At 41.0% G+C, this 144,179-nt stretch overlaps 9 protein-coding genes and 3 pseudogenes across 9 annotated transcripts; 10 read left to right on the top strand and 2 right to left on the bottom strand.

The window, feature by feature from the left end:
• On the bottom strand, positions 4,185-5,195 carry LOC102171175 (olfactory receptor 52B6). Its single transcript, XM_005689804.2, has one exon. The coding sequence runs from the start codon at positions 5,193-5,195 to the stop codon at positions 4,185-4,187; it is 1,011 nt and encodes a 336-aa protein (XP_005689861.2).
• LOC102177356 lies at positions 15,975-16,913 on the top strand (annotated as a pseudogene).
• On the top strand, positions 32,278-33,225 carry LOC102177643 (olfactory receptor 52H1-like). The gene has a single exon (XM_005689896.2). The coding sequence runs from the start codon at positions 32,278-32,280 to the stop codon at positions 33,223-33,225; it is 948 nt and encodes a 315-aa protein (XP_005689953.2).
• LOC102177907 (olfactory receptor 52H1-like) lies at positions 44,220-45,176 on the top strand. The gene has a single exon (XM_013969662.2). The coding sequence runs from the start codon at positions 44,232-44,234 to the stop codon at positions 45,174-45,176; it is 945 nt and encodes a 314-aa protein (XP_013825116.2). The 5' UTR covers positions 44,220-44,231.
• On the top strand, positions 53,597-54,715 carry LOC102178190 (olfactory receptor 52H1-like). The gene has a single exon (XM_005689897.2). It carries the CDS (start codon positions 53,774-53,776, stop codon positions 54,713-54,715), a length of 942 nt encoding a protein of 313 aa, XP_005689954.1. The 5' UTR covers positions 53,597-53,773.
• Positions 76,705-77,690, top strand: LOC102171445 (olfactory receptor 52H1). The gene has a single exon (XM_013969663.2). It carries the CDS (start codon positions 76,743-76,745, stop codon positions 77,688-77,690), a length of 948 nt encoding a protein of 315 aa, XP_013825117.2. The 5' UTR covers positions 76,705-76,742.
• Positions 91,320-91,888, top strand: LOC102178467 (annotated as a pseudogene).
• On the top strand, positions 91,989-92,383 carry LOC108637610 (annotated as a pseudogene).
• On the top strand, positions 104,276-106,100 carry UBQLNL (ubiquilin-like). The gene has a single exon (XM_005689898.3). The coding sequence runs from the start codon at positions 104,301-104,303 to the stop codon at positions 106,098-106,100; it is 1,800 nt and encodes a 599-aa protein (XP_005689955.1). The 5' UTR covers positions 104,276-104,300.
• Positions 110,378-113,023, top strand: LOC102171726 (ubiquilin-3). Its single transcript, XM_005689805.3, has 2 exons — positions 110,378-110,437; positions 110,713-113,023. The coding sequence occupies exon 2, from the start codon at positions 110,750-110,752 to the stop codon at positions 112,721-112,723; it is 1,974 nt and encodes a 657-aa protein (XP_005689862.3). The 5' UTR covers positions 110,378-110,437; positions 110,713-110,749; the 3' UTR covers positions 112,724-113,023.
• On the top strand, positions 132,503-134,219 carry UBQLN3 (ubiquilin 3). Its single transcript, XM_005689899.3, has one exon. The coding sequence runs from the start codon at positions 132,666-132,668 to the stop codon at positions 134,217-134,219; it is 1,554 nt and encodes a 517-aa protein (XP_005689956.2). The 5' UTR covers positions 132,503-132,665.
• On the bottom strand, positions 138,867-139,823 carry LOC102179581 (olfactory receptor 52D1-like). Its single transcript, XM_005689900.2, has one exon. The coding sequence runs from the start codon at positions 139,821-139,823 to the stop codon at positions 138,867-138,869; it is 957 nt and encodes a 318-aa protein (XP_005689957.2).

Below are 144,179 nucleotides of genomic sequence, written 5' to 3'. Positions count from 1 at the left end.
AGAGATTTTTTAGTGTACTTAATTTTGATATTTCAAAATTATATTTGTTTGAAATCAATTATTGTAAACATTAGGTTAAAATATTAAACTAAAAATTTTTGATTCTTGTTTTCTTTTTTCTCATTAAAAAAATGAAGTTGGACTTTATTGCATGAAATATATAAAATATATGTACAATCAGTTCAGTTCAGTCACTCAGTCATGTCTGATTCTTTGTGACCCCATGGACTGCAGCACCCCAGGCTTCCCTGTCCATCAACCAGTTCCCGGAGCTTACTCAAACTTGTGTCCATCAAGTCGGCGATGATATCCAACCATCTTATCCTCTGTCATCCCTTTCTCCTCCTGCCTTCAATCCTTCCCAGCATCAGGGTCTTTTCAAATGAGTCAGTTCTTTGCGTCAGGTGGCCAAAGTATTGGAGTTTCAGCTTCAACATCAGTCTTTCCAGTCAGGACTGATTTCCTTTAGGATGGACTGGTTGGATCTCCTTGCGGTCTAAGGGACTCTCAAGAGTCTGCTCCAATGCCACAGTTCAAAAGCATCAATTCTAATCAAGACAACCTTATATTAATTATGAGGTGATGAGCTATTGAGTTGGATGAGCTATTAATTAAAGCAACAATACAAGTAAAGCTGTTTTGTAAAGCATTTATTATATGCCAAGTACTATTAAATGATATATATGTGAATATATACATATATGTATATCTCATATGCATTCTATATAATATATATCTTTTATCAATTCATTAGGAGAAAAGTACTATTAGTATTTTCTTTTAAATATGAGACAGTTGAGATATAGAGAGGTGAAGTAACTTGCCCAAAGTCAAAAAAATAATATACAGAAGATTCTGAATTCAAATGAAGATCCAGAACCCAAAACTTCTCCTGGTTTCTCCTCCACATGATAAATGCTAATAATTTCTATAACTTTCATTATATTGTCTTCAGGATGCAGAGAGCATTGTGGAAAGAAAAATGAACTGAACATTCATTGAATGCTTACTCTAATAAATATATTTTCTAGTGGCTATGTATGGATGTGAGAGTTGGACCATAAAGAAAGCTGAGTGCCGAAGAATTGATGCTTTGGACTGTGGTGCTGGAGAAGACTCTTGAGAGTCCCTTGGACTGCAAGGTGATCCAACCAGTCAATCCTAAAGGAAACCAGTCCTGAACATTCGTTGGAAGGACTGATGCTGAAGCTGAAACGTCAATACTTTGACCACCTGATGCAAAGAACTCACCCCTTGGAAAAGATCCTGCTGCTGGGAAAGATTGAAGGAAGGAGGAGAAGGGGATGATAGAGGATAAAATGGTTGGATGGCATCACCAGCTCGATGGACATGAGTTTAGGCAAGCCTTGGGATTTGGTGACGGACAGCAAAGCCGGGCATGCTGCTGTCCATGGGGTTGCAAAGAGTCAGACATGACTGAACACTTGAAGTGAATTGTTTATGTCATCTTCATCTTCTTTACAGATGAAGAGAAAATGAAGTTCACTGGGACTATGTAACATCTAGAATTCATTGAATAAGCAGTAGATCCTGGCTTTAACTCACTATCCTGGCACCTAGCACAGTTCTTTCTTCTACTTGACACTGAATTCCAGGGCTGAGAAGAGCTCACTCAAAGAAGAATAAATGTTGAGCATAAATGTGATGTTAAAAAAATCTTTAAAATACAAATTTTATGCACATATACAATACATAATTGCTTTGTATAGGTGCTTATGTTTGGAGCAATAGTTATAGAACCTTTCAAAATAACCTCTTTTCTCAAGGAATGCATTCTAGGCCAGATATAAAGTCACCAACATTAAAAAGAAAAACTCTAATAAACAGGAAGAAATAGTCTCAGGACCCAACAAAATAGATGAAAAGAGTAAAGAATCTGCCTGCCAAAGCAGGAAACACAAAAGATGCAAGTTTGATGCTTGGGTCAGGAAGATCCCCTGGAGGAGGAATGGTAACCTGCTCCAGTGTTCTGGCCAGGAAAATCCCATGGACAGAGGAGCCTGGTGGGCTACAGTACATGGGGCTGCAAAGAGTAGGACGCAGCTGAGCACAAGACAAATAATGAGTTATTAAAGAATATGTAAGTCTCTGTCTATTATACGAGTAGGTATTTGACTTATTTTAATTGTGAGTATAATTTTCAAATACAAAACATATTCGGATGGGAAAGACTACTGTGTTCCTATACAATTATCTACATTTTGAGGAAAGCTTTGTCTGGAACAGGTAAAAGTGGCCCAGGCTTATTTGATAAAAGTTTTGAAATGGTATTTTCGTATTTGAAGTGAAGTGAAGTGAAGTTAAAGTCGCTCAGTCATGTTCACCTCTTTGCTACCCCATGGACTATATAGTCCATGGAATTCTCTAGGCCAGAATACTGGTGTGGGAACCTTTCCCTTCTCCAGGGCATCTTTCCAATCCAGAAATCGAACCCAGGTCTCTCGCATTGCAGGCAGATTCTTTACCAGCTAAGCCACAGTTCAGTTCAGTTCAGTTCAGTTCAGTCGCTCAGTCGTGTCCGACTTTTTGCGACCCCATGAACTGCAGCATGCCAGGCCCCCCTGTCCATTACCAACTCCTGGAGTTCACTCAGACTCATGTCCATTGAGTCGGTGATGTCATCCAGCCTTCTCATCCACTCTCGTCCCCTTTTCCTCCTGCCCCCAATCCGTCCCAGCATCAGAGTCTTTTCCAACGAGTCAACTCTTCGCATGAGGTGGCCAAAGTATTGGAGTTTCAGCTTCAGCATCAGTCCTTCCAAAGAACACCCAGGACTGATCTCCTTTAGGATGGACTGGTTGGATCTCCTTGCAGTCCAAGGGATCCTCAAGAATCTTCTGCAACACCACAGTTCAAAAGCATCAATTCTTCAGCACTCAGCTTTCTTCACAGTCCAACTCTCACATCCATACATGGCCACTGGGAAACCATAGCTGTGACTAAATGGACCTTTGTTGGCAAAGTAATATCTCTGTTTTTGAATATGCTATCTAGGTTGGTCATAACTTTCCTTCCAAGGAGCAAGCGTCTTTTAATTTCATGGCTGTAATCACCATCTGCAGTAATTTTGGAGCCCCCCAAAATAAAGTCTGACCCTGTTTCCACTGTTTCCCTGTCTAATTCCCATGAAGTGATGGGGCCAGATGCCATGATCTTCATTTTCTGAATGTTGAGCTTTAAGCCAAATTTTTCACTCTCCTCTTTCACTTTCATCAAGAGTTTTTTTAGTTCTTCTTCACTTTCTGCCATAAGGGTGGTGTCATCTGCATATTTGAGGTTATTGATATTTCTTATGGCAATCTTGATTCCAGCTTGTGCCTCTTCCAGCCCAGCGTTTCTCATGATGTACTCTGCCTATAAGTTAAATAGGCAGGGTGACAATACAGCCTTGATGTACTCCTTTTCCTATTTGGAACCAGTCTGTTGTTCCATGTCCAGTTCTAACTGTTGCTTCCTGATCTGCCTACAGGTTTCTCAAGAGGCAGGTCAGGTGGTCTGGTATTCCCATCTCTCTTAGAATTTTCCACAGTTTATTGGGATCCACAGTCAAAGGCTTTGGCATAGTCAATAAAGCAGAAATAGATATTTTTCTGGAACTCTCTTCCTTTTCTATGATCCAGCGGAGCCACGTTTAGTTGGTGGTAAATGGATGTGTTTACTTCACCTATTATGATGCTGTGTTAGCATCTCTGAACTCGGATATTTAAACATGTGTAATTATGGACATGTATAGCTGATAATAAATATCTGAAGGGACTGTGAGTTTATAAGCATGACAATTCTCAAGGGTTCCCATTGTGAGAAAGATGTTGAACTGGAAAATCTAAATGAAAAAATTATATGTGTGATTGATTACCACATCAAGGAGAAAATGAAAGTAGATATAAAGAAAAGTCCTGTTTATATGGTAAATTTCAGTTAAGTTAGAGCATTTCTCCTAATTAGATTTTCCTTGAATTAGAGGGGAACCAGGAGGTATTTGAATAATAGATGGAAGAAAGGGGGTTGGCTATTACTATAGATTTCCAAGTCAAATGTGGATTTGAGTAAAACATGTATTTACATAATTGGAATATGGATGATAATAACACAGGGATAAATGGAAGATGTAGAGATGAGAAGACGGATAGAAAGGAATTAAGTTGAAGTCAAGTCCGGAGCATTTATTTAGATTCTTTGACAAAAATTGAAAACAGCTGTTTAGCCCCTTCCAAAATCTGCTTGGTCCTCACTCCGTAAATAATGGGATTGAGCATAGGTGGGATGACCACATAGAGATTGGCCAGGAGGATATGGACATAGCGTGGGATGTGTCTCCCCCCAAACCTATAGGCAAAGACAGAAAAGAGGGCAGGGATGTAGAAGAGTAGGATGACGCAGATGTGGGAGCCACAGGTGCTCAGGGCTTTAGACCGGGCATCTCGAGAGGAGAGGTGGAAGACAGCTTGGAGGATGTGAATGTAGGAAACAGCAATAAGGATGACGTCCAGGCCAGTGGAGAGCAGAGCAGCTGCCAACCCATACCAGACATTGATGGAGATATCAGAACAGGACAGACGGGCAATGCCCATGTGCTCACAAAATGTGTGCGCGATGATATTGACCCGGCAGTAGTGCAGGCGCTTGAGGAGAAAGATGGATGGAAACATGATGATGAAGCTGCGGGCTAGCGTGGCAGCCACGATCTTCCCAATGGTTGTGCTGGTGAGGATTGTGGCATATCTCAAAGGGGAGCAGATGGCCACATAGCGGTCAAAGGCCATGGCCAGGAGGACTGCAGACTCAGCCACAAAAAGGAAGTGGATGAAGAACATCTGGGTTAGGCAGCCATCAAAGGAAATGTGGGTAGAACTTAGCCAGAAGTTGGCCAGGGCTTTGGGCATGGTGGATGTGGAGAGTAAGACATCAGTACTGGCCAACATGGACAGGAATATGTACATGGGCTCATGCAGGCTTGGCTGGGAGAGGATGACACAAATTAAAATTCCGTTGCCTGCCAGGGCAGCTACATACATGGTGCAGAAGGGGATGGAGAGCCAGATGTGTAGGTCCTCCAGCCCAGGGATACCAAGAAGGAAGCAGCCCGCCAGGCGAGTATCAGAGTTGTTCACAGCAGCTGTGTTGTTAGCGGACAAAAAGGCCATAATTTTCTGCAGAGATCTCACCTGTGCCATAGGGGAAAAATAGCTTCAGACTTTGTATTTATTAGCAGAGTGCACATAATGGTTTGCAGTCAGCCACAAGGTCTGCACACACTCACAGATTCTACAACCATGATGGGTTCTGTACACATGCATATTCTCTATAGAAAAATCACACCCAGTGTCTGTGCAAAGTACACAGTTCTAGACCCTGTCCACAGACAGTCTCAGTGTCATAATTCAGACCCTCTACCCCATTTGGCTATAAGACCTTCAGGCATCTTCAGAGTTTGAAAACACTGTGGCTCTGCAGTGTGGTGCTGTCGCCTAGAATATGAAGGAAGGTGTGGAGCTGTGGAGCAATGCTTCTTAAAGCGCCATCCCCAGACCAGCATCGTCAGCATCACCAGGGATCTTGCAGGTTCTCGGACCCTGCCACACACCTAATGAGTCAGAAACTGGAGCAGTAGTCTCTGTTTTAGCAAGATCACAAGGTGATTCTGATTACAGCTAATGTTTATGAACCAATGTTGTAAGAATGTCTTTACTTTCTTCCCTCTCTAGTCTAGATGTCTGTCTCACAGGACTGATAACTTCTCCATCCCAATTAGTTTCTGCCGCATTCTCTGAAAATACTCAAACTTCATCTAAATGTAACTGGTGCTTCCCTCAACTCACATAGTCAATTCAGTTGCTCAGTCGTATATGACTCTTTGCGACCCCATAGACTGCACTACGCCAGGCCTCCCTGTCCAACATCAGCTCCCAGAGCTTACTCAAACTCATATCCATTGAGTCAGTGATGCCATCCTACCATCTCATCTTCTGTCATCCCCTTCTCCTCCCACCTTCAATCATTCCCAGCATCAAAGTCTTTTCAAATGAGTCAGCTCTTCGCATCAGGTGGCCAAAGTATTGGAGTTTCAGCTTTAGCATCAGTCCTTCCAAAGAACATTCAGGACTGATTTCCTTTAGGATGGACTGTTTGGATCTCCTTGCTGTCCAAGGGTCTCTCAAGAGTCTTTTCCAGCAACACAGTTCAAGAGCATCAATTCTTCGGCGCTCAGCTTTCTTTATCGTCTAACTCTCACATCCATACATGACTACTGGAAAAACCAAAGCTTTGACTAGTCAGGATGTGAAGAAAATGGCACAATCATATCTGTGGTCTTTAACATATTAGCCCACCTGCCCCCCTCAGTCCTATTAAATTTTTCTCACAACTATAAAGCTTTTAACTGCTGCCCAAATTCCTTCTTCTCAGCTGAATGTCCCTCCTACCTAACTGAAACTTAAAGACTGTCAGGAGCCAACTTCTCATCTTATTATTCCACTCCTGTAAATTTGTCTTATCTCTGTAAGCATCTGTGTCTCCTTTCCTCCACTCTCAGAGGAAGCAGTGATGATGTCTTTTACACTTCAATATCTCCTCTCTTAGAGCTATATTTTACTTTACTTAGGCATGAGAAAGCTCCCTTATCTATGTATTTGTTTATTTATTTATTTAGAGAGTACAAAGACAATATAAATCAATTATATATATATATTTAAAATCAATTATATTTTTATACTAGCAGCAAACAACTATAAGACTAAATTGAAAATTTTCTTTTTATATTTAACTCAAATTTTCAAAGCCTCTGTACTAAGAATTGTAAAATATTGTTAGAAGAATTTTTTTAATGCAAATAAATGGAGAAGTATAGGGTTTCCCTGGTAGCTCAGCTGGTAAAGAATCTACCTGTAATGCAGGAGACCCTGGTTTGATTCCTGGGTCAGGAAGATCCCCTGGCAAAGGGATAGGCTATCCACTCCAATATTCTTGGGCTTTCCTGGTGTCTCAGACAGTAAAGAATCTGCCTGCAATGTGGGAGACCTGCGTTCAGTCCCTGGGTTGGGAAGATCCCCTGGAGGAGGGCATGGCAACCCACTCCAGTATTCTTGCCTGGAGAATCCCCGTGGACAGAGGTGCCTGGCAGGCTGCAGCCCATGGGGTCGCAAAGAGTCGGACATGACTGAGAAGTGTACTATGTACACAGAATGGCAAACGCAATTGATTGTTAAAACATCAGTTTTCTCAAAATAAATATATAGCTCTAAAATTTAATTTTCCAGCTTTATTGAGGTGTAATCAACAAATAAAAATGGTGTATATTTAAGGTATACAACATGATAATATATGTATACAATATGAAATGATTGCTACAACCAAGTTAGTTGACATACCCATTACCTCACACAGTTGCCATTTTAATTTTGTGCCTTATCTCAAGTAATTTTTGAAACAAGCTGGATACATATACACACACACCAAAAAACCCACAAAACCCCCATAAATATTTGCATATGTGAGGCTTCCCTGGTGGCTCAGATGGTAAAGAATCTGCCTTCAAGGTAAGAGAGCCAGGTTTGATTCCTGGGTAGGGAAAATCCCCGGGAGGAGGAAATGGCTGCCCAGTCCAGCATTCTTGCTTGGAGAGTTCTATGGACAGAGCAACCTGGCGGGCTACAGTCCACGCAGTCACAAAGAGTCAGACATGACTCAAGTGACAGTGCGTGCATATGCGTACACACACTCTCATGCATGCTAAGTCACTTCAATCATGTCCGACTCTTTGCGACCCCATGGACTGTAGCCTGCCAGGCTCCTCTATCCATGGGATCCTCCAGGCAAGAGTACTGGAGTGGGTTGCCATTTCCTTCTCCAGGAGATCTTCCCAACCCGGGGATTGAACCCAGGTCTCCCGCATTGCAGGCAGACGCTTTACCGTCTGAGCCACCAGAGAAGCTATATATATATGTAAAGTATGTATGTGCATTTTCAAGAATAATTTCCCCAACTAATCTCTGAATCAACCTTCTTTCCTACCTTCTCAGGGACTTTGTTCCATCAGTTATCCCTTCTCTTATTTATCAGTAATTACTCCTAATTTCCTGAATCAGGATTATTTATGAACATTCATATATTTTTAGTCTTAAAAGCAAACAAGAAACTTAACACCTACAGTAAAATTTCTTATTCACCTACCCTGTCTCACTACTTTCTGTTCTGTCTCTCTCCTTTTCTTCGAAGTCACACTTTTCATTAGATGCTTCTTTTGGCTTTGATGTCTACCCTCCACTGGTTCGTCTCTTGCCCCTGACCTTTCTTTCTATCCTCATGAAGGGCTCCTCTGTCCCTGAAGGAGGGTTTGGTGTTGGTACTTTCTATGGTTGTCTCTATGCTCCCCTTACTTTTCAGTCTACCTGGCCAATTTTGTCACCTGCCTTAGGTTCATTTACTAAGACATCCCAAATCTATAGCTGCCATTTGTATTGCTTTCCAGGCTCCAGATCTAAATATTTGAAGACCTCCCAACTGGTATCCTAGCCTTTAGTCCTTCTAGTCTCTAAACCAGTCTCCATAAATAAATTATATTTCCTAAAGATAATTTTGAGTACTCTGCTTACTTGATTACTGATAATAATTTCCCATTGCCTAACAGAATCATGGTCTATGCTTTCTCCACTGATACTGGTCAAGATGCATGTCTCTGAAGTGCCTCTTCTTTCTTGGTAGTCTTTTATACATTCCACTCCCTCTATCTCCATCCTCTCCTTTAATCTAGCCAATTTAAATATCTCATTCAAGAAGACTTTTCTCATTTCCTAAGACTGTGTTATGTACTTCCTCTGTACTCCCATATTCCCCTGTAGTTATGTATTTCCCTCTCTAGGATTTATCACACTGAAACATTTTCAGCCTCAATATATTATCAGCTCCCTAAGGGTCAGGGCTGTATCTTATTCACCGATGTCTGGGACAGAGTTGACATGTAGTGAATGTTAAAGGAAAACAAGAGAATATGTAAGTTTCCACCCACTCAGCCATGCAAGTTCACACTGTGAAGGACACAAGCAAATATTGTAATAATCACGGATTTACAATCATAGATCTGTGCTCACATTCTTTCCTTGTCTGTAGTGTGCATTACTCATCGTGCTCGTTCTTTCTACAGCATCATTCCACATGCTCATCCTCTCCTACATGCACCCACCTTTGCCAGTCACATCATCGCCTGCACACAATTTTCTTCTCTCGTTTCAGTTCCCCTTCTAACAGGCAGACTCTATTCACATTATCTCTCTATCACTCATTTCTGTGATTTCTGCTTCCTTCCAATTCAGGCATATTGGTCAATATATACCTATTGCTGTTGCCACATCCCCAAACCAAGCAACCAAGCAAACCAGAGCAACTCCAAGCACTCTGCTTAAAGTTGTCTCTCTAGCAACCTCTGTTTTCAGAACTTTCACTTTTAAAATAGCTGATTTCCATTTCCTTGCCCACTGATTCCTGCTTCTGTCGTCTCTGGCAAAATTACAAGAAAAAGTATCCCTTATATATCAATGACTTTTTCCCCACCTGTTTTTGAATCCTTTATCTGACTGCTCTGTCCAGGAAATTTGTCCTTTTTAAGTGATCCCCCAAATGCAGCAAAATAAATTTTTGTTTTTCCTTAATGTCTGAGGATAGAACCTCTATATCATTTATGATTCTTGCATCATCCTCAGGAACCAAGGATCACTTAGTCATCTACCTCTCTATCCTTACCTAGAAAGTGACCTTCCAAACTGCCCTTCTCTCTTCTGACTTCCCAGGAAAACACAATTCACTCCAGCTACTCTAGACAATTTTTTTCCATCAGCCCTCTACTCCTCTTTGAACACTGACACAGAACTTTCCACTTACCTGGTTCCTATTCTGCATCCATTCCTTCATATTAATAGCCTTCTCTCCATCCTGAAATATCTAACCCAAACTTACCTTCCCAATGCAACCTTCTCAGACTCACAGTTGCTTCAGTATTTCATATACAACTTAGGCTTCTTTAATATATAGAATTGAAGCTCACACTTTGCCTCATATGGTGTTTATTCCCTCGTCTCCTTTGGGAGCACAGATTCTCCTCCCTTTGTGTCATTCCTTTCCTCAGCTCCAACTTCATCCTGCATACCATTTGGACCAATGCGCCTCTGTTTAACATGAGGCCCTAAGGCACATAGGAATGTGGGATAGAGCCAGATGGAAGAGAGCCATTGACAGATAATCTGGGCATCGAAGAGGAGGTGGTCAGCACCAACTCTGAGGCTTTTAGCCTGAATGTTTCTTTGAACTTGCTTTTGTATTGCCCATTCCAATACTAGAACTCTTTCTCACTTTTAATCCTACCCTTTCTCTCTCTCTCTCCATTGTTCTTCCTAAAGCAGTTCCTCTTAGGCTTCTTTTATTCATCACCTTTTTGTTGTCAAATCCATGTTTGTACTTCACCTTAGCGCTTTCTCATCACTCCTTCACTGTCTCTAAAAATCTTGTATATTCATATGTCATCCTAAGAAAAAGGGTATGTAGTGATTTCTCATTCGAAAATCTGACAAAGGGGAATTACCTGGCAATCCAGTGGTTCCACTTCAGGGGACCAGGTGTGTTTGATCCCTGGTCAGGGAACTAGAATGTGGCCAAAATTAAAAAAAAGTTTTAAATGTATATTGCGTGATTTTTAAAAAATCTGACAAGGCTTGACCCTTTCTTTGAGTTAGCAAAGTCAAAAGAGGAAGGAATCATGCCCTCTTACCATGAGAAGCTATCAGTAATTACAATAAAACAGTCGATACACCATGCTGTGGGAGTCAGAGGCTAAAAGAATAATTCTGCCTGGTATTTCTAAGAGAGGCTTCACAGAGTGTCAAATTGCAGTTTGAACTGTAAAGCATGAGTGTGTGTGTACACTTGTGTGTGGGTGGCATGTCTATGAGGTTATTGTAAGTGCTGCTTGAGACAATGAAGGTGAAAGACTTTCTAAATGAAATATTACTTTGGTGAATTTGGACAGAATGGTAAGAGTGGAATTAAAATACTGGAAATAAAACAGATAGCAGAGACTAGCATTCAGGAGATAGGAAATAGCATTAATCTGTCTTAGGATCTTCCACATTTAGAATGATTCCTCTTTTGGAGCCAAGATTTACTTAATTTCATTTGTCAATTGAGATAAAATTCAACTTTTTAAAATATGCAATTCGGTGGCTTTTAGTATATTCACAGGTTTGTTGAATCATGGCCTCTATTCCCAGAACATTTCCTATACCCTGCAAATAATTGACATGCCTGAGAGTAGTCACAGCTCAGACCTTATTCCTGTCAGTTCCTGGAAATGCTAATTTGTTTCTGATAGGTTTACCTATTCCAGACATTTTATAGAGCAAAGAGTCCTGTAATTTATGATAAAGATATTATTAACATCTTACATTAGTATGACACATTTGTTATAATCAATGAGCCAATATTAATGCATTAGTATTAATTAAGGTAAATATATGGCAAGAGTGAAAGTTGCTCAGCCGTGTCCAACTCTTTGCGGCCCCATGGACTATACAGTCCATGGAATTCTCCAGACCAGAATGCTGGAGTCGGTAGCCTTTCCCTTCTCCAGGGGATCTTCCCAACCCAGGGGTTGAATCCAGGTTTTCCGCATTACAAACGGATCCTTTACTAGTTAGGCTACCAGGGAAACCCTTAAAAATATGTTAACCAAAGTCAATCTCTGATATACTTTGTATCAGAAATATATATTCTGTTTATAGTGTATTTACAGTAGAAATATTGGTATGTAATTCTTTATTTATATAGATAAGTTTATAGAATTTCAATAATAAACTATATAATTTATGCATTCATATATATATTTATATATAACAGCTAACAGTAATTAACATCTTTTGAGCATTTAGTATATGTTTTGTAAGTTTAGGAAATAACATGTTTTTTCGGAAGAGCTGCATCTTAATATTACTTATTTTGATATAGCATTCTAGAATGGCATATATCTGCTGCATTTACAACAATCACTTTATAATTAAGAATATTTGTCCCAAAGAATTATAATCTTGTTGGTTTCATAGAGAGGACAGTCAATAGTAAAGATAGTTTCTATCTCTGTGACTCACTGTTTCTTAGGGACATCTTGTCAAATAGTCTCTGTCAAGAACTGTAAGTGTCTGAAATTGTACTCTACTTGCAAGACAGCAAGTTAGTCTGTCACAGTTTCATGAGGCTGGTAAAAAACACAAAACTTCTGGGTCAGAGACAGTATCCTTTAGCCCATACAGAAATGACAGATTTCTTTAGTTTTTACCTAATGTTCTCTTGTTGTTGTTGTTCCAGAATTTCACCCAGGAAACCTCATTACATTTAATTTCATGTCTCCTCAGACTCTTCTGGATGCAACAGTTTAGTTCATAAATGTTTTCAGTCTTTTACTATTTTAATTTTATTTTAAAAAATAGCTCTTTTGTGTATATGTTATATGCTTTTATTTTTAAATGTTATATTTTTTACATTGTTACTGTGTGCTCAGTTTGATTTTTTGCCATGAAATATCAACTGTGACATGTTGAAATGAGAGAAAGACAGTTTCATGTAAGGAACTGAGAGATTTTCATGAACTCACTCACACAGCCAGAGTCAAAAGAATAGGTATTTTTTTAGGGAAGCAGAATTTTATTTTAGCCTTTTAAAAAAATCTATCTTAATTGATACACCAAGCTAACAAGCATATAGCCACTCTGTTCTGTTTCTCCTTGTAATATTCTGGACTTGATATTTATACCTTTGCATTTATAGTAAAATGCAAAGAATAGTTAGCAATACAAAACTACAGTGTATTTCAGCCCTTTCTGCAATATGTAAAATGTAGTCTGCATTATATATCCATTACACTGTTATAAAATACAATTCAAGTATAAAAGGTCTCTGTATGACACTGGGATCTATGATAGTTTTTTTTTTTTGTAAAACATTAACATAATCAATAAAATGAAAGTATGGTAAATGAGAAAAAAGGATGTCAAAAGTGTTTAGGTAGCTGGATGTTAATAATACATTTCCAGCCATGTGGTAGGCATATAATAAACAGACAATGATCTAAGGGAGTGGTTTGTGTAATAAAAGTTTAAAAGTTTACCTCATCTTGCTCAGAAGTCACTGAGTTTTTTCAAAAAAATTTTTTTGAGTTATTTCCAAAAAATATCTCATTACAGTAACATGTAGAGGCCAGAAAGTCTCATTCAGTGAAATAGAAGATGATGCAATGATCCAGAAAGACCCTCACTTGATGCAGGATTGGGGCTGAGAAACCAAATGGATCAGAATTTGGAGGACTTTGAAAGACTGATAGTCACATCTGTCCTGCAACCATATCTTCTGGAACTAACTAGCATCCCTAACCAATCAACTGTCTTTTCTCCAACAGTTCCTAAAATCATCTTCTGGGACCTAGAATTTGCAATGTCGTCATCACACTGTTCTGATTCAGATCCAGGTGCCTACATACTTTAATTCATTATTCTTTCAAAGAGTGTTTTTTGATTGTCTATAAATGGCTAGTCTACACAAGCCATACCCTGAAGAAACCTAGCACTTTTTGGTTTCTTGCCTCTGTCTAAAACTCAGAGGGTGGGACAAATTGAGAGAGTAGTACTGAAACATATGCATTTCTATATGTAGTATAGACAGCTAGTGGGAAGTTGCTGTACAACATAGGGAGCTCGATCCAGTGCTCTGTGACAACCTATTGGGTAGGATGAGGGGTAGGTGGGAGAGGGATTCAAGAGGGAGGGGATATGTGTATACTAATGGCTGATTTGGCTTCCTTTGTAGCTCAGTCAGTAAAGAATCTGCCTGCAGTGCAGGAGATGCGGGTTTGATCTCTGGGTTGGGAAGATCTCCTGCAGAAGGAAATGGCAACCCACTCCAGTATCCTTGCCTGAAAAATCTCATGGACACAGGAGCCTGGTGGGCTGCAGTTCATGGGGTTGCAAAGAGTCAGGCACGACTTAACGACTAACACTTCACACTTATGGCTGATTCACATTGTTGTATGGCAGAAACCAACATAACATTATAAAGCAAATATCTTCCAATTAAAAATAAACTTAAAAGAAAACCTAGAATCATATCCTATGAGTGTATGCTATCATTTATAGACTACGAAAATGATAGACAACTAGATACTAATAGTACTGACTTGGAACTGAAGTCCCGGGGATCCCCCAAGTTTTAGAGCCCTCATTTTTCAGAGTCCCCACTATCCCCTGAGAAAACCAACATGAGGTAAAAGTTATGCCAACCATATGTGTTTGTCTTTCCTGGCTGGAATTAAATTTGTTTCTCCCCATGTTTCATCTGCGGGAGACCTGGGTTTGATCCCTGGGTTGGGAAGATCCCCTGGAGAAGGAAATGGCAACCCACTCCAGTATTCTTGCCTGGAGAATCCCACGGACGGAGGAGCCTGGTAGGCTACAGTCCACGGGGTCGCAAAGAGTCGGACACAACTGAGCGACTTCACCTTCACCTCTCCATGCTTTATCTCATGACCTGGGTACCCTTGCTTTCTTTCTTTTTATATGTCCTTCTCAATTGTTCTATGTTCTTTCTTGCATCTTGATGTTCTTATCCTTGGAGTTCTCCACGACAACCTTTCTCCTGACTTTCTAACCCAGCACTAACCTCAAAATCAGGGGTCTGTGAGTGTTATCTGAGTGTGGGAATGGTGGTACAAGTCTTGTGGAGATAGACTGGGAAAGATCCAGATGGTATAAAAGGTCCTGTGGTAGACAGAGTAGTGGCTGGCCCCTCAAAGATAAGCACATTCTTATTCCATTTTCTCCTGGAAACTGTGCATACATTATTTACAAGTCAAAGAAGATTTATGCTTGATAATCAGCTGACTTAAAAGTGGGGGATTATACTGGATTATCTGGATGATTCCAATGCAGTTGCAATAGCTTTTATAAATGGAGAGGGAGATAGAAAATTTTATAGTCAGAGAGAAATATGTGACTACAAAGGTCAGAAGTCAGACTAGTGACTTCTGTGTAAAAGACTAAATCCTCTCTGTGTGTATACACACACGCCCCTTTTGGTCTAAGGGAAAGGTTTGATGCAAAAAAAAAAAAAAAATCAGAAAAAAAAACGTAAACAATGGCAGACTTAAAATATCAATTTTACTACTGAGACTGTATGAATGGTTATTGTATGTGAAACCTTACCTCCTCCCAGTCTGAATAGACACATGCGGACAGAAAATGTGTCCTTAAGAAGAGTTTTCAATCATTAATGAAGGATGGCTACATATCTAAGAAAGATGATCTAGGAAAATAAATAAGAAAATAATGCATAGATTTAACTACCTGATTGTTTGGTAAAATGATTAATAACTGTGATTATACAAGCAGGGAAGTAGACTGTATTGGTTCAGCTATACTAAAGAAGGTTTCTTGGAATCATTGGCATTTGTAAGGATCAGGAGCAACAAGTTGACAAGATTGCATTTTTGGAAAACATAGAAATATATATGATTAAATGTAGGAATAACGGAAAAATATGGAGGGGCCTATATGAATATCTTTTAAGGAATAGTGTCTTAAAAATTTCATATTTTCAAAAGAGAAATCTGACAGCATAAGGTGATGAAGGGACTTGCAAGACATTGGAAGAATTATTCTGTGGTTCTAATTAGTGATGAAGATGACTTGAGAGGGAGGAAAAGAAATGGAATAGTCAGACCAAATAGGAATTTAAAAAAAAGGATCATATGAGCCAGCAAATGAGACGTAGAGACTGAAGGAGAATGAGGAGCCAGAGCCAGTCCTCAGATTACTGTGTTCCAGCAGCTGGGGAATGATATGATTTTAAAGCGCAGACATCTCATTGACAGTTTGTCCCAGGAATCAAATGTGATATTTTGTTCTCAGTGAATGACAATCCACATGATGGCCACTTTGAATTTGATCAGTTTTAATCCAGACTCCTTCATTTTGATAAGGATCCCAGGACTGGAGCAGTTCCACGTCTTGATTGGGATTCCTTTCTTCTCCATCTACCTCATGGCCCTTGTAGGCAATGGCATTCTTCTCTACCTCATCACTATGGACCATAGCCTCCATGAACCAATGTTCTTCTTCCTCTCAATGCTGGCCTCTGGAGACCTCATATTATTTACTATAAGTGTCCTCAAAACACTTGGCATATTCTGGTTAAAAGCTCAGGAAATCACATTTTCTGGCTTCCTCACTCAGTTGTCCTTTCTTTACTTTAGCTTTTTTCCGAACTCAGCCATCTTGTTAGGCATGGCTTTTGATTGTTACTTGGCCATTTGATACCCTTTGAGATACACTAGTGTCTTGACACCCAAGACGATTGTTAAGATCATGGTGGGAATTGTGAGTTGAAGCTTTACTGTTATTTTGCCTGTTGGTTTTCTGGTGATGCGTTTGCCATTCAGCAGGACATGTATCAACCCTCACACATACTGTGAGCATATAGGGGTGGCCCAATTTACCTGTGCTGACATCTCCATCAATATCTGGTATGGCTTTGCTGTGCCTATAATGACTATTATCTCAGACATGATCCTTATTGGCATTTCCTACACTCTCATTCTTCATGCTGCTTTCCACCTTCCATCCAGAGATGCCCTTCAGAAAGCCCTCTGTACTTGTGGTTCTCATGTCAGCGCCATCCTCATGTTCTACACACCAGCCATGTTCTCTGGCCTCACTCATCGTTTCGGTCACAGCATCTCTCACACATTTCACACCATGTTTGCCAGTCTCTATGTAGCATTTCCACATGCAGTCAAACCCATATTCAAAACAAAGCAGATCAGGGACAAGGTCATCCTTCTAGTCTACCCTAAAGGGATGCAGTGACCTGAGGATAAGAACATGGAGAGAAAAGTTGTGAGAAATCAAGTAATCATATTGATTTAAGAGAACTTTCTTTTGTAAATAAATAACTGGAAGCCTTCAATAATGGATCCAATTCCTATGAATTTCAGGGCCTCAATTCTGCTGGAAGAAAATTATTGGTAGAGTTAGAGGGGAGAGGGGATTTTTCAAACCCCAAGAAAATGAGAGGCATCAGATGAAACTATCCCAATTTTTACAGTGAAAAACATCAAAACACAAAATCTTGCTCTTGCTTAGGTCCTTTGATCCTGTTTCAATTTCCTCTTTCTAAAATAATAGAAAAATAGTGCTTAAGTTGTAGGCTTTTTGTAAGGTTAAATTTGTTTAGCATGAAATAAGCTTATGAATTCAATAACCACCTATATGCTGATAATTCTCAAGTTCAAAGCTTTACTTCAAATTCTTTCTGTCCCATGTAGCCAACTCTCGATCTGATAACTCCTCTTGGCTATTCCACTGAACCTTCAAAATCAAAATGAACCAAAATAATGTCTATCTTCTCTTCCTTTCCTTATGATTACCACAATCTCCTGAATTCTCTGTCTTATTAAGTGGTATAGAATTCAACCAGTTTCTGATGTTAAAGGCTTTTCTCTTTTCATCATTCACTTAAAACATTGTTTGAAGTGGAGTGAAAGTTGCTCAGTCGTGTTCAACTCTTTGTGACCCCATGGACTATACAGTCCATGGAATTCTCTAGGCCAGAACACTGGAGTGGGTAACTGTTCCCTTCTTCAGGGGATCTTCCCAACTGAGGGATTGAACTCAGGTCTCCTGAATTGCAGGTGGATTCTTTACCAGCTGAGCCACCAGGGAAGACTAAGAATACTGGAGTAGGGTAGGGGAATTCTTCAAGTTCAAGAATACTGGATAGGGGTTCAGTTCAGTTCAGTTCAGTTCATTCGCTCAGTCGTGTCCGACTCTTTGAGACCCCATGAATCGCATCACACCAGGCCTCCCTGTCCATCACCAACTCCTGGTGTTCACTCAGACTCATGTCCATCGAGTCCATGATGCCATCCAGCCATCTCATCCTCTGTCATCCCCTTCTCTTCCTGCCCCCAATCCCTCCCAGTATCAGAGTCTTTTCCAATGAGTCAACTCTTCGCATAAGGTGGCCAAGGTACTGGAGTTTCAGCTTTAGCATCAGTCCTTCCAAAGAAATCCCAGGGCTGATCTCCTCCAGAATGGACTGGTTGCATCTCCTTGCAGTCCAAGGGACCCTCAAGAGTCTTCTCCAACACCACACAGTTCAAAAGCATCAATTCTTTGGCACTCAGCCTTCTTCACAGTCCAACTCTCACATCCATACATGACCACTGGAAAAACCATAGCCTTGACTAGACGGACCTTAGTTGGCAAAGTAATGTCTCTGCTTTTGAATATAATATCTAGGTTGGTCATAACTTTCCTTTCAAGGAGTAAGCGTCTTTTGATTTCATGGCTGCAGTCACCATCTGCAGTGATTTTGGAGCCCCCAAAAATAAAGTCTGATACTGTTTCCACTGTTTCCCCATCTAATTCCCATGAAGTGATGGGACCAGATGCCATGAACTTCGTTTTCTGAATGTTGAGCTTTAAGCCAACTTTTTTCACTCTCCTCTTTCACTTTCATCAAGAGGCTTTTTAGCTCCTCTTCACTTTCTGCCATAGGGGTGGTGTCACCTGCATATCTGAGTTTATTGATATTTCTCCCAGCAATCTGGTAGCCTATCTATCCCTTTTCCAGCAGATCTTCCTGAGCCAGGAATCAAATCAGAGTCTCCTCCACTGCAGGAGGATTCTTTACCAGTTGAGCTACCAGGGAAAAAAATAATTTAAAAAATATTTACTATTTATTATGTCTTCTGAATATCCTCAATCTATTCATGTTTCACATTAAAAATAGTCATAATCTTCCCTTTGCCCTGGATTTTTCAGCAGCCTCTTTTAGAAATTTGCTACCTTTATTTACTTATTTTTCTCTCCCATTTATGTTTTATTCAGAAACAATATTGGTCTTACTAAACTTCAATTAGATCATGTCAATCCTGTAGTTAATAATCATTTAACAGTTATCTTGATTGGAAGAAGACCCAGTACCCTAGCATAACTTCAGAGCATTTTGTGGCATCACAGGTACTAACCAGTTATCGCTTGGTGTCCAGTCCTCCCCTTTCCTGTCGCTCCTTCTCTCACATGCCCTTTTTGCTGCAACCACCCTGTGCTGCTATTGGTTTTCCAGACTATGTTCTCTTGTCCTTCTGGAACTTCACACATGCTATTCCCTCTGGAATCCAAATCTCACCTTGAACTTGAGAATGAGAACGAAGGGAAATGATTTTTCAATTCCTTTTTGTTGTTCTACTTCATGCCCACTAGGATAGCCATACGGAGAAGGCAATAGTAACCCACTCCAGTACTCTTGCTTGGAAAATCCCATGAACGGAGAAGCCTGGTAGGCTGCAGTCCATGGGGTCACGAAGAGTTGGCCACTACGGAGCAACTTCACTTTCACTTTTCACTTTCATGCATTGGAGAAGGAAATGGCAACCCACTCCAGTGTTCTTGCCTGGAGAATCCCAGGGACGGGGGAGCATGGTGGGCTGCTATCTATGGGGTCGCACAGAGTCGGACTCAACTGAAGTGACTTAGCAGCAGGAATGTGATCATCACAACTGTAAAATACCACTGGAGGAAGCTAAGAGAACAAGGCACTGTGTTGGTCACTGTTTTGGGGAAAGGGCACAAATTCCTCCTTAGAGACAGGGAGAGATTTCGGTAGGGAGAACAGGGGGGAAATGCAGAGTCAGACAATGAAAATATAGAAAAAAGCTGTCGAAAAAGTTCACTCTAAAAATTTACTTTACCTGCTGTCCATGTGGGCAGGCCACAGACACAGAAATGACTTCTTACAATCTAGGCGGTTACACTCACTGCCTCTGTGTCTGTGTGGCGAAGATCCCTGGAAATGTCCCACCTAGTTCATTCAACCCCATCCATTCCCTTGGCCTCATAAGGGAGATTCCCACTCCAAGGAAGGCAGGGTGAGACTGGGATTATTTATTGCTCCTGGAAAGTCCCAAGGGAATGACCTCTGGGCCGTGGTGTCTGCTCTGGCCTTCAGATAAATGAATAAAGAAAATACTTAACTCTTTTCTGCTGAACTGGCAATAATGTTTTGATTGTCCCTGTACTGAGCAGGCAAGCCATGGAGAGGTACGCTTGGCAAAAAATCTCAAACCAACACTTAAGACCTTGAGAATGAGCAGCTCCTTAAATTTTGCATTCTAGAGACCTCCAAGCCCTGGAGGGAGCATTATTTAATTCATTCCTGCATCCTCTTAGCAAATATAACTCCTCATCATCTCTGCCTAGACTGCACTGAAAGAAAGTTCTCAAACTAATTTTGTTGCCTCTATAGCTTCAATCTAAGTGCATCTTACTTGATTCTAGTAGCAAGTCCACACAACAGCAAGAATGAACGTTCTAATATGTTAGTTTCATTTTGTCATACTCCCAAGTTAAACCTCCCATCAGCTCCTTTATCCCTTAGCCTTTATAATAAGATCCAAGTTCCAAAGCACAAGGAATAGGTTTTTGCTCACCTCCCTAAACTCTTATTCTGACCTCCTCCTTCCTGCTTCTCAGCCTCAGCCACATTCAGGATGTGCCCATATCAAGATTCAGACAGTTCCCCAGATCTCATCATGTTCTCATTTGCTTCTTTGCATTTGAAATAATGTTTTCTCTGCCTAGCATATTTCTATTCCCATGATTTCCCTTGAAAGCTCCTATTTTTCCTTTAAATCACAGCTGTGATAAAAAAATTCTTCACTATCCTGACCTCTCCCCAAATTGTATCAGCACCCTCCTCTGTGTTCTCACAGCTCCCTGTTTTTTTAAGATCATATCTCTTGTCACTTTGAGTTGGAATTGCCTGCTTCCATGTGTGTTTTCCCTACTAATCTATGACATTATTGAGGACAGTAAAACATGTCTTAGTCATACCTGCATCCACAGCACCTGTTACACAGTAAAGTAAAATCAAATTTAAAAATGATTGTCAAACCATGTGCAAAGTGCCTTTCAAATAATATCACCATCAATTCTGAAAACTTGTGAGATAGGTAAGAGCTCCATGTACTCACAAGGAAACTGAAGCTTGGATAATTAAAAGAACTTTCCAGTTTCATCCAAAGGGAACTGGTGGAACTGATAAATTGCAGTCAACAGTCAGTATTCACCCATACATCTTTTCACCTTAGTCCCGCTTCTAATCATCCTATAGATGCCTCAATAAATCATGGTTGGATGAATGTATGAGTGAGTGAACTGTAAACTGGGGCAGGGAATATATTATTAAGTTGAATGTTGTCTTTCAAGATAGTTTCTTGGGAAGGTCAGTTCCTTACCAAAAAAGTCTTCTAAGGCTCATAATTTTTTAAGTACGTAAAGAGTTTATATCAACGTCTTCCTCCTTCTCACCTAAAGGACTTTGCACATACTTTTCTTTGTATCTAGAATATTCTCCAACTTTTCTTTAGCCTGCTGGAGAGAACATAGTATAATGTGAAGTAGAAGCAGGGTTCAGGAGTCAGACTACCTAAGCTAGAAAATTCTCCACTAAACAGCTGAACAATCTGGATGGACTTTCTACGTATCATTTGTCTCATCTGTAATGTGGAAACAACAAGGATACCTACCTCATTGGAAGAGAGTAAGAACTAAATCTGATAATGTTTTAAGTGTTTGACTCTGTGACACATTGCAAGACCCCAATAAACACTATTTTATTAGCATTTAGTTAGAATTCTTTCAAATATCTTCCTCAGAAAATCTTTTTCTATCTTTCCCAGGCCTGATCAGATGTCTTTATTATACTCTATATTCATATCAGTTATCAGAAGAAGTGATTATTTTTACACATAGAATTTGTTGGTGATTTGAATAATGTATGCCTTCTTCACTAGAGTGACCAGTCCGTGAGGAGAGGCACTGTGTCTGTTTCCCTTTTCACTGTGTTCTTGACGTCTAGCTTGGTGTCTTGCCAGTACTCAGTGTTCAATGTATCTGTATGAAACAATCGATGACCTGCATGCATGAATGGAGAAGACCTTTGAGAGTCCTTGGACTGCCAGGAAATCAAAGCAGTGAATCCTAAAGGAGATCAACCCTGAATATCCATTGGAAGGGCTGATGCTAAAACAAGCTCCAATACTTTGGCCACCTGACGTGAAGAGTCGGCACACTGGAAAAGACCCTGATGCTAGGAAAGATAGAAGGCAAAAGAAGAAGGAGGTGGCAGAGAATGAGATAGTTAGATAGCATCACTGACTCAAGGAACATGAATTTGAGCACACTCTGGGAGACAGTGGAGGACGGAGGAGTTTGGCATGCTGTAGTCCATGGACCCACAAAAATTCGGACACAGCTTAGTGACTGAGCAACAACAAAATGCGTGAATGAATGACTGGTTGCCTGCCTACCTCAGCAGTTTCATTTCTCAGCACTTCACTAAATATACCTGGGTCTCCTAAATGACAAACATTTCCAGAACACATCATAACCGCTGACACTGCTGAACCTTTGCACACGCTAATCTTTTGGCACCAAATATCTTTTCTGTGTCTTATTCTAATCCTTATTCATCCTCAGGATTTATATTAAGTTACCTTATTTCTCAAGATCCTTCTGATCCCTAGCCTGTGGTATTACCCCTGTACTCAGTTTCCAAGGACTTCTTTGTATTTCCTATAATACTCTCTGTATATTAAAATTTTATTTTACAATATTGACCTTAGTAGTTTGTGTCTGCAAGTAAATGGACTGATATTTATCTCTGAATAGCAGGTGTGATGTGTGGTGATGTGATGAAACTGATGTGATGCCTGAGTTTCCAGGACCTGACAGATTATTCCTAGTTTTAGTCAATGGTTCTGGTGTGAAAGAAGTGATTTCAAAATTATTTTACAGATATTCATGATGATTACTGCATTTCACACATATAGAATAGGTGACCTCTTCTGTTGAAGATTGATAAAATTATAGTGGAATATCTTTAAGCAGCCCAAGCGGCCCAGAACTATATACTCTGCCTTGACCTTCACTTCCTCATCCTTCTGCTGCTGCTGCTAAGTTGCTTCAGTCCTGTCTGACGCTATGCGACCCCATAGACGGCAGCCCACCAGGGTCTCCTGTCCCTGGGATTCTCCAGGCAAGAACACTGGAGTGGATTGCCATTTCCTCCTCCAATGCATGAAAGTGAAAAGTGAAAGTGAAGTCGTTCAATCTTGTCCGACTCTTTGCGACCCCATAGACGGTAGCCCACCAGGCTCCTCCATCCATGGTATTTTCCAGGCAAGAGTACTGGAGTGGGGTGCCATTGCCTTCTCCTCATCCTTAGGTGGAGCTATATAATGATAACCTGCATTCCTTTTCATATTAGTCATCTATGCTGTATAACAAATTACGTCAAAAATTAACAATTTCTGGACATATAAACTGCCATACAGAATGAAGTAAGTCAGAAAGAGAAAACCAAATATCATATATTAACATATATATGTAGAATCTGGAAACATGGTATAGATGATCTTGTTTGCAAAGCAGAAACATAAGTAGAGAACAAACAAATGGATACCAATGGGGAAAGGGAGGGGTGGGAAGAATTGGGAGATTGGAATTGACATTTAAACACTACTATGTATAAAACAGATAACTAATGAGAACCTATGGAACAGCACAAGGAACTCTACTCGGTCCTCTCTGGTGACCTATATGGGAAAGATATATATATATAAAAAAAAGATATATGTATATGTATGACTGATTCATTTTGCTGCACAGCAGAATCTGACACAGCAATGTAAAGCAGCTATACTCCAAATGTCCATCAGCAGGTGAATGGACAAGAAAGCTGTGGTACATATACACAATGGAGTATTACTCAGCTGTTAAAAAGAATTCATCTGAATCAGTTCTGATGAGATGGATGAAACTGGAGCCGATTATACAGAGTGAAGTAAGCCAGAAAGAAAAACACCAATACAGTATACTAACACATATACATGGAATTTAGAAATATGGCAATGACGACCCTATATGCAAGACAGCAAAAATGACACAGATGTGTATAACGGACTTTTGGACTCAGAGGGAGAGGGAGAGGGTGGGATGATTTGGGAGAATGGCATTGAAACATGTATACTATCATGTAAGAATCGAATCACCAGTCTATGTCCGATGCAGGATACAACATGCTTGGGGCTGGTGCATGAGGATGACCCAGAAAGATGTTATGGTGAGGGAGGTGGGAGGGGGGTTCATGTTTGGGAACGCATGTAAGAATTAAAGGTTTTAAATAAATAAATAATAAAAATAAAAAAAAGTTAGCAATTTCAAACAAACAACATTTATGATCACAAACTGTCTGACTGACAAGAATTCAGGAGTGGTCTACCTAGGCATTTCTGTCTTGGGTCTCTTATTAGGTTGAAGTTAAGATGTTATTGGGGTTGTAAGCATCAAAAGGGTTGGCTGGAGCTGGAGGATCTGCTTTCAAGGTGGCCACTTTTGTAGTGCTATTTGTTAGTAAGAGGCTTCAGTTTCTCTCTACACAAGATGCTTGTCCTCATGGCCTGTAGGTTGGTTCCTCCCAAATTGGACAATTCAAGAGTGACAGTGAGAAAGAAGCTTCGGTGTCTTTTGTGGCCTAGTTTCAGAAGAAACACACAGTTTACATGCACGTGTACTATTTGTTAGAGTTGAGTCACTAAATCCAGATCATATTCAAGGGAAGGGAATTAACTCCACCTGTTGAGATAGGACTATCACTTTTTAAAGCCACCTTACCTAGTTGTTTATATATATATATATATATATATATATATAACCTGAATTCTCATCTTTCTGATGTTTTGTCATTGGACGTTAGCAATACGCATACTGCTCAAGTATTTTCTCTGGAAAATTCCATGGACAGAGGAGCCTGATGGGCTACAGTCCACGGGTTGCAAAGAGTGGGACGTGACTAAGTGACTGAGCACACAGCAGGCATACATACGTGCCAGGCTATCAGCATCACGATGCCCTGAAATCTATATATGAACCACAGAGCTCATATTATCGTTGTCACCATTGATTCTTAGCAGAATAACAATAGTTTCTCCCAACATTCTATCTGAATAAATAATTTACAGAAAACATGGATAAAGCCCTCCCTAAAGAAAAAGGTAAATTGAGGACAGGTGTTAGGGTCCTCAGTTCTTTGTTTCCTTCTTTACTAATCATGCTTGTCATGGAATATGAATTTTTTCTAAAAATTAGGATTAGAGATAGAGTTTGAACTGAGAGAAGACTACAAAAATGTTACAATAAAAATGAGGTTTTAATCTAAGGTACACTTTTGTCAAATTATCCTAGTTGGATCTGAATTTTTGATATCATAAGCTAATAAAGTATTAAGATTTAGGATTAAGAATCCCCATGGACAGAGGAGCCTGGCAGGCTACAGAAAGGAGCCTGTACACAAAGAGTCGTACACAGCTGGGCAACTAAGCACAGCACAGCACAGCACATTATGCTCTTACTTCAGAAAGTTTTAGGTATTTTTATATCAAATAGTATAAAATTATTTTCTAATTGGACTTTTACTAGTAATTTCAACATGCAAAATATTATATAAACAAATATGATAAAAACAGGTGATGCTCTTTCTACTACTAGTAATAGTTGAGAACACAAATTGAATGCTTAGTTTGTGAACAACAATGGAAAGGCAGTGATGAGCATAAAGAGTGAAGCTTTCCATTAGGGAATTTGTGTTTTGAAACTAAAGACAGAGAACTACACAGATAATTGCAACATGGTGTGATTAGTGCTACGGCAGGAGTAAACACAGGGGTGAGTGAGGGATGACTGTCCAAATGAAGTGATGCTAGAGTTTAAGCTGAGTCAGAAAAGAGTAGGAAAGATAGTCTCAAAAGAGAAACAACATTTGCGGAAGGAAGATCCTTGCAAAATTTTGTGTATGTGAAAATATAGAGAGAGCAGTTGGAATTTAGAGTGTTTTAGAGATGTGTAGAAGAAGATGCAACCAAAGAGGATTAACTTCCTCTTCAGCCTGAAATTGCTAGAGTTTCTAAGCTACTTACTTTATCCTAAACATTTTTCTGCAGAAATGACAATCACACTTCTATTTTAGAAAGATTATTATGGTTTCTTGGTCTTCCTAGGTAGTGCTAGTCGTAAAGAACCCACTTGCCAATGCAGGAGAATTAAGAAATGTGAGTTCTATCCCTGGGTCAGGAAGATTCCCTGGAGGAGAGCATGGCAACCCACTCCAGTATTTTTGCCTGGAGAATCCCATGGACAGAGGAGCCTGATGGGCTACAATCCACAGGGTCGCACAGAGTCGGACACGACTGACTTGACTTAGCACAGCATGTTATGGCTTCAGAGGAGAGGATGGATTGGTGGGGTGGAATTGAATTTTAGATCAATAAGGGCCCAATAACAGAAACAACGAGGGACAGAAGAGTGGTTATTGAAGGAGGAACATGACTCTAAAGATATTTTGAAGTAGATTTCAAAATCAGCAGGACTGGCAAGTGTATGTGTAAGGAGTTTTATATGAAAGCTCAAGTGTTTGATCAAGATGAATGACTTGTGATAACTCGACCATTTTCTTTTTAAGTATCAGAAAGAAGAATCCATGTATATTCTTTAAATTTATTTACATTTTATGAAAATAACCTTTGAAAATTTATAGCATAAACAAAATATCACTCAAAGACATGTAAGTTCTCTAAAACACAGAACACACACACACACAAGAAATACAGAGAGCATCTCGATGGCTTTCCCAGCCGTTTTGAAAGCCCAAGGAGATTCTGCTCCCTGAGACATTGCTTGTCCAGGAAGATCTGAGCCTGCAAGGACTCAGTCCACCCCAACCTTTGGGACCTCAGAATGTCATGAGCTAGACCATCTGGGAAGAGCTTCACTGTGCCTCCTGCAAGTCAACAATTGGATTAATGCCTGCTGTACCTCAGGGGCTCACCAGCCTGAATGTCTCCTCTGAAATCCCAGGAAGATTGGCCCCTTAAGGGTGCTGTTTCTGTCCATTCTTATGAAGGAGCTGGGGATTGGTGAGTGTTGGTTTGGGGACAGGTCAGGTATGATTAGAAAGCCACAGTCATGACTCAGGCCAGATCCTGGGGCGGGCTGACTGAAGGACACACAGAGGACCTGAGAGGAGGAACAAGAAAAGATAAGGTGGGCTCAGTCCAGCTTTCACCATGAGATAGTCCACAGGCTAGGGAGCCAGATTATAAAGTCTAAGGACTGAAATAAGGATGGAGAAATAAAGGAAGCAAGCAGGACTGGAGCTGTCATGAGGACAATTCAATAGCTGAAACAAAATTGTCTAGGAACTTGGATCAGAACACTGGAACAGCACTCTGTATTTTTTGTGATTTGACACTTTCTGCTTTATCTGTGCATTTTCCTCCATTTGTTGTCATACTAGTTGGTATTACATACTAGTTGCTATTTATTGAGTGCCTACTATTTTCCAGTCATTGAGGTGAGGACGTTTCTCCTGTAGAAAATCTCTTCAGAAAATGCTATGAGGAAACAGGCATTTTAAAGAAATCAAATAATGTGTTAAGTATAGTGAAAAAAGAAGCAGAGGTTAAGTGCAAATTCAGAACACTTGACTCTAAAATCAGAGTTCTTAAGCAGTGTCTGTACTGTGACTTTGTGTAGACTTTCCCTATGTTCCATGTGCTTCTAGGTAGATGTGCAAAAATATGTTGTGTGTTTGTTAATTAATTAATTAACCCATTATTTTAGCTATTTATTCATTAACCTGCACTTTAATGAATACAGGGTGGCTAGAGTAGAGGTAGGATGGAGAATGATGTGGCTGCACATGCACAAAAGACTCATGTCAAATAAGAGCTTGTGTGTGTGCAGTAATGTAAACATTACTCATTTATTCAGTAAAACTTTAAGCTAGAATAAGGAGATAAAACTATGACTATGACAATCTTTACCCTCAAGAAAGATAGATGATAGGCAAGTAAATGCAATAAATTGTGATGCATCCTTCCAAAAGGCTTACATACATGGTTCTCTGTGTATGAATAAAAGGACTGTCTCTTTTTTTCTCTTAATTTTAAAAATTTATTTATTTAGTGCTGTGCTGTGTCTTCCTTGCTGCATGGACTTTCCACTATACATCATTTTCAGTTATCGGTTCAGTTCAGTCTCTCAGTCATGTCCGACTCTTCACAACCCCATGGACTGCAGCATATCAGGCTTCCCTGTCCATCACCAACTCCTGGAGCTTACTCAAACTCATGTCCATAGAGTCAGTGATGCCATCCAACCATCTCATCTTCTGTTTTCCCCTTCTTCTGCCTTCAATCTTTCCCAGCATCAGGGTCTTTTCCAGTGAGCCAGTTCTTTGAATCAGGTGGCCACAGTATTGGAGTTTCAGCTTCAGCATCAGTCCTTCCAATGAATATTCAGAAATGATTTCTTTTAGGATGGACTGGTTGGATCTCCTTGCAGTCCAAGGGACTCTCAAGAGTCTTCTCCAACACCACAGTTCAAAAGTATCAATTCTTTGGAGTTCAGCTTTCTTTATGGTCCAACTCTCACATCCATACATGACCACTGGAAAAACCATAGCCTTGATGAGATGGACCTTTGTTGGCAAAGTAATGTCTCTGCTTTTGAATATGCTGTCTAGTGTGTCTATACATGATTTACATGTGAAAGTGTTAGTTGCTCAGTGGTGTCTGACCCTTTGCGATCCCATGGACTATAGACTGCCAGGCTCCCTTGTCCGTGGAGTTCTCTAGGCAAGAATATTGGAGTAGATTGCTATTCCCTTCTCCAGGGGAACTTTTCGACCCAGGGATTTAACCTATATCTCCCGAATTGCACACAGATTCTTTACCATCTGAGCCACAAGGGAATATCTAATGGTTCTAATTTCTCTGTGAAGTAAAATAAAACATTATCTGTTGAGAAAGAGGAATTTGGGGATGGTGAATGTGCTTAAAAGAGAGTAGGGAAAACAGCCAGAGAATTCCCTGGTGGTTCAGTGGTTAAGATTCGTGCTTTCACTACTAATGGCCTGGGTTCAATCCTTAGTCAGGGAGCTAAGATTCCACATGGTGCAGCCAAAAAAAAAAAAAAAAGGTCATACAGGGAGACTGAGTTGTACAAGATCATGTTGTTGGACCATTGGACAGCATTGAGGATTAAGTTTAAGGCTGATGATTATGAAATTTGGGGGACACAAATATACTTAACTAAGAAGTACTTTTCCATCATGACCTGGAGTACTTACTAGGTTTTTTAATCTAGGAACTATATTTTGCCATTTACATATCATGGAAGCTCAGTGGAGGGAGGGCAGCAAAAATTTTAAGAGAGTAGTTGAAATGATGACTCTTAGATGTTAAACTACATAAAGAGGGATGCAAAGACACATGGATACTGAAGGGATAGTGACAAAGTCAATGCTGTAGAGGCATTGAGGTTCTTCAGGAACAGATTGGTAATAGGTGACTCACATCATAGGACAGATATAAAACCATATTTGTGATTTACGAGGTTAGTCAATCTGGGGTTACAATACTTCAAAGATATGGCCCTGGAATTGGGTGGGCTGATCATCAGTAACAAAATAAAGTCATCCAGCATGATGCTGTGCTACTTTGAGAAGAAAATTTTGGGTAGGTAAAGGGCAAGGATGTTAAACTTGTTGCAGATAATGGCCAGATATATATCTTCAGATAATAAAGGGAATTACAAGGAAGTCTGTGACAGATAATAATAAGAAAATAAAAAGTTAGGTAAATGAATAGGTTATTTCTAACAAACATTATTTATGCTAAATGAGTACTAAGAATGGATATCTACAGGCAGTATGGCTTACACCTTCACTTAGGAGTGTTCCTCTTAATAGTGCAAAGTATTTGTTGTTTCATTTAATACATTGAAAGGTAAACTTTACTTTTTCTTATTTTCATTTTATAAGATTTGTGTCATTTGTCTATAAAGTTGTCTGATGTTCCCTGGTTTATCCTTTTGTTTTACCCTTCATGAGTACTTTGCTTTAGATCTTTTTCATGTGAGCAACATATAATCAGATTTTATTTTAAAAGACTTCATTGATAGCTATGCTTTTAAGTATAAGAATTCAGAAAGCTACATTTACAAAAGTTTTAAATTTCTTTATATTATTTTTGGCTGTGCTGGTCTTCGTTGCCATGTCAGCTTTTCTCTAGTTGTGGTAAGTGGAGTCTACTCTTGTGTTGTGGAGTACCAGGCTCTAGAGCATGCAGGCATCCGTAGTTGCAGCACATGAGCTCAGTACTCTAGAGCACAGGCTTAACAGGTGTGGTGCAGAGGCTTAGTTACTCCAGGGCAAGTGAGATCGTCATGGACCAGGGATCGAACGCATGTCTTCTGCATTGGTAGGCAGATTCTTTACCACTGAACCACAAGGGAAGCCCCAGACATCTACATTTTAAATCGTAAGTGATGTGCTCAATATTACACTAATTTGCTATATGCTTCCAGTTTGCTGTTTTCTTTATGTGCCAAAACTTAAATCTTTTGCTGTACAGATGTCATGTATATACAATTTTCCATAGACTGTTTAGAGAATTTTGGTCATATACACAGGAGTCTAGGAAAAGACTCCTAGAGTTTGAGTCCCAGCTCTGCCATTTCCTCATTGTGTGGCAGTGGCAAGTTACTTAACTTCTCTCTGCTTCAGTTGCTACATCTTTAAAATGTGGATAATGCTTTTATCTGTGTCATTGTTAAGAGGAGCATAGAAATGATTTCATGTAAGGAGCTTTAGTTTTGTGTAGTATAATGAGAGTTCTCAAAAATTGTTAACTCTTACTATGGTAGTAGTAGCGTTGGTTGCTCAGTTGCGTCTGACTCTTTGTGACTCCGTGGACTGTAGTCTCCCAGGCTCCTCTGCCCATGGAATTCTCCAGATAAGAATATCGGAGTGGGTTGCCATTTCCTTCTCCAAATGAAAAGAACTCTTACTATAGAGGTTGCTTATTTGCTTTTATCTTGGTTCAGAATTTAGAATGTATTAACTCTATATTTCTTTCAGTAGAAATCATCTCTGTCTTTATCCAAAGCACATTTGAAATAACTGCCGTATTAAATCCTAAGGGTGTGTTGGAGGCTGGCTACATATCTCTCTCAGATTGTCCTCCATGGTGAGACATTAAACACAGCCTCAGAGCACATTATGGTCTGCAAATCCCAAGACTTTCTCGAGTCAGGGAAATCATTGCAACTACAATAGGATTGGTGCGTCAAATTACAGTTACAGGTTTATGTCTTTCCTTAAACTCTACGCCCACTACCTCTTCTCAATTCTTCTCATCTAACGGAGTATTGAAGAAGTCACCTGAGGTAGAGTGTTGTTGTTTGCGGACTTTAATGTTCTTGGCTCTGCCAGTTACTAAATATGAGATCTTGGGTAAGATAGCTCTCAGAGTTTTAGTTTCTGTTAAAAGAAAATCAAGAGAATAAAAATAATCTCAGAAGATTGTTCTAAATGAGATAATACTTTATAAGACTGGTCTATGGGAGGAGCCTGTAATTATAAATTGCCTCCTTATTTTTCCAATTGAAATGCCTTACTTTTTTGGACTTTCCTGGTGGCACAATAGATAAGCATACTCCTGCCAATGCAGAGGACACATGTTCGATCCCTGGTCTGGGAAGATTCCACATGCCCTGGAGCAACTAAGCCCATGCGCCACAACTCTAGAGCCCAGGAACCACAACTACTGAGCCCACATGCTGCAGCTGCAAAGCCCACGCACCTTAGAGGCCATGCTCCGCAAGAAGAGAAGCCACCACAATGAGAGGCTCATGCACCACAGCTAGGAGTAGCCCCCATTTGCCACAACTAAGAAAGCCCATGCGCAGCAATAAAGGCCCAGCACAGCCCCAAATAAAAAATAAGTAAATAATTTTTAATAATGCTTTACTTTTCTAATTTTATTTTTTCTCAGATTATAGTTAGATTATTTTTCTCTATATTCATATCTATACAGCAACATGTTACATTAACCTAGGCAAAACTCAGTCATTAAAATGGAAATAACATTTTATGCAGTGTGAAGAAGACTTTGGAGAGACCTGGTGTTTAGTATCAGAAGTACTAGTATTTTAGAATCTTTTTAAAGAGAAGCATTCCTCTTAATAGCAAAGGGAAGTTGTTTCTTGGCATATGTTAATTATATATAATTTGTTTTAGGACACAGAACCTGTTAATCAGATTTCAATGGCCATATACAACCTAACTGGCTACAACATGGGTGCCTTCACCCTTTTGGGTATCCCTGGACTCGAGCAGTACCACGTCTGGATCAGCGTCCCCTTCTGCCTCATCTATCTTGTGGCCATTGTGGGGAATAGTGTCCTTCTCTACCTCATTGCAGTGGAGCACAGTCTTCATGCACCCATGTTCTTTTTCCTTTCCATGCTGGCTATTACTGATCTTACACTGTCTACCACCTGTGTTCCAAAATCTCTGAGCATCTTCTGGTTTGGTCCCCAGGAAATCAGCTTTCCTGGCTGTCTCACACAATTATTCTTTCTGCACTACAGCTCTGTTCTGGACTCAGCTATACTACTGGCCATGGCATTTGACCGCTACGTGGTCATCTGTTCACCCTTGAGATACACCACTATTCTCACCCCCAGGACCATTGTCAAAATTGCTGTGGGAATCACCTTCAGAAGCTTCTGTGTTTTTGTCCCATGTGTTTTCCTTGTAAATCGTCTACCCTTCTGCAGGACACATAACATCCCTCACACATACTGTGAGCACATAGGTGTTGCCCGACTAGCTTGTGCTGACATCTCCATTAATATCTGGTACGGGTTTTGTGTTCCCATCATGATAGTGATTATAGATGCGATTCTAATTGCGGTTTCCTACATCCTTATCCTCTGTGCTGTATTTCGCCTCCCTTTTCAGGATGCTCGCCAGAAGGCCCTAGGCACCTGTGGTTCCCACGTCTGTGTCATCCTCATGTTCTATATACCAGCGTTCTTCTCCATCCTTGCACATCGCTTTGGACACAACGTCCCTCAGACCTTTCACATTGTGTTTGCCAACCTCTATGTTGTCATCCCACCTGCCCTCAACCCTATTGTCTATGGAGTAAAGACTAAGCAGATACGAGAGAAAGTCATTCTTCTGCTCATACCTAAGAGGTCCTTTTGATACATGCCTGAAGTCTAGGAGCAGGGGCAAGTCCCTAGTCCACCTTAAAGACTAAATCTGTCACTTTGACACCAGAGAAGCGAATGATAAAAAAATTTCTTATTAATCAAAAGTGTGATTTTTTTTTTTTATTATTTTAAGCAGAAATCTTCTCTGCCATTCCAGCTACAAAAAAAAAAAAAAAAAAAACCCACAAATTTTTAGTCTAGGGAACTTTTTGATTTTAGGAATCAAAAAATTTTCAATTTCTTCAAACTGATTATAAAACTTTAAATGGAAAACAATAAAATAATCAACATCTTTTTTTCTCTATAAAGATGTTTCTAAAGAATCTGATTTTTTTAAGATTTATACATCATAGTAGTTTCTACAACTTGCAGAGCAAAGGACTTCTACCATGATGACTCTGTGAGGTTCTGGATTTTTAGTTTGGATACTTCAGTCCATTTCTGGATGGCATCAAGTATGGGTTCTGGCATGTTCTTGGTGCATAAGCAATGTTTATCTAGAAAAAAAATGGCAAATAATCATGAATGACTAAAATCAGAGTGCAGATGTTTATTTTAGATCAAGGGAGAAGGTGATGATGAAACCCAAAGCTCATTTTTCACTCAGTCTCATTAAAAAACCAAGCGAGTTTGGATGGGTACAGTCCTCTAAGTAGGAATATACAGAGGAAGCTAAATTCCCATGGCCAATAAGATGAAAAAGTATGTACAGATTAAGATGTGGTTTGAAATTCGACCAATCATAAATATTGCTGGCCCGAATCTCTTCTTCATTCTTATATCCCAAAAGAAATGTAGTCTGATGCCAAAAATGTATCTCTGTTTACATTATTCATTGTCTTTTCAAATCCAGTATGCTTAAGTTGGTTACAGTGAGTCATTCAGTCATGGAATCAGTCAAGGAATAACTATATTTGGTGTTTGATGGGTGCCAATGGTAGCTGATGTCTGATATCCTCCCATATTTACTGTGACCTTAAATCCTACTGCTTTTTCTAGACAACCTCTAGATTCATCAGTCCAGAGTGAGCATTCCCTCCCCTTACCACAGAGGGTCAAACACTCATCACTCTTCATCTGAATCAAAACATCAGAGCTCTACATGGTTTCTTAGATTCTAGATTGTGTTCTCACTTCGATGTTACCCCTTCACTCACATGTCACTAGATTTACATTTTTATATAATTCTCAACATAGAATTTTAGTATGAGAGATACATTCTTTGGACTCAGAGACTCAAGTTTGCATGCTCTTTTTACTGTGGGACACAGGCACATATGTTGTTTCCAAAATTATTTGCAGAATAAAAATACTATGAAGTATAAGTAGCAGAGAAAGTAGAGGTAAAATTTAAAAAAAGAAAGATTTTTTTTAGAAAATAAAAAAGATAGCTAATACAGTTTCCAGATACCATGAATCCCCATTCTCTTATTGCACATGGGTCAAGAATTCAGGTTTAGGTTATGTGAGAGTTAAGCATGATTTAGTTGCATAATTCACAATGTCTATAAATTAGAAGCCAGTCAAGTGTTCAGAGAAGTAAAACTGCTTATTTCTGAAAGGAAGAGCAGAAAGCAGTGTCTTCAGAAACCTCTTAGAGAAAAGACACCAAGTTATGTAATTAGTCACATTCTTTTGGAACAAGTAATTTCATGGAACTCATCAGTCCCTTATTCCAGTACAGATCATTAGAACACCTTAACTTACCATTTAATAATAGCTAACACTTTAGTGAGGAGGTAATATAATGCTAGTCTCTTTAAGCCTGGTTTAGTCCATATATTCTGGGACATTCGGAGTACTGAGTGGACACTAGCAATCATTATTCATTCATTCAACAATGTTTAGCAAAATGCTTGACACACAATTTAATATCTGAGACATTGGGCTAGGTATTCTTTTCATCATATTGAACAAAATCGATATGTCCCCCATTTAGTGGAAATTGTAATCCAGTGATGGAAACAAGCCTCGATCATATAAACACCCAAATGAACATGTAATTTCAGATTGCATTAGATTTTAAAAAGGACAGAAACTAACCCAAATGTTAAAAGCAGTGCCTTTGGAGAGAGACTATCAAAGGAAAGCAGCTTCAAATTAGGCTTTTTGGAAGGCCCTGAAAGAAATAAAATTTTCTCTAAGAACAATGAGAATCATGAGAAGTCAGGCAAGCAGGGGAAGGTGGAAGGCGTGATTTAAGCAGAGGAGGTGAAATATCTGTACGCTGAAAACTATAAAACATTGATAAAAGTAATGAAGATGCAAACACCAGTTTCCCCATTATCCAGAAGTACAGCATTACTATAAAACTTTGCATAAGCCAAAATGGCTTAAAGCAAAAATTACCTTAAGACACATCTTACCAACAGGTGCATAAAATAAGTTGAGATACAGCATAGATGCTCACTGACACAGTTCAAAGTTATGATGACTTGATGCTGAGATACTGAGAGAAATTCCTGGGAAATGAAATTGATAGTACCACTCTTGCTGCTCTGGGCAGGCACTGTTCTAAATATCTGGTTGCAAAACAAAAATGTTGAATGTGATTTTTGCTTTTCACTTTTTTTTTCACAATATAATAGTTCTCTTCAGATTTCTTTCAGTTAATGAAAATAGTTGCTAAAGTAAGTCTTTTGTAAAAGTAAAGGGGTGTGAAGCAAACTTTCAAAAAGTGAGGAATACGAAAGATACCTCATATTCTTGCATGGGGAGAATGAATATTGTTAAAGTCTTCATACAATCCAAAGCCATCTGTAGATTCAATATAATCTCTATCAAGATTCTAATGGCGTTTTTCAGAAATATAGGAAAACTCATCCTAAAATTTGTATGAAACCACAAAAGACCTGAAGAGCCAAAGCAATCTAAAGAAGGAAGAACAAAGCCAGAGACAACACAATTCCTGATTTCAAACTATAAAGCAATAGTAATCAAAACTGTACAGTGATTATAGAATGGCACAAAAGCAGATACATGGATCAACTGAACAGATAAGAAAGCCAAGATATAAGTCCTTGCATATACGGTCCACAAGGGCACCAATAGAGAAAGGATGTTGCCGTTATTGTTTAATGGCTAAGTCATGTCCAACTCTTGAGACCCCATGTACTATATAGCCTGCTGGGCTCCTCTGTCCATGGGATTTTCCAGGCAACAATACTGGAGTGGGTTGCCATTTCCTCCTCCAGAGCATCTTCCTGACCCAGGAATTGAACCTGCCTCTCCTGTGTCTCCTGCATTGGCTGGCAGGTTCTTTACAGCTGTGCTGCCAGGGAAAGGATAGTCTATGTAATAAATGGTATTGGAAAAACAATATGCACAAGCAAAATGATAAAACTGGATTCTGATCTTGCATCACTCGCAAAATTGAATTCAAAATAGATTGTTTTAAAAGTATGAGCATAAATTGTAAAATTCCTAGCACCTGTACATTGATCCTGACCCTCCCTGATATTTTGGATGATAGCCAAAGCACAGGTGAAATCAGCAAAAATCAATAAGCGAGATTACACACACACAATGAAATACTGTTCAGCCACAAGAAGGAACAACATTTTACTATTTGTGATCTACACAGATGAAAGGTATCGTGCTAAGTGAAATTAGCCATACAGAAAACAAGAAAAATACTGTGTGATTTCACTTATAGGTGAAATTAAAAAATTTTTTTCTTTAAGTTGAACACATAGAAACAGAGAGTACAATGGGGATTGGGGGGCATGGAGAGATGTTGATCAAAAGGTACAAAGTTTCAGCGATAATCTTGTATATAAATAAGCTCTGGAGATCTAATGTGCAGTGTTATGACTGTAGTTAATAATACTGTATTGTATACTTGAATTCTGCTAAGGGAGTAGGCTGTAAATATTTTTACCACACACACACACACACACACAAATATGTAATATTATAGATGTGTTAATTAACTTGATTGTGCTAAATATTTTATAATGTATATTATATCAAGCTACCATGTTGTACACTTCAAATATATACAGTATTTTTTTTTGGCCACATGTCACAGTTTGCTGGATTTTAGTTCCCCAATCAGATTGAACCTGGGCCATGGACCACTAAGGACTTCCCTAAATATGTACAATTTTATTTGTCAACTATACCTACATAAAACTGGGAAAAAAGGAAAGCAGACATTTATGGATGAATAAACTTGCTTGTTACTTTTATGTCATACATAAAATGTATGCTTCTTTTTTGAAAACAAACAAACAAACAAACAAAGGGATTAGTATGTACAAAGACACAGTTGGAAAAATGCTCAGCATTTTAAAGGAACTGGAAACTGATGGGGATGGGGTGGGTATAGGTAGAGGGAATAACAAAAAGTGAGACTGCAGAAGGTAGAAGAATCCAGATCATTTCAGAAGTTTGTTTAATATTCTAATAAAAACTTAAAGCTATAGGAATTTTAAGTAAGGTGGCAACAAAGCCACCTTTAATTATAGCCACCACTATAAATTGTATTATAAAACATTATATATAAATCTTTTGTTTAATGATGGGGTTTGTGATAGTTTTGAGGGAGGAATAGAGGGGGAGGTCACTGGATAAAACAGCCACCCATTCTCACACACTATAACCCTGTATGAGGGCATCGTTTGTGACCAAAGGAAAACCTACCCCCTTCAGTAGCCTGATGAAAAGGCACAGCCAATGTCAATTAGAAACGACCCAATAGAATGCCTGTCTTTGGGGCTGAGTCCTTGTGAAACAACTCAGATTCAGAGTCATTTTGTTGTACAAAATAGCTAAGTGGGAGTCCAAGTAATTGATAGGGGCCAAAATTAACATGTAAAAAATAATAAAACAGGATAAGGAAATTTCTACTTTCATTTAATTGCTTAATCTCTTAATCATTAAAATAAAAGTAACACAATTTCAAGTTAAAGAAATTGTTAATGTATGATAGTAATTGAATTTTGGAGACTTTCATTTTAAAATAGTTGGTTTGTACTCCTGCATGTAGCAGGACCAGCTATCTATTCAGGCAGCTCTCCTAGATCATGCTAACAGAACCATAAGATTTGTATGTAAAATAATAGTTGGTGTGTTGCTGTTGTTTAAGTTGGGATGAATGATGGGATGTAATTCAAATTTTTACAGTGTGAATTAAAAATAAGGAGGGCAGGAACACCAGAGTGCTTTTAATAATATAAAATATAATATTTTAATTTTAATAATATTAAAGGTATTAAAGGTTAATACCTTTAATAATATTAAAATACATTCCTATTTTAATTCAGTAGATATCAATAATTGATTCACTATAAAACTCTTTTTATTACATCAGGTTATGGAAACATTAAGTTGAAAATTCTACATAACCTTTTGTAAGGACTAAGTGTTCATATAAAACTCACTTAATCTACCTATAACAAGTTCTTTTGCACCTAATGAATAGCCAGAAATGACGGATGTCTTGATAAAGGGACAGATGACTCCAAAGGTAAGATTTGGAATTTTCTGTGACTTAAATGTACATGCTTTTTTTATATGAATTCTGGTTCAAGAAAATTCAACTTACAGTACCTCAGAGAAAACTCTGGTAGGCATTTGACTGATGTTTTCAATAGTCTTTTCAATGTTATATATAAAAAAATAGCCATTGAAAATGGAATTATTTGTACTCAGTGTCCAACCAGAAGGAAACCTGCCTAGGGATAAGATAAAAACAAAAATATGAGCAATTTTAAAGCTCACTTTGAGTTATTGCTGAATGTCTTTGTAAACTTAAGACAGAAAGACTAGATTTACCAAACTCAGGAAAATTGACCTGGCCCTTAGAGTTATAAGAGAAATGCTTCTTAGTTCTAAATTGAGATCTGAGCCCCCAGAATGCCTGACAGTATCAACAGGCAGATCGAAGGAAGACAGAGTGAGAATGGATTCAGAAGATGTTTAAGAGGAAACAGTATTATACAGTAATTTGGTTAAAAAATTCATGTAAGTAGAAAGCTATGACATTCGCAGAGCTTAGGAACATTGAAAGGAACAGGTTTGGGGTGTTATGAACGCAGTCTGGGACACAATAGTTTTGAATTTAAAGTGGGATATTTAGCCAAAGATGTTCCAAATAGGATGCCCTCTTTGATACTCAAAGACCATCCTCATGTTGTCCTCATGTTGGAGTTCCAACCAACTTTCCTGTTTTCCAGTTTTTATGCTCTCATCTACACATATATGGGTCCTCTGAGGGAAAATAAAAGGCTTAAACATTCATTGTGGAGTTTAGGGCTGCAGATCCTGGGGCCTCACTATGGAAAGCAGTGATAGTTTACCTGAAGTGAGCCATCTCATCCTTCCAGCAGGTCCACTGTGTGTCCACCACTGTGCTAAGCATTTTCACAGGCACTGTCCCACTTTTTTGTCCTAACTTGTGAATCCTTACATAATCTTGAGATCTTTGGATCTTGGATCTCCTTGCCAAAATCTTAGAGGCCATGCATGCTCAGCTGGGGACTCTTTGTGACCCCATGGATTGTATGTAGCCTGCCGAGCCCCTCTGTTCATGGGATTTCCTAGGCAACAGTACTGGAGTGGGTTGCCATTTCCTTTTCCAGGGGATCTTTCCAAACCAGGGATCGAACCTGCATCTCCTGCATTGGCATTGGCAAGCAGATTCTTTATCACTGAGCCACCAAGGAAGCCATAATCTTGAGAAGTAGGGACTATATTATAGATGTTAATTTCCTGTTCAAAGTCGTTTGTATGGTAAGGGCATGACCTTGAAACCTAGGTGGTCTGATAGGTGGGCACATGTGGCCACATACCCATAGGCACAGAGCTCACATGAAAATGTAAAAACAAAAATGTACCCTGAGGCAGTGTTAGTTCACAGACCCAGGCAGGGTTAATATAGTCTTCTTTATACTCTTCCCTTGAGAGTGAGAAGAGAAGGTGTTAGAGTCCCTCAGGCCCTGACTTTTTACCTCTTCGCCTCATTGAACAATGACCAGGAAAAAATAAATAAATAAGGAGATCAACCTGTCTATCAGTCCTTTCCTTCCTCCTTGACTTATTACTTTAGCTGATGTGTCTAGTCCTCTTGCAGATTTTCTGTTTGTCTATCACCATAATATCTTCTCTCCATTTGACCCAATAACCAAACTTGGTGAGTGCTGGTTATTTAAAGAGGGTTGGTTGGAAGAGAAAGAGAGAGTGAATGAAAAGCTCAGGATTCCATTTTCTAGGAGTCACAGACCAAGCACTACAAATCTCTTTCCCGAGAAACTCAGATTTTAAGCTGAGTTTATGGTCTCCTGTACTTGGATATATGCTTCAAATGATTAGAAAGAGAAACAGCTGGGTTAAGGATGGCCAAGGTAAGTGTTGTTCAGGCACTTTTGTTAGATTTGTGGCAAGGACCCACAGCCCTAACTTGAGTAGTTTTAAGTGTTTGGATACTCTTATTAGCTTTTATGCCTCTGTCTATTTCTGTTTTCTTCTTCACTGTGTGATTTGACTGTTGGGGATCATCCAGATGACATAAAATAGAATCCAATAAAAAAGCAAATCTTATTGTGTGCTTACTATGTATCAGACACTGGACTAAAGCATAGTTTGAGGGGCATGTCTTGTTTTGTCCTAAAAGTAACAAAGAATTAGATATTAGGCCCTTTTCAAAAATGAAGAATCCAAGGATTATATAGTTCAACTAAGTTTGCCCAAGTTCACACAGCTAGAAAATTATGGAATTGAGATTAAAACCATCTGGTTCTGCTGCCACTTTGTGCCTATATGCTATTGAAATAATATGGGTACATGTATGTGTGTGTATCTATCATAATTACATTTAGCCAAATCAATACTGTTATATCTTCTAATTCCTAGTTTGAGTTTAAATTTCACCAATTATAATGTTATCTTCTATTTCTGGTTTATTTAAATAGAATTCAATCAAGAACTGCATTTGCTTGTGCGTTCTCTAAAATTTATTTTACTTTAGAAAAGTATTTTCCTCCTCCAAGTACCCTACCCTTTTAATGGCACTGACATTTTGAGAAGACCAGGCTGTTTCGTAGATTGCCCCACATTGTAGATTTTTCTGAGCTGCGAAACGACAAGCCTCAGAACTAACTTTGTGTGCCCATGTATGTCTGTAAATGTTTCTGAATGACTGTAGAAACATCTGTTGTGTTTGAGTGCATGAAAATATAAAAACTAGAGAAGACTTTCCTCAGACATGTCTGAAGAAAAGATGATTTCAGACCAGCTGGAAGAGCTGTGATTCAGAGTATGTGGTTTTCGGGTGCTGGTGCCATGTATTGTTTTGAGTGTGTGAGCAGCACAGAAGAGGGATTTTCAACACAAAGGCTGCATAACCTAATTAAATCTCTACCATGGCCATGGGTGAGTTCTAGGCCTCCGGTGGATAAGAGAGCTGAGTGAAGATGTTGACAGAGGATGCACACACTTAGCGTATAAGGGATTGGTCTGTGGGCCGCTGTCTGAACTCTGCACTGTGTTCCCAGAACCCAGAACATATGAATTCCAGAGACACTAGAGGAGAGTTTGAGTTTCTGTAAGAAATGAGATTTTGCTTATACATAAGGGAAGGTCAGAAAGAACAGAGCACCTGATTTTTCTTTGGCAAAAGCAGAAGAGTGACGACACTAAGTGCTGGCTTGGGAGATGGAAGGTATGGTGAACTGGGCCTAAAGAATGTGGTAAAAAGTGCCTGTAGGGATAAAGCTGAGCACGAGTTTTGACCTTGTCAGGTTAGGAGTCTGAGGCATGTGGCTATCACAAGCTTTCTCTTAGTGCTGATCCTGGAAGTCCCTGGCCTTGTTGTGGTTAGTTATCCCTAGAATAGAAATCATTTTCTACGTAGATGCATTACTGGATCAAGAAGGTTGAAGAACCTAGCATTATTTTTGTGCATAATGTCTATTTGTTCATTAATGATAATTTGAGCAGCTGAGTCACAAACATCTTTGTCCTGCAGTTAAGAGTCTACGGCTGCCCCACTACCTTCACTGCTCTCCTCTCCTGGCCTCAAGGGAACAGCTCATCTTTGTTTCCACCAGGGAAGTGAATCAATTTTTATACTATCTTTAAAGATTACAATTCACTTTCAGTTATTACAAAATATTGGCTATATGGGGACTTCCCTGTTGGTCCAGTGGCTAAGACTTCTCCTTCCAATGCAGTGAGTGTGGGTTTGATCCGTGGTCCAGAATTAAGATCCCACATGCCTCTCAGCCAAAAAACCAAAACATAGAACAGAAGCAATATTGTAACAAACTAAAAACTTTAAAAATGGTCCATGTAAGAAAAAATATTGGCTATTTTCCCACGTTGTACAATATATCCTTGTAACCTCTTATACCCAATAGCTTGTACCTCCCACTCCCCAACCATCATATTGCCCCTTCCCCTACTTCTCCACACTGGTAACCATTGGCTTATTCTCTATATGTGTGAGCCTGCTTTACTTTTATTATATTCACAACTTTGTTGTATTTTTCAAACTCCACATATAAGTGATATCATACAGTATTTGTCTTTCTCTGTCTGACTTATTTCACTTAGCTTAACACCTTCCAAGTCCATCCATGTTGTGTCAAACAGGAAAATTTCAAGGACCTAGTCTTTAAAAGATTTATTCCCAGAGTAAAGATTTTGATAATTTACAAAGAAAATGGCAATGATACAATCCAATCATGCAGTATTTTTTATATTATCATTGGTGTTTGTTATAGGTGTGTACGATGTGTGCATATGAGTGTATATGTATAGTAATGTGTAGATATGTGTATGTTTGTGTGAGAGAAAGGAGGGAGGAGGGATTTCAGGTTTGTGTAAAATTGTGTGTGGGTAAATATATGATGGTAAAACATATGAAAGAATGTGAGTATAGATCAAAGCATTCTTGAAATTTTAAGTACTATGTATGTGTGCATCTAAGAGAGTATATATCCTGCAGTGGACATGTCTATCAAATAGAATATGCATTTACAAAGAAATAATTCTTTTGGATAGAAACCTTGTTTCTATTTTTATTCAAAATTGTTATTAAGTCCAAAGCATTAGGATAGTATAAAGCTGTAGAGTTTACTGAGTTCTGGAAAACAGTATTTTTGGAGGAACAAGAATCCATGAGCTCGAGTGTGTGGGATTTTAAAATTTAAATTTTAGTTGCACCTGTTTTTCAGCATAGTCTAGGAACTCAGACAGTGTTGGCTAAACTGAATTAGGATTTTGAATCTAAAAAAGTGATGTGGACTTCACAAATTGAAGAAGCACAGTCACCATGAAGCTTGAAAAGAGTGAATAATTGCTTGGGACAATGACAGAAGGAATTGATATTAATTAATGATGACTATGCATGCTTGCTAAGTCGCTTCAGTTGTGTCTGACTCTGTGTGACCCTATGGACTGTAGGTCACCAGGCTCCTCTGTCCATGGGATTCACCAGGCCAGAATACTGGAGTGGATTGCCATGCACTCCTCTAGGGGATCTTCCCGGCTTAGGGATCAAACCCGCATCTCTTAAGTCTCTTGAATTGACAGTCAAATTCTTTACAACTAGTGCCCTCTGGGAATCCCTTAATGATGTCCATAAAGTCATGTAAACTATAATCCACCAACTCATGGAAAAATATGTCCTGTAAATTGGTAGTTTGTAATAGAGGTACACTGCATAATCAAAAGAATGATTGATGCCAATATGGAAAACTGCCTGGAAAAGCTGTATAAATCATCAGCGATGGCCAGAATAAACAAGATAGTCTCTTTAGGTAAAGTAACTGTATGTTCTATTATATATGAGACTGTGTGGCTTATGCATGTTACCTGCCAACTTCCTAACAATCTTTCTTCACTACAAAGGATCTCACTTTGAATTATAATTAGACAGCCACTTTATTTTTCGGGATATATAATGAGCTGTTGGAAGTGAGGGTGACTCAAGTGAGCCTAACATTTACCACCCTCTGTCCTCAGGAACTGGGACTTGTGCCATCCTGGTCTGCCATGGTCCTTTTGAACCTGAGCAGTGACAACGCAGGACCCTTCATTCTGGTGGGGATCCCAGGCCTGGAGCAAGCCCATGTGTGGATTGGAATTCCCTTCTGTGTCATCTATATTGTAGCCATTGTGGGAAACTGCATCCTTCTCTACCTAATCTTAGTGGAGCGTAGCCTTCACGAACCCATGTTCTTCTTTCTCTCCATGCTGGCCATAACTGACCTCACCTTGTCCACAGTTGGTGTTCCTAAAACACTCAGTATCTTTTGGCTTGGGGCTCGAGAGATCACATTCCCAGGGTGCCTCGCACAAGTGTTCTTCCTCCACTACAGCTTTGTCCTGGATTCAGCCATCCTGATGGCCATGGCATTTGACCGCTATGTGGCCATCTGTTCTCCCTTGAGATACAACACTATCTTGACCCCCAAGACCATCATCAAGATTGTGGTGGGAATCTCCTTTCGTAGTTTCTGCATCATCCTGCCAGTTGTATTCCTGCTCACACGACTGCCTTTCTGTAGGACACGCATCATACCGCACACATACTGTGAGCACATAGGTGTTGCCCGGCTCGCCTGTGCAGACATCTCCATCAACATCTGGTATGGCTTTTGCGTTCCCATCATGACAGTCATCTCAGATGTGATCCTCATTGCTGTTTCTTACACACTCATCCTCTGTGCTGTCTTCCGCCTCCCCTCCCAAGAAGCCCGCCAGAAGGCCCTGGGCACCTGTGGTTCCCATGTCTGTGTCATCCTCATGTTTTATACACCTGCCTTTTTCTCCATCCTTGCCCACCGCTTTGGACACAATGTCTCCCACGCTTTCCACATCATGTTTGCCAACCTCTACATTGTTATCCCACCTGCACTCAATCCCATTGTTTATGGAGTGAAGACCAAGCAGATCAGAGAGAAGGTCACCATTTTATTTTGTACCAAGAGGACCTAATAATGTTCCAATGAACCATGGAAAAGCTAGGATAAGTTTACAGCATGTATTAATATAGCCAGAATTTTAAAAAAGCAAATGCTATTTAAAGCAAGAATAGTCTATAAGTGATTTTGCATATTAGGGAAATGGCATGATCTATAGGAAAGAGATGCTTCTGTATTTATTGATGAAAATGTTAAATGCATTGCCTTTGAAGAGAGACTGTTAGAGGAAAGTATATTCAAAAAAGGTTTTTAGGAAAGCCCTCCTTGAACAAAATTGCATATTCCCTAAGAAAAATGAAAATCATGAGATGTCAGTCAAGTCAGGATGAAGGATGGCATAAATCAGGCAGAGGAGGTGAAAGACCCATACACTAAAAACTTTAAGACATTGATAACAGAAATGAAAAAGACACAAATATAGGTTTTTCTATTATCCAAAAGTAGAATATTCTTTTTTTTTAATTGGAGGAAAATTTCTTTACAATGCTGTGGTAGTCTTTGCCATACATCAACAAGGATCAGTTATAATTATATATATTTCTTCTGTCTTCAGTCTCCCTCCCCCACCCCATCTCACCCCTCTAGGTCATCACAGAGCACCAAGCTGGGATCCTCGTGTTATATAGCAGCTTCCCACTAGTTGTGTATTTTTGCATGATAGTGTATATTTATCAATGCTGCTTTCTCAACTTGTCCTACCCTTTCTTTCTCCCACTGTGTCCAGCATTCCATTCTCTACCTCTGTGTCTCCATTTCTTCTCTGTTAATATGTTCATCAGTACATTTTTTTTTAGATTCCATATATATGCACTAGTATATAATGTTTGTTTTTTCTCTTTCTGACTTGTTTCACTCTGATAACAGGCTCTAGGTTAATTCACCTCACAATAACTGACTCAACTTCCTCCCTTTTTGTAGCTGAGTAATATTTCATTGTATATATGTACCATAGCTTCTTTATCAATTTATCTGTTGATGGACATCTAGGTGACTTCCATGCCCTGGCTATTGTAAATAGTGCTGCAATGAGTATTGGGGTACACAGATCCTTTTGAGTTGTGGTTTTCTCAGGATATACACCCAGTAGTGGGATTGCTGGGTCATATGGTAGTTTTATTCCTAGTTTATTAAGGAATTTCCATACTGCTCTCCATATTGGCCGTACCAATTTACATCCCTACCAACAGTGCAGTAGTGTTCCCTTTTCTCCACTTCCTCTCCAGCATTTATCATGTGTAGTGTTTTTTGATGATGGCCATGCTGATTGCTCTGAAGTGATACCTTGTTGTACTTTTGATTACATTTCTCTAATAGTGAGTGATGTTGGACATTTTTTCATGTATTTATTGACCATCTGTATGTCTTCTTTGGAGAAATGTCTATTTAAGTCTTCTGCTCATTTTTTAATTGGGCTGTTTGTTTTTCTGATATTGAGCTGTATGAGATGCTTATATATTCTAGAGATTTATCTTTTGTTCATTGCTCTGTTTACAATTATTTTCCAAATTAGATCATTCTTATGAAACCTTTGGTAAGTCAAAATAGAGTAAAGCAAAATTAGCCTTAAGACACATCTTGCTAATGGATGCAAAAAATAATTGAGATAAAGCATAAATGCTCACTGACATAGTAGAAAGCTCTGAAGTCTTGATACTGAGATGCTGAGAATAGTTCCCAGAGAAGGTTCCATGCAGTATCAGTCTTGCTGCTCTTGGTGTGCACTTCTCTATGACTGTTAGTTAGTTGCAAAACTAATGCTGAACATTGCTTTCCCATTTCATTTTATTGATAAAAGCAATAATCCTCTTCCAATTTTTTTCAGTTTGTGAAAAGTTATTAATATAAGTGTTTCTTAAAAGTTAAGTGGTGTAAAGCAAACTTTTGAAAAGTGGGGTTATCTGTAAATGGAAAGGTGTTTAATGTTCTTGAATTGGGAGAGCTGATGTTAAAATGTTCATACAACCTAAAGCCATCTGCAGACTCATTGCCATTCCTGTCAAAATTCCAATGGCATTTTTCACAGGCATAGAAAAAGTAATATTAAATTCTCAAGGAACCACAAAAGACTAAGGAGTGAAAACAATCTCACAATAAAAGTTCAGAGCTGGAGCCATCGTATTACCTGATTTAAAATTATATTATAAATCAATAGTAATAAAAACATTATGGTGATTATGGATCAGTGAAACAGATTAGAAAACCAAGAAATGAAAACTCACATATATGGTCCACAAGGGCACCAATAGGGAAACGATAGTCTATTTAATAAATGGTATTGGGAAAGCGATACTGACAGGCAAATCGTATAACTGGATCCTGATGTTATGTCACTCACAAAACTTAAGTCAAATGGATTAATGACTTAAGTTTTTTTTTTTTTTTTTTTTTTGCTGTGCCATATGGTATGCAGGATCTTTGATCCATGACTAGGATCTAACCTGCACCTCTTGCAGTGGAAGAGCAGAGTCTTAACCACTGGATCATCAGGAAAATCCCTCAAAATGGATTAATTGTTTAAATATATGACCTGAATTTATAAAACTCTTAATAGAAAACTTAAGGTAAAAGCTTTTACTTTGGGCTTGACAGTAATTTTTTAAATGACACAAAAAAAAACCCACAGGTAAAATAAGCAAAAATAAACTAGTGAGACTACATAAAATTAGAAAGCTTCTGTACAGCAAAAAAAAAAAATAAAAAAAAAATCATATAAATGAAAAGATAATATATGGAATGGGAGAAAAATATTTGTAAGCCATAGATCTGAAAAGGGGTTGTTATCCAAAATATAGATGGAAACATAAAATTTAAAAATGATTATAATAATAATGAACTGACTAAACTTAATCTGATTAAAAATGGGCTAAAGACTTGAGAAGACATTTTATTCCAAAGAAGAAAACAAATGATCAACAGTCACATGAAAAGGTACTCAACATCTCTAGTCATCACGGAAGTGCAAATCAAAACCACAGTAAGATTTAACTTCATACCTCTTAGGGTAGATATTACCCAAAAGACTAAAGATGACAAATGTTGGTGAGGATGTGCAGAAAAGGCAATCCTTGTACATTGTTGGTAAGAATGTAAATTATTACAACCATTATGGAAAAAGCATGATGGCTTCTCAAAAAAATAAAAATAGAACCATCATATGGCCCAGCAATTCCGCTTGTAGGTATATATGTATGCATGCTCAGTCACTTCAGTTGTGCCTGACTCTTTGCAACCCCAATGACTATAGCCTGCAAAGCTCTTCTGTCCATAGGATTATCCTGGCAAGAATACTGGGGTGGGTTGCCATTTCCTCCTCCAGGGGATCTTTCAGATCCAGGAATTGAAACCATGTCTCCTGTGGATCCTGCACTGGCAGAAGAATTCTTTACCACTTGAACCACCTGGGAAGCCTCTAAGTATATATACAAAAGCAATAATATCGAGGGTATAAAATCAGTATCTTGAAGTGATATCTGCAGCCAATATTTATTATAGCATTATTTGCAATAGCCAAGATATGGGAGAAACCTAGATTTCCTTTTCTAGAAGAATGGATCAAAAAGTAGTCTGTGTGTGTGTGTGTGTGTGTGTGTGTGCATGTACACACATATACATAAACACACTTACAAAAGAAATATGGAGAATATCACTGTAGATGTTTTTCATGGCTATTTTGAAAGTTCCAGGAGATTCGACTCCTTGAGACACTGATTCTTCTAGAAGACCTGAGCCTGCAGGGACTCAGTCCACCCCAGCCTTTGGGACCTCAGAACCTTATGAGCTAGACCCCCTGGGAAGAGTCTCATGGGGCCTCCCATAAGTTGATAATTGGATTAGCATCTGCTGTCTCTCAGCTGTCCACAGCCTGAGTGCCCCCTCTGAAGGCCCAGGAAAGAAAGAAGAAGATTGGCCCCATGAGAGTGTCATTTCTGTCCATTCTCATGAAGGAGCTGGGGATTCGTGAGTGCTGTTTTGTGGGCAGGACAGATATGATTGGAAAGCCGCAGGCACAGCTCAGGCCAGATCCTGGGGCAGACCGAAAGACACACAGAGGACCTCAGAGGAGGAACAAGAAAAGACAAGGTAGGCTCAGGCCAGCTTTCCCCATGAGATAGTCCACAGGCCTGGGAGCCAGATTTTAAAGTCTAAGGGTTGAAATGAGAATGGATAACAAAACAAAGAAAACAAGCAAGATTGGGGTGTCAGGCAGACACAATTCAGCAGCCAAAACCAATGGTCTGAGAGCTTGGATCTAGAAAAGTGAACTCAGATTTTGTGGTTTTTGTGTGATTTGACACTTTCTGTCCTCCATGTCAGCTTCCCTGATGGTTCAGGGGTAAAGAATCTGCCTGCCAATAAGGAGATGTCGGTTCGATCTCTGGGTTGTTAAAATCCCCTGGATTAGGAAATGGCCACCCGCTCCAGTATTCTTGCCTGGAGAATCACATGGACAGAGGAGCCTGGTGGGTTACAGTTCATGGAGTCGCAAAGAGTTGAACTAGACTTAGTAACTGAGCATGCACACATACCATCCATTCATATATATGCCCTTGTTTGCCATCATAATAGTATTATATTCTAGTCACTATTTATTGAGAATTTAATGTTTTCCAGTCATTGAGCTGAGGAGGACTTCTCTCCAGTAGAAAAATCTTCCTCTATGAGGAAACAGGAATTTTAGAGAAATCAAATTATTTGTTGAGTAATGAAAAAAAGGCACAGATTAAGTGAAAATTCAAGACATTTGACTCTAAAAACTGAGGATTCTAAAGCATTGGATGCATTTTGATTTTTTTAGACTTTGCCTATGATTTCATGTGCTTCTGGGTATATGTGTAAATATCTGTGCTTGTTAATGGCAACCCCACTCCAGTATTCTTGCCTGGAGAATCCCATGGACAGAAGAGCCTGGTGGGCTACAGTCCCTGGGGTCGCAAAGAGTCGGACACGACTGAGCAACTTCACTTCACTTCACTTCATATTTATTTTAGCTGTTTATTCATTAAACTACACTTCAACATTCACATTAAATAAACAGAGTAAATAGAAGGAAGAATAGAGGTGGGATGAGAAGGGATGTGGCTCTAAATGTAGCAAGGAGCTTGTATGTGTAAGTGATTTACACATTGCTCATTTACTCAGTAAAAATTAAGTGTTTTATAGAAATTCAACTAGAATAAGCAGATAAAACTATGAATATGAAAATGTCTTACTCTCAAGAAAGATAGATAGTAGGCAAATAAATGCAATAAATTTTGATAAGTGCTTTTATAAGTCATAAGTACATGGGCTTTAATTAAGACTTGAATGACATCTGGATTGGGGTGGTGTTTAGGGGAGAATGGTTACATATATGTGTATGGCTAACGTGTATGGCTAAGTCTCTTCGCTGTTTACCTGAAACTATCACAACATTGTTAATCGGCTATACCCCAGTATAAAATAAAAAAGGTAAAAAAAAGAAAAACTTGAATGATAAATAGAACTGAGCAACAGCACAGCCTAGGCTTGTTTGGAGATAAGAATAGGGATGAAAATACTTATTCTCGGTCAAGGGGAATTCTCATAGTCAGGGGACTTTAGCACTGAAGAATACAAGTTCTGTTTCCTTTTTTTTAGAAGAGTGGGCACTACAGGTCTAGACTTTTATTTTTCCACAATGACCATTGTTCAGAGAGGTGCAGTATCAATGAATGACAAATCAGTGCATAGGTATAGCTTTGAACGCCTTGCTGTGTGATTGCCCAACCTTAGAGGGCGGCAGCGGTCTCATTCTCCTTCACCACATGGTTTATCTCTGGCTCGATTCCTGATTGTCTTCAGAGAAAAGATAGAAGTTTCAGTGAATATGCAGGTTAAAATTTATAAGCAAATAGTTAAATACTGTAGCTGGAACCTTGGAAATTAAGCAGTACAGTAATTCACCATCTTTCATATGGTTTTTGGCAAGCATTCTTGAGCTGTAACATGAAAGCTGAAGAAGCTGTGGGACCAGATTGTGGAGATTCTGGTTGTTATGTTAAGGATTTTTGATGTAGATTTAAAATAATTAGATCAGTATAGGTATAAATGATGAATCTCAAGTTTCTGCTTTGGGTCATTTAATGGATGAAACTCATATTCTCTGATATATTAGAAAAGTAGGGGGCATCAGATTTCTGAAGAAATATAATAGATTTTAATTTTAATTTTCAAAAAGTTAAATTTGAGGTTCCCATGAGCTATCCAAAAGAGGATATTCAGAGTGCAGTTGGAGATGTGTGTCTTAAAAGATCTAAATGAGATCTAAAGCATTAGGAGGTGACAGTATAAAGTTGATGATATAATTCAGGGAAAGTATGGATAGAAAAGAAAAGGGCTTCAGGTAGGGACTTGAGGAATGTCAGGATTTAAGAGACACCAAAAAGAAGAATAATCAAAGGATGAGCTGAAATATCAACTCGATTGAAGAAAAACTCCAAAACTGTTGATAAAGCATTAAGAAAATGATTCAAAGATTGAAGACATACTCAGTAGTATCAAATGCTGCTGAGATATCGATCAAGGACTATAAGGTGGATGCAGACATCATTGGTGACCTTCATGAAATCTGCTTCAGAAGTGAAAAGGAGAGGACAGAAATGAGAATCACATGGGTTTAAGGATGAGTAGATTGGAGATAAGTAGTGTAGACACCTATACTGATTTCCTCCATTGCATGGCTTTGGCAAATTACTTACTTTCTCCCTGCCGCAGTTTCTGTATATTGAAACTGTGAGTAATGTTCTTAGCTTATATTGTAGGGTTGTTAGGAGCATCAAAAAAGAGATTTCATGTACAGAGCTTTAGACAAAGTACACCGAATGTTCTCGGAAAACATTAACTGTTGTTATGGAGATTGCTTATTTGCTTTTATCTTGACTCAGAATTTATGATATACAAATTCTGTATTTCTTCCACTAGAAGTCATCTCTGTCTTTACCAAAAAGCACACTTGAAATAGTTGCCTCAGCTTCCCTGGTAGGTCAGTTGGTAAAGAACCCGCCTGCAATGCAGGAGACCCCGGATTGATTCCTGGATCAGGAAGATCTTCTGGAGAAGGGATAGGCTACTCATTCCAGCAGTGTTCAGTTCAGTTGCTCATTCATTTCCGACTCTTTGCGACCCCATGAATCGCAGCACGCCAGGCCTCCCTATCCATCACCAACTCCCGGAGTTCACTCAGACTCATGTCCATCGAGTCCGTGATGCCATCCAGCCATCTCATCCTCTGTTGTCCCCTTCTCCTCCTGCCCCCAATTCCTCCCAGCATCAGAGTCTTTTCCAATGAGTCAACTCTTTGCATGAGGTGGCCAAAGTACTGGAGCTTCAGCTTTAGCATCATTCCTTCCAAAGAACACCCAGGGCTGATCTCCTTCAGAATGGACTGGTTGGATCTCCTTGCAGTCCAAGGGACTCTCAAGAGTCTTCTCCAACACCACAGTTCAAAAGCATCAATTCTTCAGTGCTCAGCCTTCTTCACAGTCCAACCCTCATATCCATACATGACCACAGGAAAAACCATAGCCTGGTTAGGACTGTGGAATCCTGGACTTCCCTTGTGGCTCAGCTGGTACAGAATCCACTGCAATGCGGAAGACCTGGGTTTGATCCCTGAGTTGGGAAGATCCCCTGGAGAAGGGGAAGGCTACCCACTCCAGTATTCTGGCCTGGAGAATTCCATGGACTGTGTAGTCCATGGGGCTGCAAAGGGTTGGACATGACTGAGCTACTTTCACTCACTTCACTAAGTCCTAAGAGTGGGCTGGAGGTTGAGCTGTAACCTCTATTACATTATAATCCAAGGTGAGGCATCAAACAACACAGCCTCAGAGAACATTATGGTCTGCAAATCCCAAGCCTTTCTTGTGTCAGGGAAATCATTGCAACTACAATAAGGTTGGTGTGACAAGCTACAGCTCCAGTGTTTGTCTTTCCTTAAACACTTCTCTACACCTCCTGCCTCCTCTCAATTCTTCTTGTCTGACAGGGTATGGAGGAAGTCACCTGGAGTGGAATAGCAGCAGAAAAACACTGTTGTCTGTGGAATCTAACGTGCTTGGCTCTGCAAGTTACTAAAAATGAGATCTTTGGTAAGACAGCTCTCAGAGCTTTAGTTTTTATTTTTAAAATGAGGAAGATAAAAACAAATTTCTCAGAAGATTGTTCTAAATGAAATGATACTTTATAAGAGTCTGGCCCATGGGACAAGTCTTATTTTCCCAATTATGCCCCTACTTCTCTAATTTTCCTTCTCTCTCTCAGCATGTGTGTGATTAGGTCATTTTTCTCTATTTAGCAACACATTACATTGACCCATGGAAAACTGAGTCATTAAAATGGAAATAACATTTTATGCAGTTTGAAGAATATCTTGGAGAGCCTCGGTGATGATAACCAGGAATACTGGTTCTTTAGCATTTTTCTAGAGGAGATGAGCATTGTCTTAATAGAAAAGGGAGGTTCTTTCTTGGCCATAAGAAAGAGAAGAGCTGACCCTAAGAAAATGCTGCAAGAAGAATTACCATATAATTTTTTAAAAATGTTATTATATACAATTTGTTTTAGGACACAGAAGCTATTCATCAGATCTCCATGACCATGTACAATCTGACTGGCTACAACACAGGTGCCTTCACCCTTTTGGGTATCCCTGGACTTGAGCAGTACCACGTCTGGATCAGCGTCCCCTTCTGCCTCATCTATTTAGTGGCCATTGTGGGGAATAGTATCCTTCTCATGGCAATGGAGCACAGTCTTCATGCACCCATGTTCTTTTTTCTTTCTATGCTGGTTATTACTGACCTCATACTATCTACCACCTGTGTCCCAAAAGCTCTGAGCATCTTCTGGTTTGGTCCCCAGAGAATCAGTTTTCCTGGCTGTCTCACACAATTATTCTTTCTGCACTTCAGCTTTGTTTTAGACTCATCAATACTGATGGCCATGGCATTTGACCGCTACGTGGCCATCTGTTCGCCCTTGAGATACAACACTATCCTGACTCCCAGAACCATTGTCAAAATTGCTGTGGGAATCTCCTTCAGAAGCTTCTGTGTTATTTTCCCTTGTGTTTTCCTTGTAAATCGTCTACCCTTCTGCAGGACACATAACATCCCTCACACATACTGTGAGCACATAGGTGTTGCCCGACTAGCCTGTGCTAACATCTCCATCAATATCTGGTATGGGTTTTGTGTTCCCCTCATGGCCATCATCTCAGATGTGATTCTAATTGCTATTTCCTACGTCCTCATCCTCTGTGCTGTATTTCGCCTCCCTTCTCAGAATGCTCGTCAGAAGGCCCTAGGCACCTGTGGTTCCCATGTCTGTGTCATCCTCATGTTCTATATACCAGCATTCTTCTCCATCCTTGCACATCGCTTTGGACATAATGTCCCTCAGACCTTTCACATTGTGTTTGCCAACCTCTATGTTATCATCCCACCTGCACTCAACCCTATTGTCTATGGAGTAAAGACCAAGAAGATCCGAGACAAAGTCATTTTTCTGCTCTTTCCTATGAGGTCCTATTGATACATGCCTGAAGTCTAGGAGGCAGGGGGCTGTGGTTTTGTTTTCTTTATTATTTTTGACAGATGTCTTCCCAGCCATTTCAATTGCAAAAAATTAAAATTTTAGTCTAAGAAATAATATATAGTATACATCAAATATTGTTTCTGGAAACTAGAAAGTGGCAATTTCTTTTGATTGCTCTAATGTGATACAAAACTTTAAATGAAATAACTTAAATAATCAGTATCTTTTTTTCTTTATAAAGAAGTTTGTAAGGAATCTGAAAATTTTTCCAGGTTTGTACATCATGGTAATTTCTATGTCATAATAGGGCAAGAAATTTCTACCTTAATGACTCTGTGAGGTCCTAGACTTTTAGTTTGGCTACTACAATCCATTTCTGAATGGCATCAAGTATAGGTCCTGACATGTATTTAGTACATAAGCAATGTTTATCAAGAAAAAAATGACAAGGGAGGTTCAAGAGGGAGGGGACATATGCAAACCTGTGGCTAATTCATGTTGATGTATGGCAGAAACCAACACAATATTGTAAAGTAATCATTCTTCAGTTAAAAATAAATAAATTAAAAAGAAAAGATGACAAATAATCATGGAATTATTAAACTGAGATTGCAGATGTTTATTTTGAACAAAGGAAGGAAGAAGGCAATGATGAAATGCAAAGCTCATTTTTCACTCAATATTGAGAAAGCCCAACAAGATGGAGAAGGTAAAGGCTTCTAAGAAGAAATATACAGAGGAAGCTAAATTCCACAGTGAGTAAGATAGAAAGGCATGTACAGATGTACAGACTAAAACGTGGGCTTGAAACTTGACTAATTAGAAGCACTGTTAGTACTGAGTCTCTTCTTCATTTTTGTATCCCAAAAGACATGTAGTCTCATGTCAAAAATCTATTTATATTATTCTTTTTGAATTTATATTAATCTTTATCTCTTCAAATTCAGTATGCCTGACTTGTTCATAGAGAGTCATTTAGTCACTAAATCATTTAAGAAATAACTATTTATGTGTTTGATGGGTGCCTAAGGTTGCTGATGTCTGATTTTCTTCTATATCTATCTGACCTTAAAGTCTACTCCTATTTTCTAAACAATTTGCAGATTACCAGTCCAGAGTAAGCATCCCTTTCCTTACCACAGAGGGTCAAACACTCATCTGTTTTTATCTGGAATACCAGAGTTCTGCATGGTCTCTCTACTACTGTTCTGCTTTCTTGTCTCTGTTATGCCTCCACTCACAGGTCACCAGATTTATATTTCTACAGTAATTCTCAACATAAAATTTTAGTATGAACGATATATTCTTTGGACTCAGAGGCTCAAATTTAAATATATATTATTTTACTGTGGGACCTAGCCATGTATGTTGTTTCCAAAATTATTTGCAGAAATAAAAATTTTTATGAAATTTAAGTAGGAGATAAAGTAGAGGCAAAAGGGAAAAGCAGAGATAAAGATTTTAAAAAATAAGACAAAAAAAGTTAATATAGATGCTATGTGCTATGAGTTCTCATTCTCTTACTACACATGGTTCAAGAATTCAGCTCTAGTTAAGCAATATTTAGTTGCATAATTCACAGTGCCTATAAAAAGTCAGGTGTTCAGAGATATAAAACTGCTTATTCCTGAAGTGAAGAGCAGAAAGAGATATATTCAGAGACTTCTTAGAAAAAAGGCACCAAGTAATATAATTAATCACATTCTTACATAATATACAGCTTCATGGGATTCTTCAGTCCATTATCCTAGTATAGAGCACTGCTGCTGCTGCTGCTGCTAAGTTACTTCAGTTGTGTCCGACTCTGTGCGACCCCCATAGACGGCAGCCCACCAGGTTCCCCCATCCCTGGGATTCTCCAGGCAAGAACACTGGAGCGGGTTGCCATTTCCTTCTCCAGTGCATGAAAGTGAAAAATGAAAGTGAAGTCGTTCAATCATGTCCGACTCTTAGCGACCTCACTAGAACACCCTAACTTTCCATTCAATAGCAGCTAACAGTTTGGTGGGGAATCAATATAATGCTAGCCTCCTTAAGCATGGTTTAGTCCAGATATTCCGGGGCATTCAGAGTACTAAGTGGACTTCAGGCAATCATTACTCATTCTTTCATTCCAGAGTATTTAGCAAATATGTGACACAAATTTTTACATCTGAAACACTGTGTTAGGCATTCTTTTCACCATGCTGAACAAAACAGAGACGACCCTCATCTTAGTGGAGCTTTCAGTCCAGTGAGGGAAACAAGCCTCAATCATATAAACACCCAACTGAACATATAATTTTAGATTGCATTGTTTTAAAACAGACAGAAACCGACCAAAATCTTAAAAGCAGTGCCTTTGTGAGAGAGACTATCAGAGGAAAGCAGCTTCAGGTTAGGTTTTTAGAAAAGCCCTACCTAGAAGAAATTACATTTTCTCTAAAAACAATGGGAATCATGGGACATCAGTCACATAGGGGAGGATGGATGGCATCATTCAAGAAGAAAAGTTGAAAGGTCTGTACCCTGAAAACTATAAGATGTTGATAAAAGAAATGCAGAAGACACAAATACAGATTTACCAATTATTCAAAAGTAGAACATTCTCAGGACTTTTCATAAGCCCAAATGGCATAAGGCCAAAATTACCTTAAGATGCATATGGATAACAGATTCACAAAATAAACTGAGATAAAGCATAGATTCTCAATGACATAGTTCAAAGCTATGATGACTTGATACTGGGATGCTGAGTGTAATTCCTGAGGAAGGAGCTTCGTGGTGCTACTCTTGCTGCTCTGGGTGTGCACTGTGTTGCAAAGACTGGTTGCAGAAGGAATGGGGAACATTGTTTTCCATTTCCACATTTTTCATTAAAGCAATATCCATCTGTAGATTTCTTTCAGTTAGTGAAAACAGTTAACTGCTATAGGTCTTTTGTAAAAATGAAGTGGTCTAAAGAAAACTTTCAAATGTGGGGGATACCTGTAAATGAAAAGGTATATTATATTTTTTAACATTGATCATTACATTATATTTCAATATAAAGTTAAACACCTTCAGTTTAAGTGATAAAAATAAGTATATCTTCTTATTAAGTTAGCTTGCCATTAATATATATATATACATATATTTGTATCATATTTATGCACATTCACATGATTTTTATAATTTTACCCAAATTAAATAATAATCTATTGTGCATCTGCTACCATTTGTTGTAATACTATTGTCTTACTTATGAAATGTTTCCCTATAATAAACCTATTGGTTGTTTTTTGGTCTACTATTAAAAATATGGATCATTGACAGTAAGTCTGAAAAGCAACAATACATTTTATCAACTACTTTTGTCTCATAGTTTCTGTAGCTGCATTGTGAATTTTGTGAAATTATTTCTCTTTGAAATATTTACTTGTATAGCACTGACTGTCGGTTAAATTTGAGAGGAAGTAGCATCCCATATTTTAGCCTGTTTTTTAAAAACTTTTTAATTTTATATTAGAGTATAGGTGATTGGACTTCCCTGGTAGCTCAGCTGGTAAAGAATCTGCCTGCAATGCAGGAGACTCTGGTTCAATTCCTGGGTCTGGAAGTTCCCCTGGAGAAGGGATAGGCTACCCGCTCCAGAATTCTTGGGCTTCCCTGGTGGCTCAGATGGTAAAGAACCCACCTGCAATGTGGAAGATCTGGGTTTGAAATCTGGGTTGGGAAGATCCCCTGGAGATGAGCATGGCAACCTACTCTAGTATTCTTGTCTGGATAATCCCCTTGAACAGAGGAGCCTACTGGGCTACAGTCCACAGGTTGCAAAGAGTTGGACACAACTGACTGACTAAGTACAGCACAGCACATAGGTGATAACAATGTTGTGGCAGTTTCAGGTGTGCAGCAAAGTGATTCAGTTATACACGTTCATGTATGTATTTTTTCATGTTCTTGAATTAGGAGAATTAATATTGTTAAAATGTGCATATGGCCCAAAGTCATCTGCAGATTCAAAGCAATGCCTATTAAAATTCTAAAGATATTTTTCAGAAATAGAGTCATCCCAAAATTTTGTGGAACCACAAAAAGCCTGAAGAGCTGAAGCAATCTCAAGTAAGAAGGTCAAAACTGGAGACATCACAATTCCTGACTTTGAACTATAAAGCAATAGTTATCAAAATAATATGGTGTTTATAGAATTGCATAAAAATAGACATATGGATCAGTGAAAGAGGTTAGAGAGCCAAGAAATAAACCTTCCCTTATACAGTCAACAAGCATACCAGTAGAGAGAAGACATTCTAATTTAAAAATGGTGTTAGGAAAAGGGTAGACATATGCAAAATAGTAAAACTAGATTCTGATGTTGCATCACTCACAAAATTTAACTCAAAATGAATTAAAGATGTAAATACACAACCATAAATCATAAAACTTCTAGAAGCTAATGTAGGATAAAATTCTTCAAGGCTGTACTTAAAAAATTTTTTTTTAATTGAAATATAGTTGACTTACAATGCTGTGTTAGTTTCTGTGTACTCCAAAGTGATTCATATATGTATGTATATATATGTGTATATATATATGCATATATAGACATTATTTTTCATCTTCTTTTCTATTATGGTTTAATCACAGGATATTGAATATAGTTTCCATGTTATGAAGTAGGACCTCGTTTATTCTTCAATATAAAATAGTGTGAAACTGCTAAACCCAAATTCCCAGGCAATAACTCCTCTCCTCTCACCTCCAGCTCCCCTTTGGCAAGCACAAGTTTGTTCTCTATATCTGTGAGTCTGTTTGTGTTTCCCTTTCACATTGGTCTTGACAATAATTTTTTTGGATGCTACCAAAAACATAAGTAAAACAGCAAAAATAAACAAGCAAGACTATAAACACACATACACACAATGGAATATTATTCAGTCACAGGAAAGAAGGAAATCTTGCTATACGTGATCACCATAGATTAGGGCATCATACTAAGTGAAATAAGCCAGACTGAGACAGAAAAATGCTGTGTGGTATCATTTATATGTGACATCTAAAGCAATTAAAAAAAAAATGTCGAACACATAGAAACAGAGAATACAACACTTATTTCCAAGAGATGGGGTGGGGAGACATGGGGAGCTATTGGTCAAAGGATACAAACTTTCAGGTATAGAATGAATAAGTTCTGGAGATCTAATGTACAGCATTGTGATTAGTTAATAATACTGCATTGTGTACTTGAAGTCAGCTAAGGAAGTAGATCGTAAATGTTCTCACCACACATACACAGCACGCAGGTAAGTATGTGATATGATGGATGTGCTAATCAACTTGATTGTGATAAATGTTTTACAATGTATATCTAAATCAGATCATCATATTGTGTACTTTGAATGTATGCAATTCTACTTGTCAATTATGTCTCAATAAATCTGGAAAAATAAGAAAAGAACATTTATGAATGAGTAAACCGGGGTATGCTTGTTTGTTTGAAAAAAGGCAAAGGAATTAGAATATATAAAAGCACAGAGCTGAAAAAAAAGTCTCGGTACATTAAAGGAACTGGAAACTGATCAAGTGAGGCAGGTTTAGGTAGAGGGAATAACAAAAAATGAGATGGCAGAAGGTAAAAAATTCTAGATCATTTCAAGAGTTTGTTTAAAATTCTAAGTAAAATGGAAAGTTACAGGAATTTTAAGTAAGATAGCAACAAATCCCAAAATTGTGTAATTAAACATTATTCATAGAACTTCTGTTTTTATGATGGAGTTTGTAATAGCTTTGGAAGTGGTGGGAGGATGTGATTTGATTCAACAGTGACCCTATAGTTGCCCATTCACATGCACTATAACCCTCGTTAGGTGGGCATTCTTTTTTAAACAAGGAAATACCTAACACTTCAATTCCCTGAAGAAAGGCAAAGCCAACTTCAGTTAGAAATGAAACAGTTTCTCTGAGGTTAAGGAGTCTTTCGCTTTGGTTCCATCTCTTCATTCTTTCTGGAGTTATTTCTCCACTCTTCTCCAGTAGCATATTGGGTACCTACTGACCTGGGGAGTTCATCTTTCAGTGTCATAGCTTTGCCAACAAAGGTCCATCTAGTAAAGGCTATGGTTTTTCCAGTAGTCATGTATGGATGTGAGAGTTGGACCATAAAGAAAGCTGAGCACTGCAGAATTGATGCTTTTGAACTGTAGTGTTGGAGAAGACTCTTGAGAGTCCCTTGGACTGCAAGAAGATCCAACAAGTCTATCCTAAAGGAACTCAGTCCTGAATATTCGTTGGAAGGACTGATGCTGAAGCTGAAGCTCTAATACTTTGGCCACCTAATGTGAAGAACTGACTCATTTGAAAAGACCCTGATGCTGGGAAAGATTGAAGGCAGGAGAAGAAGGGCATGACAGAGGATGAAATGATTGGATGGTGTCACTGACTCCATGGACATGAGTTTGAGTAGGCTCCAGGAATTGGCGAAGGACAAAGAATCCTGGCGTGCTGCAGTCCATGGGGTCACAAAGAGTTGGACATGACTGAATAACTGAACTGAACTGAAGGAGTCTTTGTGAAATAACTGATTTCATGTTGTACAAAATAACTAAATGAGAGTCCAAATAACTGATATGGGCCAAAATCAAAATGTACAGAATATTAGAAGAGAAGAAGGAAATTTCCACCTTTATCATTTTATCATTTAATCTCATAATCATAAGATTATAAGATTAAAGAGCAGCACAATTTCAAGCTAAACAATTGTGATATGCATGGTAGTAGTTGAATTGTGGAGACTTCCATTTTTAAATAGTTGATTTGTACTCCTTCATGTAGCAGAACCAACTGTCTGTTAAGACAGCTCTCCTAGATCATGCTAACAGAACCGTAATATGGGTGTGTAAAATAATAGCATATTTGTTTCTGTCATTTAAGTGCAGGTGAAGGGTGGGGTGCAGTTCAAATTTTTAGGGTGTGAATTACAAATATACAGAGCAGGAACACTAGAGTATATTCCTGTTTTAGTTCAATGGAAAGCATTAACTGATTCACCAGAAAATTATTTTTTATTATACCAAGTCATGGAAAAATTAAGTTGCAAGTTCTACATAACATTTTATATGGAACAGGTGTTCACATAAAACTCACTCAATCTACCTATAACCAGTCCCTTTGCACTTAATCAACAGTCAGATATGACAGATGTCTCCCGAGTGGTACAGATGTCACCAAAGGTAAGATTTGGAACTTTCCATGACTTCAATATACCTGCATTTCCTATATAAATACTAGCCCAAGAAAACTTGACTTACAGTACCTCAAACAGAACACTGGTAGGCATTTGACTGATGTTTTTAATAGTCATGTAATATTAGACATAAACAGCCACTGAAAATAGAATTATTTGTACTCAGTGTCCAACCAGAAGGAAATCTGCCTAAGGATGAGATAAAAACAAAAATATGAGCAATTTTAAAGTCTACTATTCAGCGCTATTGTTGAATATCTTTGTAAACGTAAGACAGAAAGATCAGATTTACTAAACTCAGGAAAATTGATCTGGTCCTTAGAGTTGTGAGAGAAAAGCCTCTTAGGTATAAATTGAGATCTGGGCCCACAGAACGGCTGACAGCACCAACAGGCAAACCTAGATGTATTCCCACAGGAACGTATTCTATTAATTCTTTTTTGGTAATAATGACAAATCAGCTTGTGTTGAGTCCCAAGTAATGAAAATGTGACAAATTCCCAAAGACCTGAATGAGAATATATAAAAGTTGAAGAAACAGCAAGTAAAACTCCGATAAGAACAAAATGAGATTTAAATATAATTGGATGAATATTATGGAAAGAATTGTCTGTCCACAAGTGGAAAAGGCACTGAGGGAGACAAAAGGGAAATAAGGTGACATTTTAGGAGGCTGTTAGAGTAATTTATGTAAGAGATGATGGTAGCTGGGCAAGGGATACAGAAAGGAGAATAGATTCAGAGGACATTTAAGAAGGGACAGCAATATAATTTGATTTAAAAAGTTCATGTGACTAGTGAGGTGTGACATTTGCAGAGCTTAGGAACATTGAAAGCTGGGTTTGGGGAGGTAGTGAATGTAGTCTGGGACAAGATGGTTTTGAAGTGGAAGTGGATATTTAACCAGTGTCGGCCCAAAGAGGATACTCTTTGATACCCAACAGTCATCTTCACATTGTTCTTCAAAGGAAATAGCATCTAGGATTTGTTCCATGCCTATCCTAGTAGTTCCAACCAACTTTCCTGTTTCCCAGTTTTTATGCTCTCATCCACATATATATGGGGTCTTCCACTTTTATTTTATGGGCAAAATAAAAGGCACAAAAATCCACTGAAGAGCTTTTAAATGCAGACCTTGGGGCCTTACTCAGAAAAGCAGTATTAGATTATCCTGGAGTTGGCCAGGCATTCCAGCAGGTGCATGTGAGTCCCCCACTGTGTTAAGCATTTTCAAAACACTGCTCTACATAGGCAACCCTTATTCTTGAGAGGTAGAGACTATGTTATCACCTTTTTATAGACAGGATGTACCTTGCTCAAAGTCTTTTATCTGGTAAGTGAGGTGACGAACTAAAAATCTAGGTAATCTGATAGGTGAGCGCACATAGTCACACACCTTCAGACACAGAGCTTACATGGATCTGCAAAAACAAAAATATAGAGAGAACCAGATGGCGGAAGAGTAGATGGACGTGGAGTACATCTCTGTCCACAGATACTTCAGGAATACACCTTCAGACACAGAAGTAAATGCAGAACACCAGCTGAGAGTGGACACGAGTATCTGACCAGTGGAAAAGAATATATAGAACCACGCAAAACTCAGTAGGATGAAGAAACTAGGGGGAAAAACAGGAGTGTTAGTAGGACTGGACCTGCCCTTGGCTGGTTGGGGAACTGAAGCAGGGATCTGATCCCCACATTGGGGCAATTGTCTGAGTCAGAGAAGAAACATTTAAGGCTGAGAGTGAAACAGCTGATCTGTGACAGCCTAAATGGAATGAGAATCAGATAGTCCTTGCCGCAGCCATACATACTCCAGACAGGGATGCAGGTCCCCTGGAAGGCTTAGGGGCTGGGAGCTGGAGTTTAGGGATTGTGGAGTAATCCCAGGGCAAGGCTGCTGTTGACTGCAGAGAGACAGATCAAAGGGATGTGAAGAAGGAGATTGTGGTGGGAAATGCCTGTGGAGGGAAGCTGGGCAGCCATGGAAGCAAGGAGAAACTGCTGAGTCATGCATAGGGGGTGGAGCTATCACCATAGCCTCTCTTTCCTCACACGCCAGCATCGGCAGCTGAACAATAGAGAGGCTGGCCCACCAAACGCCTGACACACTGAACTACAGAGTAGGACACCACCCAGGGTGCCCCTTTAAGTGCCTGGCATGACGATATACAGAGTAGGACCCCAAGCAAGGGGTCCTCTCTATGTGTCTGATGCCCCAAACAAGAGAGAAGGATCCTCAGCAAGGGAGCCCTCTAAGTACCTGAATGGTGGAGCTACTGAGAAAGACCGGCCAAAGAGGTCTTCTGATCGCCAGCTACAAGGAGGCTCAAAAAAAGACTCTGATAGGGCCATAACTCCTGCAGTGGAGGCAGTCCATATCCCTGCACACTTGGCACCACCAGGGTCCTGCAAGCCAAGCAGCTGCACCGTGTTCATGCTCAACTCTCACTGGGCAGAGCTGCCACAGGTGAAAAAAGTCTTGCATCTGTGCGTGCAGGGTTGCTTTGGTAGCGTCCAACTCATTACAGCCCTGAGACTGTGACCTGCCAGCCTTCTCTGTCAGGGAAGGGGGTTCTCCGGCAAGAATACTGGAGCGTACTGGACAATACTGGTTGCTATAACCTTCTAGAGCACTTGGTTTCCTGTTGCCCTAGCCGCCAACTCCCCTGAGTACCTGGTGCTGCTAGAACCCCTGCAACCCAAGCATCTGTACTGCCTCCACACCTGGCCCTCACAGGGGCAAACCCTAGTCTTCCAAGACAGCCTCAGGACCAAACCACAGTGGAAAACCCATAGGCAGAGGTGGAAATAAAACCACAATTAAAACCCAGGGGCAGTGTGGCTAAGGAAGAAGACCCAAACCCTTCCCACTAGCTGTACAAGCTGCAGACTAAATCCACACAATCAATGAGGCAGACTCTGTGTCCAAGGAATATATAAAAGGTCACTGACAGCTCCCACAAAAGAAAATGCACTAGTTCTGATAGCTGTGGACATTGGAGGCAAGAACACACAGGAGTAGGGCCAGATTAGGATCTGAGCTGCCCTCACAGCAGGTCCAGACATCAGCACAATGTTGGAGGGTATCCTCAGCAGGTGAGGTGAACTGTGACTCCCAGTAAGGGAAACGACTCTGACAGCAGTGACTCAAGGAAAACATTTATTATTCTTATGTTTTGACTTGTTCTATAGATTCTTTTGGATTATTTTTCTTTATCTCCCCCCCTCCCACCGTGTTGTAGTTGTTGATTTTATTGGCAGTATGAAATCTAATTAAGATTTTGAACTTTTTTTTTTCTCAGTCACATTTTTTATAAACCTCTGCCTCTAGGTTGGGCTTTTGCAGCTCTGTGGAGTTTTCCTTTTTTTTTTTTTTTTCTGTTTTTTAATTTTAATTTTTTAAACCTATTGTTATTTTTCTACATTTATTCCTTTGTTTGGTTTTTTCACTGTTCTTTTCCCCTGGCAATTTATCTTTAATGTATATAAATCTACTTAATCTACCTCTATTCAACTTCGTATACCTATTCTTTCTTTCTTTCCTTTCCTTTTAACATATTTGTTATAGTTTTATTTTCATTGAATTATTCCCCAAAGGGCGCCTTACTTTAGTTTTGTTTTCCAGTTTGTGCTTTAGTTAGTTTTGTTCTGGTAGATAAAATTTTTGGTTTCCTTTGTTTGCCGGGTCAATCTATTGTATGTTATTTTTGTTGTATTCTTTTGATTTTGCTTATGGGTATATATGTATATATGTATATTCAGTCACACTTTTTATTATTATAAGCCTCTGCTTCTATGTTGGGCTTTTGCAGTTCTTTTCTTTTTTTTCCTTTTTTTCCCTCTCTTCTCTATTTTATAACTTTACTTTTTAATTTTTTAAGCCTATTATTATTTTTTCTACATTTATTCCTTTGTTTGCCTTTCCTACTGTTCTTTTACCCTTGCAGTTAATCTTTAATTTATATAAATCTTCTTCATCTACCTCTGTTTAACTTTGGATATCTATTCTTTCTTTCTTTACTTTCCTCTCAACATATTTGTTAATTTTGCTTTCATTGCTTTATTCCCCACTTGGCAACTTGCTTTAGTTTTGTTTTCCAGTTTATGCTTTAGTTAATTTTGTTCTTGACTGGTAAATATAATTTTTAATTTTCTTTGTTTTCTGTGTCAATCAACTGTACTTTTTATTTTTGTTGGACTTTTTTGACTTTGTTCATGGGTGTATATGTATGTGTGTATATTCCATTATTTTAACTATTATTTTCTTGATTTTGTAACTGCCATTTGTTTGGGATTCATCTTTGGTTTCTAACATTTGGATATTTGTTTTAATCTGACTTAATGCTATAACAAACCACTTGTGGAATCTTCGTTCCTGACCAGAGATCAAGTCCTGAGCCTGTGGAGTAGGAGCACTGACTCCAAGACCGTAGACTACCAGACAACTAACCCCAGGGAGTATCAAATAGTGAGAACTCACACTAAGGAAACCACTTGATTACAAGATCCAGCATCACCCAACCACCAGTAGTACCTGTGCAGGACGCCTCATCTAAACAACAAACAAAACAAAAATACGAACCCAATCATCAGCAGACAGGGTTATCACCTCACTCAGCCTTGCCCATCAGAGGAAAAACAAACAAACAAAAACTCAACACAAATCTCATCTTATATGAAGCTTACACAAAGCACTTGATGAATATTAGGAGGGTAGAAACCAAAAGGAAGAAAGAATTCAACCTTGAAGCCCAAGAAAGAGACTTCAAAGAGAACAAGTTGAAAAAAATATAATAAAAAGCAGAGAAATGAAGGAACAAACTAGAAACACAAAAGTCCAAATAAATAAGGAAGAAATAGGCAAGCTACCTGAAAAAGAATTCAGAATAATGATGGTAAAGATAATCAAAAACCTTGAAAACAAAATGGAGAAAATGCAAGAATCAATTAACAAAGACCTAAAAGAATTAGAGAGCAAACATACAGACAAATGACACAATTACTGAAAAATACTAGTAAAATATTCTAGAAGGAATCAATAGCAGAATATCTGAAGCAGAAGAATGAATCAGTGAGCTGGAAGGTAAAATGGTGGAAATAACTTCTGCAGAGCAGAATAAAGTAAAAAAGAATGAAAAGAACTGAGGATAGTCTCAGAGACCTCTGGGACAACATCAAATGCACCAACATTCAAATTATAGGGGTCCCAGAAGAAGAAGAGAAAAAGGAAGGGAATGGGAAAGTTTTTGAAGAGATTATAGCTGAAAATTCCCCAACATGGAAAAGGAAATAGTCAACCGAGTCCAAGAGGCACAAAGAATCCCATACAAGATAAACCCAAGGAGAAACACACCAAGACACACACTAATCAAACTAGCAAAGACTAAACACAAAGAAAGAATATTAAAAACAACAAGGAAGAAGAAACAAGTAGCATACAATGGAAACCCCATATGCTTAACAGCTGATCTTTTAACAGAAACTCTGCAGTCCAGAAGGGAATGGCAGGATATATTTAAAGTACTGAAAGGGAAAAATCTACAACCAAGATTACTGTACCTGGCAAGGATCTCGTTCAAAATTGGTGGAAAAATAAAAAGTTTTTCAGACAAGCAAAAGTTAAGAGAATTCAGTACCATCAAACCAGCTTTACAACAAATGTTAAAGGGACTTATACAGTCAAGAAATACAAGAGAAGAAAAAAGGTCTACAAAAACAACCCCAAACAATGAAGAAAATGGCAATAGAAACATGCTGCTGCTGCTAAGTCGCTTCAGTCATGTCCAACTCTGTGCGACCCCATAGACAGCAGCCAACCAGGCTCCCCCATCCCTGGGATTCTCCAGGCAAGAACACTGGAGTGGGTTGCCATTTCCTTCTCCAATGCATGAAAGTGAAATCGTTCAGTCGTGTCCGACTCTTCGAGACCCTATGGACTGCAGCCTACCAGGCTCCTCTGCCCATGGGATTTTCCAGGCAAGAGTACTGGAGTAGGGTGCCATTGCCTTCTCCAAATAGAAACATATATATCAATAATTACTTTAAATGTAAAGGGACAAAATGCTCCAACCAAAAGACTGGCTGAATGGATGCAAAAAGAAGATCCATACATATGCTGTCTACAAGAAACCCACTTGAGACCTAAAGACAAATATAAACTGAAAGTGAGAGGATGGAAAAATATATTCCATGCAAATGCGAAGCAAAAGAAAGCTGGAGTAGCAATCCTCTTATCAGACAAAATAGACCTTAAAGTAGAAAAGATTACAAGAGATAAGAAAGGACACTACATAATGATCAACGGACCAATCCAAGAAGAAGATGTGACAATTGTAAATATCTATGCACCCAACATAGGAGCACCACAATACATAAGACAAACACTAACAGACACAAAAGGAGAAATTGACAATCACAATAATAGTAGGAAACCTTAACATCCCACTCACACTAATGGACAGATCATCAAAACAGAAAATTAATAAGGAAACACAAGACTTACATGATAAATTAGATGAGATGGATCTTATTGATATCTTAAGGACGTTCCATCCAAATGCAGAAGAATGCACCTTCTTCTCAAGTGCACGTGGAACATTCTCCACAATAGGCTACATCTTGGGTCACAAATCAAACCTCAGTAAATGTAAGAAAACTGAGATCATATCAAGCATCTTCTCCGACCATAGCACTATGAGACTAGGTATCAATTACAGGAAAAAAAAAAAAAAAGAACCGTAGGAAATACAAACAAATAGAGATTAAACAACATATTTCTAAATATCAACAGGTTACTGAAGAAATAAAAAAGGAAATAAAAACATTTCTAGAAACAAATGTCACTGAAAACACAATGACTCAAAACCTATGGAAGGCAGCCAAAGCATTTCTAAGAGGGAAGTTCATAGCAATGCAATTCTACCTCAAGGAACAAGAAAAACATGGAATAGACAACCTAGCTTTACACCCAAAACAATTGGAAAAAGAATAACAACAACAACAACACCACCAAAATTAGTAGAAAGAAAAAAAAAGTCATAAAGATCAGAGCAGAAATAAGTGAAAAAGAAATGAAAGAAACAATAGTAAAGATAACTAAAACTAAAAGCTGGTTCTTTGAGAAGATAAACAAAAATTGACAAACCTTTAGCCAGACTCATCAAGGAAAAAAAAGAGAAGAATCAAATCAACAAAATTAGAAATGAAAATGGAGAGGTTACAACAGACAATGCAAAAACACAAAGGATTATAAGAGACTATTATGAACAACTATGTGGCAATAGAATGGATAACCTGGAAGAAATGGACAAATTCTTAGAAAAGTTCAATCTTCCAAGACTGAACCAGGAGGAAATAGAAATTATGAAGAACCCCATTACAAGCATTGAAATTGAAGCTGTTATCAAAAATCTCTCCAAAAACAAAAGCCCAGGACCAGATGGCTTCACAGGAGAATTCTATCAAACTTTTAGAGACGAGCTAATTCCTATCCTTCTAAAACTCTTTCAAAAAATTGCAGAGGAAGAAACACTTCCAAACTCATTCTATGAGGCCACCATCACCCTGATACCAAAATCAGACAAAGACAACACACAAAAAGAAAACTACAGGCCAGTATTACTGATGAACATAGATTCAAAATTCCTCAACAAAATTTTAGCAAACAGAATTCAGCAACACATCAAAAAGTTCATACACCATGAACAAGTTGGGTTTATTCCAGGAATGTAAGGATTATTCAATATATGCAAATCAATCAATGTGATACACCATATTAACATATTGAAAAATAACCATGATATGATAATCTCAACAGATGCAGAAAAAGCCTGTGACAAAATTCAGCACCCATTTATGACTAAAACTCTTCAAAAAATGGGCATAGAAGAAACTTAACTTAACATAGTAAAGGCCATATATGACAAGCCTACAGCAAACATTATTCTCAATGGTGAAAAACTGAAAGCATTCCCCTTAAGATCTCAATGCCAGAAAAACAAAAAACCCAATCAAAAAGTGGGAAATAGACCTAAGCAGACATTTCTCCGAAGAAGATAAACAGATGGATAAAAAATACATGAAAAGATGCTCAACACTGCTGATTATCGGGCTTCCCTGGTGGCTCAGAGGTTAAAGTGTCGGCCCTCAATGCAGGAGACCCAGGTTCAATCCCTGGGTCAGGAAGATCCCCTGGAGAAGGAAATGGCAACCCACTCCAGTATTCTTGCCTGGAGAATCCCATGGATGTAGGAGCCTAGTAGGCTACAGTCCATGGGGTAGCAAAGTTGGACACGACTGATGAGATAGCACCTCACACAGATCAGAATGGCCCTCATCAAAAAGTCTAAAACAATAAATGCTGGAGAGGGTGTGGAGAAAAGGGAATGCTCTTGCACTGTTGGTGGGAATGTAAATTGATACAGCCACTATGGAAGACGGTTTTGAGATTCCTTAAAAAACTAGGAATAAAACCACCATCCTAGAGTTAGAGTTAGTTAGAGTTAGAGCTGACTTCTCCTTCTAACAGGCCTGGGCCACCTCCAGTTGGGTCTCTGACTCCAGGTCCCTCCTGACTCTGAAGTGTGAAGTCGCTCAGTTGTGTCCGACTCTGTGACTCCATGGGGTGTAGCCTACCAGGCTCCTCCCTCCATGGGGTTCTCCAGGCAAGAGTACTGGAGTGGGTTGCCATTTCCTTCTCCAAAGCCACCATATGACCCAGCAACCCTCTCCTAGCGATAGACCCCGAGGAAACCAAAATTGAAAAAGCACATGTATCCCATTGATCATTGCAGCACTATTTACAAACAGCTAGAACATGGAAGCAACCTAATTGTCCATTGACAGGTGAATGGATAAAGAAGTTGTAGTACATATTAGTTCAGTTCAGTTCAGTTCAGTCTCAGTTGTGTGTGATTCTTGTGAACCCATGGACTGCATCACGCCAGTCCTCCCTGTCTATCACCAACTCTGGGAGTTTATTTAAACTCATATCCATTGAGTCAGTGATGCCATCTGATCATCTTATCCTCTGTAATCCCTTTCTCCTCTTGCTTTCTATCTTTCCCAGCATCAGGGTCTTTTCAAATGAGTAGTTCTTCACATCAGGTGGCCAAAGTATTGGAATTTCAGCTTCAGCATCAGTCCTTCTAATGAATATTCAGAACTGATTTCCTTTAGAATGGACTGGTTGGATCTCTTTGCAGTCCAAGGGACTCTCAAAAGTCTTCTCCAACACCACAGTTCAAAAGCATCAATTCTTGGACTCTCAGCTTTCTTTATGGTCCAACATTCACATCCATACATGACTATGGGAAAAACCATAGCTTTGACTAGACAGAGCTTTGTTGGCAAAGTAATGCCTCTGCTTTTTAGTATGCTATCTAGGTTGGTCATAAATTTTCTTCCAAGGAGTAAGTGTCTTTTAATTTCCTGGCTGCAGTCACCATCTGCAGTGATTTTGGAGACCAAGAAAATAAAGTCTCTCACTGTTTCCATTGTTCCCCCGTCTATTTGCCATGAAGTGATGGGACCATATGCCATGATCTTAGTTTTCTGAATGTTGAGCTTTAAGTCAACTTTTTCACTCTCGTTTTTCACTTTCATCAAGAGGCTCGTTTTTCTTCTTTTCTTTCTGCCATAAAGGTGGTGTCATCTGCATATCTGAGGTTATTGATATTTCCCCCAGCAATCTTGATCCAGCTTGTGTTTCATCCAGCGCAGTGTTTCTCACGATTTACTCTGCATAAAGTTAAATAAGCAGGGTGACAATATACAGCCTTGGTGTGCTCCTTTTCCTATTTGGAACCAGTCTGCGGTTCCATATCCAGTTCTAACTATTGCTTCCTGACCAGCTTACAGATTTCTCAAGAGGCAGGTCAGGTGGTTTGGTATTCCCATCTCTTTCAGATTTTCCCACAGTTTGTTGTGGTTCACATAGTCAAAGGCTTTGGCATCACCAATAAAGCAGAAGTAGATATTCTTCTGGAACTCTCTTGCTTTTTCAATGATCCAACAGATGTTGGCAATTTGATTTTTGGTTTCTCTGCTTGTTCTAAATCCAGCTTGAACATCTGGAAATTCATGGTTCATGTACTGTTGAAGCCTGACTTGGAGAATTTTGAGCATTACTTTATTAGCATGTGAGATGAGTGCAATTATGAGGTAGTTTGAGCATTCTTTGGCATTGGAATAAAAACTGACCTTTACCAGTCCTGTGGCCACTGCTGAGTTTTCCAAATTTGCTGACATATTGAGTGTATATACACAGTGGAATATTACTCAGCCTTAGAAAAGAACACATTTGAGTCAGTTCTGATGAGGTGGATGAATCTAGAACCTATTATAAAGAGTGAAGTGAGTCAGAAAGAGAAAGATAAATATTGTATTCTAACACATATATATGGAATCTAGAAAAATGGTACTGAAGAATTTATTTACAGGGCAACATGGAGATACAGACATAGAGAATAGGCTTATGGACACAGCGAGAGAGCAGGAGAGGTTGAGATGTGTGTAAACAGTAACACAGAAGCTTACATTCCTTTCAGTTCAGTTCAGTCACTCAGTCGTGTCCGACTCTTTGCAACCCCATGAACTGCAGCACGCCAGGCCTCCCTGTTCATCACTAACTCCCAGAGTTCACTCAGGCTCACATCCACTGAGTCAGTGATGCCATCCAGCCATCTCATCTTCAGCCGTCCCCTTCTCCTCCTGCTCCCAATCCCTCCCAGCATCAGAGTCTTTTCCAATGAGTCAACTCTTCGCATGAGGTGGCCAAAGTACTGGAGTTTCAGCTTTAACATCATTCCTTCCAAAGAAGTTCCAGGATTGATCTCCTTCAGAATGGACTGGTTGCATCTCCTTGCAGTCCAAGGGACTCTCAAGAGTCTTCTCCAACACCACACAGTTCAGAAGCATCAATCCTTTGGTGCTCAGCCTTCTTCACAGTCCAACTCTCACATCCATACATGACCACTGGAAAAACCGTAGCCTTGACTAGATGGACCTTAGTCGGCAAAGTAATGTGTCTGCTTTTGAATATGCTATCTAGGTTGCTCATAACTTTCCTTCCAAGGAGTAAGCATCTTTTAATTTCATGGCTGCAGTCACCATCTGCACTGATTTTGGAGCCCAAAAAATAAAGTCTGACACTTCCATGAAGTGATGGGACCGGATGCCATGATTTCATTTTCTGAATGTTGAGCTTTAAGCCAACTTTTTCACTCTCCTCTTTCACTTTCATCAAGAGGCTTTTTAGTTCCTCTTCACTTTCTGCCATAAGGGTGGTGTCATCTGCAAAGCTGAGGTTCTTGATATTTCTCCCTGCAATCTTGATTCCAGCTTGGGTTTCTTCCAGTCCAGTGTTTCTCATGACATACTCTGCATATAAGTTAAATAAGCAGGGTGACAACATACAGCCTTGACGTACTCCTTTTCCTATTTGGAACCAGTCTGTTGTTCCATGTCCAGTTCTAACTGTTGCTTCCTGACCTGCATACAGATTTCTCAAGAGGCAGGTCAGGTGGTCTGGTATTCCCATCTCTTTCAGAATTTTCCACAGTTTATTGTGATCCACACAGTCAAAGGCTTTGGCATAGTCAATAAAGCAGAAATAGAGGTTTTTATGGAACTCTCTTGCTTTTTCCATGATCCAGTGGATGTTGGCAATTTGATCTCTGGTTCCTCTGCCTTTTCTAAAACCAGCTTGAACATCTGGAAGTTCACGGTTCATGTATTGCTAAAGCCTGGCTTGCAGAATTTTGAGCATTACTTTACTAGCATGTGAGATGAGTGCAATTGTGTGGTAGTTTGAGCATTCTTTGGCATTGCCTTTCTTTGGGATTGGAATGAAAACTGACCTTTTCCAGTCCTGTGGCCACTGCTGAGTTTTCCAAATTTGCTGGCATATTGAGTGCAGCACTTTCACAGCATCATCTTTCAGGATTTGAAATAGCTTAAATACCATATTTAAAAGCTTACATTACCATATGTAAAATAGATAGCCAATGGGAATTTGCTGTATGGGTCAGGAAACTCAAACAGTGGCTCTGTAAAGGGGTGGGATGGGGAGGGAGATGGTCAGGAGATTCAAAAGGGAGAGACTAAATGTATACCTATGGCTGATTCATGTTGCGGTTTGACAGAAAACAACAAAATTCTGTAAAGCAAGTATCCTTCAATAAAAAAATAAATTAAAAAGAAAAAAAGTGCTAGTAGGACAAAGCATATTTCATAACTTATCAGAAAATAAAAATTAATAATTATATGTAAGCTTTATAATTAGATTAGACATATTATGTAATTCTAGCTCTGTAGTCCTAAGCCTTTGTTAATGCCTAATTGTCATGCAAAAATAAATAGAGTATTAAATACCCTGAAAAAAATTATATATACCCTGAGGTTATGTTAGCTCACAGGCCCCATCAAGGTTAGTGTAATCTTCTTTATAGTCTTCTCTTGAGGATAAAAATAGAGGGTGCTAGAGTCCCTCAGGCCCTAATTATTTACCTCTTCTTGGCATTGAACAATGGCCGGGGAAGAGGGTGTGAACAAGAACAGGCAATCAACCTATCAGTCTTTTTCTTCCATCTCCACTTTTTTCTTGGGTTTATATGTCTGGTCCTCTTGCAGATTTTTTGCGTGTCTATCATCATAATCTTTTTGCTCTGCATTTGGCCCAGTAACCAAACTAGGTGAGTGCTGGTTATTTGAAGAGGTTTGGTTGGAAATATGATTTTGAGAGAAAGAGAGAGTGAATGAAAAATTTGAGGCTCCATTTTCTAGGAGCCATGGACTGAGTGCTACAACTTTTTTCCCTGAACAACTCAGATTTTTAAGCTGAATTTATGGTCTCCTGTACATGGATATATGCATCAAATGATTAGGAAGATAAATAGCTGGGTTAAGGATGGCCAAGGTAAGTGCTGTTCTGGTCATTTCTGTTAGATGTGTGGCAAGGACCCATAGCCCTAGCTTGACGAGTGGTCTTAACTACGTGGACATTCTTGTTTTGAGAGTCTACTGCTACCGCCCCTCTCTTGATCTCAAATGAATAGCACATGTTTATTCCCACCTGGGAAGTGAATTATTTTTTAATACAATTTTCAAAGGTTACACTTCATTTACAGTCATTACAATATATTGGTGTATTCCCCATGTAGTACAATATATCCCTGTAGCCTCTTACACACAATAGTTTGTACCTCCTACTCCCCTACCACTATACTGCCCCTTACCCCTTCTCCCCCATGGTAATCACTAGTGAAATATCTATATCTGTGAGCCAACTTTTTTGTTATATTCGGTAGCTTGTGTTTTTTTTTTTAATATTCCACATATAATTTATATCATACAGTATTTGTCTCTATCTGAATTATTTCACCTTGTTTAACACCCTCCATTTGTGTTGCTGCAAATGGCAAAATTTTGAGGACCTAGTCTTTTAAAAGTTAACTCAAAAGTAAATATTTTGGGAAATTACAAAGAAAGTGGCAATGAGACAATTCTGTCATGAAATATTTTGTTTGCATTTTTCATAGCGTTTCTGTGTATGATGTGTGCCTTTATGTGTGAGACAGAAAGAGCAAAAAGGGGGTTTGTGTAAGATTGTGCTTAGTCCCTCAGTCGTGTCTGACTTTTTGTGACCCCATGGACTGCAGCCTACCAAGCGCTTCTGTCCATGGGGATTCTCCAAGGAAGAATACTGGCGTGGGTTGCCATGCCCTTCTCTAGGGGATCTTCTCAACCCAGGGGTTGAACCCATGTCTCCCACATTGCTGGTGGATTCTTTACTGTCCGAACCACCAATGAAACCCAAAACAAACACAACCATGATGCATTGGCTGGAGATCAAAGCGGGGTTTTCCATGTGTGAGGCGAGAGTTCTACCACTGAACAACCAATGCCCCTATTGTGTAAGATTGCATGTGGGTAAATATATGATGGTAAAATGTATGAAAGAATGCAAGTATAGATCAAGGTATGCTTGAGATTTTAAGAACTAATAAGTGTGTGTGTATCTAAGAGTAAATGTCCTGGTGTCTATCCAATAGAATATGTATTTGCAAAGAAATAACTGTGCTTTTGGACAGAAATCTTGACCAAAATTTTTATTAAGTCCAAAGCGTTAGGATATTATACAACTGTATAGTTTACAGAGTGCTGGAAAAAAGTATTTTTGGAGGAGCAAAATTTTAATTGGAGTTATACCTGTTTACCAGCATAGTGTGGGATTCAGGCAGTATTGGCTAAACTGAATTAGGTTTTTGAATGGGAAAAAAGTGTATGGACTTCACAAATAGAAGAACAACAGTCATCATGAAGTTGAAAAAGAATGAATAATTGCTGGGGGGCAGAGACTGATATTCAACAATGACAGAGGAAGCCAATATTAACTACTGATGTCCATAACATCATGGGTACTGTAATCCACCAACCCACAGAAAAATATGCCCTGTAAATTGGTAATTTGTAACAACAGTATACTGTGGATAAAAAGTGATTCATGCCAGTTTGGAACACTGCTTGGAAAAGCTATGTAAATCATTAGAGGCAACCAGAGTGAATAAGATAAACTCTTTAAGGGAATGACTGTATTTTCCAACATATATGAGACAACCTGGCTCCTGCTGCTACCTGCTATCTTCATAACACTCTTTCTTCATTACAAAATGTCTCATTTTGAATTATAATTAGACAGCCACTTTATTTTTCAGGATATATAATGAGCTGTTGGAAGTGAGGGTGATTTAAGTGAGCCTAACATTTATCACCCTCTGTCCTCAGGAACTGGGACTTGGGCCATCCTGGTCTGCCATGGTCCTTTTCAACCTGAGCAGTGACAACCCAGGACCCTTCATGCTGGTGGGGATCCCAGGCCTGGAGCAAGCCCATGTGTGGATTGGAATTCCCTTCTGTGTCATCTATATTGTAGCCATTGTGGGAAACTGCATCCTTCTCTACCTAATCTTAGTGGAGCGTAGCCTTCACGAACCCATGTTCTTCTTTCTCTCCATGCTAGCCATGACTGACCTCACCTTGTCCACAGTTGGTGTTCCTAAAACACTCAGTATCTTTTGGCTTGGGGCTCAAGAGATCACATTCCCAGGGTGCCTCACACAAATGTTCTTCCTCCACTACAGCTTTGTCCTGGATTCAGCCATCCTGATGGCCATGGCATTTGACCGCTATGTGGCCATCTGTTCTCCCTTGAGATACAACACTATCTTGACCCCCAAGACCATCATCAAGATTGTGGTGGGAATCTCCTTTCATAGTTTCTGCATCATCCTGCCTGATGTGTTCTTGCTCACACGACTGCCTTTCTGTAGGACACGCATTATACCACACACATACTGTGAGCACATAGGTGTTGCCTGGCTCGCCTGTGCGGACATCTCCATCAACATCTGGTATGGCTTTTGCATTCCCATCATGACAGTCATCTCAGATGTGATTCTCATTGCTGTTTCTTACACACTCATCCTCTGTGCTGTCTTCCGCCTCCCCTCCCAAGAAGCCCGCCAGAAGGCCCTGGGCACCTGTGGTTCCCATGTCTGTGTCATCCTCATGTTTTATACACCTGCCTTTTTCTCCATCCTTGCCCACCGCTTTGGACACAATGTCTCCCACACTTTCCACATCATGTTTGCCAACCTCTACATTGTTATCCCACCTGCACTCAATCCCATTGTTTATGGAGTGAAGACCAAACAGATCAGAGAAAAGGTCATCATTTTATTTTCCAGCAAGGGTACATTATAATGTTCCACTGTGCAATGGAAAAGTTAGGAGAAGTTTTTAACATATATTAACGTGTAACAATTTTTTAAAAAGGGAAATCTTATTTAAAGTAAGAACAGTCTACAAGTGATTTTGTGTTTTATGAATATGTCATGATTTATATGAAAGAAAGATTTTTAAGTATTAAAATACTCCTTGATGACCTGATTTTTTTTTGAAATATGAAACTGTGCAGGATACAATCTGGAATACGGAAGGGAAAACAGAGTGCTGAGTTAGTCTAAATAGAAAATAGCAATAACAATTTAGAAACTGAATTTTGCAGTTATGGAGAGAGAAAAATATGTGAAATCGGACAAAGACTCTGAAGAAAATGATTAAAACTGAAAATATAAAATTGAAATTTTTCACTTAGAGGATTATTAGATGGATTTAGGACATTTTTAATAATATATATTCTAATTATTGTCTATGTTATGTTATGTAGTTCACTTTAAATGTCCAATCCTTAGACACCAAAGACCTTCCAGTACAAGTCTGTTATAAATAATGAGTTCTATCTGCATTGCTATAATAGGAATAAGAGAATATACTTATCAATGCCATGGTTTGGGGGAAGGGAGAGTAGCTTTTAAGCTCCAAGACATACTGATAAAGTGAACTTCAGAGATAGTGCTCAGCAAAAATGACCCCCTAAAGTAGCTGGAGATCTGAGAAGAGGGCTGGACTTCCTACAACCTTCCTACAATACATAGGTGAGAACTCAAGCCAATATGAAAGTAAAATGAAACAAAACAACAACAACATTGGCTGGAAGACTTGTGGAGTTCTTATCTACAGAGTCTATTTCCTTGATTAAAAGACTCAATTGCAAAATACATTTCTTCGGTGAGGTATGGGGATGAAAATGGGAAAACTACAGTAAAGTAATACATTCAAGGTAAGATGCACCCAAATGTCATAAGCATTAGAATTGAGAAGATACATGTTGTAATCAAAGAAAGATGTGGAGTTCTTTCAATATATATATATTTTTTGAAAATTGTCTATTCAACCAGGAATTGCTTATTTAGTACTAATATATTTCAAGTTTTGTCTTAAGCATTCAGGATTAATAATATGGAAGAGGTTCTGCTTTGCTTCTCTGGAGCTCATTTTCCAGGGAGAGTAACAAATAAGGAGCAAGAAAATAAATGTGTTACCTTCAAATAGTAATATAATCAATAGAAAAACAAAACCAAATATAATGATGGACTAAAACTTGATGAGAAAGACAATGGCAGAGAGAACAGCACTTGCAAAGGCCATGGGGCTGGAAACAGCTTGACATGAGCTGAGGCCAAAAACAAGGTCTGTGTGGTCACAACAGAGTGGGGTGGGCTAGGAGGTGAGGGATTAGGGGCAGGACCAGATCCTGGGGGACTGGAATCATCCAGACCTCATTTTCGGAAGAGGAAACTCAAACTCTTAGAGTGAAATGACTTTTCCAAGGCACATGGCAAGGCAGTCATAAATGTGGAGCTAGAAAAGAATCTGCTAAGTCCTATTGATATTCCCACTGAACAAAACATAACCTTACTCATGTGAAAACAGACTCCAGAGGCAGGGAAAAAAAATATCTATGAGAATCAGAGCTGGTTTTTATTGTTTTTATATGCTAAGCTGTGTTCGACTCTTTGAGACTCCATGGACCGCAGCCCTGCCAGGTTCTTCTGTTCATAGGACTTCCCAGGCAAGAATACTGGACTGGGTTGCCATTTCCTTCTCTCAAGGATCGAGCTCTGGTCTCCTGCATTATCAGGCAGATTCTTTACCACTGAGCTGCCTGGGAAGCCCATTATTGTTTTTGTGAACTGTGTTTATCTTCAACTAAGCCACAATTGACTGGGTATTCTGTATTTTTGTGCCAGCTTGCTAAAAATGCTGTTGGATATCAAAAGAGATGATCTCTTGTTCTTCTGGTTATTTACATCTAACTGAGAACATGGATTTTTCCAAGAGATGATATTTTTAAAAGTTTATTGATGGAAAAGTAAATAAATAGAGACTAAGCTGGGATCATTTAAAAATACATACTTCTTTCATCCTGTCAGGAACTGGAATCTGTGGTTATTCACTGACATGCACGAATGGCTCCCTTGGAAGCTTAATGACCCAGAAAAAACAACAAAGGAAGTGACTGTCTCCCTTTCCTTCTCCAGCCCTCTATCTTTGGGCTAGTTTTCTATTATAACTTTTCTAGCTTTCTCAGGAGAGTTTCTTTATTTCTATGACTTTATAGCCTCTTTGCTGATAACTCTATATGTTAGTTTTCATATGTAATCTTTCTGATAGATTTCAGTGCTTTCTTACCTCACAGGGTCAGTACCAATATTAAAAGCAAAATGTAAGTGAGTGTGCTTTGCAGATTGTAAAACATCATTCTAACGTTAGGTTAGCTGTTATGCTAATATTTTCACTAATTACCACTAACATTCTCATGTCAGACTCATCCTATTCAAACCCAAGCTCATCTTCATTGTTTAAAATCCTCCCCTTTACTGTTTATAAGAGGAGAAAACTGGTTAAACTCTGATTTGCTCTTCCTTTAAGTTTAAATTTACTGCCTAGCTGCTAATGTCTCTTTCTGGTGAGGCTGGTTATAAATATTCTATTCCATGTCAGACCATGAATGACATTACATATTCTGGTTTGGATGAAAAAAGAATAATTGTACAAAAATTATCAGGTGACTGTTTCACACATAAGTTGCCTTGTCCTGTATCCATTCCTTTTTGCAAATTCCCATCTCTTATATTAAAGATATCTGAAACTAGCACAACATTGTAACGCAACTATACTCCAATAAAAACATTTTTAAATGACATCACCAATAGAGGCATTAGTTATTTTATCTTCCTACACTCAGAATTTAGAACTGGACTCTACAAATTGTTTAGTTGCTCGGCTATCCGACTCTTTTGCGACCCCATGGACTGTAACCCAACAAAACTCCTTGTCCGTGGGATATTCCAGGCAAGAATACTGGAGTGAGTTACCATGCCCTCCTCCAGGGGATCTTCCTGATCCAGGCATCAAACCCACAGTTCCAGCATTAGCAGACAGATTCTTTACGGCTGAGCTTCCAAGGAAGCCCGCTCCACAAATAGTAGGAATTGATAAATGTGTCCCTGACACCTTTAGTAACTTAGATTATTAAATAAATTTACAAATGGTTTATGTCATATTTTCAATATCATTCACAAAGTACATGTTATGTGAAAGGAAATACATATAAACTGGGAGTAGAGACACTGAGCAAGTACACAACCTGCTAAAATCAAAAGGCTTATAATTTAGTAAAAGGAGTAAATCATATAAATTGGTAATTTACTCAGATAATCTTATGTATCACAAGGTACCACAATGATTATGTTAAAGTGCTAGGGAAGCATAAAGAAGCAAACTCAGTTAATTGGAGTCAAAGACAGCTTCCTGGAAGATTTCTGAAACTGTCTTAAAGGAGAGTTCATTTCTGTGATTGCCTTAAAGAACACAAAGAAGGTGGACCACAAGGATAAGGAGAGTTGGATGTGCCTGACAGAAGGGATGGTCTAAGCCTGCTTGAGAAACGATGTGTTCCAAAGATCTGCAAGCGTAAATTGATGGAGGCATCATCCCTGGTGGTGATGCATTGCTCAGGGGCTGTAGGGGCTGTGCAGTGAGAAATATGGGAGCTTATAAACTAGTCTTCAGTGGATGCAGGGAACTTACTGGAGTATCAGCAAATGAAGAGCAGTCCTGTAGCTTGATGCTATAATTGGTATTTGAAAATTAAAAATCAGTCATATATTTGCTACTTCCTTTTGCAACCTAGTTGAGAGTTAAGCATAAGACTCAGATGGATATAGAAATGTGAGCTTTATCTTTGGTAGTGTTGGATTTAAGAATATGGTATGACTATATATTCAGATTGGCTTTTACTGTTTTATCTCCAAGTCTAAACTTGGGAAGACACAACAAGAATGAGTCAGAATTCACAGAACAATAATTCTAGCTCAGTCAGCTGCAGAATCACAAATGTGGATGTACATATATGAAGACACATAAAGAGAAAGACCTCTAGATCAGCTCTTCTCAAAATGTCAGTGAGGAGTCACCACTTTTTTAATGCCCCCAAACTGTAGATTAATACTTTTGTTAAGTACAACAAAATTAATTAGTACAAAAAATTTAAATGTGTTGAATATATAAGCCTTGTTTTTATTATTATATTCAAAAGGCATAAGACATATTACAATGCATAAAACCAGAACAGAGGAAAAAAATAAAGAACTTACAGAAATTGTACATACTATTTCTTGAAAGAATGTATACAGGTGACTAATGAAGAGAACTTAAATTATTTCATGAGATTTTGCCATTCTGCAACTATAGTTAAATGAAAGTTATAAGTGAAAACTGAAAGCCTTATATTAAAAGCTGATATATACCTTTAGAAGCAATGCCATGTGTATCAGTATTTAAATTCTTAATGTATCAAATGAGCTTACATTGATTTTGTTAATTTATCTAACAGGTTTGATTGATGACAATATTACTTCTAGGAAATAATTTCTGTTTAAATCATATTTTGTGTGTTGGTTTGATTAGTTTTTTTGCTAATATGAGTAGTCAGAAAACCTGTGTGACAAAAGTTTATTAAGTAAAATGGCAGAGATAATTTTAAAGCAATGACACCACTATAATTACATTTGCTTATCTTTTATTTATTTATTCCAGCAAAGCTATGCTTTCATTATTTTATCTTCAGTTTTATTAGTAGACAGTTTCAATAATTTATCCTATACTTTACAGTTGAATTCAAATGATCTTTCAGTAGAAAGAGTAAATTCTGAATCCTGGAATTTCCTATGTTCCTGGAGTTTCCTATGTTGGATTTTGTTTTGATAAAAAAATAAAATTCAAAACATTCTATTAAATGTGTAAGGTATTCAGTGATAGTCTTTGTAGATGTGCAATATATAGCTCATAATTTATTGTAAATTAGTTTTCCTTTAAGGATTATGTCACAACATTCTGGAGACACTTTGACCTCCCAAATTTCTAACTTCCGTATTTGCCTCTAAAACTTACCCACTATTGGAAAGTATGTTGCATAAAAGTATTAGGATGTTAATATTGCCATAGAGAGTCAAATTAAAACAATCTGTCTGTCCAATTTAATTCCCTAAGAAGCGGGACCAAAAGGTCACCTTATGGTAACGACGATCCTATATGCGAGACAGCAAAAGAGGCACGGATATAAAGAACCAGACTTTTGGACTCTGTGGGAGAAGGCAAGGGTAGAATGATTTGAAAGAATAGCATTGAAACATGTATATTACCATATGTGAAATAGATCACCAGCCAAGTTCGATGCATGAGGCAGGGCACTCAAAGCTGGTGCACTGGGACAACCCAGAGGGATGGGATGGGGAGGGAGATGGGAGGGGGTTTGGGATGGGGGACACATGTACACTGGTGGCTGATTCATGTCAATGTACGGCAAAAATTACCACAATATTGTAAAGTAATTAGCCTCTAATTAAAATAAATATATATATATTTTTGAAAAGGTCACCTTCTTTTGCAGAAACAATGAAAGTTCATTCCATAGTTCAAACATCTCAATAGAGCTTTTCACTACAATAACCATCATTCCTCATAGGTAGAAGCTTGTTTTTGATCAGCTTCCATACTATCACACAATAAAAAGAATAACCTTGAATTTAACACAGTAAGTTTTATACAGTTCCCTGTTTCATTATCTAAGCACATCATTCAGTTTAGCTTTTATTATCCCTAGCAAGCCTTTAGGTTTACATTCTGATGTAATTAAGCTCATTAATCTTGCTAGCTACTCCAGTGTATTTACGCATAACTATATCACTGTTTCTATCAGTAAGTTCAGTCTCTTAGTCTTATCTGACTCTTTGTGGCCACATGGACTGCAGCACGCCAGGTTTCTCCGTCCATCACCAACTCCTGGAGCTTGCCCAAATTCATGTCCACCCAACTCAGTGATGCCATCCAACCATCTCATCCTCTGTTGTTCCCTTCTCCCACCTTCAATCTTCCCCAGCAGCAGGGTCTTTTCCAATGAGTTGGTTCTTTGCATCAGGTGGCCAAAGAATTGGAGTTTCAGCTTCAACATCAGTCCTTCTGATGAATATTCAGACTGATTTACTTTAGGATGGACTGGTTGGATCTCCTTGCAGTCCAAGGGCCTCTCAAGAGTCTTCTCCAACACCACAGTTCAAAAGCATCAATTCTTCCGTGCTCAGCTTTCTTTATAGTCCAACTCTCACATCCAACATGACTACTGGAAAAACATAGACAGACCTTTGTTGGCAAAGTAATGTCCCTTCTTTTTAATATGCTGGCTGTCTAGGTTGGTCATAGCTTTTCTTCCAAGGAGCAAGCGTCTTTTAATTTCACGGCTGCAATCACCATCTGCAGTGATTTTGGAGTCCCCCAGAATAAAGTCTCTCGCTGTTTCCACTCTTTCCCCATCTATTTGCCTTGAAGTGATGGGGCCGAATGCCATGATCTTAGTTTTCTGAATGCTAATTTTTTTTTTTTTTAAGCCAAGTTTTTTACTCCTGTCTTTCACTTTTATCAAGTGGCTCTTTAGTTCTTCACTTTCTGCCATAAGGGTGGTGTCATCTGCATATCTGAGGTTCTTGGTATTTCTCCCGGCAGTCTTGATTCCAGCTTGTACTTCATCCAGCCTGGCATTTTGCATGATGTACTCTGCATGTAAGTTAAATAAGCAGGGTGACAATGTATAGCCTTGATGTACTCCTTTCCCAATTTTGAATCAGTCTGTTGTACCATGTCCAGTTCTAACTGTTGCTTCTTGACCTGCATACAGATTTCTCAGGAGGCAGGTTTCTATTAGGACATATTTTTATACCAAGCTTAAACCCTAAACTACATATTGTATCCTTTGTTCATAGCTTTACATACAGGCCTAAGTTGGTTGTATTTGTCAGCAAGAATGCTAAAAGAATGATTATTCCTTCATATCAGTTCAGTTCAGTTCAGTCGTTCAATCGTGTCCAACTCTTTGCGACCCCATGAACTGCAGAACACCAGGCCTCCCTGTCCATCACCAACTCCTGGAGTCCACCCAAACTATGTCCATCTAGTCAATGATGCCATCCAACCATCTCATCCTCTGTCATCCCCTTCTCCTCCTGCCCTCAATTTTCCCCAGCATCAGGGTCTTTTCCAATGAGTCAGCTCTTTGCATCAGGTGGCCAAAGTGTTGAAGTTTCAGCTTCAACATCAGTCCTTCCAATGAACACCCAAGACTGATCTCCTTTAGGATGGACTGGTTGGATCTCCTTACAATCCAAGGGACCCTCAAGAGTCTTCTCCAACACCACACTTCAAAAGCATCAATTCTTCAGCTCTCAGCTTTCTTCATATTCCAACTCTCACATCCATAAATGACCACTGGAAAAACCATAGCCTTGACTAGATGGACCTTTGTTGACAAAGAAATGTCTCTGCTTTTTAATATGCTGTATAGGTTGGTCATAACTTTCCTTCACATAACTTTTATATTTAAATCACACATAAAATAATTATCATGCTGGTAATATCTGTATATTCAAGTTGCAATTATAAAAGAAAAGTTTGCTAGCTTTACTTGTCCTGTGATTTGGACTTCCATATCATTAAACTCTTAGATATATGAGATTATGTTGTGTTGACAAAAGGGGAGCCTGCTTAGAGCAGGTGCTCTCACAAGAAGTAGTGAAGTTTGGATTCTTCACTCAGAAGTCCTGTCTCCTTTGCACAGTGGGCTTGTTGTTTATGGTTTCTGGGCCAAAACTTAGTAACTGCTTTCAGACACTTCAGGTTGGAATGTGTATGAACATGCTCCACAAGGAAAAGACCTAACATGAAATGACTTTTCTGGAATAACAAAATACACAACTACAATAGTATATAATATTTTTCATTTTTGACAAACTATGAATTTTTTCTGTAATGGTATAAACACAAAATAATTTTATGTAAACTAAAAGCAAATATAAACTGTACATGAGATATTGTGAAATACCTTTCATTAATACATTATATTAGGGTTTCCTAGGTGGAGTTAGTGGTAAAGAACCCTCCTGCCCATGCAGGAGACATAAGAGACACTGGTTCCATCCCTGGGTTGGGAAGATCCCCTAGAGGAGGGCATGACAACCCACTCAAGTATTCTTGCCTGGAAAATTCCATGGACAGAGGATCCTGGCAAGCTACAATTCACAGGGTCACAAAGAGTTGGACACAACTGAAGTGACTTGGCAAGTACTACAGTCTATTATGTACCTCTGAATGGAAGGATGTGTTTTTTTGAGGAGGGAAATGTTATGAAACTAATAATGTTTATTATTAGAGTCCAAAAGTGATGTGGATCCAACAGAGTTTTTCCTCAGGATGACTCTAAGCCACACAGCCTTGAGTAATGCTGTATTAATTCTCCTTAATTAAGTCACCCTACCAGATGATTTGCTCCTGTTACGGTTATCTTCGCGAGCTTCCTTGGTGGCTCAGATGGTAAGGTGTCTGCCTGCAATGTGGAAGACCCGGGTTTGATTCCTGGGTGGGGAAGATCTCCTGGAGAAGGAAATGGCAACCCACTCTAGTACTCTTGCCTGGAGAATCCCACAGACGGAGGAGCCTAGTAGACTACAGTCCATGGGGTCGCAAAGAGTCGGGCACGACTGAGCAACTTCACTTTCACTGTTACCTTCACAACCATTTATTTGGGAAGATATACCAACCATCACAGCACAAAAGAAAAAAAATCAAGATCAGAAGATCTAAGAAACTTGTTTAAGGCTACTTAGCAGTGGAATTTTATTCAAACCAGGTCTGCCTGATTCAAAAGCCCAGGCTCTTTCTACCCAGCTGGTTTGTCTGTTTATAGGGGTAAGGCAGAAACAATGCTAAATCAAAATGACTGTCCTTGTCCATTTCTAGATAACAACTAGGCTTGTCATTTTTGTAGAGCATAGCTCATCTCCATCTGAGTTTGCTGCTGCCCATCCAATGGGTTTTCAGAGACCTCTCTGCTCAGTCTGTCCCTTTGCCCAGGTTCTGAATGTGTGGGGCATATAAACCTGGGGACCAGGAAAGTCAGCGGAGATGATTACAAATCTCTGCTAATTCCTCATTAACACCTCACAGCTGCGACTAGCAGGTTCTCAATCCCTGTAGGGGCTCAGGGTCCATGGCCCTCTGAGGGGCACAGAGAAGAAATTCATAAATTCTTCTCATCCCCACCTGCTTTCTCCCAGGCTGACCATAGGAGCATCTTTGGAATCTCCTAGGTTCTGGGTGTGCTGACTGCCCAATGGATAAGCTGGAGCAGCAGGGACTGAAGAAGTGTTGGATAGAGGGAGGCTGGATGCCTGTTCCTCATCTTTAACAACAAAGAGGTAAGAGAGTCCTGTTCCATCAGTAGCATGAATTCATCAGCCAAGACCAGTCACATCCTAGAAAGAGTTTGAGGGCTCTTGAAAAGGTGTCTTTATCCCCTACCCAGATTTACTACATATTAAGCCCAATACTATGGGGAAACAGTGGAAACAGTGTCAGACTTTATTTTTTGGGGCTCCAAAATCACTGCAGATGGTGACTGCAGCCATGAAATTAAAAGACGCTTACTCCTTGGAAGAACAGTTACGATCAACCTAGATAGCATATTCAAAAGCAGAGACATTACTTTGCTGACTAAGGTCCGTCTAGTCAAGGCTATGGTTTTTCCAGTAGTCATGTATGGATGTGAGAGTTGGACTGTGAAGAAGGCTGAGCGCCGAAGAATTGATGCTTTTGAACTGTGGTGTTGGAGAAGACTCTTGAGGGTCCCTTGGACTGCAAGGAGATCCAACCAGTCCATTCTGGAGGAGATCAGCCCTGGGATTTCTTTGGAAGGAATGATGCTAAAGCTGAAATCCAGTACTTTGGCCACCTCATGTGAAGAGTTGACTCATTGGAAAAGACTCTGATGCTGAGAGGGATTGGGGGCAGGAAGAGAAGGGGATGACAGAGGATGAGATGGCTGGATGGCATCACTGACTCGATGGACATGAATCTGAGTAAACTCCAGTAGTTGGTGATGGACAGGGAGGCCTGGCGTGCTGCGATTCATGGGGTCGCAAAGAGTCGGACATGACTGCACGACTGAGCTGAACTGAAGCCCAATACTGGAAAGTCCCACTAAACTGCCATATTGGAGGAGATGCTCCCAGAAGCCCCTCAGTTTTGGTGAAAATGAGGTGTTCAGACTTTTTCTCGGAGAACAACTTCGGAATGCACAGGAGAATACCATGCAGTGGAAGTCCAGTGTGGACGTCAAGTTTGAGAACTGGGACTGAGGCACCACCACTCCCTGTCTCCCGCTCACCATTCCTGAGCCAGAATAAAGTGAAAATGTGGAGGTGAGGGACTAGGAGTTGGATTAGAAGACAATGCTGTCATATTCCTCATTTTATTTAGAAATGGTCTTGTATTCAACCTCCTTTGCTTGGGTCTGCTATTGGCAAAGGAAATTTTGTTTTCCTTTGGTCTAATCAGATCTAATCTGAATCTTTCAGTCTCCTTTCAGCCGCACCACCCACCACCTACCCTCTGCCCCATCGCCTTTTTTTCTAGCCTTAAGACCATTCTACTTTTAAATAGCCTTAGTTCAGTCCCTGCTCACCTTATTTTTTTAAGATTTGATAAAGGACTTTTTGTCAGATTGTGAAATTAAGAACTAAGAATGCAGTAGAAAGGAACATGAGAAGAATGGATTCCAAGAGTTACAAGAGGGTTAAGGATAAAAATATCAGTAGTGCCTAACTTATGCTGGGCATTTACTGTGTTTCAACTACTACTGTACCTTATGTTATTGCTTTATATATGCTAATTATTATCCCTGATTTAGAAACAAAGAAACTGAAGCATAGAGAAGTTGAGTATTTGGTTTAAAGTCAGAGAGCTTTTGTGTGGCAGTACAAGGATTGGAGACTGGGTAATCTGGCCTCAGGGTAATTAATCACTGTGCTCAGGTGGGAATAAACAGAAGCAAGGATGTGTTTTTCTCTTACTCTTATCTCCTCATAAATCAGGAAGGGGATCACAAACTGTTTAAAGGAAGTTTCAAAGTGATTAATCAATTCACTCCCAAATCATATAAGAAACCTGAGACTCTATACATGTTGTTTGAGATCATTTCTTGAACTGTTTTGCACTCTGCCTTCTTTTTTCTTAATGCTTCCTGCTACATTTTATATATTTTTTGATGTTCTACCCTTTGCTGGAGGGAATACCCTGTTATAAGTTGGAGATGAGGAGCAGGACTTGGCAGGCAAAGTAGAGCAGGCAGATGGAGGATAAGAAGGGTGCAGCTGTGCCTGCAGAGAACCCGACACAGAGCAGAGGCTGAGGCTAGAGGGTGGGAGGAGGGGGAGTCCCCCGCTTCCTCCTCTTCCCCTTCACAGCCTGTGAAAGGACATTAAAAGGGTAGAAGTGTGGGCTGTAGACATAGAGGGAATGGTGTCTTTGGGGTTTTTTCCAAGAGGAAGTGGGCTAGTAAGGCCCACAGATCCTAAGTATAGGACTTTCTTATAGGCCCCCATCTGGGAATGGATTGTGCTTGCTCTGTGGTTTTGTGAGAGATGTTCTCAGGCCCTGAGGGAGTTGACATCCTCCTTCCCCTGTCAAGGGTGAGAATGTCCTGTGGGTCCTGGCAGAAGTTTTCTAGGATCTAAAGGAGCCGCCGTATTAGTTCAGTTCAATTCAGCTTGGAGTTTCAGCTTCAACATCAGTCTTTCCAATGAACATTCAGGACTGATTTCCTTTAGGATGGACTGGTTGGATCTCCTTGCAGTCCAAGGGACTCTCAAGAGTCTTCTCCAACAACACAGTTCAGAAGCATCAATCCTTCGGCTCTCAGCTTTCTTTATAGTCTAACTCTCACATCCATATGTGACTACTGGAAAAAACAGAGCTTTGACTAGACAGACCTTTGTTGGCAAAGTAATGTCTATGCTTTTTAATATGCTGTCTAGGTTGGTCATGGCTTTTCTTCCAGGGAGCAAGTGTCTTTTAATTTCATGGCTGCAGTCACCATCTGCATGGGTTTGGAGCCCCTCAAAATAAAGTATGTTACTGTTTCCATTGTTTCCCCATCTATTTGCCACGAAGTAATGGGCCTGCCCCATGGTAAGAAGTAAAATGAGTCCCCATGACTTGGCAAAGCCTCATCTTTTGGGAGAAATCTCTGGTTTATACACAGCCAAGAGTTCCATGTGGGAAAGTCTAGCCTGGTTTCTCACCTGCCTCTAATCTGCAGGAGTCAGTGTGGGGATGTGAGAGAATGTCCAAAAGGCATATTGCAGAGAAAGCTAGAGCAAACACAAATGGTGTGGAGCTTGACAGCTTCGCCCAGGGTCAAACCTTATTCTCTGCTAACCTGACTGAAACTCCTCAGTCCCAGGACCAGGTTAAGATACCAGTTACTATGTCTCATAAAATTCAAGGGCATAAATTGGCCTCAGTCAGAACATGCAAAACCCAAGCTTGGCTCCTTCTTCCAGATTGTTCTTTACCCACTTAAACCCAAGCAAGTAAAGTCCTCCTCCCTCCACTATTTTAAAGTGACTACTAGTTGCCTTGTGGCATCTGATCCCGGTCCCTTCCACTGCAACCCGACCTTGATGCTCTGCCGTGTCCTCAGTGAGATCAGAACTTCCTCAGACTGAGTTTCTGTAGAACCAGAGGATGTCCCTCTGGACAAGGGACAGAAGAAAGAAGAACCACACAGCAGAATCAGGGGATGAATATCTGCCCTGGTCAAAGAAGAAATTAAGTTCCATGAGCCAGGTATATAAGTTATGGTACATCAGAGCTGGGAGTTGGGGGAGGGATGCCACAGGCCTTGGGCAGCTGGGGAAAAGTACTGGACAGACTGGGAGGGCTGTGATGCTGGGAGAGTGGGTCTGAGCTAATTAAGTGTCCTCTGGAAAAGGATCTAGGAAGATGAGTTTTATCTAAGCACTTGTCACTGAATGGAGTAGAAAATGGCCATTCCATATTTCCTTCCTTCTGATTGATATCTCCCCCAGGGTGGAGGGAGCATGGATGCTTAATCCCATTAACATCAGTTAATATTAAAGGGATTAGGGTTAGATAACAGGAATGACTTTTTCTGGGACATGTGATCAGGAAAAGCATATTCCAACGTCTGTGAGCCTGGGCTGATGAAGAGACATTTGATCCAGAGAAGACTGTTGGAAGAGCATCATCTTTAGTCAGATGAGTTTTGATTCAAATTTCAGTTCCTTTATGTACCAGATGTATGACTTGGAGTAAGTTTTTTAACTTCTCAGAAACCAGTTCCTTGATCCATCACACAGAGGGGAACATTGACAAAGTCACAGACAATTAGGGAATTGTAGGTCAGTGTATGCCAAAGCCCTATAACAGTGCCTGACACAAAGATAGCTCTCAGCAAATGCTGTAGCATCCTCAATCCCTATCCTCACCTCCACCTGTCTAAAATCTCTGTAGACCTGGCGATTACCCCAGAAAGATCTCTTTTGTTTCTGCAGTGACAGAGCCAAGTGGAACCAGGAGATGGGACTGGATCCCACACTGCCTGCTCTCAACCAGACCTGGCTCAGCTTGGGGCCTGGGACCTTTGTCCTGCTGGGGGAATCTGGAATGGAGGCCTTACATGCCTGGCTTTCTGCGCCTGTGTGCCTGCTGTACCTGGCAGCTCTGGTGGGGAACACCCTTCTACTGGGGCTGGCGGCAGCTGATAAGGCACTTCAGAGACCCATGTACCAGTTATTGGGGCTTCTGACAGCATCTGACTTGGTTCTGGCTACATCCACAGTGCCCAAAGCTCTGGCCGTGCGGTGGGGCCTGTCAGGTGAGATCTCCTTCCAGGCCTGCCTAGCCCAGCTCTTCGTTGCCCACGTGGCCTTCATTGCCGAGTCCTCTGTGCTGTGGGCCATGGCTGTGGACTGCTACATGGCCATGTGCCGGCCTCTGCGCTATGGGGCGCTGCGGGCTCAGCGCGTGGTAGGCATCGTGGCTGTAGCTGCTGTGACCCGTGGGGCCTGTGTCATGGCGCCCCCGGTGGCCCTGCTCCGGAGACTGCCTTACTGTGGGCAGCGGGCCCTGCCCCACACCTACTGTGAGCACCTGGGCGCGGCTCGATTGGCCTGGAGCTACACGCGCCCCACCGTCTGGTACGGGCTGGCCACCACGCTGCTCTCTCCAGTCCTGGACCTAGGGCTCACAGGTGCTTCCTACGCCCTCATCCTCCGCACGGTCTGTCACCTGCTCTCCCACAGCGCCCAGCGCAAGGCCCTGGGCACCTGCGGGGCCCCGCCAGTGTCATCACCCTCTTCTGCACACCCGCCCTCTTCTTCCTGGCTCACCGTTTCGGCCGCCACACGGTGCCCGGCCACGTCCACATCTTCCTGTCTAACCCCTACGTGGTGGTGCCCCCTGCCCTCAACCCCGTGGTCTACGGAGTGCAGACCCAGCAGATCGCTCAGAGGCTCAGGCGCTTGTTTCGGCTCTGCTGGGCAGGACCAGTGAGGGGTGTGGGCCCTGGGAGAGCCTCCCCAGGATCAAATGAGCACCCTGTTTTCTGCCGCATTTTCCCTCGGTCAAGCTGGCCGCTCTAACCAAGGCATCGCCATCATCTGCCGCTAGGTGGCCCTATGCTCACCCCAGCACTCTTCCCATAAAGGGAGAGCGTCTGGTACTGAGTGCACATCGAACTGACCTCTCCCTGCCTGAGTCTACCATGCCAAGACTGTTCCTCCTCTTTCTAACTCTGTACGATCTCCATAGATGCACGGCACACACTGGGCCCGGACTGTGGCAGACAGGGATGCCCAGGACTCAGGCTGGTCATCAGGGTCTTGTCTTTTTCTATCACTCTGTCTAGCCAGATCCAGAATGAAAGAAAGGTGGCTGTGAATGGGGCCTGAGTACAAGGTGTGACACTGAGCAGGAACTCTGTGTTGGCTGAAGGGATGAAGACAGGGGAAGCTGGGGAAACGCCACAATAGGAATAACATAGAGCTCAGCTCTGGAAACTGACACAGTTTCTGACCTGGGTGATTCATATCTAAATCTTGAAAGATATTGTCTCTGGGAGCAGAAGGGAATGGACAATACTGTGGCTGTCTCCCTAAGGTGTTTCCCAGCTTTACTCAGAGGCTTCTCCTGCTTTTCTATCTAGTACCACACATCAGCTTTAGTTGACTAAATATAGGGAGATGACCCAGCGGCACAAGTTGTCCTGTTTACACTCGAGTTCTTCTTCCACTTTTCCTTGCTCCCCAAAGCTCTGTTAACATCTGCCTAGACACTGATTCTGGATAGGTTTCCCATCCGTGCAACTTAGGGCTTTCGGCTCATTCCTCTTTTCTTCTCCCTAACCTCTATGGTCCCTCTGGACCCCATGGTTATAGCAAGGCCCAGCCAGGGGAGTGGATGGGAGACGGATCCCTGGCCTTGGCCAGAGAGCCAGAGGATGATAATCTGTAAGTGAGATTTGAGGGTATGATCCATCATTGAAGATTTCCCAACAAAGCCCTGGGCATGTCTTTCTGGAGTTATACATTCACCTAAGCTCTTGGATCCTTTTCTTAAAAAGGGAAGTGGTTCCTCTATAAGCTAAAGCAGTCTTCCCAGACATGCACCTTGGCCCTCATCCAAGAGTGCTGCTGCTGCTAAGTCACTTCTGTCATGTCCGACTCTGTGCGATCCCATAGACGGCAGCCCACCAGGCTCCTCCATCCCTGGGATTCTCCAGGCAAGAACACTGGAGTGCATGGCTAAGTAAATGAAGTCAATAGGAAGACCATAATCTTCTCTGAAAAGAACTCATCTCAAGGTCCACACAGTATGTCTCAGGTTTGCCTTAATCTTTTTGAGCAGGGGACCCAGCAGGACTGGTCAGATCTCAGCTTGGAATGGATGAGAAAGATCATGTTTTTAGTGAGAAGCTCACTCCCACCCCGTCTTTGGAGGCACATGTCTGGCTGTCACAGCCCTTTTCTTCCACACTGTACCCCCAGATCCTCCGCACACCCTCACTTACTCTCAGTGCCTTCAGATGCCCAAACCTGGACTCCTCCTTCTGGAACTGTTTACTCTGACCAGAGATAGAGCCTAGGGATGTTCCAAGGTGTTACTTCACTTCTACAGCTAGTGCAAGAGGCAGCCTATCCCAGCCCTCCCGACCATGATGCTGCGGCTGCCCCAGGTGTCCCGAGGACAGCCTCAGGTATAGGTGGAAGGGAGAAATGTCATGAGCAAGTAGGAACAAGGCTCTGTGCTTTGGGATTGCTTTCTCCATTGCCTTAATCCTTTTCAAGAAGCTACAGGTTGTGGGAGAAAGTGAAGGTGGAGAGACCTAGGGGCATATGGAAGGGGTATGAGATACCCTGCCTGCTCTGACTATCCTTTGGTTTGGGTGGGCATAGGGTGAGAGAGCGAAACAAGGAGGGAGGGGACAGAGAGGATTCTCCTTTGTACCCCTGCCATTTTCTGAGGCCCTGTCTTTTGCAGAGGTCTGCTGCCCCCTCCCTGAGCTCAGGGTGCTGGACATAAAGGAGGCTCCCTGGGCTATTGTAGGCTATGTAACCTCTGCTTCATTATCTGAAAAAGCCAAGCTACTGGGCTAGGGTTGTAAGCTGAAGACATAGCCAGATTAACTACCAGGGCCATAGAAGCATTGGGTGTGACTATCCAGAGAGCAGTGGCCACACATGTTAATTTTTAAAGGTTCTGTAAGGAAGCTCCAGCTGGCAACACAGGACTAACCAACAATTTGGGAAGGAGTCTTCCATCTGGTGCTGGTCCTTCTAGCTTCAAAGTGGGACTGGAGAGATGAGCATAGGGAATTATAATAAATAACATAAGTGACTCCAGTCTTTTTAAAATTGGAGTATACTTGCTTTACACTGCTGTGTTAGTTTCTGCTGTACAACAAAGTGGGTCAGCTATATATATACATGTATTCTCTCCATCTTAGATGCCCCCCTCCCCATCCCACCCTTCTAGATCATCACAGAGCACAGAGCTGAGCTCTTCGGGCTATGTAGCAGGTTCCCACTAGCTATCTATCTTACACATGGTAGTGTATTTACTCAATCCCAATCTCTTAATTCATCCCACCCTCCCCTTCCCCCATTGTCTCCACATGTCTACGTCTCTATTCTTACCCTGGAAATAGGTTCATCTGTACCATTCTTCTAAATTCCATATAGTACGTCAAGGCTGTATGCTGTCACCCTGCTTATTTAACCTCTATGCAGAGTACATCATGAGAAACGCTGGACTGGAAGAAACACAAGCTGGAATCAAGCTTGCCGGGAGAAATATCAATAATCTCAGATATGCAGGTGACACCACCCTAATGGCAGAAAGTGAAGAGGAACTAAAAAGCCTCTTGATGAAAGTGAAAGAGGAGAATGAAAAAGTTGGCTTAAAGCTCAGCATTCAGAAAATGAAGCTCATGGCATCTGGTCCCACCACTTCATGGGAAATAGATGGAGAAACAGTGGAAACAGTGTCAGACTTTATTTTTTGGGGCTCCAAAATCACTGCAGATGGTAACTGCAGCCATGAAATTAAAAGACGCTTACTCCTTGGAAGAAAAGTTATGACCAACCTAGGTAGTATATTCAAAAGCAGACACATTACTTTGCCAACAAAGGTTCATCTAGTTAAGGCTATGGTTTTTCCAGTAGTCATGTATGGATGTGAGAGTTGGACTGTGAAGAAAGCTGAGTGCTGAAGTATTGATGCTTTTGAACTGTGGTGTTGGAGAAGACTCCTGAGAGTCCCTTGGACTGCAAGGAGATCCAACCAGTCCATTCAAAAGGAGATCAGTCCTGGGTGTTCTTTGGAAAGAATGATGCTAAAGCTGAAACTCCAGTACTTTGGCCACCTCATGTGGAGAGTTGACTCATTGGAAAAGACTCTGATGCTGGGAGGGATTGGGGGCAGGAGGAGAAGGGGACGACAGAGGATGAGATGGCTGGATGGCATCACGGACTCGATGGACATGAGTCTGAGTGAACTCCAGGAGTTGATGATGGACAGGGAGGCCTGGCGTGCTGCGATTCATGGGGTTGCAATGAGTCGGACACGACTGAGCGACTGAACTGAACTGAACTGAACTTGTGTGTCAATATATGATACTTGTTTTCCTCTTTCTGACTTACTTCATTCTGTATGACAGTCTCTAGGCCCATCAATGTCTCTGCAAATGGCACAGTTTTGTCCCTTTTTATGGCTGAGTAGTATGATTGTGTATATGTGCCACACCTTCTGTGTCCATTCATCTGTCAGTGGACATTTAGGGTGGTTCCGTGTCCTGGCTCCTGCAAATAGTGCTGCCGTGAACACTGGAGTAAATGTGTCTTTTGGTGTTATGGTTTTCTCAGTAGTGAAACTGAGAAATGGTATGGTACATGCTCAGTAGTGAAACTGCTGGGTCCTATGGTAGTTCAACAAACATAGTCTTTACATACATTTATAATTCTTAAAATAAAACTGATCATCCTCGTTTACACACAAGGACCCTGGAGCACAGAGAAACTAAGTGATTCACACAGTGTCATGGAGCCAGATGTAGAACCCAATTGAACTGGCTCTGGAGTCAGTGGGTTTGGACTCTGAGTGACAATGTAAGTAAGATGATAGGCAAGGGAGAGAAGACCTCTAGATATGCATCTCTCATCACTAGAAAATTCTCCTCTCCCTATTCTGCTGAGGCAAGAGAGCTGCCTCCCACAATCACCATGTCTGCTACATCACACTCCTCCCTTAACAGAGCTCGGAGCTCTGCTCCTCAGGAATGAAAGTACAGGGCCTAGACCTGGGGGCACTTGTAGTCTGGTCACCTACTAATCATGTGGTTTAGTAAAGCTGTTTTTTAGATTCTCAGCACCTCAGTTCATTCAGCTATAAAATGTCAATTACAAGTCATACCTTGTCACTTTCTTGTGAATTCTAAGTGTTGCACAGATCCTGGTGCCCCATGGTGCTGTTAATATTCACTTTCCTTCTTTGACAGTAGAGAACTCCTGCCACCTTCAAGACAAAGTGAAGTTGTGGGGATGTACTAAAAGTCTATAAAGGGGTTGCTGACGCCATTACACTAGCTAACTTTCGGTGAACGGTGTCGGATTCATGATCTTTGAAGAAGATTTAGCTTTAGGACCAGGGACCAGACTTGGTCACTCAAGAGCTTTTGTGCAGCAGAGTTTTATTAAAGTATGAAAAGAGACAGAGAAAGCTTCTGACACAGGCATAAAAAGGGGGCCAGAGAGTGCCCCCCTTGCTAGTCTTAGCAAGGCAGCTAGATAATTTTTTAACTGGTTATTACAATAAATCAAAAGAATGGCTCAAGGTTTTAAAGGTTTTATGAGACCCACTCCCACAATATACATTTTAAGATAATGAGATTACAACTAACAATAGCAAGATCTTACCAGAGCCCCTCCTGCAACATACATTTTAAGATGACAGGATTATTCAGAAGGTTCTTAAGAAGAAAAATGTCCTCAAGCAGGATGCACTGTCATATAATCCTTGATACAGAGTTTAAGGGAAAACATATCCTTGAGCAAGATGGGTTGTTTGTTTCGCGATTATCAGCTCGGGACTTATTTGTTTCTTTCTCCTCCTTGAGAACTCCAAACCCCTATCTCCTCTTCGAGAGCCCCAGACCCCTTTCTCCACCTTGGGGACCCCGGACTTCTTATCAACCTGTCTAGAAATTGATTCTCTCATACTGGTCCCCTAAAACTTTTCTTTAGATCAGTTTTCCACTCAACTACAGAGCATCAGGAAAAAGTCTGCTTCCATTATGTGAAGATCCAACCAGTACATGAAGTAAGGTAAGGGTGGCCCTACCAATAAGCTGGAAAGGAACTGCACTTTAATTCCAAGAAATCACGCAAAGGATCTCTCAGACCCATGGCGGGAAGATGCCTGGATAGTCAAGAGCAATTTCCTATGGTCTCAGGCACTTCAGAGCAGGGTCAGCCTTCTCTCCCAGTTTTTTATGTTTAATGTACTAGTGGCCACGTTTTACAATGGCTGAGTAGTATACCAGTCTGTGTGGATAAGGATGGCTTATGCCATGGTGTGGTTTACCTGCTGAACTACCTCATCCCCCTGCAGCAGCTGGAGCAGCTGCAAAGTACAGCCCAGGGAGCTTATGGACATGTATGAGCAGCAGCTGTCCAAGGTGAGTGCTGGAGCCTCAAGCTGGGGCAGCCAAGCTGTAAGTTATACAAGCACAGCCTCTCCTGGACCCAGCATGGGTATGAGTCTGGATGATAGAGGAAGAGCTGAGGATGGATCCTGAGTACTGTTTTGGGATCCTCACTGGTCATATTTTATAGAAACGCTTATGCAAGAAGTACTTTCTATGTTAATGAATAAATTAATGGCTAGAATCCACTGGGAAATGGAAAGAGCTCATAGAACAAGAGGAGGCTTGGAAATGGAAGGACGGGGACAAAGGAGGGGCTTCCCTGGTGGCTCAGATGGTAAAGAATCTGCCTGTAATGCAAGAGACCTGGGAGACAGGAAAGTTTGATCCGAAAAGTTAAAATAGGGGCAATATGTCGAGAGACTTGTGAGCAGGCCAGTGAGCTTGGAATTGATGCTTTGAGGATGAGTGAATAAAAATATTGCATCAGCAGTGTGATATGGGCAGTTGCTTTCTGTAATGGTTACTTGTGGACCTTCTGGAAAAGGCGGCTGAAATAAGATCACATTGCAAGCTACAAGTCAGTGCATTCATTAAGAGAGTGGGGCTATAACCAGATAAAAGAAGAGAGAATGTGGGTGGTGCAGGAGCAAGAGCTTTTTTTTTTTTCCCACTGAAAAGAATATGAGTGTCCTCAGCTATGAGATGGGAGCAAATTAGGTGGCAGATAAGAGGGTGTTTTGTAGACTGTGTGGCACCAGAAGGAAGAGCCACAGTGTTCATCCCCCCATGTCCAGGTCAGTGAGCATGCATTCGCCACTGAAGATCAGAGTAACCAAGTCTTGGAGATGAACCACATCCTAGAACCCAGGAATCCTGCTGCCCTTGCTGCCTGCTGTGAGACTCCAGCTTTCACTCTGCTGCGCCTGGAGCTGGGGGGAGCCGAGGAATTGGTGATCCAGCTTAAAGTCAGGGGAGAAGAGGGTGGGACTAGGGACCTCCTCTATCAACTGGAGAGCCAAGTGTGTGGATGGATGAATAAATGTTTGTTGCCTCTACAGCCTTCCGTTTTATCTAATCTCAAGAATCTGACAATTTCCAAAATCTCTTCTTTCTAGGGAAGAAAACCCTGGAGCTGAGAAATAAGGGAAACTGAGTTCAGTTCTGCGTAACACTCTGTGACCCACCTCCCTGGCTTTGCATTTCCATAGGTAGCTAATGTCAAGCTACCTACACTCAGGCTTCTGGCTGACTCTGACCAGTGCAGCTTTCATGCTGTCCCCCAAGATGTGGACATCCTTGAGAACCTGCTACGGGAGTGTGAGAGTGAGAAGGAACAAGAAAAGACCTCCAGACACCTTGGTTCACCCCTGCACCCTAGTGAGGCCTCAGACTGAATTTCCCAAGGTCTCCTCTTCCCAGGGGCAGAGTTGGGGATATAGGGTTCACTATGATGTACTGAGGGGACTGAAAGGTGGGCAGTAAAGATCCTGATGGAGAATAAAGCTTTCATTTCCTTGTTGGTATGTCTCAAAGGGATGCAGACTGAGGCAGATGCACTCTTGAACGTAGCACACCTAGCTTATATCTTACCTGAACTCTTCTCTAGGTTCCTGTGCCCACAGAGGCCTCCAGAAAGCCAGCAAACCCCTTGTGGTGGTGGTTTAGTCACTAAGTTGTGTCTGACTCTTGTGACCCCCTGGACCTTAATCTGCCAGGCTCCTCTGCCCATGGGATTCTTCAGGCAAGAATAGTGGAGTGGGTTGCCATTTCCTTCTCACGGGGATCTTCCCAACCCAGGAATTGAACCCAGGTCTCCTGCATTGAGGTATATTCTTTACCAACTGAGCTATGAGGGAAGTCTGTCAAACCCCTTGTGGTACAGCTTAATTGGAGAGACTTCTTGTATACGCCAAGTGCCTGGGGCCAAGACTCGACACCCAACCCAAACTCTTCCCTCTACTGGGTGGCCCCTCTGCCTGCAGATGCCAGGTGAGTTCAGGATAATTTCTCTTCTGCAACCAGGTTTATTCCAAAGGAGCCCTACTGTACCCTAAATGCAGGTTTCTTTGGGGCCCCAGCTCAGCTTCCTCTATTTTAAGCATGCCCCTGGATAATCTTAGCCAAGACCTGACAGGTCACCTCCTAATGATCCTTTCATGAGTTAAGGATGGTGCAAACTGCCCCGAGCTTCCTTCATACACCCACTGTCTAGAATTTCTAATCTCATCATAATCCAAAGCAGTTGTATCCCCAGACTGGTCTTATCTCAAGAACAAATTCTTCTATACCCAGGGCTCTTTAAACTTTCCTTACAGTGCTTTTACTATAATTAAATGAGATAATGCATGTATACTGCCCACTGGGCATCACTGCAGTTGATTTTAATATTATTACTGTTACCACTTTTTTTTTTTTACAGATATGTGTTGTCATAATATATTATAAGTAAAAGAAAAGAGATTACAAGTTGACTGGTTGACTCCTAAAGCCCCGACTGTTAGGACACTCACTTGGTTTTTTTATTTTTAGTATTTTATTTATTTATTTATTTGGTTGCATCGAGTCTTATTTGGGATCTTTCATTGTGGCGCTTGTGCTCAGAAGTTGTGGTGCACAGGCTTAGCTGCCTCGGGCCATGTGGAATCATAGCTCCCTGACCAGGGATCAAACCCATGTCCCCTGCATTAAAAGGCAGATTCTTAACCACTGGACCACCAGGGAAGTCCCAGGCTTCTCTCTCTCTCTCTCTCTTTTTTTTTTTTTTTAGCTTTTTTTAACCCTGATAATCTTGGTGTGAGGCTTGGCCCAGGTACTTTGACTACTGCTGGCTATACAAATCCTCTGAAGATCCGGGACTGCTGCAGAACTCTGAGGAGAGGAAAATGGGCTACGGCGATGGCGGTGGCAATACTTTACAAGAACTTCATGTGCTTTAACTACGTTGGCACAGCCTCCATGGCCAGGTGGGCCTTTCTTCTAACACCCTGGTGCAACAGTGCCTGCTGTCCAGTGCTGCCTACAACAACTGCTGCTCCCACGCTGGTGTGCCCTGGAAGGATCTATATTTTGCTAGTGATGATAGGGGCTGTGGGTGCCCTGTGCCACTCAGGTGGCCAAGGGTTACCTGGTGTGAGTCATTTCAATGCCAGCACTCTACAGGTAGAGGAAACCTGGCATATCAGCCAGTGCAAGCCAGCCGTGTCAGGGACCTGCATGGCCTACAGGGTGCTATATGCCTTACGCCCCCTGAGCATCGGCCAAGAGGAGAGTTTTTATGCTTTTGATACCACTGGGAGTGCCGTCTCAGCATCATGCTGGATAAGATGCTGGAAACACCATAAGGCATTAATTACTAACCTTCTGATCACAGGTTCTGTGTCTACAGTGATGGTTTCCTGATTATTTATGCTTGTTGGCTTCCTGGAACTGAAGCATAGGTTACCAAGACCACTATCCAAAAGGCCCTTTGGGGCTTGGGAACCTCCTAAAGCTGTCAAACTGAAAAAACCCTCTAGACCCTGAGACCTCAAGGCAGAGGATTTATAGCAGTGTGGCCTTTTCCTCACCCTCCAGGTGGACCATTCCTCAAAATAGCCATCAGCTCTAATGATTGAGATTATTGATTATATCTAGTTAGTTCTTGACAATAAATATCTCAATCTGCACATTAAAGTTCTCTTTAATAGAGATCTGATTGAAGTTTCACTTGGAAATGAAACATTAGCTGGGCAATGTTACCCCCTTTTTACCAGAAACCTAGTGTAGGAGCTGGATTCATAGTTTTTTTTTTATTTTTTAATTTTTTTAAATTTTAAAATCTTTAATTCTTACATGATTCATAGTTTTTAAAGAAATCTCATCTGTGTTTTGAAAACTGTGATTCCAACTCTTCCATTTGTAGGAGTCTGTTGAGCTAGGTTTAGAATTCTCTGTGTCTGAGGCTGAGATCCTCTGGCTCCAGTGCTGAAGATACAAGGGAGTTGATCATTAAAGTGAGACGCGGAAGTTTCTTATCTTATCCCCAACCTCCTATGCTGTACCTGGGGAGAAAAGAGGCAGTATCTTTGTGTGAAAATTAATGCTTCACTGTCCTGATCAATTTCACTTTGAATGCAGTTGAGAGAAGGCCTTAGACCTGAATCCTGTTCTAGGAATTAAGCAACGGAAGGCTGAGACATGAAGAACGTTGACATGGACGGGGCTAAAGATCCAGACCTTCTATAAAAGGAATCATTTGATATGATAGCAGAAAGTCTGCTGGCTGGCTGTCATTAGTTTCTTTGCTCAGGCCAAGACTACCTGCTTGTACTTATCTGATGTATGTGTCTGATGATGATACGATGTACTTTCTGTCCATGCAGGTATATGGAATGTTCAAGATTTCAGATCCTAAAGTCTTCTCAATCACACAGAGGACACCAGAGTACTTCACACACACTGTCTTATGCTTACACTTTCACATATACTTACATTTACAAATACTGTATCCAAGTCAGACATGCATTCCAACTGTTACATATACAATATTTCCATCCATACCCAAATATCAATAAATGTAAAAATATTTTAAATGTCCTTTAACAGAAAATTCACCTGCTAGTCAAATAAAAAGTAAACGATGTTGGATTTAGATGCCTAATCCTGCCCTGTTAGGAATTTCACTGCTAAGTCAACTCTATGCTCACCTCTTGATTTACAGACAAATTTCGCCTTAATGCTTCAACACGAAGGTATGCAACTCAGGACTGGGCTAGGACATGGCAAGGAATTATTTTAAAAGTTCTGCTGTAGTACTGTGTAGAAAAGACCAAGTGATAAGCAAATAAAAATACTTAGCAAGGAAGGTTTCATTCACCTTCAGTTTGTTGTGCCTCTAGGAGGATTTTCCTTGTTTAGCCCTACTCCTGATTCCAGGATAGAGGAAATATTTTCCCACTGCATGGGAACACTCTCAGTTAAGTCTAGAATCCCAGAATCTCAACCCAGAGAAAAACAAGCTTTCTCTTCCACTTAAGAAACTTTTGTCTTGCTCCACTTTCCTTTCTATGTGCTAAGTAGCTTCAGTCGTGTCCAACTCTTTGCGACTCCATGGACCAGGCTCCTCTATCCATGAGATTCTCCAGGCAAGAATACTGAAGTGGGTTGCCATGCCCTCCTCCAGGGAATCTTCCCAACCCAGAAATCAAACTCACATCTCTAACATCTCCTTCATTGGCAGGCAGGTTCTTTACCACTAGCCACCTTTCCTTTCTAAGGCCTCACTTTTTCCAGACCCCTAAAAAAGGAATAAACTCCTTCTTGTGGAAGAAATTTCTTTCTTACCTACAGGTATGTGGTTTTGCCTATGATTTTAATAGACTCAGCTTTTCATGGAGAAGGCAATGGCACCCCACTCCAGTATTCTTGCCTGGAAAATCCCATGGATGGACGAGCCTGGTGGGCTGCAGTCCATGGGGTCACTGAGTCGGATACGACTGAGTGACTTCACTTTCACTTTTCACTTTCATGCATTGGAGAAGGAAATGGCAACCCACTCCAGTATTCTTGCCTGGACAATCCCAGGGACGGGGGAGCCTGGTGGGCTGCTGTCTACGGGGTTGCACAGAGTCGGACACGACTGAAGCGACTTAGCAGCAGCAGTAGCAGCAGCAGTAGCAGCAGCTTTTCATTCACAAGCCTGATATCCCCACAAGGGACTCACACACAGCGCCACAGAGAAACATATGGACTACGTAAGCAGTTTGTTGGAGAAGAAAATGGCACTCCATTCCAGTATTCTTGCCTGGAGAATTGCGTGGGCACAGGAGCCTACAGTCTACAAGGTTGCAAAGAGTCGGACAGGACTGAGCGACCACGACTAAGCAGCCTGTACTTTTAATAGTTGTACTCTGAGAACTTTGCCCTCTATTTCCTGTAAAAGTGTCTTATTTTCTTTTATTATGAAGACCCAGGCTCCCCAAATAGGTTTCCTTTCCCAACTAGTTCAGCCAGAAACTGTGAGGCTTGGGTTGACATCACAATATCCCTTTTCTCAAGAGCTGTGCTTTTGGTGGGTGGGGCCGGGGGAGGGGTGGCCCTGGCAGGAGTCATCTCCACTTAGCCTACTTTATATCAAGAATGAATTAGTAGCCACAACAGGCCTCAGCTGGGCCATATCTGGAGAACTGGGGTGGGGGTACAACATCACAAAATACCTGGCCCCAGTCTGGTCACTCATCCCCTTTGGGGCAACAAGGAAACCAGCCTGTGGCCTGAGAACACAACGCCTGAAACAGAGGCCAGAGGAAGTATTTGCCCGCCCTCACCCCTCTGCCCCTGCTTCCACCTGCTCCCCATCTGCCCACCCACTAAGGTCCATGCCGCATGTCATCGCTCAAACACCCAGGATGGCCCAGTGTGGGCGTCATTCAGGGCTGCCTGCAGAGAAGAAGATCTCTCTGGGTGTCACTAGGGTGATAGTGAAGACACCAGGCAAGCAGGAAGACTTTGTGATAGCCAGTGATACCTCGGTGAGGCAGTTCAAGGAGAAGCTATCGGCTCACTTTAAATGCCAAATGGACCAACTAGTGCTTGTCTTCATGGGCTGCCTTCTCAAAGACCATGACGTGCTGAGCCAGAGGGGCATCCTGGACGGTCACACCATCCACGTGGTCATCAAGTCCAAAAATGGCTCCAGATCCCTAGCCCATCCCTGGCACCAGGACAAAAACACCAAAGGAAACAGCAGTGGGGTATACCAATCTGCTGGTATGACCCCAGTGGAGTCAGCTCTTTCAGAGGATGTGCCCAAGGTGCATACCCAGGGCTTGAAAGTGGGTAGTCCAGAGCACGTAGCACAGACACTGGAGAATCCTAGCATCCAGCAACTCCTGTCCAACACAGACTTCATGAGACAGTTCATCTCAGAACACCTAGACACGCAGCATTCGATGCAGCAGAACCCAGAGGTCTCACACATCCTTGACAATTCCGAGATCCTGTGGCAGACTCTGGAGCTGGCCAGGAACCTGGCAGTGATTCAAGAGATAATGCAGATCCAGCAACCTGCACAGAATATTGAGAGTCCACCGAACCCACAGTCATATGTAGGCTTAGAGACTGTCCCAGGATGGGACAATGCCTCGGGTCAGAGTTCTGCTGATTTCAACGATCAGATGCTCAACAACACACAAGATGCATTTGGGGGCAACATTTTCACAGCTCTCTTGGGAGGACAAGTGCCAGAGCAAGTACAGTTTTCATTCCCATCACCCCCACCATCCCAGGAACAACAGGAACATCTCCCACAGCCCCCTACAGCCCGAGTCATCTATGCTAGTTCTCGAGGTGTATCTTCAATCTCTTCAGCCAGTTCTACCCCCAGCATGGCAAATCACACTTCCAGAGCCAGTACTTCCAACTCCACTAATGGTCAGAGTCATGCTTGTGCAGTGGAGCAGCCAATTGGGATACCAGCCTTACCTGGCAGAGAGCTCAACCAGCTGCCCCAGGCAGAAGGCAAAGATGCCACCATTTCTCTAGATAGCTCTAACCAGAAACCAGATGATCTCCAGCAGTCAAATGAGCAGACCAGCTCCCAGATCACAGGAAACATGATGCAACTGCTTTTGAACAACCCTTCCCTGGCAGCCCAGATGATGATGTTCATGAGTGTGCCCCAGCTGAGTGAACAGTGGAGGCAGCAACTGCCTGCATTTCTGCAGCAGACTCAGTTTTCTGATATACTTATAGCTCTAGCCAACCCTAAAGCATCACAAGCAATACTTCAGATTGAGCAGAGCCTGCAGCTGTTGGCCACTGAGGCTCCTGTTCTTCTACCCTGGGTTGCGCCCTACCTATGGGGCCTGGGCTGGCTTCCTGCACCCAGCTGCAGCTACCCTGACACAGTGCCCTGGACCTGGGATGTGTCCAATATGGCTGAGCCTAAAGGACCTGAGTCCTGTCCCAAATCGAGAACAGTCCTGCAGAGGCTACAGTCCCTAGCTGGAGACCCTTCCCACCCTCTACAAGCCCCTGAGACTCGTTTCAGCAAGCAAATGGAATATCTCCAGGCCATGGGATTTGCAAACCATCATGCCAATCTGCAGGCCCTCATTGCTACCGAGGGAGACACCAGCGCTGCCATCCAGAAGCTCAGGAGATCCCAGGGATCCTAACCACTGGGCCTACCTATTTGCTTTGCTACCTGCCTGCCAACCCATTTGACTACCTCATCTGCCTTCATCTTTTCTGGTGCTTCTGGTTAGAAGAAGTCCTAGAATGGGAAAAACCGAACAGTGCTTTCCTTACTGAATTGGCCATAGCTGAGAGATCTGTCAATAAAATGGCTACATCAACTTGATCCCATCTGAAGTTTGGCCATTTTTTTTTTTACAAAAAAGTCAGCTGTCAATGTGTAATAATCCTACCTCATGTACCATACATGCATGAGCACACACAGACACAACCACATGCATGTATTAAAATAGAAAAGCATATTTGCACCCACAGAATTACATATACGGACATCATGGCATTCTCACATATCCAAGAACATGCACATATAACCTCAAACACATATGCACACATGGCTAACAGCCAAAGATTCACATAAATATAGGCATATAAAGTCACCACACTGTACACATAATAATGTGTATAGACAGCTGCACACAAATGCTTAGAGACCCAAATTAGACCCACATGTAGGGAAGACAGTCATAAGATACTCATATGAAAAGAGGGAATTACATGTATGTGTGTTCAGTGGTGTCCAACTCTTTGCAACCTCATGGACTACAAATTGCCAGGCTCCTTTGTCCATGGAATTCTCAAGGTAAGAATATTGAAGTGGGTTGCCATTTCCTACTCTAGGAAATTCAGCTGAATGTATAGCTACATGAGGTGTTTATAAGTGCTATAAAAAAAATGCAGTGGATAAGCTGTTCTAAATGGGAGGATCGTCAAGGAAGGCCTCTCTGAAAGGAGACAGTTGAGCAGAAATCACAAGGACTTGGGAGAGTAAAACTTACAGTTCCAGGCATTGTTCCAGGCAGAGGAGGCTGCACAAGAGGAAAAGCTGTGAGATAAGAGTATTCTTGTTGTGTTTGAAGAATAACAAGGGACAGTGGAGCTGGAGAGGAGTGAACTAAAAAATGAGGGGGAAAAGAGAATTATTAGAAATCATGAAGAGCTTTGCAGATCTGGTGATCACTTTAGATTTTACTATGAATACAAAACAAAATTATTGCTAGATTTTAGCAAAGGAATAGAGTAGTTCAATATGTCAGTCTGGTTGCTGAGAGGGGAATACTGTTGTAGAAGAGAAAGCTGGAAGCAGAAACACTCATTTTAGCACGTGAGAGACAGCGGTGTCTGGGACTAGGGCAGGAGCAGTGGAGGAGGTGAGGGATATTCAGATTTGTGTGGTCCTCACAGGTCACCCATCCTTCAGCCCTGATGGGACCATCAGCAAGAGTAAAGCAAGCTCCATTAAGCTCCCAGTGCTTCAGTAAATCTGCTGCCAAAGGTCCCACTCCACCACCATGACCTATCAAAAAGAAACAGGTCAAAGAAATGAAGTGAAGTGATAGTCACTCAGTCATGTCCGACTCTTTGTGACCCATGGACTGTAGCCGGCCAGGCTCCTCTGTTCATAGAATTCTCCAGGAAAGAATACTGGAGCGGGTAGCCATTCCCTTTTCCAGGGGGTCTTGCTGACCCAGGGTGTCCGTCATTGCAGGAGGACTCTTTAACTATCTGGGCCATCAGGGAAACCTGACTCAGTGGGTAAGGAAGCTACCTGCAGTGGAAGAGATACAGAGATGCAGGTTCAATCCATGGGTAGGGAAGACCCCCTGGAGAAGGAAATGGCAACCCACTCCAGTCTCCTTGCTTGAGAAATCCCCTCGACAGAGGAACCTGGTGGACTATACTCCAAAGGGTCGCAAAGAGTCAGACACAACTGCGTGACAAAGACTCAGAGTTGGAGAAATGCAGGGCAAATTCCAATCTAACTGATAATACTGGAGCGGATTGCCATTCCTTCTCCCAGAGATCAAACCTGGGTCTCCTGCATTGCAGGCAGATTCTTTACCATTTGAGCCACAGGGAAGCCCCCTCAAGAAAGAAAATTATAGCTAGAAACATATTTTTCACCTCCCCATTAAGATATCTCTATTAATCCAGTTATATCTTTTATCCTCAGTTTACATAAGGAGCCCAAATTCTCCAGATTATCTTCCTGATTCTCTCAATATGCTCTGAAATTCCCTCATGTGACTCAGTTTCCACTTGTCGGTTTTTCCCACCCTACCTTTCAGGATGCAATTTAGCAACAGTGAAACTCATACCTACAACCTTATCTCTCAATGTTCCCTCACCTTTTTGCTGTGACTAATATCTGGGTGTTCACTGAGAAGACTGCTTCTCCAGCAGTGATGACTGTTTCTTTCATTCTCTGTGGACTTAGAAGTGGGGTACATGTTCTCCATGTACCTACTTTAGGTTCCCAAACATAGTTTTCTAGCTTCAACACTACTCAATCTATTATAATTATTCTGATATAATACCCACCTAGCAAACTCACAATGGTTATAACAGTTATATCCAACCCTGCCTAATCTCTGTGTAGGCACAGAAAATCATATAACTGTGCTGGCTAGTCTTATTTAAATTTATTACCAAGGCTTTAGTTGGTCTGTTTGTATGCCTAATACATTTTCTTATTTTAATGCTTTTTATCTAGAATTTGCATCAGAAATCACCTGGAGGGTGTGTTAAAACCCCCAGATTTCTGAGCTTCATTCCAAGGGTTCCCAAATCTTTGGAACTACAGGATGGCCCGAATTCTGCATAGCTGACAATTTCCAGGTGATGCTGATGATATTGATCGAAGGATCACACTTGGAGATCCAATGCTCTAGCCATATTCTTTGAGACAATTATTTCATACCTTTTATGCTCTCCTAAAACTTTCAACAGCCTTTTAATATCTATTCTCAGTCTCAGATGATATTTTCCTTATTCCAGCAAGAAGACAAAAGTGATCAAAAGCGACTTTCACCTTTGTCTGCCACTAATTCAACCAACTATCTTGCATCTATACCTGTATACTCCACCTTGCACCCTGTTTTAATGAGTAAACTGTCCATGATCCTAAATCAAGCTCTTCACTTGGGCATTTGATTCCAATCCCTCTATCTTCTCAACAATTTGCTCTTGCAACTGTTTTCTCTTTCTCCTGCATCACTGTGCTCTTCCTCATTGGATTGTTTCCATTAGAATAAAAGTATATTATAATTGTCTCATCTTAATAAAACAAAAAAACAAAACCAAAAAAGATTTATTCCCCATTTCTGTGCAGCCATCAGCCTTTTTTTCATTTACTCTTATTGGATCCACTTCCTTTTCAATCCATTTACTTTTAAACCCACTCCAATCAGGTTTTCTGACCTCACCACTCTTCCAGACTTGGTCTCATTGTGGCCCTCAGTCTAACTGGTCTCTCTTGTTCAAATGCAGTAGCCAATTCTCACTTGCCTACCAGAATCATTTGACACATTTGTTTACTTTCTCTTTTTTTGAAACTTTGTCCTTTGACTCCTTTCTCTCTCTAGTTTCCTTTTCTGACTTAATGTTTTATTTCTTCTCAATTTCCTTTGCTGAATTCACCCAATCTTTCAGACTTCTAAATATCATACTGTCCATAATTCAGTCTTTTTACCTCTGTCCTTTTACTATATACACACACACACCGCTCCACATACTCTGTTGATGCTGATGAAGTCAGCCTCACAGTGTAGAACTACCGTCTTAACATTTTCATTTGGATATGAAATAGACTGAACTTAATTTTCTATTTAACAACCTTATTTCCTGGTCTTTTTGCCTTAACAAATAGCCAATCCATTCTTTGAATTTTTCTGGGGGATAATAATAATAGGGAAAAAAAAAAGGTAAAATGAAAGTTTATTTCATCTTGAACCTCTCTTTCATACTCTACATCCTACTCATCAGAAAGTCCATATGTTGACTGATATATTGTGGCTAATGTTGAATCAGAGAGGACATAGGAACATAACAATGCCAAGAAGAGCCTCAACTAGCAAGTAGCTGAATTAGGGTCTTCGTGGGGACATAAGGGCTCAAGAAGCCTTTCTTAATTGTCCAACCCCTGTCTGAATATCCACATACCACCTACCAGGTTGTGTGAAAACAGAACACTTGGCTTGAGAAGGAAGGGTCAGCCCAGAACCCTCATTATGAAGAAGGCAATTGAGATAAAGGAAGAAGAAGAGTTGAAGGGTGGGGGGAGATGAAGCCCCCAAGAATCCCAAGTACCTTGGAGAAGTCTCACGAATCCATTGTATGAGGCCATGATGTCAGTGCTGAGGTCACAGAGGTGACCTGGTGGAGTGGGTTCTGGTGTAGAAGGCTTCAGGGGTGGCTGTTCAGCAAGATGAGGGCAGTTTGGAGTCCTATTTAAGAGGAAGGACGGGGCCACGGCTGCTTGGTATGTATTCCCCAAACCAAGTCCTTCAGGCTGCCCTTGCCCTTCATTCATCAACAATCAACCTCTTTCCTAGGGCCTCAGATTCCCCTCCTATGATCATCACCATCTCTCCAACCCCAAATCCTCCTAAGGCATCCTATCTCATGCCCTCAGAGCCCCTTCTATGTGGACTGTCTAGTTCCCCCACCCTGAGACCCCAAATCCTCCCCCTGCTCACCTTTCCTTTCACCACTGCCCAAAAGGATGATTTTGGTCTCCCATCCCCCTCCCCCCAGCTGTGTCCCCACAGACCTGGGCCTCCTGCTGCCCACTATGGCCAAAAGTGGAGAGGCCCTGCCACAGGGCAGCCCAGCGCTGGTCCAGGATCCCCACCTCATCAAGGTGACAGTGAAGACGCCTAAGGACAAGGAGGATTTCTCAGTTATAGACACTTGCACCATCCAGCAGCTGAAGGAAGAGATATCCCAGCGCTTTAAGGCCCACCCTGATCAGCTGATCCTAATCTTCGCTGGCAAAATCCTCAAGGACCCTGACTCACTGGCACAGTGTGGGGTCCGAGATGGCCTCACCGTCCACCTGGTCATCAAGATGCAGCGTCGCACCATGGGCAACGAGTGCCCAGCTGCTTCAGTCCCTACCCCAGCCCCGAGCCCTGGGTCACTCCCTCAGCCAAGCTCCATTTACCCAGTGGATGGGCCACCTACCTTTAGCTTGGGTGTCCTCACAGGCCTCAATGGGCTAAGTCTGACCTCGGGTGATTTCCCTGACCAGCCAAGCTCACTGGTGTGGCAGCACGTATCTGTGCCTGAATTTGTGGCTCAGATCATTGACGACCCCTTCATCCAGGGTCTGCTGTCCAACACAGGCCTGGTGCGCCAGTTGGTTCTTGACAATCCCCGTATGCAGCAACTGATCCAGCACAACCCTGAGATTGGGCACATCCTCAACAATCCTGAAATCATGCGGCAGACACTGGAGTTTCTACGTAACCCTGCCATGATGCAAGAGATGATGCGCAGCCAGGACCGGGCGCTTAGCAACCTGGAGAGCATCCCGGGTGGCTACAATGTGCTCCGAACCATGTATACAGATATTATGGACCCCATGCTTAACGCCGTCCAGGAGCAGTTTGGTGGCAATCCCTTTGCCACCACTAATACTGCTAATGCTACCAGCAGCAGCAGCCAACCCTCAAGGACGGAGAATTGTGACCCTCTCCCCAATCCCTGGACTTCCACATATGCAGGCTCAGCTGGCAGGAGGGGCAGGAGGCCTGGGGACCAGGATATATCTGAACTTAGAAATAGGGTACCCAATATTCTAGGGAATATAGGGCTCTATGACTATCTCCAACAATTGCATGAGACCCCCCAGTCCCTGGGAACCTATCTACAGGGGATGGCATCTACCCTCAGTCCAAGCCAAGAACAACCACCTTCACCACCAGGAAACCAAGTTCCTCCAGCTTCACCCTCATCCCAGGAACCTGAGTCAGGCCAGGCTCTCCCCAAGGAGTCAGTTGCAATCAAGGGAAAGCCCTCCTGCTCAGCCTTCCTGAGGTATCCCACGGAGAGCAGTGCTAGAAAAGATGGAGGTCAAGATGGTGCAGGGAATGGTTCCACTGGCCATAGCACCCACATGCCTGATCTTGTCTCCGGGCTGGGGCCTGCTGCCAATAGGACCCCACTTGCTCCTTCCCCACCTTTGCCCACAGCAGCTACTGCTGGAATCCCTGAGCATGTCTGGCTGCCACCACCGGCTTATCCAAGATCTCTGAGGCCAAACAGCATGAATCAGGCCCCACAGCTGCAGGACGAGATGCGCTGGCAACTGCCGCTGCTGCTGCACCTTCAGGCATCCATGGCGAATCCGCGCGCCACGCACGCCCTGCTGCAGATTGAGCAGGGTCTGCAGATCCTGGCTACTGAGGCCCCTCGCCTCTTCCTCTGGTTCATGCCTTGCCTAACAGGGCTGGGAAGTATGGCGGGAGATACAGAGCCTCGAGAGAGTCCCCTTGTGCCTGAGGATCCTTCGCCTACCCTAGCTCCTGAGGTTCCCTCAGCACAGGGCTCTATGGAGCTGGGCCTCCATTCCACCCCCTTCCTCCAGATGTTGCAAGCCTTGACTGGCTCCAATCCCCAGCAGCCGACGCTCGAGACTCACTTCCGGGTGCAGCTGGAGCAATTGCGGGCCCTGGGCTTCCTGAATCCGGAAGCCAATCTCCAGGCCCTCATTGCCACAGGAGGTGACGTGGATGCTGCTGTGGAGAAGCTGAGGCAGTTGTAGGAGCTTTAGTTGTCCAGACCGTATCTTTCCCTCTGTGCCTTTCCCCGCAAAGCCCCCGTCCCTAACTCCCCTCACCCCAGCCATTCTTGAATGCAGCTGCACTATGAAGCAAATTTACTATGATACTCTTTACTGCAGAGACAATGTTGTTCCAGAGTCAATGAGGAAGAATGAGAGCCAGAGCAGGGTGGGGGTGCTATAAGTGACCCAACCACCCCTGTCACTGTACCATCATGGGGTCACGGTCTGAGTTCTGCTAATGCCTATCGTGAGATGCAATTACATCCAATCTCCAATGTCGTCTGCTGCCTGAGTCTGATTATTTGTGGGCTATGGGAAAAGAGGGACTGTATAGGAGGAAAGGTGGTGATAAGAGCTATCTCTGCATGGATGGGAGGGCTTGGAGGGGAAACTGAAAGGTATGAGGTTAGAAGGAAAAGAGGCACAGGGAACACAGGAGGGTGAGCTGAGAACTGCAGCCTTCCATGTGTCCTTCCAAAGGTTCCCTAGATTTGGTGTCCTGCTGGAGCTGCCACCACATACTCTGGGTTCTTTGGGGCTCTCTGCCCCCAGCCAGACTGAAAAGTGGGCACAGCTTCTTATTTTTATTGTCCCTGAACTCTATCCCATAGTCGGCTCTCCATTTTTGGATTTGATCCTGATTCCTGAGACAGCAATAGAGCAGGAATCAGGCTGAGTTCCAAGATTCCCTGATCTTATCGAGTTTACAAAGCTACTGTTCTTGGTAGCCAGATTTGTAGTTGATTCCACTGCCATGGATCCAGATTTGTCTTTTTTATACTATCGCACTCAGAAATTGATTACCTAACCTGCGCTAGGCATTCTGCTAGGGGTTGGGAATTCAATGTGAATAAAAGAGGCATGATACTGCCTTCATGAATTTATGACTGTAGCTGGAACTGTTCAAACAGTACTCATTATATATAATCACAAGCTATGATAAGTGTTATAAAAGATGGGGATCTGTGACATAGCAAAACAGAGGCTTGATCTACTCTATAGAGACAGGAAGGCTTGTGAGTGTGAACTCTAAGCTAAAAATCTAAAAAAGTGGTAAGAGTTAAGTAGGTAAAGTCTTGAGGGAGGAGGGAAGAGTATTCCAGTAAAAAAGTCGTCATGTACCAAGGCGCTGAGATAGGGTGCGCATAGCACACAGGAGGTGCCTTCAGCCTCTCAGACCCATTTGCACTCAGGGATGCTTCCCAATACCCACATGCATCTGGTGCAGAAGTGTTACAATTCACTTATCAAGTGAGTGAACCATGGCTTCCAGCCCATAAATGTGCCCGTGGGTTCACATGGGTAAATACATCATGGAGTAATGCATTAACACAAAATACATATTCACACTTTCACATGGTCAAACTTTTGTGCGTGTGTCTGAGCATACACACAAAACACAGTCTGTTACAGTTTTATCATAGATGTGCTAAAGAAAAAAAAAAAAAAAAAAGATAACGCTATATTCCTGTCAGGGCTTACCAGGTGGCGCTAGTGGTAAAGAACCCTCCTGCCAATGCAGGAGACAGAGAGGCAGGTTCCATCCCCACATCAGGAGTATGTCCTGGAGGAGGGCGTGGGCGTGGCAAACCACTCCAGTACTCTTGCCTGAAGAATCCTATGGACAGAGGAGCCTGGCAGGCTACAATCCAGAGTGCCTCAAAGAGTTGGACACAACTGAGCGATTTAGCAAGCACACATGCATAATCCAGTCAAGGAAAGAAAAGGGTCTTTGAAAGAGAATATCATTATACTAGACAGTGGCCATGGTGTGTATATGTGTTTAAATGTCAGAGACTCAGTGTTGGGAGTCCTTTTAGGGAGAAACAAAAGCTCTGCCTGGAACCTGGGATACTTGGATCAAGCTGCCTTCACCTGTGAGCTACCATCATGTGCCTTAGAGATAAAATGAGCTTTGAGGGCAACTTTCTCCCATTGTTTTAGGTTTTAATCTCCAGTGGAGCATGAGGCTTCAAGACTCCTTTCTACTCCCTCTTCAGTTCCCATCAGTGAGGTGTTCTTGTCCACATCCAATGAACTGTTGTTTATGGTGGTGCTAGGCGAAAGGCAGAGGAAAGTCTTATTTCTTGTAACTAAGAAGGCTCCGGGCTGCTTTTGACTGCCAGAGTTATACATTGCAATCTCTAATTTCAACCCTGGGAAGTCAGATAGGTCTGAGAAAAAATTCAGGGAGAGAAATGTTGCTTTTATCTGCCTTTCATATGGGCCAAGAAAAGCCTGAAGGTTCATATAACGTAAATTCCAGCTTACCAGAGAAGGCTGTAGGTGGAAATGTGGGTCTAAAAGTTCTCTAGGTAGGGAAGAGAGTTCTCATTTATTGCATTGTTTTCTTTTCCTGAACTATGGAGAGCCCTTTACAGTTGACTGGGTGTTTGGGATCTTTTGCTTGGGCCTCATCAGAGACTGAACTCATCAGCCTATGTTCTGCTCCATGGTGAGTCCAAAGGAAGCAGATTCCTGGGGTGGGGAAGGTCACTGTCCATCCAGCAGCTGATGTAGGAAACATTCAGTAAATTATTGAATAAATGAATGTTGAATGATGAGTGGAGAAGAAATGATAAAGTGGTTGAGGAGCCTAGGTAGATAGGAATCAAATAAACAATCTTAGAGGAACAAGCCTTCTGCTTGGGAAAAATAGTTTTGGAGTTTGAGATAGAGGAGATACCTGCAGGCTGAGGTTACTGAAAGGGCAGGCCTCCAGAGGTGTCACAGTTGCAGTCCCTGCTCTGACTCTCACACTGCATCAGCTGGGCCTTGGAAGGACCCTACCTAAGAGGTGGGGTGGATGGAAAAGAAGCAGACTCATAGTTTTGGTTATACTGGGCCTAGTATAACCTGAATATTCCCAAAGAAAATGTACCCTTTCCTCAGACCAAGAGATTTTCTAGAAGGCCAAAGAGCACTGAAGCTTGAAATGCTGATCTGCATAATAAATAGCCAGCCAGGTAGCTGGACAGCAATTTAAGAGAGAATTATTAAAAACCAGAAAGTGTTTTTATGATTTATGTTTTTTATTATTTGATGATGTTTCCCTAATATCTCTGTTATAAATACATGGGTACATTTTTTTTCTGGATATCTTAGGGTTTTACTACTTACATTTAATTTTAAATAACAATTGATGTTATTGAAGCTTTCCTCTAGCCAGCCACTCTTCCAAGCTCTTTACATCTGAATCCACACAATTAGCTTTTATTCTTAACTTCAGATGAGAAAAACTGAGGCATAAAGAGAGAGGAAGTACATTGCTTAAAATTGTACAGTTCTTGCATAATAGAGCCAGGATTTGAAATTAGACAATGTACTTCCAGAGTCTACAACTTAGCTGCTGCAGTAAATCAAGTTAATTAATGCTTCAATTCTTACCCATGGAAAATGAAAAGGGGCAGGATTTGTGGTATTTGATTGGAATTTTTACACCTCTGACTCCTGCCACTATCTACACTTGATTGAAATATTTTCATTACCATATCCAGCGTATGTGTACATGTGTATTTCTGGCATTAAAAAAAATGAACAGCATGAGAGTCGCGAGATAGCCAGGAATTCAAAATTTCAGATGTTAATCACTCTGAGAAATTGCTCCAAAGAGGTAGGGGGAAGGCAAGTATATAGGTGATTTTGGTTAATGGGTTAATGGCGGATTTGGTGAATGGTACATGCAAATTCAAGAACCTATTTTTACAGAGGGTCTGATAAGGGTTTCTGCTAGTCCTGAGGAGCAGACATCATCATGAAGAAATTTAGTGCTTTTCTAGGTATGAGGAGATGCAAGAACTGGGCTAATTGGCTCCAGAAAACAGTTATGTGAAGACCTGTCCTGCCACTTTTTCCAGAGCACAGAGTGCCTCATTTCTGCTCTCCACCCTGAACTCCCTTCAGGGGCTGTTGAAGGTCAGCAGCAGCACACAGCTTAATCCTTGTAGAGGCAGATGACATGTGCCGATGGCAAGTGTCCATTTGTAGCTATTTATGTTTTTGGGTTTTTTTTTTTTTTTAATTTAATCTGCTAGTTCTACATGAAAGAGTTAAAGTTTAAGCAGGCAGTCCAAGGCCTTTTAAGGAGGAGGTGAACATTCTCACTCATGCTTTCCTAGCTTTGTGCAGCAATATATCTTACCCAAGAACTGGTCTTTTTTTAGCTAAGGTCACACAGCACACTAATGATCACAAAGCACAATGTCTTACTTAGGGAAATACTTTTCTTAGGCTCCATGCTAATGATTATAATTGTAACAACCCTTGCCTGGGAAACTGTTTCTTAAGACTTATACCCCTGATTACACAGCAACAGTATATCTAGCCCAGAAACATTGCCTGGAACCATTCTCCTTGGCTAATCTTGTGCCAAAGTTATCTCAGGATGTATGCCTTGGGAAAGGGTCTGGTGGAACTCTTACAGTCTTGAGGTATTCTTTTTATCTATTCTCAGCAGCTAATTGAAAAGTATATAAGGCCCCGCTTAAACTAGTGAGGCAGGTACTCTCCTGCCTTCTTCTGATGTCTATGTCAGAAGCTTTCTTGGTCCTGTCACTCTAAATAAAAGTTTGCACACAAAGCTCTCAGTGACTGAGACCTGTCTTTGGTCTCAGAGTTATATCTTCTTCGGAGATCACGAATCCAGTGGCATTTTCACAGTTCACCATAGCTATCCTTTTGGGGACCCATCCAGGATCTTCAAGACAAGGTAAGACTACTCAGAGCTGGGACTCTTCCTCTTTCACTGTAAAGTCTCTCCTTTACTAACTCAGAAGCATACGCCCTGTTCTTTTTTTCCCCATCAGTTTTTCCTGGTTTCTCTGACCATTTCATAACTGCTTGGGGAATTAAAGCTACTCACCTAATGTGCCAGATGATAGACTTTCAGGGGACTTGCAATCCATGCTGTTATTGTGTTTTTCTAGCAAGACCCTCATTCCAAGTTTTATAGGACACTGCAGGGAGGAACATATTAGGGAACTAGCTGGAGCTCTAGTTCCAGGGACATCTCTCACCTGAAATTACCATCTTGACACCAGAGACCCAGAGGCAAATTCTCGTCATGGCTATGCCTCCGGACTGTATGGATGGAGACATTACTGGTGAGCATGAGATTCCTGAGGACACAGATCACGGAACCCCAGATTTGGGCAGGTTGGAAATGTAGCAGGCTTCTTCCCTTGGTAGCACTAGCTCTTAGAGGACCACAGAAAGCTCTCCAGCGGCTCTTGTCTCAACTCCCTAGGTATTCTTTTTGTACAATCTGTTGGACAGGAATAGAAAGATTGGCCTTGACACTTCATAAATATGAAAGATTATTTTTTCCTCACAGACTGGCCCTCCATCACCCCGTTTGTTATCACATAGACTCACGTGGCAGCTCTCAGAAGGGACATCTTGGGTTTTCTCTTCGTCCCTTTGTGACTCCCTTTTTGGCTTACAACTTCGTCTGTGGTCAGGAATATGCTCAAAGATGTGCACAGGCACATAAAAGGCGGATGTTTCCCCTCGTGGTCTTAGCTTGGGAGACATTCCAGAAGGCTACTCTGTTCTACCCCGGGTGGCACCAGAAGAAAAGGGGAAATCAAGGCAAGGTTTTAATGGTGAGAAACTGGACATCACTCTGGGATGCCGTCAGGTCTGCCCCTGGTGCATCTCCACCCCTCCTCAGTGGTAGAACAAGGAGAGATGACAGTGAGACACCTGTGTCAGTAAGAGACAGGTTAACTTTGGCCAGGGAAGGAAGCTTAGGTGGAAGACCTGTCTCCACACCCATCTACAGCAGGGAGGGACACTTCTGGTAGAAAAAAGCCACCGAATTGGGCACCGCTTTTTTCTCTCGTACCAATGGGAGCTAACAGTTCCAGAACCACCCCTTTGAATTGTATCTTAGAAAAACTGGAATAAGTTTGATCCCCGGAGCCTAAAAAGTCCCTTATATACAGGATTTCTTTGCTATAAGAGAAGATCTCACCTGCCCAGAGAGACAATCCCTGCTGGTACAACATCTCATCAGTCAGTCTACCCGTCATCAGAGCCAACTTTAACACTCTCTGGTTTAAACATTTTAGATATGAAATTATGACCACAAAAAGGAAGGATGACATTTTTGACATTGAATGGCCATGATATTCTTTAGCCTCTGGAGAAAACTGGTTAAAATGAAATCTTTTTGAAATTGCAAAGCTGATTCTTTTTGCACGTGCAATTAGGAAAAAGCTGGCTTATTAAAATAATTTTTCTGAAGCTCCAATCCTGCCTGAGAAACAGAAACCTACCTGGGAAAAAACCTGACATTACCTCTTATCATGTCCTTGAGATACACAGCCCACTCTGTCTGGGACTCCTGCCATGATCAAATTGGTAGAACTTAAAGCCAATGGGAGAAAAAGAGGGGGTGTGTGTGCAAAGAGACATTTTAAATTTCAAGCAGAAAATTGTGAGGTCTCTGTCCAGATTTATGCGTCTTCACGTATCTCCATCCTTGAACAAAATTGCTAAAGGTTAATTATCAGTGAGCTGCATTTAATTGGCCTAAAGAGAAGAGCTTAGAAAGCAAACAGTTCTAAATTCAAGAAAATTAAACAAAATGAATTTCAGTCTTGTATAAACTGGGAAATATTCGCTACTGAATTGATACCTGGTATTGATGTCTGTTTGTTGATCTAATTAACACAGACATTGTGAAGATACTTTTAAAATGACATAACTTTGGGTGATTTATATTTACCAAGCTACAAAATGATGATATAAAGTACTGTTCAAGGTTGCTAAAGGAAAGTAAGATGTGTGTTTTTAATAAAAAGATATAATAAATGGAATTACATTCTATTAAGGAAAAAGAAAGTAAGTCTAAACCTACAGGTGACTCATCTCTAAAACTGGCAAAGGATGTGATAAGTGCAGAAAGTATAAAATAAAAGGTTTGTGACAAGTGGAAGAGAGTTTTGTGCATGGTGCATGTTTCTTAAGACGTTAACCTGAGCTTTGAACTCTTGTATTGTTACTTTGACTAAGTATTGCTTAGTCAACTATTGCTTCGCAGTGAATGTAAGCTGGGATTTGGTTTTCTCTCCCTGTTAAAAGAACAAAGTTTTCTTGGAATATGGCTTTTGATAACAGACTATGTCACACATGGAAAAAACTCACTCTGCTTCTACAAAAATTAACCCCTCATCAGGGAGCTTAAAATGGATAAACAATGGCTATAAACCAAATAGCTGGGGCTATGGGAAATCCAAGATGGCCGCTTGGCTTTTCCCAGCTCCCTGAAACACTCACTTTTATTTGATAAGAAAAAGCCTTTCCTGGCTTCAGGGTTAATGTCCCACAATGGAGAAGACATGGTTAAAATGTGTTTTCTGTAATCTCCAGTGATTGGAGCACCCAGTTTGCTGGACAAGTCATACTGATATTGGCAAAAAAAGCTTCACAATTTGGGAGACTACCGCTTTCACTGGCATCCTCTGTCTTTGGGTAAGGATGGCAGAACAAAGGGATCAGTTGCATGAGATTAAATAGACTGCTAAATATGATTGCAAGTTTCATGATTTTTTGTCTGACATATCGCTGGCTTCTAATCTTTGTTTTCATATATAAAGAAATTCTTCTCAAGTCACTGATGTCTTAAAACAGTTTAGTGATTTACACCTGTGGGTAAAATTAGAATATTTTTCTTTTCTCTCTGCCTTGTCTCTCTAGAAATTGAGACACTTGGGTTCTCAACAGCCTCATCAAGGTAAAAAAGACTGTCTCCTGACATATACAGAAATCTCAAAGTATACTGGGGACCTCTAAAAGAAAAATCCACCCAACTGATGTCAGGCCAATAGCATCTATTATGTTTCACTGCATATTAAGTTCTAGTTTTATGAATTAAGGACTGCATTTACTAAGATTCACTTCTGAGTTTCTTGTGGTTCTCTTGCTAAGAGATTTAATTCAGTTATTAAAAATGACATTCTGAGTTTGTTTCTAAAGCTTATTTCAGTAACCAGTCTTTGAATAAAGGTCAGATGCTCCAGGATCTAACAGCAGGCTATAGTCATTTAACAAACTTAAATCGGATGACCTGGAGATGTCACTAGCCTATACCTGAGTTCTTGACTAAGTCCTTACTCATGATTTTACTATTGCTACTAATATATTGTTTTCTATACTGCTTATTTCAACATGTTGTCCCTTACATTATCAATATGTGACTGAGCCACTGGCATAAAGATGGTATATAGTCCGTATGAAATCCACAGCTATAATGGTGTGACTCTGTATATGAGAAGAAACAACAAGAGGGAATATTTTCCTGGACCAAGGGACTAGTGAGACAGGAGCTGTCCAGAGACTTTTGCTAGTCACAGGGCCTAGTCCAGTAACAGGACATTGAGAGGCCTATCGGTGAAATCTGTGATAGACTTGAGAACAAGCCTTCCCAGCACTGTAGGACAAGATGGTCATGAAATGCCCCCCAACCATGGTCAAACTCATGGCCATAAAGGGGCCCTGTGACTGGAAACTGGCGCTTGCCATTTGCCTCTACAAAGATTAATCATGGACGCTATAGCTGCTGACCATCAACATCCCCTGAAAGGAGTTCAGGGTGAAAATCAGAGATTAGGCACTCGCTCTGTGTTCTGAAAAAAAAAAAAAAAAAAAAAAAAAAAAGGACAAAACAGGCCTTTGCATGATAGTTAAGTATTTTCAGGTAAAGATTTTCTTGAACCCAAATTCTTGCATCTTCTTATTCTTAGAAAAACACTAAAATTGTTGATGGTGACAGCTACTTTGGCTTATACATTAATACCACAATAAGAGGCTAAAGCTTGCTTGGACAGACTTAGACAACTGGCTACCTGGCTATGCTAAGTCACTTCAGTTGTGTCCGACTCTGTGTGACCCCATAGACAGCAGCCCACCAGGCTCCCCCGTCCCTGAGATTCTCCAGGCAAGAGTACTAGAGTGGGTTGCCATTTCCTTCTCCAAAGCATGAAAGTGAAAAGTGAAAGGGAAGTCACTCAACCGTGTCTGACCCTCAGCAACTCCATGGACTGCAGCCTTCCAGGCTCCTCCATCCAGGGGTTTTCCAGGCAAGTGTACTGGAGTGGGGTGCCATTGCCTTCTCCGGTTACCTGGCTATAAGTCTCTTTAAAACAGCTGTGTATGTTGTGGTTCAGATTAATTCTCCTAAAAAGAAATGGTAAGATTTATTTTGTCTGTTAAGGCTCAGGTTGTCACTCTCTCAACTACTAACTGAATTTGTTATACCTATATTCAAAATGTATATGAACATGCCAGATGGCTTCATTCTTATAAACAGGGCAGCCCAAGTGTTGACTGACTGTATCTAGACCAAGATCAAAGTTACTAGCAAATGTAACCTGATTCCTATTCTTGCTTGGACTGCTGATTACAATAGTTCTTTTACTGATTTTTGGTCTCTGCCTTTTAATCTACTTGTCTAGTTTGTTCCTTCTAAAGGATACAATGTCTTCAAAGACAAAGTAATGGTGATGCAGAGATTCTGGTCACTCTTCAAAATGGACTACGTTGATGTTCCACTCTGGTCGCAGATGCCATCATGGTTTACAAGCTCTCCTTGGTGGAAAACTATCTTGAGTGTAGTAATTGTAATTATCTTATTCTTGTTGTTTGCTCCTTATATCTGTAACTGTATAATGAATTTTGTATCTAAGCAGCATGAAGTACTTAAGTTACAAATGATTATTCAAGCTCCTATGATTGTCACAGACTCCTCCAGCTATTACTTGGGGATCCTGGATCAGAGATCCTCAATATAAGGGTAAGGAGAATGTGCTGCCTCAACAATTTATTGTCTGTGCCCCTTACCAGCAGGAAGAAGTTATAGAATGATTTCTCTGCCCCTTTCCCTGGCAACCATATTCTCCTAAATAAAAAAATGGGGGATGAAAGAGCTAAAGCTTAGCCAGGTGGTCCAAGGTCCTTTAAGGAGGAGGTGAACATTCTCAAGATTTCTCAAGAGGCAGGTCAGGTGGTCTGGTATTCCCATTTCTCTCAGAATTTTCCACAGTTTATTGTGATCCACACAGTCAAAGGCTTTGGCATAGTCAATAAAGCAGAAATAGATGTTTTTCTGGAACTCTCTTGCTTTTTGCATGATCCAGAGGATGTTGGCAATTTGATCTCTGGTTCCTCTGCCTTTTCTAAAACCAGCTTGAACATCAGGAAGTTCACAGTTCATGCATTGCTGAAGCCTGGCTTGGAGAATTTTGAGCATTACTCAGGAAGCAACAGTTAGAACTGGACATGGAACAACAGACTGGTTCCAAATAGGAAAAGGAGTACATCAAGGCTGTACATTGTCACCTTGCTTATTTAACTTATATGCAGAGTACATCATGAGAAACGCTGGACTGGAAGAAACACAAGCTGGAATCAAGATTGCAGGGAGAAATATCAAGAACCTCAGATATGCAGGGAGAAGGCGATGGCACCCCACTCCAGTACTCTTGCCTGGAAAATCCCATGGACAGAGGAGCCTGGTAGGATGCGGTCCATGGGGTCGCAAAGAGTCGGACACGACTGAGCGACTTCCCTTTCACTTTTCACTTTCATGCATTGGAGAAGGAAATGATGACCCACTCCAGTGTTCTTGCCTGGAGAATCCCAGGGACGGGGGAGCCTGGTGGGCTGCCGTCTATGGGGTCACACAGAGTCGGACACGACTGAAGTGACTTAGCAGCAGCAGATATGCAGATGACACCACCCTTTTGGCAGAAAGTGAAGAGGAACTAAAAAGCCTCTTGATGAAAGTAAAAGAGGAGAGTGAAAAAGTTGCCTTAAAGCTCAACATTCAGAAAACGAAGATCATGGCATCTGGTCCCATCACTTCATGGGAAATAGATGGGGAAACAGTGGAAACAGTGTCAGACTTTATTTTGGGGGGTTCCAAAATCACTGTGGATGGTGACTAAAGCCATGAAATTAAAAGATGCTTACTCCTTGGAAGAAAAGTTATGAGCAACCTAGATAGCATATTCAAAAGCAGAGACATTGCTTTGCCGACTAAGGTCCGTCTAGTCAAGGCTATGGTTTTTCCAGTAATCATGTATGGATGTGAGAATTGGACTGTGAAGAAAGCTGAGCACTGAAGAATTGATGCTTTTGAACTGTGGTGTTGGAGAAAACTCTTGAGAGTCCCTTGGACTGCAAGGAGATCCAACCAGTCCATTCTGGAGGAGATCAGCCCTGGGATTTCTTTGGAAGGAATGATGCTAAAGCTGAAATCCAGTACTTTGGCCACCTCATGTGAAGAGTTGACTCATTGGAAAAGACTCTGATGCTGGGAGGGATTGGGGGCAGGAGAAGAAGGGGATAACACAGAGGATGAGATGGCTGGATGGCATCACTTACTCAACGGGCGTGAGTCTGCGTGAACTCTGGGAGTTGATGATGGACAGGGAGGCCTGGTGTGCTGCGATTCATGGGGTCGCAAAGAGTCGGACAGGACTGAGCCACTGAACTGAACTGAACTGAACATTCTCACTCATGCTTTCCTTAAGCCTTGTGCAACAATATATCTTACCCAAGAGCTGGCCTTTGTTTCCCAGTGATCACACAGCACAACCTCTTACTCATGGAAATGCTTTTCTTAGGCTCCATGCTAATGATTATAATTGTAACAAACCTTGTCTGGGAACCTGTTTCTCAAGACTTGTACCCTTGATTACATAGCCACAGTATATCTCACCCAGAGATGTTGTCCAGAACCATCTCCCTGGCTAATCTTGTGCCAAAGTTATTTCAGGATGTATGCCTTGGAAAAGGTTCTGGTGGAGCTTGTACAATCTTGAAATATTCTTTTTATCTATTCTCAGCAGCTAGTTGAAAAGTATAGACCTTAAATTAGTGAGGCAGGTACTCTCCTATCCCCTTCTGATGTCTATGTCAGAAGCTTTCTTGGTCCTGTCACTCTAAATAAAATTTTGCGCACAAAGCTCTCAGTGACTGAGACCTGTCTTTGGTCTTGGAGTTAAATCTTCTCCTTCGGAGACCATGGATCCAGTGGCACTGTTCACCATTCACCATAAGCTATCACAGACTTCAGTTTTAATTTTGAAATATTTAGTGACAAAATACTCAATGCTTAAATCATTATTCCTTTGCATAATGCCATTGTCCAATTTTATTTTTTAAATATACTCTATATTCCATATAAGACCAAAGGAGACCTTCACTGGCTTTTAATTATGTATGAATATATGAATATTAGAGAAGAATTGAGGGATTTGCAATAGACAATCTTTCCTTTTAAAATAAAGACTGTTTCCATTCAAGATTCACTTGTTTCTCTTTAAAGAACTGTAATTTCTTCACATAAGTCTAGCTTCAGTTTAAGCACTACATATTTGCAGTCTATTTCCAGAACGGATATTGCTGTGGTGAAACTACTATGTCACCAGTACACTATGAATTATTATTTTAGTTTGATTCTTGTGCAAACAATGCATTAGTGAAAAATAAAATTTCTACTCTTCTAATAATTAAACCTCTTTACTAGATCCATGACTTGTTTCCTCAGTTTAAAAGAAATATATATATGATAGAATATATTATGCATAATGTATATGCATAGTAGATAATACAGATAAGTAAAATAAGAATATGAAAGTCAGCAATAATTCCACTATCCAGATAACACTGCTAACACCATGATGGTTGTCTTTCCACATATTTTACAAAATTGTGATTATATTGTGCATAATAATCTGCCTTTCCAACATGACACTATGTCATGAAATTTCTTTGCAAGTTATTAAGTATCCTTTTGGAATTCATAAGTTTAATAAATACTTCCTAAACATTTCATATATGCCAAGAGTAGTAGAAATACAATAGTGAACAAGATGTGTTTTCTGCTTTAAGGAGCTTACAATATAGCAGGGATAACAGACCTCCCTAGAAAAAAGGAAGAGAGAAATAAAAGTAATACCTAACACAGCACTCACTGAGAACTAGGCACTTTTCTGTAAACTTTTATTTTATTTTTTATTTTTAATTGGAGATAGTTGCTTTACAGTGTTGTGTTGCTTTCTTATATAGGCTTTATGCCTATTTACCCATTTAACTCCTACAGCGCTATAAAGCAGGTGTTATTTCTAGACCTATTTGACGGATGAGTAAAGCAAGGAATAGTTATGTGGGATTAGTCCAAAGTTGCACAGCTAGTAAATGATGGGGCTGCAGCCAGGATCTGGGTCAGTGTTTCTAGAGAAAACACCTTTTATTTCTATTCTATATCAATTTCTACTGAATAAATAATTATTAAATAACAAGTAAAATTCATTTCATGAAGGGAATAAACAAGGCATATTGTTAGTGTATATAAGGGGGAAGGGATATATTTTTAGAAGAGTGGTCAAAGCGTATCTCTTTGGTGGAAGTATTTATGCAGAGACTTGAAAGAAGCCAGATATTCAGAGAGCTGGGAGAAGAAGTTTCAGGCAGAGGGGAAACTATAAAAGAGTTCCCTGAGTTTGGTTAGAGCCTGATACACCTGAAGAAAAAGGAAAGAAAGCCAGGTGTCCAGAGTAGAGAGAATGAGAAGGAAAGTGTTTCCAGGTGACATGAGAAACAGGTGAGTGCAGAATTCGCCAGGGCTTTGTTTCGCGTGTGGATTTTACTCTCGTCTTATGTGGCACATGACTGAGAGGGTGGCTGGGGTGGCAGGGGGGTCAAGGCAGCAGACTCCTGTAGTCATTCAGCTGGGAGATGGTATTGGCTTAGGTTAGGTTCTCCACAAGGGCAGATGGCAAGAAGTGAACAACTCAAAACATGTTTTGGAGACTGAATTTATAATGCTTTCTGATCAGATGGGGACAGCTTCCCTGGCGGCCCAGTCAGTAAAGAATCCGCCTGCATTGGGTGACCTGGGTTCAGTCCTTGGGTTGGAAAGATCCCCTGGAGGAGGGCTTGACAACCCATTCCAGTATTCTCGCCTGGAGAATCCCCATAGGCAGAGGAGCCTGGTGGGCTACAGTCCATGAGGTCACAAAGATTCAGACACAACTTCAAGACTAAGTACACCCAGCACAATAGTAATTAAACACCCTCTCTATGCTGGAGTCCTGTCCTGTGTCTCGGTGATAAGAGGTGTTCTAGATCACAAAACCCTGCCTTCATAAAGCCAACAGAGAGGGGACAGTCACCAAGAAATCCATATAATTTAAGCACAGGGAGATCCTAAGAAGAAACACGGGGTAAAGAGGAAAACTGACAATGAACTGTTCTAGGGTCTAATCAGGGAGACCATCACCCAAGAGAGCATTTAAGCAGAGATGTGAGTTAGCCAAAGCAAGAGCTCCCAGGGAATAGAGTTAATAATTAGAAAGCCAGCAGGAACAAAAATACAGGAAGTCTCCTGTGACTGGAGAAGGGTGCTCAAGGGGTGGGGTCAAGTTTCATCCACCTCATTAAAACTGATTCAAATGTATCTTTTTAATGGCTGAGTAATATTCCATTGTGTATATGTACCATAGCTTTCTTATCCATTCATCTGCTGATGGACATCTAGGTTGCTTCCATGTCCTGGCTATTGTAAACAGTGCTGTGATGAACATTGGGGTACACGTGTCTATATTTTTAAAAGATCACAGTGGCTACTTGTTCTGTCAGCCCAAACAGTTTTTTTCTTTTACTTTTTTAGTAACGCAAGTACCTAATTGGGGCTTGGCTGCCCAGTCATCCAAATCAAAGAGACGTCCCATTTCAAATAGGGCTATTTCCCCCAAAACACATTGTTAGCCACAGGACTACGTAAAAGGCCAGGGTACATGCTCTCTGATATTCCTTTGTTTTAGAGGTCATGGCTGATTTTTGTAACTGATCATTTGTGCCACTTATCTTTTCTCTTCTCATTATTTAAATTTTTCTTAAGTTTTAAATCCAATAGTGAGCCCATTATGGCTGATTCATGTTGTTGTATGGCAAAAACAAACACAAACTTGTAAAGCAATTATCCTATAATTAAAAACCAACAACAACAGAAAGTGAGCCCATGAAACCCTCTGTGCCCACCCTTGAGCCTAATAAAAGAAAAGCCCCATATACATTTGCTCTCTCTCTACCAATGACCTTGTTTTATGGTCCCAAGTGTGCACATAACCTGCAGGACTTGTAAGAAACTTTGTCTCTTTCAAAGTTCCCTGATGGCTATTGCTGAGGGCTTCTTGCAATCACAATAAGAATCACAAGGCCAAGCCCAGCCTCAACATCAGTGATAGACTGAGACTAGCACAAAACACTGCTATTGGAATTAGTAAAAATGGACCAAGAAAGAAAATAGGGAAACCAGCCAGGAGGCTATGCTATTGCAGTATGGGAAGTATTAAGGTGAACAGATTCAGAATATACTTGAAAGAAAAACTCATAGTACTTGCTGATACGTAGCAATGTGAAAAGAAAGAAACTGAAGGTGATTCCTGGATCTGGATGAATGAAAATTTTACTAGAAGAACAAAGAGAACTTGAGCAAATGGCAAGTTTGAGATCCTCTTCTGAAATAAACTGTCTTGGTTGTAAAGTTAATTGACATGGCAGAGACTGGGAAAAACAGGTTTGTGGAGAGAAAGTTAAGGCTATGTATTATTACTAAGTATTAGAAAGTCAAGGCTATTCATTGCTATGTATTATTCCCCTTACTGTGACAGCAAAGAATTCCAATATAGACCAGCTCCAGATTCATCTCATTGGAGAATAAAATTTGCCACCCCAAAATGTGTCTTTAACACAAGAATTAATTTAGGCTGATTATTTTTAAGAGACATAAGACTCAGGAAATTTTTCTTGTTACCTCCTGCTCAATTGCCCAAAATAATTTAGATAAAGGGCCTGCTCCAGGAAGAAGAACTAACAGCATAAACAACTAAAGAATAATATGAACTAGGTGTGGTAAACTGGGGGAAACTTAGCAAGTCCTATTTGATCAAAACACCCACCTTGAGACACAAGTGTGTAACTGAACTGGGGAAGGCTATCAGCTTGAGTAGGAGATATTTAGGCACTGAAAATGGAGCCTGTAGAAGAGAAAGGAAGAAGAAGGACAGTTCACCTAAAGAGTATGAGGGAAAAAACTCTCTGGAACCATGTGATGCACAAATGTGATTCTGGACAATTGTTACCTGGCATGTTCTTCAACCTCAGATACACATTAATGTACTAGCTATGGAGTACGCCAAGGCTGTATATTGTCACTCTGCTTATTTAACTTATATGCAGAGTACATCATGAGAAACGCTGGGCTGGAAGAAGCACAAGCTGAAATCAAGATTGCCGGGAGAAATATCAAGAACCTCAGATATGCAGATGACCCCAACCTTATGGCAGAAAGTGAAGAGGAACTAAAAAGCCTCTTGATGAAAGTGAAAGTGGAGAGTAGAAAAGTTGGCTTAAAGCTCAACATTCAGAAAATTAAGATCATGGCATCTGGTCCCATCACTTCATGGGAAATAGATGGGGAAACAGTGGAAACAGTGTCAGACTTTATTTTTTGGGGCTCCAAAATCACTGCAAATGGTGATTGCAGCCATGAAATTAAAAGACACTTACTCCCTGGAAGGAAAATTATGACCAACCTAGATAGCATATTGAAAAAGGGACATTACTTTGCCAACAAAGGTCCGTCTAGTCAAGGCTATGGTTTTTCCAGTGATCATGTATGGATGTGCGAGTTGGACTGTGAAGAAAGCTGAGCGCTGAAGAATTGATACTTTTGAACTGTGGTGTTGGAGAAGACTCTTGAGAGTCCCTTGGACTGCAAGGAGATCCAACCAGTACATTCTGAAGGAGATCAGCCCTGGGATTTCTTTGGAAAGAATGATGCTAAAGCTGAAACTCCAGTACTCTGGCCACCTCATGTGAAGAGTTGACTCATTGGAAAAGACTCTGATGCTGGGAGGGATTGGGGGCAGGAGGAGAAGGGGACGACAGAGGATGAGACGGCTGGATGGCATCTCTGACTCAATGGACATGAGTTTGAATGAACTCTGGGAGTTGGTGATGGACAGGGAGGCCTGGTGTGCTGCAATTCATGGGGTCACAAAGAGTCAGACACGACTGAGTAACTGAACTGAACTGAACTGAATGTTAGCTAAGGAAAAGCCAGAAACATTAGCTTGAATATCTGATTCTGCTGAGGGCAATCCAAATGGAATCCCCAATGGGAACTGGGTTTGGTACTAATATTTATATAATAGAAATTTTCTTAAGGCCTGGACATTACCAGAGGAGGCCCACTAAGCTGTTGCTTCCAGCCAGCCGTAAGGATCACTCTGTAAAATTTATTGGGACTGAAAATCTTTTTCAAAATTGCAACTTATCATAGGCTTGATATGGGTTGGACTTGGAAAACATTCATTCACACCAACTGAATTTTAAGAATACATCTTAATATATTATAAGCAATGTAGTTTTAGGAGGATCTAGGTGTTCATGTTGCCCACATCTAACAATCTTCTAGAGATGGGAGTTTAGGCGACCAAATCCTACCTTTGTAGTCCTTTGAAACTCTAGAATCAGAAAAAAATAGTCAAGTATATAATGGAAAAAGCCTCAGACAGCTTGATGTAGCCATCTTCACAGTGAAAAAACATAATTTTTGCAGGTATTAGACAGAATTTACTCTTGGGGCTCACCTGACTGGAGCAGTCAAAGCAGTGCCTTAGACAGTTACTGTTACCTGCTTTTATAGCTGAAATATGTACCCTCCCTAGGAACAATTCTATTTGTCATATATACCTCAAATGACATAACTGTTAAGTCAAAGAGGAAGATCCATCCAGTCCATCCTAAAGGAAACCAGTCCTGAATATTCATCGGAAGGACTGATGTTGAAGCTGAAACTCCAATACTTTGGCCACCTGATGCGAAAAACTGACTCATTGAAAAGACCCTGATGCTGGGAAAGATTGAAGGCAGGAGGAGAAGGGGACGACAGAGGATGAGATGGTTGGATGGCGTCACCGACTCAATGGACATGAGTTTGAGTGAACTCTGGGAGTTGGTGATGGACAAGGAAGCCTGGTGTGCTGCAGTCCATGGGGTCACAAAGAGTCAGGCACGACTGAGTGACTGAATTGAACTGAACTGAAGTCAAAAAGACAGTAAGTCAAATCATTACTTTTTCATTAATTTCTCTTGTTTTAGCTCTGACCCTCTGGGAGTTGAGATCATAGAATAACTGCATTTCCAAGTTCTTTGCAAACATTATGCCGTCTCACTTAAAACCATGTATAACAGATGGGTTACCCAGTCTGGGGAGCCTCAGAGTTGAAAGCTACCTCAAGACCCCTGTGAGGCTGGGTAGATTAATTACTCATATTTTGAGTCTCTTCATATAGAAATAGAAACTTTATGCCTGACTAGGGCATAGGTAGTATATAGTGACTGTGCGCACGCATGCTCAGTCTTGTCCAGCTCTTTACAACCCATGTACTATGTAGCCCACCAAGCTCCTCTGTCCAGGGGATTTCCCAGGCAAGAACAGTGGTTTGTGAGTTGTCATTTCCTATTCCAGGATATCTTCCTGACCCAGGGTCTGAAGCCGTGTCTCTTTGGTCTCCAGTATTGGCAGGTGGATTCTTTACTACTGTGCTACCTGAAAGCCCTAGTACAAGATAGGTGACTAAAATTGGCACTTCCTTAGCTAGTTAAAAAACGCTTACTCCTTGGAAGAAAAGTTATGACCAACCTAGATAGCATATTCAAAAGCAGAGATATTACTTTGCCAACAAGTGTCCGTCTAGTCAAGGCTATGGTTTTTCCAGTGATCGTGTATGGATGTAAGAGTTGGAGTGTGAAGAAGGCTGAGTGCCGAAGAATTGATGCTTTTGAACTGTGGTGTTGGAGAAGACTCCTGAGTGTCCCTTGGACTGCAAGGAGATCCAACCAGTCCATTCTGAAGGAGATCAGCTCTGGGATTTCTTTGGAAGGAATTATGCTAAGGCTGAAACTCCAGTACTTTGGCTACCTCATGCGAAGAGTTGACTCATTGGAGAAGTCTGTGATGCAAGGAGGGATTGGGAGCAGGAGGAGAAGGGGACGACAGAAGATGAGATGGCTGGATGGCATCATGGACTCGATAGACGTGAGTCTGAGTGAACTCCGGGAGCTGGTGATGGACAGGGAGGCCTGGTGTGGTGTAATTCATGGAGTCGCAAAGAGTCGGACACAACTGAGTGACTGAAATGAACTGAACTGAACTGAAGCTAGTTATTAGACTAGAACATTTTTGGTTGAGCTTTATTCATCTATCAAACTCCAGGTGGTATGATTTTCAATAGTGAGATAGATTGGCACAAAACATGTTTTTAGACGTGCTGCATGCTAAGCCGCTTCATTTGTGTTTGACTCTTTCCAACCCTATGGACTTAGCCCTCCAGGCTTTTCGGTCCATGGGATTTTTCCAGGCAAGAATACTGGAGTGGGTTGCCATTTCCTCCTCCAGGGAATCTTCCCAACCCAGGGATTGAATGCACACCTCTTATATCTTCTGCATTGGCAGGAAGGTTCTTTACCACTTCTGCCACCTCGGAAGTCCTGTTTTTAGACAAGAACATTTAAATTTTTTCTACTGTTTTTTAAATTAAATCTGATAGAAAGCCAACTTTAGACAGGTGGTAGAGACTACTGCCCTTCCCCCATTCAGGTCTACCTCTCAACTGTGACCTCATCACTGACATCATCTCCCCTGAGGCTGGCTCCGGAGAGGGCAGCTGCTACCCCACGGGAGCCGGGTGGCTCCAGGACTACACTTGGAGGTGGTCTCCACAGGACTTGGGTGAGAGGACATCACGGAACACCTACTGGTCCCTGTGCTCAGGTGTGTTCAGTGCTACATCTAGATTTCTTAAGGTCCTCAGGGGGCCCTAAACTCTGCTCTTGAGGAAATATGTCACGGGCTAGGGAAGAAGCAGGGGACAGTCAGCTGGTGTCTGGTCGGGAGCCACCATCACGCATCATCAGAGTGTCTGTCAAGACCCCACAAGACAGCCAGGAATTTATGTTGGCAGAAAATAGCAGCATCCACCACTTTAAGAAGCAGATCTCCAAACGTTTTCACTGTGATACTGACAGACTGGTGCTCATCTTCACTGGAAAGATCCTCCGGGATCAAGACATACTGAGCCAGCGAGGCGTCCTTGATGGCACCACGGTCCACCTGGTGGTGAGGAGCCGTGGGAAAGGCATTCTGCCCAGTCCCAGCACTCTGCCCAGCCCTGCTGGCCACTGCACCCATCGTCCAGATCCATCCACCTCAGAGAGTGCTAGGATGCTAGGCAGGCTGGGCCAGCTGGCCCGGACCTCTCCTGAATTAGCCGACTTCTTTGGCCAGCTGGCTCAACTCCTCATGGTTGTGCCTGAGCCCACGGGGCCATCATTAGAAGACCCTGTGGTTCAAGGTCTGGCAAGTGAGAAACCAGCCAATGCCAGCTATGTTCCTGAATCCTCAAGGCCAGTACCGAAACCTGAGCCAGCTCTTAAGGCTCTGGAAAACTTGCAGAACCCGGCCCGGCAACAGGAACTCCTGCAGGTGGACAAGCGGGGGCTGGAAGCCTTGAAGGCAGTGCCAGGTGGTGACAATGCTATGCGTCCGGTCTTCTCTGATATCCAGCATCTCATGCTGTCCACTCTGGCCCCTCTGGTTGCCTCCAAAGGCCACAACCCAGATTCAGAGCCTTGCAGAAGGGGCATCAATCCTCACAGTTGTACTAACATCACCACCACGGCACCCACAGTCTCCACACCTGCCAGGCCATTGGCACAGGAAGTCAGTGCAGGAGTAGCTGCTCAAGCCAGGGATGTAAATTCAAACCAGGCCAGTGCAGTTTGTAGGACTGGACTATCAGACTTAGGCCAGAATCTTCCCTCCCAGGAGAGCCAGCAACCCATTGGGAAAGCCACTCCAGCAAGTCAGCTGAGACCATCACCCTCTGTCTTGCGCAGAGCCTTACATGTCCTGCAGCAGAATCCAGCTCTGCTACACCAGCTGGCAACAGGCAGCCCCCTGCGACATCATATGCCACTCCTTCCCATACTCACCAACCCACGGGCACTGCAGGCATTGATCCAGATAGAAAAGGGCCTGCAGATACTGTCCAGGGAGGTACCTGGGTTGGAACCATGTTTATGGTGTCCAGTTAGACCACATGGGGCCAGAGGAGTTTCTGAAACCAGGGGCAGAGGACAGGGTCACAGAGCAGACGCTGTGCAGCCCACCCTGGCTGTTCTGCAGCTCCTCCACGCTCTGGCCAGTGCCTGCCCGCAGTCTACCCAGTCCTCATCGTCCTCGTGTCCCCTCGCTGAAGACCGCTGCCAGCAAGAGCTGGAGCATCTGAAGGCCATGGGCTTTGCTAATCGCGATGCCAATCTTCAGGCCCTCATGGCCACAGGAGGAGACATTCATGCTGCCATTGAGAGGCTTCTGGGAATACCAGAGGCCTAGGTGCCTCCAGCTGCTGCTTCAATGCACCATCCCATGGAGAGGAGAGGGGAAAGGAAAGGGAAAGAGAGGGCGGGGGAGTAGCTTATTTTGGGAATTTCTCCTGCTCAGATCACGTGCACAGTTATACAGCCTCCCCTCACCTCTCAAGCCTAGTCTACATTAAAAAGGATTGCGTGGATCTTGTGTGTTGTGTCGATTTCAGAGCAGGTGGGCAAAGAGAATGTTGTTTGGGGGAGGGATGGATCATGTTACATGGCCTTGGGTCTGGGCTTCACCTATTCTCATAACCGTCACCTCCGAGTAGGGGGAAACCCTGAGTCCTTTTTATTATCTACTCCTGTTCAATGGGCAATGCAGTTTCCCACCAACATTGCTATCATCACCACAATTCCAATTCCACGGTGACTCTGAAGGAATCCTGACGTTTGCTCTCCTGGGAAGCCACGAGTTTCTTCACAGACTCTGAAAGCCACCTATTCTTTGACAGTGTTTCTCTGTCTTGATGTCATCTTCTGATATTTCAGAAAAGTTGTTTAACTTGCCTTTCAGTTAGGGCTTCTCCTTGCTATCCACCTCAATGGAATAACAGACCTTAATAATGTTGGCAGTTCTCCTGGGAGCTAGACCTTGATACCTCCAGGCTGATAGCAGCTACTATTTTCTATAAATTAATTTCTCCCTCTAGGAACTATTGCATTCTATCACTAGAATACTATTAGAACAACAGACTCCCCCCCCCCCCACCCCCAAATTCCTAGAACTTTGAGGAGTAGAGTTTGCAGCTAGGGCTGCAGAATCCTCTGTTACTTATTGTATGTGAAAGCTGAGCTTTGGTCAGAGATAGGAAACTATGGAGAACAGTCCTGTGCTACATCCACAAGACATCAGCCCAGAGTAAAGGCCATAGCTAGGTCCCTGCACCCAGCTAGTAACAAGTGGGTGGTCCTTGCATCTTGTATTATTTCTGTAGGCAAAGCATGGGGAGATGAGATGCTGCTGAAAAAGCCTCAGTTGGAAAAGAGGGTTGGATGGAGGGTCTTTGCTAAAACAATTCCTCCTTTCTGTCATATCAGTGTTGGAGTGAGATTAAAGGTTTAGGGAAGAAGGGAGGGTGCTGGGCAGAATGGGTGGATCAATTCCCACAGTGTTCGCATGAACATATATCAATCCCCAGAATAACACAAGGAAAAATATAGTTCATGAGATGTATAGTTGAATCCTGAAGTCAGAGTAGAGCACATGGAGGATATCACACTGTCCCCTCATAATACTGTAGAAAATAAGCTTGATAGCCCTATGCACAAATTTCCAGTCAGACATAAGAATCAAAGGCACAGAGATAAGGGATCTGTACTCAGTACCAGCTATTGGTTGGATGTCTACCAGTTGTAGATGTGTATCACAAAATCATACACAATTTTAATCAGACACACAGCCAACACACAGACCTCATGTAAATAGAATTGAAAATCACAAATTAAGATAAACTGGCTTTTCAGTTTTTCTAGGAAACAAAACTAAAATTATTGATTGTATTGCTTAATATAATACAGTTAAGGACTTAAATGTCAGTGTTAGTTTTCACTGGGAGTAAAATATTGAGAATTTCAGACGTTACTCCTTGGGTTTCTTTCAATGTAGAGTAGTTGAGGGAGTACTCAAAAACCCAGGGAGCTGGGGGATAAAAATAAAACTAGAAACCACTCTCTCAGAATGAGAAGCCATTCACTTTTGAGAGAGTATAACTATTCCTTTGAAATTCCTGAAAGATATGAAAGTTATTTTCATTTTAAAGCTAGAGAAACAGACTCCAAGGGGTTAAGTGACTTCCCCCACACCTGTGGTTGAAATTCTAAGCTGATTTTCCTGGTTCCAGCATCCTTATTCTGTGCACAGCATAGTCAGATGATGAGAGTGTGGGATTCACAGTGACCATTAAGGGAAAAAAGATCTGGTCAGATTGGAAAGGCTTGAATTTATTTTATTATTTTAAAATTAATATTAACTTAATTTTTATTTTATATTGGAGTATAGTTGATTTGCAATGTTATGTTAGTTTCAGGTGCACAGCAAGTGATTCAGTTATACATATACATATATCCATTACTTTCAGATTCTTTTCCCAAATAGGTTATTACAGAGTATTGAGTAGAGTTCCTTGTGCTATATAGGAGATCCTAGTTGATTATCTATTTACATATATAGTAGAGTGTATATATCAATCCTAAACTAATTTATCCCTCCTTGCCACATTTCTCCTTTAGTAGCCGTAAGTTTGTCTTCAAAGTCTGTGAGTCTATTTTTATTTTGTAAATAATTTCATTTGTATCACTTTAATCAAGGCGATGGAAAGACTTAAGGTTCTACCCAGAGTGTGGAATCTTATGGCTGGTAAATCAGTGGATCAGAGTTGTGGTCTGTGGAGTAACTTCTTCAGAAGGATCATTAGAAACAAGACCAAGGATTGACCAAAGAAGGACAGATTTATCAAAGGAATGATGCAGAAGGCTGGAGTGGGTCAGCTACACAAGGGAGCTGAGGAAAAAGTAAGAGATATTTGTTGAACTTATTTAAAATTATGTAGATATAAAAGTGAGAGAATATAATCCAAGAATAAAAGTGTAGTGATTAAAGAATTAAGATGTGTGTATCTCCCTGCTGTTCACTTCTATCTGCTCTATGTGGAGAATAATATCTAGGCAGATATCTTCAGCTTGTCTGTTTATATTTAAGAACAAAAGTCTATAGGGGTTATGCAACATTGGATAAGAGAACTAGACAGGAATGAATCTACAGATCACTGCCACTGGAGCGGATATACCTTATACAATTCACTCAATTTCTTGGATTCCGCTAAAGTCAAAAGCATCCAGTTCCCATTTTACTGAGCTGCTGATTTTGCAGAAAATACAGTTTAATGATCACTATTCATATCCCAAGCACTGTCTAAGCATTTTATCATAGTTGTATAGTGTAATTATCACAATAAACCTGAGAAGTGATATAAAAAATCCTAAATATGTTTCAATGTAGCTAGCAATATTAGAGAGATTGCATAGCTTTCTCATATTTATTTAGTGAGCATTTTACATGTTAGACACTGTCTTAACTTTTCGGCATTCATTGATTTCTCTATTCCTCACTGCAACATTGAAGTGAAGTGAAGTGAAAGTCACTCAGTCGTGTCCGACTCTTTGTGATCCCATGGACTATACTGTCCATGGCATTCTCCAGGCCAGAATACTGGAGTGGGTAGCCTTTCCCTTCTCCAGAGGATCTTCCCAACTCAGGGATTGAACCCAGGTCTCCTGCATTGCAGGCAGATTCTTTACCAGCTGAGCCACAAGGGAAGCCCAAGAACACTGAAGTGGGTAGCCTATCCCTTCTCCAGGAGATCTTCCTGACCCAGGAATCAAACCGGGGTCTCCTGCACTGCAGGCGGATTCATTTCCAACTGAGCTATCAGTTAGATGTTAACGTTATTCTCCATTTAATTGTTGCCCAAACTGAGGCACAGAGATTTAGCAGCATGCTCAAAGGTCACAAAACTAGTAAGTGGAGAAGGAGGATGTAAACCCAGGTATTCTAATGTAATTTATTTTGTGTGTGTGTGTGTGTGTATGCACATACATTTTTTTAAATCGAAGTACAGTTGATTTACAATATTTCAGGTATGTGGCAAAGTGATTGGCACATGCATTATTTTTAATGTTAAAAGAATTTAATTTTTATTCTTTCCATTCTTTTTCAAATTCTTTTCCCATTTAGGTTACTACAGAATATTGAGCAGAGTTCCCTGTGTTATACAGTAGGTCCGTGTTGATTATCTATTTAAATAGAGCAGTGTATATATGTCAATCCCAAACTCCTGTCTATTGCCACCTCCAATCTGTCCCCTCTGGTAGCCATAAATTTATTCTCTAAGTCTGTGAGTCTATTTCTGTTTGTAGATAAGTTCATCTGTATAATTTTTTAAGATTCTGCATACAAGTGATATTATATAATATCTGTCTTTCTCTGTGTGATTGACTTCACTTAATACGATAATCTCCACGTCCATCCATGTTGCTGCAAATGGCATTATTTCACACTTTTTTTATGGCTATTATTCCATTGTTTATAAGTCAGATACTCTGACTTTAGACCATGTGTTTTTAATCACTGCCCAAATGTCTTGGATTTGGATTAGATAAACTTTAAATGTTCTTGCCCTTTTCTAATTGGACTCATAGAAGATAGTCCCACCATGGCACCTAAACACTTTTTAAGAACAGGAACTGCTTTGCTTTCTAATAAATCACAGATGCATTTAAGGCAAAGGTAAAAATATTAGGAGTTTTGTGCAGTAGCAGTATCATAGCTAATGAGGTTTATACAACACATGATTTTTGCTATTTAAAAACCTCCTAAAAGTAAAAATATTATTACTTTTCTGGATTATTCATAATTTCTCAAGGAGCCTCAGAAGTAAGGTATCTTCAATGTGATTATCAATAACTTCAGTTCATCCCACCTTTCTTTAGCCTTCCAGCGCTTCCTCCCATGGAAACACATTCCACTTATATCAGAGGTCTCCATCCAGGAAAATGCATTCAGATAGCCATCATCCATACTTTCCCCCCCTCATTTCTGATCTCTGCTCAGAATTCATGTTGAAAATTTCCCCACGTGAAGCAGTCTTGGAATTCGACTCCGAATCTCCTTGGTCCTAGCCCCATAGATGATTGGGTTGAGCACAGGAGGCACCAGCACATAGAGATTAGCCAGAAAGATGTGCACGTGCCTGGGGACTCGGTGTTGGCCAAAACGGTGGGTGAGGAAGGAGAAGAAAGCGGGGATGTAGAAGACCAGGATGACCCCAAGGTGGGAGCCACAGGTACTCAGAGCCTTGTACTGGGCATCACGGGATGGAAGGTGAAAGACAGCTTGGAGGATGAAGCCATAGGAGACAGAGATGAGGATGGAATCCAGACCCATGGCCAGAAGGGCCACGGTTAGCCCATAGACTATATTGACAGTGATGCTGGCACAGGCCAGTCGAGCAATGCCCATGTGCTCGCAGTACGTGTGTGCAATGACGTGGTGCTGACAGTAGGGCAGCCGCCTCAACAGGAGGATGAAGGGGGAGACAATGGCCACACTACGAAGTATCCCAGCAAGGCCGATTCTGCCTATAACAGTGTGGTTGAGGATGGTTGTGTATCTCAGTGGGTTGCAGATAGCCACATATCGATCAAAGGCCATGGCAAGAAGAACCGAGGACTCTAGAGCATAAATTGAATGGACACAAAACATCTGGGCCAGGCACCCATCAAAGGAAATCTCACCTGCTTGGAACCACAAAATGGCCAGCATTTTGGGCACAGTGGTGGAGCTGAGAGCCAGGTCAGTGAGTGAGAGGAGGCAAAGGAAGAGGTACATGGGTGCATGAAGGGCACTGTCTGTCACTATGACCAGGATGAGGGTGGCATTCCCAGCCAGTGCTACCAGATACATGGCACAAAAGGGGATAGCAATCCAGACGTGAGCCCACTCCAGTCCTGGGATCCCCGTCAGGAAGAGAGTGGCTGGGAGACGGTCATTGCTGATGTTGGATGCTGGCATTCTGCTTGGCAAATAAAAGGCGTGAGGGTACACCTGTCCTGCAGCATGAGATATCTGTTTCATTCACATAAAATGATGACCTTTCTGTGGAGTAGTCTTTCTTAGGCTGAGAGAAATATTTGTTATTAACTTGCTTAAGAATCTTAAAATACTCCTCCACATATTATCTGCTTTCCCTTCTGCTGATTCCTATACTCATAGATCATATTTTGAGTTCTATATCCCAAGCAGCAAGCTAAGTATTTAAGCATCTGTCCAACCTGATTCTTCAGGGGTCATCTCCTATACTTCCTTTTCCCATGCCCTCAGAGACTTCTTTATTTTCCTTTTTTCTATGTTTTTTTTTTAAATTTCAGTGAGGGTTTCCCTGTCTTCCTGATACCCTTTTATTTTTTATGTCCATAGATGTCTCATTCTTTTTTCCATTCTTCTGCTTACAAAATTCCATTGAGTGAGAGTATGTCTTCACTATGGTATCTTCCACACTGACTGTGATAGTGTATCTAGTCATTTTGGTCACTTTCCATTAAGGCTCAATTTTGACAACCTAATAACACTGCATTGCTTTTTAAACTTAATGATATAATTATGTGTTCAGTTTTTGTGTGTGTGTGCTTGTAATGCGCCTTCCCAGGTATATACCCCAAAGAATCTCTTTGTATATCTCACTTGAAATGCCTAGAAAAAATATAGGAAATCATGAGTATGCTTATATATCTCATGATTGAATATGTACAGCAAGTTGATATTCAAGAAGCATAATAGAAGAAAGCAAAATATACATCAACATGCTAGTTGGTAAGACAGCACTCCCTACTATGGCAAAGCCAGGCAAAGTCCAGCATGCCCACCAGTGTAATGTCTGGATATCCTGGCCAGATCAGAATACCAAGTACTCACAGAGGCTGACTAAGGGATAAAATCTGTGGCCCCAAGGTTGCTAACAGTGAAGATATCCTGGAAAGAGAGTCTGTTTCTGGCTGTTGAAGGCTAGCGAGTATTTACAGCCGCTCTTCCTTGATAGCATACTGTTGACCCTTGAACAATGAGGGTGTTATAGATGCCAATCATCTGGGCAGCTGAAGATTCTTATATAATCTATTACCTGCCCTCCATGTAAGAGGTTTCTTGTAAAGTGGCTCATCATATCCACTGTTTGGCATTCATGGATTCAGCCAACCACCGATCAGTAAGTATTACTGTAGTATTTATTATTGAAAAATCCACTCATAAGTGAATCTGCACAGTTCGAACCCTGTTATTTAAGTGTTAACTGCATTGTGTCCTTGAATCTGTATAGAATTTGGAGAAGCTTGAATTTTAACCCTGCTTCTGTAACAAAGTTTGTATGTGAGTGCGAACAAATCTCCCCCTTTCCCAGCCAGTCCTCATTTGGAGAGAGTGATGACTCTGCATCATTCTCTCTTTTCTATCTGCTCATGTTGCCGCATTGGAAACATTGCTGCAACACTTTTTGCCTTCAGTTTTTTGACTCTAAATTGGAAATGGCATCACTTGATCTACCAGCTTCACAAGATTTTGTGGTAGAGCTTAAAATAGTATTTATGTGATTAAAAATTTGGACATCCCAAATCATCTCCTCTTCCTTCCTTCCTTTGTTTCTTTAACAAACACTCTTAGTATACTACAAAGATAATAGACTGTACTTAACATTTGAACCCCTAATCACTGGGGAGACCAAGTCCAGAGAGGTGAATATATATAGTCCAGATTACAAAGCATGTTAATTGCAAAACTAAAATTAGATTTTATGTGTTCTGATTCAGAGTTGCAAGCTTTTACTTCACCCAAATGACCATTAATATGAACAATATCTGAATTCCTATGTCTTTTGATCAAGGCATTATGTCAATAATTCAAAATGCTGCAATTATTTTGTTACTTATCTGAATTCCAAAGTGGTAAAGAGAATTAGGAAGCCCACCCTATTTCTGTAGAGGCTTCCACCGAAGACACCAACTGCTCTTGGGCTCCGTATACAGGACTGAGATGCCAGGGGAGAGAAGCTTGGATGGTGGAGGGCAGAGGGCTGGAATCACTACCACCTTCCTGCCTCCTTTCTTCCCAGTTTATTCATGGCCCCCTAAGGAAGATATCAAGTGGTTACTGTAAGACAGCCACTACTCTGTGTCCATCTGGGTCTGAAACAATGGGATAAGGATATTGGACTGGAGCTTTACTCTAGCCCATAGTGCGAGCATCCTTCCCAGATTGTCCCAGGATCTGGTTCTTTGAGGTTCCTTTCTCTCATAAGACCTCAATAATTATGCTCTGTGTCTTTCCACTGAACACAGACATTGAGTTTGAATTCTATGAGCTTGTGTAGCCATATAGTATGTGAGTGTGAGGCTGTTTGGATCGAATGCCAGGTTGTGCAGGAGGTGTGTATGTGAATACAAAATGTTGCTTAAGAGTGTAAAAGCTATTTCTGTGCAGGTGTAAGTGGGAGCAGTAAGGAAGCAAAGGGCTCTGAATGTGCAGTCTGGGCTGAGATGTATGATCTTTTATCTGAGGCCAAGTGTCTGGGCTCAGTGTATGTCCTCAGCTCATCTCTGTGTTCCCACCTCCTCTGGTCCAGGGATATGTAAATAAGGTTATTTATTGATTATTCCCATGATGCTCAGGTGTGAAATCAAAGAGGACTCCTCTAGGGATTTGGTGCACATTTTGAGAGACAGAAAGAAAGGGAAGGTAGATAAAGTAACTGAGGGAAGAAAGGGAAATTTTCCTTCATGACTTTTCAAAGAAAGTGGAAATTGAGTATCTAGTGTATGACGGATTATATTTTATCCTCCCTTCTAATTTCTTGCTTCCTGCTCCCCCATCCTCTCATTCTCTTCTCTTTGCTTTATTCCTGTGCCTCTCCTTGAACGCCCTCTCTTGTGGGTACACCAGAATTCTGTGCTTATGAGGCATGGTGAGATAATCATGAGAAAGGGACAGCAGGTAACGGTAGTGGACCTGTGCACACATCATTGTGTATTCAGATTTCACTTACAAACACAAGTTCAAAGGTAAAATTATCATGAATTTCATGATGAGGACAGCAGAGTGGTAAGGAAAGCCAGAGGCCATTCTGAGCATGGATGTTATGTAATTGTCCATGTCATATGCCCATGAAGCCAGTGCTGATAGGGAGTGACATCAGTGCTGCAGGTAGATCACCTAAGATCCCTTGACATCAACCATCTATCATGTCCTGCACTAGCATTGCTTCCATCAACCCCTTCCAAGACTAGTTATTCTCTCCTCTATAACTTCAGAATACTGTACTCACTTTCCTTCTAATAAACCTCTCTTGAATAACTTTAAACTGTGGTCTTCACTGGAGTCTCTAAAAGAATATTCAAAACACTATATGCCCCCTTCAGAACTTTGACAACTAAAAAATATCATTCAAAGTTTAAAACGTAGAAATAGACATATAATTTTCAGTATATTGTGAATATTAACATTTAAAACTCCCATATGACCATTTAAAGTGGACCCTATGGACTCTTTATGCCCTAAAAATTGTTAACTCACCATTATTTATTTCAAAGTAAATAAACAAGCTTTTCTCAGCTGTCAGGAATTTAATATATTGCTTTGTTTCCTTGACTCTGCTCCATTTTCCCACATATATTTTCACTTGAATCTTTCATGATAGTTACTCTTTTATTCATGTAATAATAATTTTTATGTGTGTTGGAATTTCTGTTTCCTTTAACAACATTAGGCTCAAATGTTTAGCCAAGTTACTCAGTCATGTCTGACTCTTTGCAACCCCATGGATTATACAGTCCATGGAATTCTCCAGACCAGAATACTGGAGTGGGTAGCCTTTCCTTTCTTCAGGGAATCTTCCTAACCAAGGGATCGAACCCAGGTTTCCTTCATTGGAGGTGGATTCTTTACCATCTGAGCTACTAGGGAGGCCCAAAAATGTTTAAAATGTTATTAACTAAAAAAAAGATATCATTGATTTATAACCTATATGTTTCATGTGTACAACATTATATTTCAACTTCTGTTTATACTACAGCTTGCTCAACATCAAAATTTAGTTTCCATCTGTCAGCCTACCTCTTTCAGTCACTTTCCTCTTTGGTAATCACTATTCTTTTCTCTCTCTATATGCATTTGTTTTAGTTTGTATTGGTTTGCTTCACTGGTTGTTTATTTATTTATGAATTTCACATGTGAGTGAAATCATATGGTATTTATCTTTCTCCTTTTGGCTTATTTCACTTAGCATGATACCCTCAAGGTCCATCCATGTTGTCACAAATGGAAAGATATCATTTTTTTTTATGACTTAGTAGTATTCCAGTCTACATACACACTGCATCTTCC

The sequence above is a fragment of the Capra hircus genome, chromosome 15 (assembly GCF_001704415.2).
Source record: "Capra hircus breed San Clemente chromosome 15, ASM170441v1, whole genome shotgun sequence".
Classification (NCBI taxonomy): domain Eukaryota; kingdom Metazoa; phylum Chordata; class Mammalia; order Artiodactyla; family Bovidae; genus Capra; species Capra hircus.
Note: the sequence above shows the minus strand (reverse complement) of the source record. Positions and strands in the feature narration are given on the sequence as shown.

Bases quoted from the DNA above. Each gene is read 5' to 3' on its own strand.
- LOC102171175 (XM_005689804.2), bottom strand. From the start codon at position 5,195: ATGGCACAGGTGAGATCTCTGCAGAAAATTATGGCCTTTTTGTCCGCT.
- LOC102177643 (XM_005689896.2), top strand. From the start codon at position 32,278: ATGGCCATATACAACCTAACTGGCTACAACATGGGTGCCTTCACCCTT.
- LOC102177907 (XM_013969662.2), top strand. From the start codon at position 44,232: ATGGTCCTTTTGAACCTGAGCAGTGACAACGCAGGACCCTTCATTCTG.
- LOC102178190 (XM_005689897.2), top strand. From the start codon at position 53,774: ATGACCATGTACAATCTGACTGGCTACAACACAGGTGCCTTCACCCTT.
- LOC102171445 (XM_013969663.2), top strand. From the start codon at position 76,743: ATGGTCCTTTTCAACCTGAGCAGTGACAACCCAGGACCCTTCATGCTG.
- UBQLNL (XM_005689898.3), top strand. From the start codon at position 104,301: ATGCCGCATGTCATCGCTCAAACACCCAGGATGGCCCAGTGTGGGCGT.
- LOC102171726 (XM_005689805.3), top strand. From the start codon at position 110,750: ATGGCCAAAAGTGGAGAGGCCCTGCCACAGGGCAGCCCAGCGCTGGTC.
- UBQLN3 (XM_005689899.3), top strand. From the start codon at position 132,666: ATGTCACGGGCTAGGGAAGAAGCAGGGGACAGTCAGCTGGTGTCTGGT.
- LOC102179581 (XM_005689900.2), bottom strand. From the start codon at position 139,823: ATGCCAGCATCCAACATCAGCAATGACCGTCTCCCAGCCACTCTCTTC.